Source organism: Echiichthys vipera (genome assembly GCF_963691815.1).
Source record: "Echiichthys vipera genome assembly, chromosome: 16".
NCBI lineage: Eukaryota > Metazoa > Chordata > Actinopteri > Perciformes > Trachinidae > Echiichthys > Echiichthys vipera.
Window position 1 is genome coordinate 18,238,519 of NC_139841.1, and position 103,822 is coordinate 18,342,340.

General features: G+C 40.7%; 1 protein-coding gene across 2 annotated transcripts; it reads right to left on the reverse strand.

Annotated features, from left to right (window-relative positions):
• Window positions 1-17,643: 17,643 nt before the first annotated feature.
• Window positions 17,644-95,916, reverse strand: LOC310958692 (mediator of RNA polymerase II transcription subunit 13-like). Of its 2 annotated transcripts, none has more exons than XM_083929746.1 (31): window positions 95,360-95,916; window positions 78,673-78,910; window positions 48,241-48,325; window positions 44,466-44,549; window positions 34,914-35,059; window positions 33,495-33,701; window positions 32,615-32,779; window positions 32,326-32,482; window positions 32,115-32,219; window positions 31,060-31,716; window positions 30,557-30,770; window positions 30,260-30,338; window positions 30,029-30,150; window positions 29,716-29,794; window positions 29,343-29,557; window positions 28,496-28,671; window positions 27,337-28,265; window positions 26,857-27,036; window positions 26,493-26,722; window positions 26,171-26,369; window positions 25,775-26,063; window positions 25,433-25,685; window positions 25,151-25,339; window positions 24,826-25,049; window positions 24,547-24,689; window positions 23,978-24,136; window positions 23,499-23,663; window positions 23,030-23,193; window positions 20,488-20,652; window positions 20,174-20,283; window positions 17,644-19,502 (listed from the first exon to the last, which is right to left on the reverse strand). In XM_083929746.1, the coding sequence occupies exons 1-31, from the start codon at window positions 95,429-95,431 to the stop codon at window positions 19,370-19,372; spliced, it is 6,333 nt and encodes a 2,110-aa protein (XP_083785872.1). In that variant the 5' UTR covers window positions 95,432-95,916; the 3' UTR covers window positions 17,644-19,369. The 2 variants fall into 2 exon arrangements, with proteins under 2 accessions (XP_083785872.1, XP_083785871.1); XM_083929745.1 differs by having other exon boundaries at window positions 29,343-29,560.
• Window positions 95,917-103,822: the final 7,906 nt, after the last annotated feature.

Here is a 103,822-nt window from a genome sequence, read left to right on the forward strand (position 1 = left end):
CACATAAGACCCATCTTGAAATTTGTACAGCATGTGGGCACAATCTGGGCAATGCAGAAATATATCCAATAACACATTGCTGTATTGGTTAGTGGTTCTCCGGGTTCTCCAGTTTCCTCCCACAATCCAAAAGACATGCACGTGTTAGGTTGATTGTAGTCTCTAAAGTTGCCCGTAGGTGTGAATGGTTGTCTGTCTCTGTTTGTCTCTAAGTGCCTTGTGATGGACTGGCGTCCTGTCCAGGGTGTACCCCGCCTCACACCCGATGTCAGCTGGGATCGGCTACAGCCCCCCACGACCCCGACAGGGACAAGCGGTTGAAGATGAATGAACTATTCAGTCAGGCAGGTCACAAGTGTCAAGTGCAAGACAATGTCATTGTCTGCAAAAATAGTTGTGAAAAATGGCATAAATATTAACAGTGTTAATAAATACTGAATACCGATATTAAGATACCATACATGTGTAATCCCATTTTACCGTAGCAAACAAAAGAACCTTCATGCCTGCTACCTGTCCTCAATTTCCCTCATCAGACTCTGCTGGGCGCATATATATATAGTTGAGTCATGAACTGGTTTAGGTTGGCTGCGCTGGCATCCTGAGAAGTGAGCAGCAGCAAACACACACTTTTTGGTTCATTCATGTGATTCCAGATGAAAGATAATGGCAATAATATATACTAATACTAATGTTAATTTACTGTCTAATTCACAACTCTGTTTTGCCTGTATAAACCTAGCTTCAGTGGTGTGTGCCATGGCTTGAGCTTTTGCAACAATAAGAAGACGCAATTTGGGCCACACAGAAAACACAATGCCTTTGTGTATGTGTGTACGGTGTGTGTTTTAATCAGCACAAACACTCATTGTTACTGTTTCATTCTGTGTCCTGTTATTGTTTTGCTTGATTGTGTATGTCTGCTCTATGTCTGTGTGTCATAGGTGCAGCTTACCGATGACTTAGGGCATATATCATATATTTATTAGCCTATATTGAGTTTTCTTGTAAATGCCTACTACAAGTTATAATTGTAAAAACTCTGAATTTAATGATTTCAGTGGACTATTATTGGTTAAAACACAACAAATACTGTATAGTCAAGTCAAAGTTGATTGATAAAGCATATTTAAAACAACCCCCTTCTTTGTTTTACACGTTTTATTTTAAAATTAAGTGAAAGAACAAATTTGAAAACAAAATTATGGATTAAAAGCCAATGCCAATGAGTTGGTCTTCAGTGGGATTTAAAACTTTAGGGATGAGTGATAATAATAATTAAAAAAGGTAGTTCAAATGAAAAAATAAACTATTCATCTTGGAAAGAATCCTTATACAAGCTTGCTCCAAATAATACAATATAACACGAAGAACACAGGGTCTATACATATATAAAATATCGTCACAGGTGATTGCATAACAAATAGTACGTCTAGCAAGTACTTATTAAATAAAATACCACAAGTAGGCCTATTTAGTATGATGGTTTCCCTACCCATATTGTAATACACTTAAATTGTACACTGGCATACAATAGCATACATAGCTATAAGAAAGAAAAAATATGCGTAGCGTATCAAGTTATAATGTTAATATTAGCCTACTAACAGTGTTAGGAAATTACGTACCATCATCTCCTATAATCAATACGTCCGTGCCTGAAACGACATATCAATTTCATGCAGGTCATGCATGCTAGTAAAATCTTTGACTGTGTCCATGAGATAAACTATAGAACAAACGTCGGGCACAATGTTTTAAAGTGTGAGCAGCAGAGTTGTGTCTCTGTGTTTTAAAGTGTGAGCAGCAGAGTTGTGTCTCTGTGTTTTAAAGTGTGAGCAGCAGAGTTGTGTCTCTGCCAGAGCCTTGCACTGGGCCTTTACAGAGACGGAACCTAAGCTGCTGAATGTGTTTCACTATGGCTCTTTTTAGCTATGCAACTTCCTTCTCCTGCCCATAACTCCATTTTTGTAGGGTCTAAAATTAGAAATACCTATATATTTTTTAGTAGAGGGTCTGAAGATAATTATGAGCCTTTCGATTTGTATCCCAAAAATGTTTTGGAGGTGATATCCTCTTCCCCACATGTATTGTAGTGAACGGGCGAATGTGCTTCCGGGCCAGCGGACACAATACGAACAAGTGATTGCTGCAGTACCAGTAAGCCCATGGTGGCATACGATTAGAGTGCCTGTCTGACTTCACTTGCCAAAACTAATATCCGCCATCTTACTTGGAAGCTAAGCTAATCTAGGATAACAGGCGTTGTGGAAAAAAGCTGGTGAAGTAACGACAATGGCGGAATGTTCTCAGTATGATATAGAAGAAAGGGCTTTCGAAGATCTGGTGCTCGTATCAGAGGTCCGTAACTATCTCTATGAGCCGCAATATAGCGACGAGCAGTTGAAGCTGATGGGGGGAACAGGAGGGGTGTACTGTGGCTGCTTCAGCCAAGGCAGAAGACCTGCCTGTTGCTGACTGGGACGATGTGCATTGGTGGAGTGGTTGTCTTCAATCCACATGCACCATAAAATCACTATCTGCCTTTTTTCAGTCAAGGCACCAAAGCGGAAATTTATGTAACATTTCAACTACAAATATGACCCACTTTCAATACAGATTGGCTAGTTGGCTACAAAGCTAACAACAAGCTAATAACAAGACTTGCAACATGTACAGTAATAAAAGCACAACACTCACTAGGCAACAATCAGTGTCCGGTCAATCTGCTCACACAAATGAGCTTTTCTGTCTTTTCTGTCATTTTTGTGATGTTTGTTGTGAAGCGCTCAGGGCGGGCGCACAAAAAAAAGACACCGTCACCACTAGAGGTCGTCGCCTTACAGTGGACATGAATACTGTCTGGAGACAGTCTGAAGATATTGTAGGAGAACAAATGAAAATACACTGACGGTGACCATAGTGCATAAACAGCACTTCAATGTTGCCAGGGAACAGTTGGAAGATACGTTCAACATATTAACTGAAAACTTTAATACATGTGGCAATGTGTCCCATGAAACATATGAGAATGCAAATTATTTGTATATGAATGTCATTTTTGAGGAGACAGGGCTGCAGCAAGGTGCCTTTTCCATTGTACACGAAGAAATAGACTTTACGATGCCAACCAGTCATGACGAAGTGGACAGGGATCACCAATGCACACAAAGAGTGGAATTTCATGGATGGAGGTGAAAGGATTTTTTTTTTACTTCGGTGTTTTCTTCCTTTTCTTCTGCTGTGGTCCATGTATTTAAGCGTGTCTAAGACTTTCCATTTGGCTGTCACTTTAGATCGGCTTCTTATCTTCTAAGAACTCATCTACTCCTCTTGGCTGCTAATGGAAGTCATGTGGAGGTGTGGATCTAAGATGGCATATGGGTGGCCGTAGAGTCAGCAGCATGATGGCTTTCAGTATCACGAGTAAAAGAGGGGATGTTGGGGTGGTGAAGGACACAATGCAACCAAATGATTGAAGTCTTTGCGCTTGCTTGCAATTAACTGATGTTGCTATGTGACAAAGTTTTCTTATGTATGTCAGTGTTTTGTAAGGAAGCAGAGGTATGAGAGATACAGCTGTAAGGCAAACAACTCGATTAACATGTTTCTGATAGAATGACAACGGTACTCAAGAGTGGTGAAATTTATTGGTGGCGCCTAAACAAATTGCCAAGGTGGAAAAACTCCAATATACTCTCCATAGGATTTAATGAAACGGATACTACTGATGGAATTGCTGCCAGCTGCAGAGCACCATTTGCAACTGAGAGAGAGAGAGAAAGAGAGAGAGAGAGGATAAATCAGAAGTCAAATGCCAATATGCCATCGGCCAAATCTCTCAACCTGATGAAACTCAAGAATAATCAGATTTGGAAACGCTTTTTGGGAGTGGAAGTTTTTCAGGAGTGGGTGTGTTGGGTGATGATATGAGCAGAACGGACAGAACAAGGGGCGCTTTTTCCTGACTGACTGACAGTCCCAAACAAGGCTGTTCTCTTGAGGGGTCTTGTCCCCAGTTGTGATCCCAGCAGCTTGGAGGAAAGAAAAAAAAATCACAGAGGAGATCAATTGTCCTTTGTTGGGGACTTAAGATGCTTTGGTTGGTTTGTGGGTCAAATAAGGGGAGAGAAATTAAGGGTTGACTGATTAATTAGTTTTGTTATATAACATTTTCATGAGCTCCTTTGTTAGTTTTTCTGTCCATGAAGTCAACTGAATATGTGTTTGCGCACATTTCTGTAGTACTTTTATTTACATGCGTGGTTATAGCAACTGCATCGTGTGTTTCTTAGTGTATTTGTGCAAATGCCTGCAAATGCATACATGCAGTAATTCTTTGTATATGGTAGTCAATGGTGACAAACGTGTGTATCTGTGTTGCTCGCCCCAGGTATTCCATCACCTTGTTCATCAGTTAACACAGACTGGACAGAAAAGCCTGAAGACAACAGCAACATACTGTAGCTGCTTCTCAAGTCAAGCCGAACACGAGACAACTCGGCTGTCGTTACATTTGCACGCTCTCCATTTGCACTCTTATCGCACACTTGCCATCAGCTGCTGACTGCTTGCATATATTTTAGAATGACATGCATTTATCAGTAAAGACTTAATGAAACGTGAGATTCATCCTAAACAGGGTATGTAATAGTTTAGGACATGATACATCATCACAGGCAGAGCATGTTTGGACAGGACAGTTTGTTACACCAGTCATACTATGACTCTTTTAGGACTGGATTAAAAACACAAAACTCATACAAATGATCATGCAACATCTTTTATAATTACCATATATTTTACATTTAAAATCAAAAACAGTGTGAACCAAGCAAACTCTCACAGAAACTTTTTTACATAGGAAAAGGTCTGTCACAGTACTTGTTATCTCACTGCATACGATCTTTTAAGTTTAATATTTGCTATAATGAACAGCTTTATATTTGCTTATTTTCATTGGCAATAATAGGACTACAGTGGAAAAAATAGGGAAAAATATAAACAAAAACAAAGATCTAATATATGTTTTTATTTATAAGATTCATAAACTACAAAACGTAGACTTACATGAAGTGTCTGCAAACAAGTGTCTTGATAAATAAAGCAGCTGTCAGTATGAACTGCCCTAGTTTATGATGCCAAAATATTTGTTCCACTTTTCTTTAAAATTATTATTCCCAACAAAAACATTTTAAACCTGTATGCAGGTGGGTGAAACCACAGGTATTACAATTAAAATTGTTCATAACGTTATTTTTTTGCTGGGTTAATTATGAATTATATTCTTGAGATGACGTGAGCACTGACTGTCACATCATCGCTCCAACTTTTTGCTATTTTGATTAAATATAAATACATTTATCAATTGACTATGAATTACTACTACTACTACTATTATTATTATTATTATTATTATTATTATGATTATTATTATTATGATTATTATTATTATTATGATTATTATTATTATGATTATTATTATTATTATTATTGTTATTTACCTCTATACGTTTCCCTTGAGTTATTCTTTTTTGCTGAAGTTGAAGTGAACCTCGTGTCGTCTCCTGACAGCTTCGTGGTGATTGTACTGGTGCTATTCTTGTGATTGCGCCTCTGTTATTGTCACTGGAAACGAGCCCTACATTTAAAACTGTGATAATGCAAACACACTGTCCATACGGTGACAGTGTCAAACTGTGGAGGGAGCTCCCAGATGATGTCAACGGGCCGGTTGTTTGTGTGACTCCTACTGATCCACAGACTACTATTCAGCTCTCTGAAGGAGCGAGCAGCAGTAGCCGTGGAGAGAGAGAGAGAGTGAGAGAGAGAGAGAGAGAGAGAGAGGGCGGGGGACAGCAGGCTACTGTAATGTGGAAAACACCGGTGTATTTGCAATAAGGAACGTCAATTTACTGGGATGATTTCTTGTCTTTCGCAGTGAAGTTGTAGATTTTGTTCTGGAGTTCGGAGCTGCAAAGCGTTGTGTGTGTGTGTGTGCGTGTATGTGTGTGTGTGTACGTGTGTATGTGTGCGTGCGTGCGTGTGTGTGTGTGTGTGTGTGTGTGTGTGTGTGTGTGTGTGCGTGTATGTGTGTGTGTGTGTGTGAGCGTGCGTGCGTGTGTGTTTGTGTGTGTGTGTGTGCGCGCGCGCACTGCAGTAGTATCATGCTGCAGCAGCGCCATAGGCAGCGCGCACCCATGTGGAGCAGAGACAGAGACAGCAGGCCTGAACCCGAGTAAGATCATTTCAACTATTACCACCTTCTCTTTTTTCGCAGGACAGTAGACATGTTTTTTTTTTTTTTTTTTTTTATTAAATTGTTATTCTTTGAAAGAGCCTTAACAAAACATAAACTAATATAATAACCATACAGGAGGCGCAGGATATTCACGTTTTCTGAAATACAGTCAATAATGTTGAACTACACGTGGCTTGTAACGTACGTCAGAAGTAATACAGAGTTTTTGGTGGTATTACAAACAAATGCAAGTAGGCTATATCATCTACTTTACTTTTTTTTTTTCTAGCTCAGAAAGGAAGTTCAGTGCTGAATATAAAGAATATCAGTACTTTCAAATTAAGATAAAACTCTGAGAGAACGATAGGCCTGAATGCTTTCTTCTTCAGCATTAATATTTTCTAAAGGATTTGGCCTTTTTGGTAAAATGTCTTGAATTATTATTATTATTATTATTATTATTATTATTATTATTATTATTATTATTATGCCTAGTATTGGTTTTGTTTCTATTATATAGGCCCAGTTTCCTGTCAAAATATGAGTGAAAGTACCTGTGTCAGGCAGTTCCCTAGCGCCATGCAGTGGTGGGAAAATATTTCCAATGCGTTTGACTCCGGTCTCACTGCCAGGAGTGATTTATGCTCACACTGAGAGACACTCTTAAACAAGCCGGGGTCTGATTCCCTTTTTTTTTCGGCTTAAGGTCCATTGATAGCCCTAAACATATAAACCCATCTAATGTTATTTCATAAAATAAATATATTTTTAGTTGTTTTGTTTTTTTTATTGTGGATTTTGAATTGTTAGACAATTATAGAACATCTCCTGCCCCGAAATAAGCCACTATCCCCCGTCCTGAAAGTAGTCTATATATTTATTTTGTCAAGAGCAAAATCAACTTTTGTTTGAGTCAACTTTGATGTCAAGAATCAAAAGGGTTTAAACACAAAATCCGTTTCGGGAGGAAAAAGACTAATAGCCTAATTGGGTCTATCAAGTAAAATTGATACAATAACATCCCCTTGCGCGGTTCAAAGACTGCCCAAAGAAAACTGTGACACTTTTTTTTTTTTGTCTAATGACCCCTGCAATTTTCTTCCAAGCGGACTCATTTGCCGGCGAGGGGAGGAAATATTACATGGGACCGTTTGAGGATGGTTTTTCTTTGAAACCGTTTCTCCAGGTCGCTCCTGAGGGGAGTTTGAAAACATGTCAGCCCCAATTAGCGCTTCAGACATCACACACGAGTCCAGCAGTTTGTCCTGCTTTGGATTAAGACAACAGAATATTATACAAATCAGATGAACCCGTGATAAAGAGTGACTCATTTTAATAGGATTTCTTAGTTGTTTTTTTTTACAAGATTATCTATTTTAGTATTGTTTGTTTTCTTTATTTCTCATTATCTGTATCTCTGCGTGGTTTATAAAAGTACACTTAGAATTGTTTTTGAATGTTTTTTATAAACTTTCTCTAGTGTATTAAAATATTACAATGCACTGCCTAAATGTCTTCTCTTAAACATTATCTGGATTTATTTTTAATCTTCTCAAAACATGCTTTCCGAGATATTTGACGCAGTTTGACGCGTAAAATGGAGTGAAAAGTGAGTCTCACCTTTAACTGTTTCCCCCGCTGATCATCTGCGAGAAAAGAGAGAGCAGAGAAGCGTCGCTCTTTATTTCTGCCTTATTTGAAGGTATTTACTTCTTTATTTCCATCGTTCTTGTAAACAATTGCAAACACCTTGCTTAGCCCGCGTCAAAATGATTCTAAATATTTTTATGGATCAAAATTATATTTAACTAAAAATCTTTCTAAAGCAGCTCTGATAGTTATATAAACTTAAATCTGTTCTGATTGATGTAGAGGCTGGTTTGAATTCATTTTAGAAAAACACAATATTTCAGTATGTCAATAATAGCTATTTGTCTGCTTAGAATAAAAAAAAATCATAATTTCTGCTTTATTTTACACTTCTTGTTCACCCTGCAAAATTAAGGAAGAAAAAAAGAAATATGATTATGCGTCATGGCCATTTCAATCACATTACATCAGTGATGATACCAGTATCATAGCAATCATTTACCCCAGCTGCCTATTAATCACCTTCCATTAGTGTCTTTTACCGGGCTTTCAGAGGGGTTCCAGTCCATGTTTCAGGATAAATGAGTCATCAAGCCAACCGCAAAAAATACAATAACTAACTGCCTTTTGTTCCCGTGTGTCACTCCAGCCTACTTTTTCACTTGGGTTCAGAACACAGGCATATCGATTAAAATATGTTTTCCCACCATCAGGATTGGACAGGGGACGGTGTCCCACGGGAACCCCCGTAGGTTGGTGTGGGCAGAGGGAAGGAAAGGAGAGAAGGGAGACTCATGTGCAACACTTTAAAAGAGGAGGGTTGTCCATCTTGCTTTGTCAGGGGGCCTGCTGACATGGGGAAACATCTGCTGTGTAGAAATAGAGACTGATGACTCAAATTATATGCAGTCAGAGGGTCTGCCAGTTTAGATGGGGAATGTAATGGTGGAGAATATGGATAGACTGCATCCGTTCGACCCCGTGCCCCCAAAGAGTATGGGCTCAAAACACACAAAATCTAACCTTTCCTCGTTCGGGCAAAAGAGATCTGGCACTTCAGGGTGTTTGTGTGTAAAGATGAACGTTCAAAAGATAAAGCCCAAGTCGATCCCCACATGTCAAAGTACCTCACCTTGTGCGCTCGCCTGCTACGGCCACAACAAACCGCATATCAGCAGGGTTGTTTGTTGTCTGCCTCTAATAATCAGTCTCTCTGCCATTTGATCTGGCAGCTGAGAAGTCTGTCTCTGTCTACTGCATGTTCCTGGTCGTGTTGGTCCACTTGAGTGAAAATGGAATTTTTAGGGGCACGTTTCACCTCTTGGTTTACTCTGCAACAGCAGCTCGCTGATGCTTTTATGATTAGGACGACTAAATTAGAACCAGAGAGAGTGAAGCAGCAGAGAGACAGACAGAAACTGCTCAAGCAGCCAAGTGAGGATCACTTCTGCCTGCTACCTTTTTCTAGTATTGATGCACAGAGCCAGTAAACCCTTGTTTCAGAAAGATGAATGTTGTCATTGTTATTGTAATGATAATCACCATACACAGGGCTCATGGCACGAGGGAGCACACCGTTCATTGATAGCATGTCAGTTGTTATGATCATCAAGGCAGACAGGCACAACATAGGGCCTAAGAATATTTCATCACATTTCTCAACCATAATAGTGTTGATTTACACGCAATTCCCGGATAACAAAACGTAGCTGAAAAGCAGGGAAAGGAAAGCATGCAGTGCTTATGTTCTCGGTTTCGGTCATGCCAGTAAGGTGATTTATCTAACCATAAGAGGCAGATCCTGAGAATATGCAAGGAGAGAAAGCTAATGGATCGTTATTATGTGTTCCTCACTCCCCTATCTTTCTAATGACTCCAGGGCTTTGCGATTCTGACTTTGATTTGGAGCCCATTCTCAAAAGTGACTTGAGTGGACTAGCTGAGCTAAGATACAATTTTCAGGAGATTGCAGAGTAAGTGCCTCTGGCAAGACCTTTTTTATTTATATGGCACTTGACTTTCTCTCTCTCTCTTTCTCTCTCTGTCTCTCTCTCTCTCTCTCCTGTATGGGAGCAAGAGAGTAAGAATGGGAGAGGAAGAAGTGATTGATTGGGTTTTAAGGGATGAAAACCACTATGGGATGCAGGTCAAGACAAATATTAATTGTAAAAGCAGTTTGCAATAATGTCTTTAATTTTCCTCTAACTGAAGAAACGTTATAGTTAGTGTGGTGTTTATAGTCTGGTGACTGAATATTTTCAGTTTCTTCCCCCAAAATGCCCTCACATCAGATCAACATATTGATCCAATGCTGATGAGTACAACCTTTTGAATTTCACTGTTTTGATTATTGATTCTAAGTTGGTTTAAATAAATTATTTGATTGATTATATGATTGTATTTGTATTTACTGCAGTTTTCCTAGAAATAAAATTAAAAATAATAATAATTTGACGAGAATATAACAACAAAAAACTGTGTTATAGTTGGTTTACAGCCTTAATAGCTCACATAGAGTCATTTCACTGTGACTGCTGTGTTCACATGAGGATGCTGAGATGGTAACAGTTAATATCACTTCTGTGTGTGTGTGTGTGTGTGTGTGTGTGTGTGTGTGTGTGTGTGTGTGTGTGTGTGTGTGTGTGTGTGTGTGTGTGTGCGTGTGTGTGTGTTTGTGTTTGTTCCGAAAGACTCAAAGTTCAGGAGTGTTATTCTGTGGATATTTCCGACACACACTTCAGTTTGTATAAAGATTGCTCACATCACAGATCAATGGCTCACATATTTGCCCCTGTCCCGGTTTTTATGTCCATACAGTGTGTGTCACCTGTGTTTGTCTTGAAGGCTTCCTTATAAAAGGGTGTTTCACAGATTATTAAATGTATTATTATAGTGGAGTGGCAAAATGCATATTATATTGAAGCTACAGTATAGCATAAGTGCAGCATATCAACTATTCTAATATGCAAATTTATAGTTCATCTGTTGACTAACAACTCTCCCTTGTGGGCACGGAGGACATTGCATCAGTAAGGAAAAGAGAAGTTTAAAAATCACCTTCATCCCCCGTGTGTATGGTGGACTTCAAGTTACTGAATTCCACCTCACAAAGTACAAGTAACAACAAAATATACTGATTTAATGTGTCATTCACAAGAACACAAATACATTTCTTAATTTGATTTTTATTTCCGTTGTAGACTTCATATTGTAACAGCCTCGGGAAAAGGTGTGTGGAGATCTCTAAAACAATACGAGAACCACAGTGAATATTTCATCATCATGCTTTTGTATTTTTTATGAAATCATTATTAAAAATAATAATACGTTATATACGTCAATACGGTTGACTGTTGCTGCACAAAACACTGCAGTAGCTAGGCGACACAAACAGGAGTGTATAATTATTACCTGCGTGAGTGGCATTTTTCCATCAACGTAAGTTACATTGAAATTCACTGGGTTACAGTCACAGGTGTGCTGTTTGTGCGTGTTTCACAGCTGCTTCACACAGGTCTCAGCCAATCACGGCCTCAGACTGGAACCTCCTCTTAATAATTAGGTTGAATAATTAATCGAATAATGTAACAATGAGCCTGGAGTGGCTGTGTTTTGCATCTCAGAGGCGTTGATAGGCCTCATCATGATGCCAAGCGGGGTTGAAGTGTGCAATGGCTTATTGGTTTTAAGAAACCATAGAAAGTATGTGCTATAGTATTAAAAAAAAAGATATGTCAAAAAGGTTTTTACTATGGATTAATAATTATGTATTTATTCTGACAACAAGCCTGTAAATATTTATATTTTGATTCAGCATATGAATAGCTATGTCTTATAAGTAACAGCAGTGCGTAAATATGTTGGCGACGATGCAATGATCAATGATAAACAGCTGTTACAAGCCCGCAGTGAAGCATATACAATGTCAGCCTTATGTGGAAAATATGACTGAGCCACATCACATGGCTAAAACTGCTAATACCACACCCACACACATCAGTTTGCTACTGGTTGCCCTGTCATCTAAGAACAGGCGCACTGCTCAATTATTTTGAATTAACTAATCAACAGGCTATCTGAAAGACAATTTTGCCTTTTTTCAAAGACTTAACAGTGCAGGTTTGCATGGTTTCTGTCCCTTAGAAACCAAGATCCTTAAAGGATATGTAGATTAAAAATAGATAAAAAAAAATAGATTTCCATGTCTTTTTTATTATAAATCAGGTTGAGGTGCTATATAAATACTGTCAAAGTATCAAAACGCTCAATCCACAGAGAAATGCACGCAGCCTGTATTCGGACACTGTTCTTTCAAAAGAGTCGTCAGGACTTCTATATGCTTACTATGTCACAACTATATAGTTAGAACGTGCCGGCTGCAATGACTGTACAGAACACTAAGAACACAGTTGTGGAAGACCAGGTAATGCTGACCAACCAGAGCAGACTGGGCTTTATTAGGAGAGGTGCTTAAAAGTGCTCTTCTCAAAGTACTGGGGAAAAAAGTGGGCTGGGATTGCCTCCACACAGCTTTCACACCAAAACCTGAAATAAGTATTTTTTCAGGACCACCTGCAATAACATGCATGTGCGGCCGAACCGTCTACAGCAAACAGAGACACACAGATTACAACACACACAGATGGAGAATGACTCCATTGTTACATAGAAAACAATTGTTTGCTGCTATATTAATGTTCAGAATATCATGTACAGTGCCTTTAAAGAGACAGACGCTTAAACAGTGCAAACAGAGAATACTTTATGTATTTTTATTTTGAACACGTAAGCATGTAAACATGTTCCAGTGGAAAGTATGAACCTGAAAATGAGCTTAATATGGGACCTTTATTTGTAAGTATGGCCTCTTCAGTAGACAGATGTACCAAACGCATCATCTTGTATATGCAATAGAAAGCACAACTGAATTTCTATAATACTTTCAACCTACCCAAAAAATATGTAGTTTCTTAAGTAGCTGTTTTTCCATTTCCAAACTTTCCTAACTATGACTTTTTAAGTCCCATTTGATCTTTCATCTCTAATAATTAAAGTTCTAATTGGAGATTTAAATAGTGGAGGTAAATGTTTATCAGTGCTATAATGAAACAGTGAAGAATCTGTGTAATATTTTTGTAGTAGTAGTTAATCTAAAAAAAACCCTAATAAACAAATTATAATAATGATAATATTATTATTATTATTATTAATAATAATAAAACATACAAATGTCAAAGTCTGACCAACTAATATATGACATATATTATTATTATTATTATTATTATTATTATGATGATGATGAGAGTTAATCCAGTGCACTTCAGGCCAGTGTGACTCCTAATTGCATAGCTGTGACACATTACAATTCAATAATAATTCCAATTCATAAATAATGAATTCATATAGCGCATGTTTAGCTACACTGAGAAACGTTGAAACCTGATTCGCAATATTTGAGTCTTCGTCCTTGGTGTTCTTCTCTGTCTACTTTTCCCACTCAGCCTTCTTGGATTGCTTGCGGCGTACAGTCATCAAGGGGATTAATGTCCTTCAAACTTTTATATCTGACATAAATGACAGATTGTTTTCTCTCCTGTGTTTTGATGTGTGCAAGAGAGGGCCGCACAGGGACTGCTTTGAAGTCTGCAGAGCTTTTATCTTCCTCTATTTACACTGGCTAAAGTGTTAAGTGGGCTTCTCGTTTGGTTTGAAGGATGTAATACTCGGCATTGAGAGATTTACAGGAAGGGGAATCACTAACTCTGTGTGCTCCTTTCGGTGGCCCCCTTCTAACAAAAACTATTTATGCAAATGCAGGCCGTGGATGGAAAGCACTCGCAGACAAAATCAGATGTTTTCCAAACAGGCTGCCGTGCTGAGTTGGCAGATGTTCTGTCGCCTCGGCAGGGGCCCTTTAGACAAAAGCTGTTGATGGCTCTCTGTGTTGAGTGTAAGCTGCGCCAAGAGCTGCATTTCCTTGGAGCCATCTGGAAGATGGCTAAGGTCTTGTTTGGCTGGAGCAGGCCTTGCACAGGAGCACCAGAAGAGCGAGGGCACTAACTGAAACGAGTACTAATGACCTAATGGTAGCAACTGACCTCCCCTATTGATGAGAGGGGAAGAGATGTTGATGTTTGCACATTTCCTCCCATTATTAAAATATAGACAGCGGTACACCTCGTGTAGATTTACAGGTGTAGAAAAGTATTATATAATTATAGAGTATGATCAAATAAGGATGTTGACCTAAGGATGGAGGCTGTTTCATGATGAGCACAGCTGGAATAACTGTCGTTCACACAGGAACAATAATACTATTAAATCAATAGGTATCGTTCAGCTACCGTAGGTATACAAATATTCAAATGTAATCACTATCAGAGTATATCAAATGAACATAAGTAATCAATCTTTTTAAAACATGCAAATATAATTAGATAAATATACATGGTCTCTGAAAATATATACTGCAAGTTGCCTTCAAAGGCAGTCTAGGGCACACTGTAGGGTTTGTTCAAATGAAAATGCTTTTATTTCCCATGACACTTATGCATTCAAAATGACAAACGTGTTGCGACCAATGTAGGTCTGTACCAGAGTCATTGTCAGCAGTAGCATGTAATGTGTGCATCTATTTCATATGAAAATATAACGTAAAGTTGAGCAGATAAACTTGTGACTCAAATCTGACCTCCAATGTCCCACATGGGTTTCAGTGTGTTTATGTCTCTGCCCCCCATTCAGTAAAGCAAACCTGGCGTCAAAGCACTTTATATAACTTCAACATCAAATTAAAGCGGGAGCTATCAGGCGTACAAACTCACGGCTCTCACGTTAGATGGTGATGACCCTGACCTGTACCACCCACAGCTCTTGCAGAGCCCTGAACCTTCGCTGACCTTGCTGGCTTATCAAGGGTCAGGCAGAGATAGGACCTACCGCGTTGTCCAACCACCCCCCCAAATATATGACCACTGGCTTAAGGCTTCCATGACAGACACCAGACGTGTGCGTGTGTGCTATATGTTCCTTTCCCTCTCTCTTTGAAGTTCAGAAAAATCAGCAGTGTTACCACCATCTACAAAGCGGTGTGGAGCTACAGCACCCAGCTGCCTCCACTTCACAGAGAGAGGACATGTCAAAACAGCGCATGGCTCTGCCCTGCCAAAGTCACGCCTGCAGTGGAGCACTCTCACACGGGTCATCTGGAGTGACAGAATGACACTCAAGCACCTCTGCTCTGCTAAGATCTGCATTCACAGCAACGTTTAATGTACGCCAAACATGTTTGTGTGTTCTGTGAAGTACCTGGAGTATAACTCATTATCAGCCATTTTGGTGAGATTTGAAGTGTTTCCAACTAGTGCAACTGTGAGTCAGGCAGCGGTTTGGCATTTATGTTGCTTTGAATTCTGGTCTTTTTTGTTTATCTGTTACATCCACTCTTATCGTTGATCTGCTAATATATTTGTGACTTTAGATCTACCTTTAGTCATAACATTTAACATCTATACATGTGTACATGCATATATCTGATTTAACTGGTACATTTTATTTATGTATTCTCAAAGTTCTCCCTTTATTTATATCTGCCTTTTAAAGCTCAGAATAATGATAATAAATATCATTCTGATTCTGACTTAGTTAATGCAAATTGAAGTTGTGGGCATAATGCTGTAGAATCTGTTTAGTGTATTCTAAGTATGAATCTAAAATACATTTACATTTTTCCATTACATGTCACATTCTGTTTCAAACTATAAGCCGGATATTTAGTGTTAAGTTAGCCTTTTTGTTCTCTTAAGAGGGCTTTTTTGAACAACCTTGTCATCTTATGTCGTGCACTGTCGGCTGAAAGCGACATAAAACATCATTGAATTATAATTGTGTTTGTGCTAATGCTATGTCAAGCCAGACCCTGGCTTCCTTTGTCCAGTCTGTAGGCCATTTGGCTGCAGCGATGCACTTGGCAAGCAAGATAACAGGTGAATGGCCATGGCCTAATAGGCCATCTGTGGAAAACACATTGCAGTCAGTTAAGAGTCCACTGCCTCCAGTTGTGATGGCCATTAGACAGCCCCACCATGACAAGTGACTCTTCAGTGGCTTTTACTCTTCAGCTACCTGCTCCTTTTCATTCATAGTGGCCTCCAGCTGCCCAGTCCCTCAAAGACGGTCTAGTTTTGTTGTCCACTAGGCATTTCTAGGCTCTATTAAAGTGCAGTTTTTCCACTCAAGGACACACATACACACACCTTTAGAGGCAGTTGACTCTCCTATATTTGAGGCTCTCCCTAATTGGACTAATTTCAAAATTGTGCACCAGCTGAGACATAACAGCATGCATGTTTATGAGTTTATGAAATCATGCATCAAATATGCTGCTGTGGCGTGAAGCTTTCAGCAGCCGTCCATCCTGGTGCGCCATCACCATGAGTACAGCACAACACTAATGTGCTCTTGGTTATTTTTGGATCATTTCCATTTACTTTACCAATTTTTCCCCCTGACCTATGGCACTTGAAAAAGGTAAGTGCAGGAAAAGCTTTTTTTTTTTTAATGTGATAAAAGTTCTTTCTTCTATTGCCTTGTATCCGAGCTTTCTAAAGGACGTTAATTAGCTTATGTTTGCACGGGTGAGCCGAACAGCCCTTATAAAACTAGACTGTCTTGTTGAACAGGAAGGACAACAGCTGGGTGAAAGTCACTCCACATAGTATCATTCATTATTGTCATATGCTTCACAGAATTAGTCAGTAAATATTGCTCATCTTCAAAGTTTGGGTATCGACTCATCTTATTCGTCTTACTCATAATGACAGAAGCTTATTGTTATGGCAATTCCTTAGATGTAATCGCTTTGGGTGTTGTTATAGGCAAGGCAGGTGTAGGCAAATAATGATTCACACCTCTCGACAGCACAGTGTAATAAAAGGATTATCTTTCTCTGCATTTGGCTTGTAAGATTAGGATTACTGCACATCATATTCACACCATTTGACCTGTGAACCGTTATGCTCCAGCATTTACTGTTTCTTAAAAATGTGTACATCATATATGTATTTAAGTTAAAAAAATCAAAAATAACATTAAACTGTCATCTAAACTTTTTTACATACTTACTTACATATTTTTATTGGCCTTTTACAGTAATATTCTGGATGTTATCCAGACCAAGGATTCAGAAAATGTACTGTAATAAAAATAGCAAAACCTCACTCTAAAAAGACTAATTTACAAGTAAAGTTACATATTTTGGGTTTCTACTAGAACATGTTTATATGCGTTAATGTTCAAAAACACATTATTTTTCTTATATTATCCGTCTGAATATACCTGTATTTGCCCTCTTTCTGAACTGCTCCATTTTAGCTCCCCTCTCTTTAAGCCCCAGTCCTGAAAAAGCTCAGTCTGCTCTGATTGGTCAGCATTTCTTCTTCTGCATCTGGGCTCTTTGTGTCTGACGCTGTTTTCTCTTTGTGACATCACAACCATACAGAAGTCCTGACGGCTCGTTTACAGACACAGTTTCTGAATACGGGCTGTGTGCATTTCTCTGTGGAAAGAGTGTTTTGCTACTTTCCCAGTATTTATTTAGCACCTCGGCCTGCTTCATAATCAACAGAGACATGGAAATCTTACTTTTTTTTTTTTTTTACAATATATGATCTTTAAGCGCATTACTTGAATTCTTTGTTTTTATTCCACCACTGATCATCAATATTGGATTACCCAAATAAACTGACCAAAATGAAATAGGAATATAACACAGTCTGTTTTACAGCTTTCAAAAGAGAACAGCAAACACAACATCATTTTGAAGACTTTTAATAATTTACTAAAAAAGAGTGTAAAAGTAACAGATCTCTCCCACTAAAGTGGATCTGTTTGATATTCAAAGTGATGACAGATGTAACAATTTTTTTTGCAAACTTGCCCTCGTCTGTACATTTGTGTACACTTACTCGGCAAGTCAACCTCTTGGCTGTATTTAAATGAGTTTTGTATTGTATACTGTATATCAAAAAAGCTCACAGCAAAAAATACTTTGATAGGAATCACTTGAAAGTAAACCGACCAGCATGAAATGTACAGCTTTAAGAAAATTCCCCAAAACACAGCTGAAAAGTGTATATACAAACATGCTAGGAATCTAACAAAGAGCGGACTGAGTGAAGCTGGAGAGACAGGCCTTTCTAATGTTTTGCTTGACATCATTTAGGAGAGCCAATGAGATAAACCACCATTATTAAATATTTCATAACCTTACAATCTTCAAATACCATGGTCTTCTATTGCCTATTTCAAGTTTGTTTTTTAAGCAGAAGAGGAACACTTTATAAATATAGAGTATACTGTATCTCCTGCATCAATTCGTTTAACTTAAAACTCATTAAATAAAAAGGCATAATGTTCAGTATCTGTATAAAATAAAAACAAAAACAACTAAAATGCATTTTCTTTGATACATGTTCATACTGTGTCCACGTCTAAAGAGATGGTTGTCTCCATCAACCTTATCTTTAAGTGCCTGCTTGGAAGAGGTAATATATATTTATGTATATACATATATATATATCAAATTCTATGACATGATATACTTTGTATAAATATGGCATCTTTACAATTGCATTAAAATGACACTTTTTTATTTCAGATCCCAAGACAATTAACAGTCAATTGGGAGAAAAAGGCCTTATTTAAGTTTCTCATTTTCTCGTTTTAAATATTAAAAATAAGTCTCAATTCTTTGCAAATGTATGTCTTCATTATAAACAACACTTCTGTCTTAACTGGTCTAATATTTTTTCCATTGTGTTCATATCTACAAGGAAGGTGAGGAAAAAGTGCCATTATCAAATGCTCCCCCTTTGGAGTAAATAAGGACCGTTTGTCCCATTCAGAGTAAAGGTACAAGTTTCATCGACCGACTGCTAGTCCCAAGATGCTCAACAGTGCAGTTCTATACAAAAATGTAAAAGCATTATGGATTTAACAAAGCCATGTGTTTGTGTTCTCATGCCACTTTGCTGGTTGTACAATATGGAGTAATGTGGCCCTGCACAGATGTCCAGTTTCACAGGTGAAGGTGTGAAGAGAATTGTAAAAATCTTCTCTGTAAGATGCTTCGAATGCCACTAAGAGGTGTAGCTTGAGTGGGACATGATGCTATTTTTGAGAAAGTTGTGATATGTCAATAAAATGAGCATAGTTGGATAGATCCATCTGTTTCCCTCCACAGCAAGCACCATACCTGGCACAGGACCAGTTATGAAGGATCATACTGTACTGGGTTTGCAGGGTGTTGCAGTTAACAAGTTAAAGTTATTGTTCAGAGCCTTTTACTCTTCTTAATCATTACATTCCAGGCATGGGAGAGTTTGATTTGCCCTGTCCTTTTTGGCCATTAGATCCACGTCCACCCGAAACAACAGCAGAGCTCTGGTGCTCTCTGGTGCCCAGAAGGAGGAAGTGTAGGCACAGAGGAAATGACGGTAACCATCAGTCCCCTAGAGTTGTCCTTGAAGTCTCACACAGCTAAAGCATGTTCAGAATGGCGTTGTACATTTGGATAAGTACAGCCAAGTGGACAGGCAGGCAGGACTGTCGGTCTTGGGTGGCAGGCGTACACGTCAGCCAGGAAAGGGCATTGTACTGCTCCAAAACAAACCTGTTTTTTTGAAAAAGACGCAATTTTAGCAGTTAATAATTTGTAAGAAATTCAGTGATTTAAAAAAAAATGTTTTACTGCTTATTCTAAAGCTTTATTCAGTCAATGTTAATCATAATATTATGAACTGAAATCAGTTATTCACTCTAAATATTGATATTTAGTATTAGTATAAGTTTTAGTCTAAGATTATATAATCATGAAGCAAATAATGACAATTACAAAATATTTGATTCTTTCATTTTGATATTTTAAACATTATTCTATTAATAATATCCATAATTATTATTAATAATAATAATAATGATAACAATCCATCAGACTTGTGTAGCATTTTCAGATATCTCATAAACACATTTACATATTGTAGGATAAAAAAACAAGCAGTAAAGTCTCTAATAAAGTCAGACATTAAAAAAGAGAGATATTTAAATTGAACCAATACAATTATGACAATAATATAGTATGTGTGAGATCATTTATGTTACCTGAAGTAAATGTAACCCATTACTGTTATACGTAGAATAGTGTTTTGAATACATAGATTTATATCAACTGCCTTAAGGAGACCACTGGCCACAGACGGACTGTTTTGTACTCAACCAGTATCTGCTTTCTATACAGCAGATGATAAAAAAACTCTAAAGAGAAAACATGTGTTATATATTTACCTGAGCACATCAGAAGTGGTCTTTGAGTCTAAGGGGTGAGGGGTCCTCTTAGTCTTGTCTGATACCAGCTCATCTGACTGGGCTATGGAGATGTGGTGATGGAGGGAGGCCTAGAGGAAAGGAAAAACAAAGAGCACAGGGTCGTTGAAGGAGGCCTGGCTCTATTGTGTTGAGCAGTTAAGTATTCATTATGCATTATATGTACATATGTTTGTATCACACACACACACACACACACACACACACACACACACACACACACACACACACACACACACACACACACACACACACACACACACTAGTTTGAGTACCTTGAGGAAGAGTGGACACTGGCTCTCAGCCTGTGGGCAAGAGGCCCAGAACCAGTGAGGAAGTCCATTTGCCTGTGCAGTGGAGACGTAGTAGCCCAGGGCCAGCGGCTGCTGCTTCAGCTCTTCTGGCGGACTGTCCCTGGAAAGCAAGCGCTCTCCCTGGCTCTATAGACACAGGAGAAGGCCAGTTATTAATCACAAACCTTTATTGTGATCCTTTCAAATCCTAGGTCATGGTCTGTCCGTTCACGTACAGCTTAAAATTCTGAGTGGGTTGTCCTTAAACAAGAATTAAAAACGGGACATTTTCAAGGTATTGCATGAAAGCATGAAAAGCTGCTTAGAAATGTTAATATTATATTATTTATATTGTATTAAAAGAGATGTGAAGATGTACTGTAGCTAGTTCAGCAATTGTCATAAGAGATCTGCTTCTAATTTGATTTCCCATGTTTTGAAATGTACTTGAACTTATCATTATTGTATTTCTTTTTAGGTCAGATATTTCTAAGTTAAAGCATGCATATATATATATATATATATATATATATATATATATATATATATATATATATATATATATATATATATATCTTATAGATTAAAAGATATATACTTAACCACAGTGAACTGCTGAAAAATACAGTATTTTACCCACAAATCTTTATTAGCTAATACGATTTTTTCTTCTTCTACTGAGTCAATATTTTTGCAAAAGAAAAACATATATATTTTGCTTTTTTGGCCTGATGGTCAATGTGGTAAAGACTAACACAACATAAGTGTGCATAGCAGTTGCTTAAACCTATAGCGTGTTAGTGTGCAGCTACACACTGTTCCCACAGTTTGACAGTACTGAATGAAATGTTCTGTAATACAAGTTGTCAACATGTCTCCTCTCTTGTGCCTCCCAGACAAATTCCTCTGTGTCTATTATACTTGGCAAAACTGTAATTCTTGTTTGATAATATGAAGTGTTCCTGTCAGCAAAGACTGCAGAAAAGAAGCTCCCATGCATCAAAGTACAAAATCAAATCTGAACCTGAAGAGGTATGCATTATAGTTCCAATAAACATTCTGTAATAAACAGTTGTACATAGCAATTAAAATGCTTATTATATGGTATATGATGTACTCTATGGGTCATATATGGCAACTGTTGTTTTTGCTGCAGCACCGCTTAGGTATTTCAAGGTTACACAGCTAGACTCAATAGGTCTGATCACACCCTGTACTTCTCTTCCTTCCAGTGCAGCGTCTGAGTGGCAGACAGACTTCTTTCCATGTACAAAACCAATGTCTAAGTAGTAATTTGAAAATACAGAACCAAGCTTTTTTGACATCATTGTCATTTTCTACTGCTCAAGTCACTCTACTTGTCATAGACAATAATTGATCAGATTAATGCCATTTTGAGATAATCGACTTCGGCTTATCTGCTGGCTGCTGTTAAATGAAGTCATCTCCCTTGCGTCAGTTTCGCTATTCTGCAGGCAGACATCAGCATCATGGTAGCCAGCCTCCAACTTACAGGGCTTACTCACACTTACCGTTTGCACTGTGCCCAAGCATGATTCATGGCTATAGACCTTTTCAGCAGAATTCCATTGCTAGGCAACAGCCTTGGCCCTTGTTAACTTCCTGTCAGTTTAATGTCATTCACATGAACTGCGACAGGAAATGAACTAGGACACATTTAGAATGTTTATGTTTACATCTTTGAAAATATCCATAGTCTAGTTAAGTTCCGTGCGCAAGCCCAGCACACTTCCCGGCTGCGGCCTGGATGAGAGAGATTGGCTTTAGCAAAGTATGATTGCACATGTACGAGCACGAGCATTGACCGCGGTCCTGAGACTATTTATATACAACTGTTCCCTGCGACAGAAATTTAAAAAGATCCCGCCGAAGGGTTCGCAGTGCTCTGATGGGGAGGCCGAGTGTTTACTACAGATTTGATCAGTTGAAAATATTCGAAAACAGTTGGACTTAACAAAAACTCAAGGGGTGATGACGTATAGGCAAGCAGCAATCGCACTGCGGCCTCGACCTTTTGAGCGAGTATACGCCGGGCCCGAGACGCAGGGGAGGGGGGACAATCACGCTAAAGCACAGCTCGGATCATCTAGGCCAAGTGTGAGTAGACCCTAAAAAACTACCTTATGGCCCCCACCCAAACTCCCGACAAGTAAACGATTTATCAAATTTGTCATGTGGGATGTTTTTGTGGAACTGTAAGCAAGTGCTGTGAAGCCTTTCAGGGGCCGTCACCATGACAACAGAAGAAGGCTCTGGAAATGATGCAAACAACTAGGCAAAGACTAAACAGAGACAATGCAGACTATGACATAGTTAAATAAATGTTCATTAAGTTCAGTATTTTTTTGTCTCCTTTCCTCTTATTGTTAAATTTTTGTATTTTAGATTTCGGCTATTGGCCGCCCTGCTCTCAACATATCTACATCGGCAAATTGAAACCCCAACTGGTCAACCACTAGTCAAGTCAATGTAGGATGATTCTTTCCACTGGCCCATGACTCACCTTGGTGTGCTGGAAATGTGATCCCATTCCCATCCCAGACGGAGAGCCCGGCGAGGGCACAGGAGAGGTGTTGGGGGACGGGTGGAGGTTCCCTGTGATCAGCATCATGTCGTGGCCAATGTCGTTCTCCAGTTCATCAGGAAAGGGCAGATCGAACATGTCATCTGTGGGGGAAAAACAGATATAAAAAACAATGTCAGCACAGCCTTACTGGATTTAAACTTTGGTTATTAACAATGAATGACACATCTATAGTTTGGGGTAATTTCCCACACAACACAATCAATTTTCCCTTCCCAACGTAGTCCAGATCTAAAACTTTACAATGTTTTTCAAAAGCCATTTGTGACTGTGTGGAAGAAATATTTTAGCACAAAGATGCCACCTGTTGGTGAAAAATAATATATCTAAGTTAGTTTTATGTCTCAAGACTTAATAAGTAAATGACTGTTATCCTGTTAGTCGTTACCATTGTTGTCCTCAGTAGGGTAGGAGCTGGGCGCCAGCTGGGTGGTGGCAGAAGTTGGGAAGACTAGGATGTGTGTACAGGAAGCATCCTGAGGTGTGTTCAGCTGCGAGGTCTGTAAGTTCAGAGCAGTGCTGCGGCCAAACACTGAGCCCATAGTAACTGCATCTGGAAACATAGAGAAACACAGCAAAAGTGACGAGTTTGTGTTAACTAGGTCTTAGCTGGTCTTAAATTAGCTGTGACATATGTTACAGCATAATGCCCCATTAATGTGCAAGTACATATATTTTGTTTTCATTTCATGCTGTAGCTAAATTACACAGTCATCTGCACAATTATGTAGCTCATTTTTGTCAATGTGAAAACTAAACCAAACAATATAATTCCAATGTACTGCAATATCCAATATTATTATCACCTTAAACCGTAAAGATCACTATAATTTTATTGCGGTTTCACAAGGTTGACAGGCTACTAACCAGGCATGATCACAAAGGAGCCCTGGGGCTCCATGGCTACCAGGCAGGCACTGAGGATACTGGGGGAGTCAGCAGCTGAGATCCCACACATGCGACAGGCCTCCTTGAGCTGGCGGCCTATTGAATGGAGGGAATGCTCTCCGAGGAGTGAGCTCCAGTCTGATTGAGAGAGAAGGGTGGGAGGTGCATGTGCGAGAGAGAAAACAAGATAAATGCAGATATATTTAGAGATAAGAAAAGTCTTTAGAGAGCAAAACAAATAAAATGATAATTATAAAAAGATAAAACACGTATTTAACAATAACTAGAACAATCGCGGAAAAGAGGAAATAATAAAAGTCACACTTTTATGCTTAAAGCTGAGACATGTTTCCAAATGAACACTCACTCATTTATATTTTTCAGTATATGCACTTCGGGAAACAAAGTGATCATAAAGTAATGTTTTAACCATGCTAGAATGAAAGATATCTGGCAATAAACGGGTACTCTACATGTCCTATGTACATACATCAGTACATTTTATTCATCAAGATAATCCCGGTTTCTTCTGAATGGACGTCACTCACCTTTTAGCTCCCCGTGCCCCAGTCTGCCTAATCGGCCAATCACAATCCTCCATGGCAGTGAGGTCATCTGAATGATGCCAATACACCATTCCCATAGCTTCTGTAGTCCCATCTTCCTGGCTGAAACTTTGGGACGTCGTGCTCTGAGGTGAAAAAAGAAATTCACAGAGAGACTATTAGTAGTATTAATTATTATGTTAGTATCAATTTCACACAAACAAAAGCAGAGCAATTAACATCTGTGCACAGAACGAGGACCATTAACCACTTTTCCCACACCTGTTGGGGACGTCAATGTTGATAATGCTGGTCTCCAGGAGCTCCCCCTGCTGGTCGGTGCAGGACACCAAGATCCAGCGCTGGTCATGTGATAGGCAGTATCCAACGAAGAGCACATTGTATTTGGGAGGAAGCTCTGCCCATATCTCCCCTGGTTCTGGCTGCTTGGGACCGGTCGGACCAAGGATGAAGGGGGGAGTGTACAGCTGCAGTGGACTGGGATGCTAGAGGTGGAAATTCAGATTAATATAGGCATGAGCAAGTATGAGACACTTTTGTTTTTTTGTGTGCTATATGGCAGAAGTTGTTTCATTTTCATGCTTACCTCTGGACTCTTAAGTACAGAATTGACAGTGGACACTGGTCCAAAGCCAGTCAGGGACTTGATGTGTGTTTGTTGGGGCAGCAGACGTCTGCATTGGGAGTAACAGGAGAAGGACAGGGAGCGCAGATGTTGCAGATAGAAATTGCTCTCACCACTGGTCGGCTGGAGAAGGTACTGGCAGGGCACCACCTTAGTAAGACAAATAAATATGGAAATAAAAGATGATGAGCACGAGAGCAAAAGTCAATTCTGTGTAATTCTGTCTGGTGTAAATCTTCCTACCTGTAGCACCAGTGCAGGTCTCATCGCCTCAGGCAAAGTCTGTAGCATCTCTGTGTAGCAACGAAGAAGCCCTAGTAGCCAAATACTACTGGCCTCAACCTCGTCACCCTCTTCTTCTTCTCCGCCTTCATTTCTCGCTCCGCTTGAGCTCAGAAAAGCATCCACTATGTAAATAACAATAGCCGGTGGGTTAGCGTAGCTGTCCATTGAGTCAGCCACAGTGGGGATGCCGATCCTAGACTGCTCAGCAGTGCTGAAAGAGAGCAAAGAGAAGAAAGAAGTTGTACTATAATTGTATTCGTTCAAATGTGTGGGGCAAAATTTGAGTGGTTTGGGCCTTACAGTTCAGGGGTTTCTGCTGGTGTGTTGGCTGGTGGTGTGGCACTGGAAGACCCTTTAGCATCACTGGATAGTCCTTGGGTCGTCTCCCCCATCTGGTTTGAGGATGCTGCAGTCGGAGTCGAAGCATTTCCTGAACTGACAGCCCCTGGAGCTTGTTCACCATCAGGGCCCCAAGCTTGAGGCTGCCCAGAAGAGGCAGGCTGGGCTGAGGATGTGGGGTTTAAAGGAGGCTGGACTTTAGGGGGCAAAAGAAGACTGCTGTCCAAAGGCAGTGCTGACAGCTGGGGACCTGCAGGAAGGGGGGAAAAAAATCTGAATTAAAAAGTAGAATAGACTGTAATAAAAGTTCCTGAATTATATTTTATCTATTCGATTAGTCTGTTTCAATATTCTCACCAAGCTGCTGCTTGCAGGCATAAGCGTAAAGTTTAAGTTTGCTAAGGTTGTCAGTGTGCCGCTGCCCAACCCAGGGTCCATTCACCCACTGGTCCACATTTAGCTCCTCCAGCTTTTCTGGCTCCACTTCTTCCCCCACACGCACAAGGCCATCCCTGGACACCTTGGCCAGAGGACGGTGCTTCCCTAGGCGGCACGTCTGAATATGGAGCCAAGGCTACTGATCAGTCTCTCATTAAAATCACTTCAACACAATTCACAGTATATAATAATACGTGCTGAAAATTCTACAATGTTTCTGATTCGGATACCAATCTCTTACCTCGTAAACAGCGCTGAGTTCCTGGAAGAAGGAACGGGCTGCGGCCAGCAGAGAGGGGCTATTGGGACACAGCACCACATACGCCACATCCCGCTGTCCTCCGTAAGGCTCCAGAAGCAACTTCTCCCAGAAAGGTAACGCTAAGGGGGACAATGCCAAGAAGTCCCTTTCCCGATCATAGCCCAGTAACACTGGAGGGATGGGCAAAGGCTCTGGTGACTCCTCCGAACCTTAGACAAACAGAAATAGTAGTCTAAAGACAACCTCTTGTGTGTTCCACACTGTCACAGGCAATTTACAGTTAAAAAAAACACTGGGACAGGGGATTCCCTTTCTGCATAAGACAGAGAATATACTAACTAACCATAGGAGCCTCTCCCAGCCATCTTATGGAACTGCTGCCAGGTTAGTGGACCCTGAACATGCTGTATATTTTCCCAGGTCCGTCCTGTTCTCTTCTTCTGAATGGCATCCTGCAGGTAAGGCTGCAGAGACAGCAGCATACGAACCATATCCTGGGACGACAACATGTTCATGTCCACCACTAGAGATTGGTAGACACAACCAAGTGCATACACACACACACGCACACACGCACACACACACACACACACATACACACACACACACAAAGGATACGGACAGATGCACACATGTTAACATGATTCTTTACACAAAAAACAAATAAAGACACATAAAACACATCAATACACAGTTTAGATAACACAAAGGCAGCTAGACATACATAAAGATAATATTGTCACCAAATATCTATAAAGTAAGCTCATCATACACTGTTATCCCGAGGATGCATTCCATTATTCTAATATGATAAAGTTCATACCATTTGTATGAGGCCAGGAGTGAAGAGCAGTACTTCTGACAACAGCTTGATCTACTTTCCCTCCTGTGTGATTATCGACATACTGCAATCCCTGTTCCAAGGCATTGTAACAGTCCACACAGGCATCGCTCCCGTCAGCCCACTGCTTTTCAGACATCCAGCTTTGGAGCAGTGCCCCTTTGCGGCCATGGCAGGAACAGCTGAGGGGAAGATGCAGTGATGCCAGGGAGGAATTGGGCTGGGAGCAGTGCTCCTGCAGGAGGATCATGACTAACGGAGAGGCGGTGGTTGCGTCCTGCGACCGCTTGGCCCTGGGGTCACCCATACTTGGATCCCTCCGGCAAAGAGCTAGTCTCCTCTCGGCTGCTCGGCCTACCTCAGAAGTCCGACCATAAATATCAAGCTCATCCTCCAAGAAGAGTCCTGTGCCATGGGCCAGCCGCCTGTTCACAATAGCACTGAAGCCGCACATACAGCGGTACTGATCTTCACAAGTTGAATCAGGGATATACACCCCTACATCTGCTCCTTTGACATTCATATTGCAGGCACAGATACAGCAGCTGTCAAAGTTGCGATCCTTGAAGACGTTGAGGACGGAGTCTGAGAGCAGGAGGATAGCGTACAGGCTGTGGGCCTCAGGCAGGGAGGGTCCTGGCCGAGCTAAGGGCTCTACAGAGCTTAGAGGAAGGCTGGTGGAGGGCGTGGAGGCCGGTGAGCTGAGCTCAGTACCATCCTGCTTCACTGAACCCTGCCCAGAGCTTGCAGCGTTGATACCCCGTGGCGTACGTGGGGTTCGTGGAGTGGGTACGGAGAAGCGGGGAGTGGCAGGAGACGGGAGGATGCCAGCAGTGGTGCTCACAGAAGCAGTGGTGGTGCTCATCTGGCCGTACTCCTGGTCCATCAGGGTGTTGACGCTGGGCATATTTCTGAAAAAACACACACATTAAAGGAAACACAAACTAATAGTCAGATAGACAATCAAGATTACTTTAGATGTCTGGGCAGCAGCTCTTAAAGGCGACGCTGCTCCTTACATTAAAACCGAGCATCCTTCGAACATGGCACCTTTCTAGTGGAACTTTAAAGTTAATTTCACATCTTAATCCTTATTTATCCATCTCTTAGTCACAAAAGCTACTCATAGCTGACGACTCACGTGTATCCGTCTTTGATGAAAGTGGTACTCTGAGGATGCATGACTGAGAAGTGCTCCATTTTGGGCATGAGGGCCCAGGATGGACGATAGTAGCACTGCTCGGGAATCTTGAGTGGTGGTAGACTCTGGCTGGGTAGGCAGGAGAGTGGAGCGAACATGGAGGAGCCTATTGGTGGCTGTATAGAGGGGATATCATGGAAAATGTACAGTTTATCAATTAGTAACGCAGACAAAAACAGGGGCGAGTCTATCATTTGGTAATAATTTTCTCTTAAAATACAAGACATGGTTGACATATCTATCTAGCAACTGTGCCTGACAAGAATAAGGGGACTTGAGCTATCAGGCTACATATTATGCTAGAGTAAGCCATGTGTAATTTAATACAAAATTATTAGGGAAATCCCCCAAATTCCTGTTTGAGCATGCTTGAGCAAGTACTCACATTTACAAGGGGCTATTCCCCACACCAACTAGAGCTCAATACAAGTTGATTATATTGCTACCACAACATACTCAAAAGATACACACATTTGTGATACACACACAAATGATAGAAGCTTTGTTTGTATTGACAAGCATATGCACCTAATAGTGGCATTCTACTAAAATTACCATTTGTTGTCCGTCTCGCAAAACAGATAGTGATAATTAACAAGATACAGGTATCAGTGAAACTACTCCAAAGAGCTTACTGCCGGACAATCAATGAGTCCTTGTATTGACTTCCCCTTGATGAGAGTTTTAAATGCATAAAAGTGATTTCAGGAAGTAATTAACGAGTCAAAGTAAGCTAAATATGCTACTATATGAGCTATTATTTCAGCGTCAATCCGCCTCTCCTCACCTTGATATCATCCTGCCTGGGGCTGACCATGCCCTCCTCAATCTCCATCCTGTATTCATTAAAGTGGGTGGAGGCTAAAGGCAGCAGGTGGTCGGCCACTCCACTGGGCATAGGGGGCTCTTGGCTCGGGGTGTCACGATACGTCATGATGGGAGAGAAGGCTGGGTGCTGCTCTAATGAAGGTGGGGTGGGAAACATCCTCTGGAGGTCTGCTACTGCTGAAAGGAGACAGAGATGGGGAAAGCGATGGAAAGAGGAGGAGGAGGAGGAGGAGGAGGAGGAGGAGGAGGAGGCGGAGGACATGAACAAATTTACATAGGCCTAAGTGGACTGTAGTTAGACTGACATGTAAATAGTCATCGAAGTGACTCACTTGATGGATAAGGTACTGCAACTCTCCCTTCTTTCCCCAGAGGGCGATCTTCTGTCGATACTGGTAGCTTGGTTGAGTGCTGGTTGGGGTAAACAGTCTACAAATTATTACACATAAAATAAGAGGATCTGTTTTAGTTAATATTCTGCTTCAGAATATTGAAACATTGAACCTAATGGATAAAAGGAGTAAGCTAATCTGTCATATTTGTGAAAAATAAAACTGTAGCTGAGTCAGTTAATCTCGCATGCTGTTTTTTAAAAAACAAAATAAATATATGTGGCAATATAGTACGTAAACCGTAAGGCCTCACCCCCAACTCCTCCTCATCTTCATCAAATATGTTATCCAGATCAGAGATGTTGACCACTAGATCTTTTTCTCTGGTCAGAGAAGGGTTGGCTTTGGCAGCTCCATCATCCTGACCCGATTCATCTAAAACAATACACAAACAATTTTAGGACAATGGCTCCAAATTTCCCATGAATAATGCACTCACAATATCAATATGAAGTTGATGCCGATGGCAGCTATTGTACCCCACCTGATTTTGGAGCAGAGTTAAAAATGGACATGGCATCTTTCCCATCAGGCAGTGCTCCGTTGCTGGTGATTTCTTCTCCCTGGTGGATATTTTAGAAGAAAATAAGAATATTCCTAGATCCACTGTAGTCTAATTTTGACAAAATATAAAGCCTGGAGCCCCCCTTTAAGCAATGCTTATATACATATGATGTGTAACATGCATGGCACATACAAGTTGTCATGTGGTTAATATAAAAACATTGATTGTAGTTTTTCTGAATCAAAACTGCATTTTGTTTTACAACTTGTGTCCTACCTTGCCCTTCTTGCTGGGTTCTCGTCCTTGACCCTTTAACCTCTTGGAAGAGGAGAAAGTGTACTCAATGTCTCCTTCCTTAAAGTCATAGGGATCATCCCCTGGCTCCCGCAGTGCCTCCACACATGGCTGCTGGAACAGGCCCAGAGTGTGGATATGGTCTCTCACCCTCTCCTCAGAGATTTTAAATCTCTTGTGAGTCTGCGTGTAAAGTCTGGAGGAGAGAGATGCAATCAAATAATGTGTGGTAGTAGTAGTTCATTCTTTCTCTCTTACTTACTTCCTTTTGTGGCCTCATATCTAATCTCACATCTCATAAATGCTTTCATTGGATGTGTCACACACAGTAGCTCCAGTGCTACCTGACACAGCTGCTAGATCCCCCAGTTTTTTATTGTTGATGATTTATGTCTTGTAGGATTCTGCCTCAGGTAGCACTTGAGCCACCCCTCCCAACTGCACCAAACATTTTACAAAACACTGCTGTTGTGTCTCTCTCCTACCTCTTTAGCGGAGCTCCCTCAGTGACTGTCTCCATCTTCATTTCCTCTAATTTATCAGAGGGGAGTTCACAGGGTCTGAAGTCAGTCTTATCAGTCCTGGGTGTCCTGAAGCCTCTCCACCAGCCGGCCCCACTCTCCCTCTGCCTCAGCAGAGCTGTATACATTGCCGTTTCGCTGGTAATCAACCCCAGCCCTGAAGTCCCATCATGACAGACAGGCATATCAACAGGCCCATCCAGGACCTCTGGGTCCTGCACTCGGGGGTGAGGGCTGAGTGTAGGCGGAAGTGGAGACATTGGCGAATGGAGAAGGGACTCAGGGGCTTTTCTGCCATTGGAGAGGGTTTTGGGATACTTGCAGCTTGGCAGAGAAGCCAGAGGCTCCGAGGATGGCTCCAGAGCCACAAGACCCCCGAGCTGGGGCCCGCCAGGTGAATCCTGCTCCAGAGGGGTCTCCTGTGTGACAGATAGACGGTGGTGGAAGGGGATCATGGCAGGCCTCTTGGACTGTTTGTCAGCTTTTTCTGTCTTATCACTTGTCTTGTGTTTGGGCAGGGAGGGAGGGTATAATGATGGGCCAGAGGACTGAGTGGGGTTGGCACTAGTCTGGGGGTTGGCAGTGGATGTGGTAGTCAGATTCAGCTTCTGCTGCTTCAACCTGCAATAAAATCAAGTAGGTTAAAAAAAGAAAACTAATAAAGAACAAAGAACCTGATTAAAGGGCATTGTTAGAGTGATGTGGCTTTAATATCACAATAATTAGAGTCTTTGAGTTTCCATATGTCCCCACATATTTTTCTATTACTCCCTTCTTTTTGAGAGATTCAAAGAGCATTTGGTTTTATTTAGGTTTAGACTTTAGACTTGCATTGACTACAATATTTTACCATGTTTTTTTCAGACTGTATAGTGTTAATGTAAGTTTAAAAAAATATCTGAACAAAGTCAAAATTGGAGCATCTGTTTTGCAAAAGGCTTGTATTATGGATATATATTTTTTCTGTACATATACATATTATACTGATACTGAACAGCTTGGGCACGGTTCTGTGGTACCTGGAGCAGCTGCAGGACGCTCTCGCTCCCAGATCGTTGAAGTCCCAGGTGGTTACTACATTTGGCACTTCCTTTTTAGACGTCAAGTCAGATGGCGGATTCGGTCTGTGAGGGAACAAACAGAAGCATGAGGGCACTGGCTCGACTACATCACTTCACTTGACTAAGCACACCTAACAGAGGAAACAAACTCAGCAACTGTTGAACTTACACATGCTGAGACTGATTGAGATAGCACTCCCTCCAGGCCTGATGGACTACCTGACAGGTAAGCTTCTTCCCAGAATGCTTTGGGCTGATGCTAGCGACCCCCATGCTGCTGTCAGGTGTTGGGACGCTGGAGACGGAGGTCACAAAGCCGCTGTCCGCTAAAAAAAAGATAAAGGGTGGAACAAATGTTATAATTCAGCTTTGAGCACAGGATTTTAAAGAGCAATTAGATGTAGAGTATGTATGAGTAATGTTCAGCAGGAAGGTTTGTCTGTGTGTGTATTTGCTACCTGAGCAGGGCTGCTGCGGTGACGTTGGGGGTGTGAGCGGGACGCTGCACTGGTTTGGATCCCTGCTGAGGCCTTGAGCTGCAGGAACAGGTGGAGGCTGCTCCACTGGTAGGTCCCCCTGTGCTATCACCACTAAAGCAGCTGGGTAGGTCATTCTTACTCCACCTAAGAAGAGGAAGAGAAGAACATTAACACTGTTATGAAACAATGGGATGGTTGCTGTTCATTTTCAACAGCAAGGTTTATTGAGCACATGTGTAGGAGTCGGTTAAACAGCTAGTTATTTCTATTATTATTATTATTATTATTATTATTATGCAATACCCACATGAGAATTATTGCATTACCAACCTATCATTCATTAATATTTTGCAGAAAAAAAGGATATAAGTGTAGCCAGACACTATAAACACTGTATACAACATGTAATTCTTATCGAGTCATGTAATCACACACTTTACTGCTCATGTAAAACACATCATCTTAAATCCCTTCACAATCATTTCTTCACTATCATTTCAGGCAGTAAAAACTAGTAAGACCTTCCTTAGATGTAAAAGCCACTAGCATCCATTGGAGTTTGATTATAATCAGGTCAGACCAACGCTGTGGGATCAGACTGATTAGACAAAGCTGTTAGAGTAACTCCCCGGGGCTTTTGCCTCGTCTTCCCTATCTTGCCTTTCTGTCTTTCCTGCTCTCTCCTCCCTTCCAGTCAATTCCCCTTTTCTACTCTGAGACGTGATAAAACCCTGTGAGGATCATCACAGCCAATGTACACTTTAAAAGCACTGCATACACTTATACTTGAGCTCAAATTTCCTGGGCACATGGAAACACACTCTTTCAAATCCAACAAACATGATGACTTTTTCCATACCGACGATGACCTCCACTGCCGCGTGACAGCTCTGGTCATAGGCCTGGCTTGCTTCTTCTTTTCCCTTTTCTCCACTTCCCTCTTTTTGCCGAAGTACAGTGGGGTAGAAGTAGCTCCACTCCTCCATGAGCTTCCGTGCCGCTGGGTCACTCATTTTGAAGGCCTGACCTGTTAGAGTGCCACTCAGGCCGTATGGACTCAGGATCACTGCACACAGGAAAAAGTGGAGTGGAAAAAGGGAAGTTATAAAACATGGTGTAATCAGTTAATAATATATATATGCTGTATTTCATTATATTGCACACCAGAGATACACACCAAGGAAGTGAATAGTAAATAAAATTAGTTTGCAGAAATTTAATTTAATTAACTTAATTTCATTAAATGATTGACAGTATTTCTGTAGTATGAGATGAGCTTATATCTTATAGCTTCCTAAAATTGGGAACTTTGCAGTGCTGGAATGTCACAGTATATTTACTCAGGTAATGAACTTGAGTATACATTTTAAGGTACTTGTACTTTATTTAAAGTCCCCCTCCAGACTTGTTTAAGTATGTATGTACATATACACTGCTATCATTAATATTTAACTTTACATGGTTTCCCCACATAAAAAGTAAAAAAGAAAACTGGGGACTGGAAGCATGTCTACTCTTCCACCCTCATTGATAAAAGGTGGATCTGGCCTCGCACCCACCATTGTTTGTGCTAGGTTCACCGAGTAGTATGCATACAGCTATACATGTTTGGATTCAAACAGGAGACGTCTACTGACAAACTTAACTTTTTAAAGTTAGTATCGTTGAGATCAGACATTTAAGGGGACATAAACATAATAAAAAAACATCTTTTAGTTTCCATTTCAGGCTACTTAATACGACTGTTCTACTCCATTACAATTCAGAGGGAAATATTGTTTTTTGACTCCACTACATTTATCTTTACTCACTAATTAAGTTTAAAAAAAAAATCACAATCACAAAGAAAACAACGACACCCAATAGTATATCAAATATTTAAGTAAACTCCTCCTTGACCAACTACAACAATAAACTTCTGCTTACACATTAATGCATCAGTGTATAATAGCATAACATTCGCAAGGGCCATTCCATACATTAATGACTTTTACTTTTGATACTGTAAGTATACATATTTTGGATAATACCAACATATTTTAACTTAACTTTTTCTCTTGTAATGGCATATTTATATAATGTGGTAATGCTAGAGAATCTTAATATAACTTCCACTGCTAATTTGATAAATGCACATCATGTTTTGTAAAATATAGCCCGTTGTCTTCTACTTCGGTTTCAAGTTGTACTGTCTACTTGAACATTGCAGTTTATGGTTACTGGACACCATTTTTGTTTTGTTCCATGTACATAATAAACAACGGCTCTGTGGTATAACCTTGTACTGGTGTGATGGAGGTCTGGGCGAGGCAGATGTGGTGTTCTGTGATGTGGTATGCAGGCTGGTGTTGGGCGATCTCCACACTTGTGCACACGTTGCTGTCCCCGTGGAGGAAGAAGGAGAAGGAGCATGATAGGTGTTCACTGGGGGACAGAAGACATTAATGGTTTAGATGATGAGACCACGGATAGGCAGAAACAGTGGAGGAGTGTGGTGGCGTATATCTTCTGTGTGTGTACAGAGAGCTGATCATAGAATGATGAGAACAATTTCATAATTAATATGAGTGTGCAACACTGTAAAACAGAATCTCGTTGTCCAATGCAATTACATGTTACCTTCACATCTGATATACTTGAATTGAGATTTAAATTGAATGAAAATGACACTTAATTATGTTAAACTTCAGATTAAACAAACCTATAATGACATCTGTTGATGTACAACATGAATATGCTGGTGTTTTGGGCAGCGGCATGACAGATAATGAGTGCTTTTCTCCAAACAGTAATTTAGAGAACAAAACTCAGAATGTGTCTTTGTAAAAGCCTCGCTGAGCTCTACCTACATTGCTCATCTTCATCATTTCCCACACAGGCTCCTTATTGCAGGTATAAATCCTCATTTGCTTATGACTGATCGTGGTGACTGCATGTTTACATATGCAGCGCTCTCTTTATTACGCAGCCCAGGCATAGTTCATCATGCATTGCTCCTTTTTTTAAATCACAGAGGAGTAATTGTTGGGGCCTTATTGCAATCTACATACCAGTGGGCGGACTGGACATCATTAACTACCAAGATGGCTTCACTGATGTATATTTTTAATCTATAAAGCTCCTTACCACCTTGGTTTATATATATCAGACTGACAATAAAGTCGGCAGGTACTGTAATCTCCCTGTGATTACCCTGCTGCCTATGCAATATCTCCTTTGCCCTGAGGGAGCTGGACCTCCATTTGAGCTGTAATGGATCATCAAATTCAATAAAATGGCCAGTTCCGGTCTACAGTCACTCATGGGCAGAACTAAACAGTCTTGAGGGAGCCAAATATCTTGTGGCATTGACATTGATGGCCTCCAGATGGCGCTGAGTGCATCCAAAGAGAGAAGAGGCCAATTTCTCTGGTTCAGAAACATTCCTGATGCTCCCAGAGAGAAAAAAAAAAACATACCCTCATAACAAGTGGTTTGAACACAATGATGCACAATCACAGGAGGAAGAGCATAAACACAAGACTGCGACACAAGCACACTTGGCACCTACAGACACTCACTTTCATCTCCTCAATTCACATCTGTACAACACATGAGACAAATTGCTTTCAATGTCACTGCCCTCCAACCATGTCCTCAGTGCATCATCACACCAAATGAACGGCTATATATAGCTGCTTGGAGAAGCTCAGGGGAAAAGCTGCAAGTCAAGAGTACCAGTCCAGCTAAATGACACTCACATATGCACAAACAGTCACAATTTACATTGAGGATCCGGTCTATTGAAAAACATAGACACATGCTCCAATTATCTTCTGTGTTTCCACTGATTCTTCCTAAAGTAATCTCCCCTACACGAACAGACACGGCTGAGGTCACTTAAGGCAAATAAGTTCACAGTCTTTTTATGTTTCTGATTGGTTGATGGATTTATAAATTGTATGCATTTCACTATTACTCTTTCTGTTCTGGTTGCACTGCACTGATTAAATAAGGCTGTGAAATGAAGCATCCATTAGAATTTATTTCCCTCTTGTGCTGGTAATCCTGGTTATATTGTTATTATATGTTTTTATGAGATGTGTGTGCACTGATTGGGACTGATGCGCGTACGAACACACAGCTCCCTTAAGACCCGTCGTAAAAAAACGGCAGGCCTGGCCAAATAGCGAGGAATCACTGTTGGAAATCATCTGTTCTCTCTTTGTGCCATTGTTTTAAAATCAGACAGCGATCTAACACAATTAGTGGCTGGATACTTTTGATTTTTCAGTTCGAATTACTGTGCGCTGACAAGAATTGATCACCTTGGGGCTCTCAATTAAAGCTACCTGATACATTACAAAGCAAGGCCAAGAAATGGTTACTGATGAGGCTACAAGTGTGTACAGAGGGAAAGTTCAGTTTCATTCAGGAATATAAAACTATACAAGCAATCAGCCTAACCACTGACTAATGTGCAACAATTATGACTTCAGATCTGTCATAGCTGCAATAAAGTGTAATTAAATGTGAGTCGGGGGAAAGCTGAACTACAAAAAGAGCATCAAACTCTAGGTTGACGCAGCTGTGAGATTGATGCTTCCTGTCCTTTTACAAAGGGCATTTTTCTGCACAGTAAGCGGGTGTGAGTGTGTGGACACAGTGGGCTTCTTGCATCCTCAGGGGACATTCGTGCACTCTGCAAAAGTGTGTGTAGTATGTGTGTATTTGTATGTATGTGAGATTTGAGGCAGCTGCGTGTGCTGGGCTGTATGAGTACAGGTATTAATAAATGAAGAGGAGTGATGGCTGAGACTCGCCTCAGGGCTGACAGTACTGGAGAGACATAGAGAGAGTAGACGGAGAAAGAGAGGGAGGGGGGGTGTGGGGGAGTAGAGAAAAAGAAGTGAGGGGAGGAAGAAACAAGGAAGAGCAGTGTAAAAAGAAAGACAGCCACAGGAGACGATGGAGACAAGAGTGTGCACTAGAGGTGGGAAAAATTAAGCAAATGCATAAATAAGACTGAGATGAAAAGGGGTAAAAGGAGGATACAGAGGAAATTAGGAGGACAGGGGAAAAAAAGATACTGTGTAAAATGAGGAGTGAGACCAAAACGAGTGTGAGAGAAAGAGGAGAAGGTGAATAATTCAGTGCCACGCACTGCACTTGCTGCACACATATCGATGAGATCAGAGTTTTAATGGGTGGCTACTGAGCACAATTTTATGGTGAAATCAATCAGGGAATGTAGAGCCAGTGTGTGTGTGTGTGTGTGTGTGTGTGTGTGTGTGTGTGTGTGTGTGTGTGTGTGTGTGTGTGTGTGTGTGTGAGAGTGTGTGTGAGTGCATCTATTTCATTTAGCTTCAGATGTACAGTACAGCATGTGTCTATGCCTATATGGCAGCGTTAACAGCAAAAACATAGTTAAATTGTATGTGTGTGTATATATGGTATGCATGAGGGAAGCACAAATGCAGGCACATAATTCCAGTTATTGTAGGGGCCAAGATGTGAAAAAGTAAACCACATAGAAAAAGTCTATTTTCATTCCAGTTCATTTTGGCTGTCATAACGGTAATCTGTTAAATTTTCCCTCTAAAACCGCTATCATTCTCAAAAATCCCATTTCAGACGGGCCCTAAAACACACATATGTGCATCACACTGAAAGAAAAGGGTTCATTTCACAACCTGTGTCTTTACACCCCATCACAATGCCACAAGCCAGCCAGACAGCCAGCAGGGGAGCCGGTTAATGTCCGACATGCATCATGGACTTGACACACATGCATCTGTGTGTACAATCACATGTACACAGAACAACAGTGGTAATCTCGGTTGTGGGGACCCTCTCATGTCTAACCCAGTGGGAGAAAAAATAAAACAAGATTAGATCAGAGTTAGAAAGCAATAAGCAGTAAAGAAAAATGTGCACATAAAGCTTTTTTCCCCACTGTTAGAAGCCTCTACATCCCGTGATGTGATAACTGTGCTTAGATATCATTAACAGTCACATGCACTAAGCGGGCATGATGGCATTTTCTTAGATTCTCTCAAATCTTGGGGATTAATCTCCTTAATCTGCACCTCAAATTCACTGTCTGCCACCACAGCAGCACTATTGTAAGTTATCTTTATCTTCTAGCTGCCTAACCCTTCCTACAAATTCAGAACACATCTCTTGGAAACACAAGAGTGTCAACACCGCTCTGGTGGACCGATGTAGAAGATGTTTACCTTCTTGTAAGCTCTTGTGAGCAGCATGTACACACACAAACACACACACACACACACAAACACACACACACACACACACACACACTCTTAAAGTCCTTCGACTGCACCGGCAAAATTATTTTATTCCATACAAACAAATCCAACCAAACCACCAATAGTCTCAGGCTAATGCAGGTGTGTGCATATGTTCTTGCATAAGGGGTACGTAGTCAGCTTGATGTATTATTCAGTGCCCCCCCCAGTGGGTGGTTTTAGCCAGTGTTGCCATCACAATGTTTGTTTTCAAACTATTTAAATGGATGCACAGTGAAAAACAGCAGAGAATGATTATGAATACTTTGAGCTACCACTGTCTTTCACCCTCATATCTGTGGTCCTAATTAAAAAGGAGGAAAAGGCTGTTGCTGTGTGGAATGTATTACCATCCTCTCTATTGATCTCTGGGTCTTTTTCTCTCCCTTCTCTCACTATTTCTCACTCCCACTGGTTTTACCTGGTGATATTAGAAATCTTGGGGCTAGAGCATCACGTGTTATCTGCTTTCTGTCCCTCAGGATAAGAACACGCTTCAAAAGAGAAAATGCAAATGTGTCAGTAATGCAAATAACTAACAAGGGTGAACGAAAGGGTGCCACTCTTGAACTTTTATCTTAAAAACAACACTGAAATAAAAATGACATCAGATACTGTCTCATCCCCCTGGAGTATATTTATATTTTTGGGGTCCACAGTGCAAGTAGTCAATCAACGAGACACTGCATGGACTGCACTGATGGACTAAAGCGCATATTTTAGTAACTATGTTAAATTCATAAATGTCGGCAAACATGTATTGTTATTTTTTCCCAACCGCACACATACATTTCAGTACATTTGTGGCTTTGAGCTGGTTCCTTTGAAAATACAAGAGCTGTTTCTTCTGAAGAGAACCTACACCTGAACACACCTTACCCTCCTTTTGCTCTGTAGAAACCATACATCTAATTCATGCAAAATGTTAGTGCAGGAGCCAAAACGTAAAGTAGTAGGATCGTTCTGAAAGAAATAGGTTTGAATGTTCCTCCGTTGACTTCCATTATAAATGTCCATGAATCAGCTTGAAGAGTATATGGTGGAATAATAAAGAGCGAGAGGAACAATGAACGCGATATCTGCTCCTTAAAGGTGCTACTAACAAGTATTTACTGACTGAAGTACTGAAGAACTAATTAAGAATTGCTCCGTCGCCACTCAAGCGTGATGCTCTAAATCCAAACTCTTTAACTTTTATTAGAACCTTTTTCACGAGTGGTCTTTATAAGCCAGTCGCTGAGTATTTCAGTCACTCCACCATTCATTCATTCAGTCAGTAAGTCATTTATCGATCTGTCAGTCTACCAGTCAGTCCGAAAGCTTCCATCTATCAATCAACCACTCGTGGGGCTGTTTTCCTTGTCAATTGCCTTTGTTACCAGTCAAATGATCACATGGCCCCCAAGTCAGCAAGTAAGAAAATCTTCAGACCGTACAACACACCTGGGATCTTTTACCATTCGCCCATAAAATATATTACGGATTTACGACAATGACCTTTCTTCCTAGATTTCACGTTATTTTGAATGAATGAAACCGTTTTTCAAGATTCATTCTGTAAATTCACACACAAAAAAAATTTCTAATTAGATTCTCAATACCTCTGACTCAAAACCATTTAATCCGAGCACAAAATCAAACAATGCTTTCAGATCATGCACAAAGCCACTCAGGATATAACACTTCTAGAGAGTCATTACACACTACATCAAAAAATGGAAAGCACAGTGTTCATGGCATGTAGATACAGAAGAAAAGATTCTGTTGTGGGTTTTTTTCTTTATATATAAAAATGCATATTTTTAACTCAGTACAGAACCAATTGTATACTGTACAGGAATCAGTGATACAGACGGGGGATTAATTCTGCCTCAGCATCACCTCTTTGTACAAGCCAGAGGACTTTCACAGCAGGCAACGAGAGTAAAATCCTCCGGTGTACCAGATCCAGCCTTGACAAGACTTCACATCTTTGATTCGATAAATGGGTTTAGGGCAGTGAGCAATTTGGTTCAGAGAATCAGGTTAAGTGTTTTAGCAATTGTAAGACAAAGACTAAATGAGGTAGAGGCATGTGACTTTCGTTTCCTCGCCCACTGCAACTGGAAGTTCACGTTTTATTTTATCCCCTGAACACACTAATTATATATCATTTTTATGTTTCTTGTCTGTTCATGATTAATCTTGAATTACATTTTTTTGGTCATATTAGGGAGAACTTCATTAAAACCTGCTTTTCACATGTAATAAAGAAATTACAGCCATTTATTCATTCACATAATCCTGTTTTAATTGTGCAAACAAATTAAAATAAACCGTCTTTGCATCAGTAAAAATATCGCACAGGTCTACTCAGTTATGTGGGCCCAGTAAGGTACTAGTAAAATGGTGAACTGGAATGGTTGAAAAAAGAAGGAATGCTTTTTGTATATTTCTTTTGTTGATGTTTTTATTTGTGGAGATTCTTTGACCTTGTGATATGGTCTAACACAAAATGTTTGTTGCCTAGGAGATGGCTAATAATATCTCAATGTCATTGGTCCCTGGGGAGGAGAGGAGAGGAGAGGAGAGGAGAGGAGAGGAGAGGAGAGGAGAGGAGTCAAGTAAGGACTTCTGCATTTATTTATTTTTTAAAAGTACTTTAAACAAGCAGAGCGACTTGTTTCTGTTTCATGGTCTAGCAGCAGAGGACAGCTCTATTACACTGTAAAATATGAGCATTATTTATGCATGAGTATATGGCCATTAATGGGAAAGAAAGCACCTAGATTAACAAATATACTGTGTAGTGCACTTGGCATGCACAGAATTGACTGAACTAATGAGAGAGAGACTCTAATACATCCATTCAGCCGTCTATAGTAATGATTAATTTACGACCCCCTACCTTCTCCGATCCCCACCTCACACACACACACTAAGCCTCCTCCCTGCTCTTCCTCTTTCTCTCGCCCCTCCGCTCTCACACTCTCTCTGCAGCCCTGTAAGTTTCTCTCTTGCTCCCCTCAGCGTCTGATGCAATCCATTACCAACCCAGAGTGCTTTCCTCCCATTCAGACACAAGGGGGGGGGGGGGGGGGGGGGGGCAAAGGAGAAGTACAGTGGTGTCCTGGATGTGCCAATCCTTGCCATGCCCCGGGGACACATATGAGATAAACACTAGATAAGCCTGACAAAGGCGGCGCCAAGGCACAGGAGTTGGCACGGGTAAACGGGCATGGCATGAATATTAGCACTGAAGCGCCCCCTGTTGGGGATAAAAGGCACAGTGTGGGAGTGAAATAGAGACAAAGGAGCTGGTTACAGCTTAGGCAGGAGGTCAGTGTATGCCTAACTGAGCAATGTTCCCTCATGGCATGTGAAAACACTGACGGCCAGGGATCTGCAGGGGTCCTTAGGGCTCACACTGTCAATTGTGGGGCACTGCTATTTTGGGAATGAGGGATGGTGTGTGTGTGTGTGTGTGGGCATTTAGGACAGTATGTTGCATGTGTGCTTGAAAGCAAGCAGCGGAGACATGTGGAAAGAAAAATGTCACGGTTCACTTACACAATGTGAAACGCAGCACCCGCAGAGTGAGAGCATGAAATGGCTAGTGAAGACATCTACATAAGATTTTATTTATGTGTGCTGTATGTGCTCAAGAATATCTCTCTCTCTCTCTCTCTCTCTCTCTCTCTCTCTCTCTGTTTCTGCTTCCAGGATGTTCAATAATTCACAGACAGAACAAGTCAGGATTGGCTCAGCAGGGGGTGCACCAGCTGACAACATATTCATACAGGGCTGTCAAAACGAAGAGGAATTACAAGATGTACAAAAGAGACACTCACACATGTAAATCTCTGCACTCAAACACTGAGCGTAATTTCAGAAAGAGAATCTCGGCATATATTTGTATGCATGCAGTATGTATGCACAAACACACCATCCTAAGTCCCACACAAATGTGATTTTCTGATCTTGCTGTGCTTAACTTGTAATGTTGGTTATAACTGGTTGAAATGTTTTTTTCTCTTTTCTCTCCCAAGCAAAGTCTTAGCCTCTTCAATGGGATAGTTAATGAGCAACTTCCACTTGTCAAACAGGATAATGTGCCCAATAAATGCGCAGAGAATCTGTAAAAGATGCCACAACCTCTAAAAAAAAGGAAAGGAGCAGAAAAAGACATCCATGGTAGATAGAACTGGGGTCACCTTGCGTGGCCCGTGAATGTGATAGATACAGCGTGACAAGTTTGGTATCCATGTAGAGTATCAAGTGTAAACTGTTCATTTGAAGCACATCCTTTCCACTCTCATCAAACCATTCAGTGATCCCTCATGCCCTGCACGGAAGCACCTGCCTTCATTTATTATTCAGCCTTTTTCCTTTAAAGGTTCAATATTGTTAAAAAAGTGAGACTTTGATGTCTTTTTTTATTACAAATCAGTTACAGGTGCTATATAAATACTGTGAATGTACTGAAATGCTCAGTACACAGGGATATTCTGACAGCCTATATTCAGAAACTGTGCCTTTAAACGAGCAGTCAAGACTTCCATACGGTTGTGATGTAACAACTATATAAAGGAAGAAAGTGTTGCTACAGTGCTGTTACAGTTATACTCTGGCTGCAACGACGATGCAAAGATGAAGAGACAGGTATATTCACACAAAAAGATACTTTGATAATAATTACATTAAAGCATGTAAACATGTTCTAGTAAAAACCCAAAATACAAGTATGAACCTGAAAATGAACGTGATATGGGACACTCCCTCTTTAAATGTCACTTGAGGGACTTTCACCTGCTCTGAGCAGCCAGACCTCAGTTTTGCTACAGCATATCACAGCAGAGTGCACTGGTGTCAGCAACTTTGTAGAGCGAGAGTTTCCCGTGCAGCTCTTAATTTGCACCACATTTGAATGATAATGCAATTTACGGCTTTCCAGTTCAAAAACTACACAGTCAATATAAATAAAGGGAAGATTTTTGAGAGATGATTTTTTTTTTTCCCTGCCACAACAGCTTTCTAAAATGAGCTTTTTGATACCTAAGTGGTGTTCCCACTTGAATACTTAGTATTTAAGCACCGCTATGTTAGAGATGTAAGGAATGTTGCATCCTCAGCAGCAGGGGAAGCTGAAGTGGGAGGACTATAATGGCTAAAGTAACAAGTTGAGCAACTGTCATCACACCTACCCTTTTTTTTTTTTACTCTGTTTCAGTTTCTCTGTCTGTCTCCCACATTGGCTGCACACTTACACAGCGTGACACTGATACACACAACCACCCTCCCCTCGCACGGAGAGAGGGAGAGCTGTGAGAGCTCGATGTGGCTCTCACCTCTCACCACTATTTACTGTCCTGATTCTCAATACTCTCACACCACGAGCCAGCAGCTGGAACATCAAGGAGAGGAGAGGAATACTGAATCACAGGAAAGCCATCCACACTGCCTCGCTGCTGTGTCACTCTTTGACACACACGCTCACACACATGGACTTTTAGTGTATATTCTTCAGACATTGATATACATGAAATGGAAGTTCTTCTTACCTGTTGCCCAAAGACTTTTCTTCCAGTTCATGTGGCTTGAAGAACCACTTCCCAATCCTCACAAACCCTTTATCCATCAAACATCTGCAGCAGTGAAGAAGAAGAGAAGTCAAAGTTATTCAATAGACAAGTTAAAAGAGAGCCAGCAAATAGTTTAACATCTTGAATTATATATGAATCATGCAACATGGTTGTTGTTTTTTTGTATGCCTCTGGTGGTGTTGTATAGGATTTCAATACATTACAGACTGTTGCTCAATGACAGCTTCCATAATATCAGGCCATCTGGCTTATATGAGCAGAAACTATGTATTTATATTTTGTTAAGCTTGCATAAGTTAAATCACTTTTGAAAATCTCTCAATCTAGCGCAAGAAAATAAGCCACCAGACCTGCAAAACAGAATCATTTTGACTTTAAATGTCCCATATGATACTCATTTTCAAGTTCGTACTTGTATTATGGGTTTCTACTGGGACATTTTTAAATTCAAAAAACACACTATATTTCTCTTACTGTCTGTCTGAATATACCTGCATTCACCCTGTGTTGGAAACGCTCCATATTAGCTCTTCTCTCTTTAAGCCACCTTCCCAAAAAAGTCTAGTCTGCTCTGATTGGTCAGTATTTCAGGCTCTTTCACATCTGCGCACTCTCTGCACCATCATTGCAATCGGGGAAATGACTGTAGCAGCACTGGTTTAAAGACGCAGTTTCTGAATACGGGCTGTGGGCATTTGTCTGCTGATTGAGCATTATAAAACTTTCACAGTATTTGTATAGCACCTGGACCTGCTTTATAAACAAAAACGACAGGGTATCTAATTTTATACAATATTGGACCTTTAACTTTGGCTCTTTGGCTGTTAGAATATTTTTAGGAATGCATTTGTAATACACAAACGCCTCCATCCCTCAGCTACATCTGAGCAGAGTTTGAGAAGTGGAGCTTAAATGCTCAGTAAAAGAAAAAAGGTAATCTTGCTGCTAATCTGCTTTCCCCCAAAAGTGGTTGGTGGTGCATTTTACACATAGCTTTCCAAAAACCTCTTCTTTTTCGTCAGATCAAAATATGATCAAACAGTTTAGTCATCATGCTCCCTATTTGGCTATTCCACCATCTGTGTACCTCTTCACCTTATTTCAGCCTCCTTTCAGAGACAAAACTCAGCACTCACAGAACTTTGACTCCTCTCTTTGTGCAGGTGCCAATGAATTCCCTGGTGGATCCTCCGACCCCGGTCAAGGAATTCTAAAATTATTTTATGGACTCCTGCACGCTACCCAAAGCTTTCACTCCTCATCTCTACCATCTTTGGTACAGTCTTATCCACAATTCATTTTAGAATAACATTAATATAAGAAACTGTATTTAACGAGGATTGGTTACATCATGACCGATACCCAAGCGGTTTAATAAGGTCAGTATTGGCACTGATTCCAATTGGATTTGGATCAGTGCATTCCCTGAGCATGGTGACTTCACTGGAGCCCTTAAAAAGAATATACTGTCTGTAAGGGAGTTAACAATGCATTATATCCATGGAGCAACTGCTGTGAGTAAATGGTGAAGCTAATGCTGAAAAGCCTCCTTCAAATGCTGGCATAAATAAATGCTCTTGATGATATTGAAGCCAATACGATACTAAGCAAGCTTTTAAGCTCTTAAGGATAGACTGAAAGCCATTTTTGCTTTAAGCGAATGTTAAGTCTTGCAAAACCTGCATTCGTTGATTTTTTTCGGCCACATGGGGGCGTGGAAAAAAGCAGAAATCATATTAGGTGCGTTTCCACTATGGTCTACTACCCAGAATGAGGTGGGTCTATCTTGCCAAAAACACCCCTAATTTGCATGTGAGTTCCTTAGGAGGCCGTTTGACAGAGTAGAAACTTTTGTCCCATGAGATATACCCAATTATTGATTGGATAACGCCAAGGGTGTGACGTGTAGTAGTACAGACGCCACAACAACACGGTGAAGTCGAGTGGACACTTTTATCCAGTGGTGTAGTATAACGCAGCACAGAAAATCATCTGCGCATGCACTGGCAAGGCACTTTGCTGCATGCTTCCTCTCGCGCACACACACACACACACACACACACACACACCTTAACGTTAGTACTGCAAGCGGGGTGACGGCCTGTCTGTCAACATACACTTTCGCAGCGCCGCGAATCTTTAAGGTGGAGTGTTTTTTTTTATACAAGTTACTTGTACATAAGTTGACATTGCGAATCATACGGGCCACCTTAAATCAGCTTTTCTGTATTTCTCACTTTGAGGAAGTGGGGCGCAACGCTGTATCACTGATCACATCTAAACCCATTCAGAGTGATACGTCACCTCCGGAGTCTCGGAAATCCCTGGCAGGCCTTTTTTTGGAAATGGAAACACGATGAGTGAACGGCCATTGAGAGGGCATGCCCTGAAAATTTTCGATGGGACACTTTATAGGGCTAGTGGAAACACGCCTATTATCACCATGTAAAGTTGATATAGTTGACATGTTAGCATGTTCACGATTGCTATCTTACTTTTCTGTGCATGTTTAATTAAGATATTCATTAATTCTTTATCTTAAATTGTTTGATTGAGACTGTTAATTCAAATGCATGTTTATTCTTAGTAATTACAATAACTGAAATAAGTTCAAATCAGTGACAGAAGTGAATTGTGTCTGTAGGATATAAAAGACACAGTGAAAAATGATCCACCCTGTGTTGAAATACTGAGCTATAAAGGAGTTAGCTTCAAGGTAATAGGAAGGTTAATTCAACCTGCCCCCTATGATGATCACTGATGCTTAACTTAATAGAGAGCAAATATGTGCTGCTTCATTTAACAGATGGCTCTGACTCAGAAAGGAGAGCTTTGGGTACTTGAGCAAGTGATTCAACGCTCAGCTTATAATTTCATTAAGGTGAAGCTGGTGGAAGAAGCCTGTCTATCAGTGTGACACGAAAGATATTTTGCTTGCTGAATGTTTTTCATGTACTCAGAAGTTACATTCAGAGTGTTAATTCAATTGCTGATATAATGTTGAATATTTCTGTTTATTATACATTAAGTGCAAAAATAAATAATCGATTTGGCTTCTAAACCCTCTTTAGGTAGATGAAAAAGTGCTAGATATATTGGATTTATTACTCTTATTGATGATATTCTGCATGTGGGTGCTTCAGTCATCCATCAGGAAAAATCGTTGTACACACTAAGAGCTCATGCTCTCTAAATCAAACTGTTCAAGCAGCAAAAAAAGTACACCCTAATTTCAGTTATTGTAATTGTATCAAAATGTAATTAATAAAAACATATTTCTGTGCATCCGTACTTAAACTCCCTTAATAAGCATTTATAAGATCAACCATATATAAACACTATGGCACTAAATAAACCTTTAATAACCACCACCTCCACCCTTTTATGCAGCTGTGTTATATTACAAGTTTGTTTTCTTATATTGTTACTCAACACCAGCCTGGATGATTATAGGTGCCCACAGATGGACTTGTATCTTAACTCTTATATCTCCTTACAACTACATTATAGTGTATTCATTATATGATCTTTATAAATGTTAAATGGAGGGCCACTTTGTAGCAACTATAATTGCCTATTGTGCAAAAACTCAAAAACTTAATAATACTGCATTTTATTTATTTCATAAAATATGTTAGATTCTATAACTATGTCAGTTATGCAGCATGTTTTCATATTCTATGTGCATCCTTCGGCAGCCTGCGCTGTTGCAGCTAATGAAGTGCTTCTTTACCTTTCCAGCAGGTTGTGTATGGCCTTGAACAGGAGGGTCCTGCACTCGTAGGACAGCCCGCACTCCCAGAGCCCCTCCTCAGCCACTGAAAGAAAAAGGAGAAAATAATGTCCAATTGTAAATCTCGATAATTTATTATCTCAATAATAAAAAAAAAAAGGAAATGATATTTTCTGTCACAGCGAAACATCTGCACACACCAGCTTGAGGATAATAAACAACACATGATTCAGCGTGTAACTGCATGTGTTTATGGCTCACTCTGTCAAAACATGCTGCATGCGCTGATTGGAAAACCTGCACATCATATCAGAAATTGCACTGAAGATGAAGTTGTGTGTACATGTGCATGTGTGTGCATGTGCGTGTGTGTGTACAGAGGGTGCTTGGCTGTACAGCTGTCAGGTTGGCTGCAGCTACAGCCCAGTCAAATCCCATGCAGTTGTCAACAGCAGTTAGCTGCAGAGTAAGAGTGTGGCTGTATCTGTGCGGGCTGACACACATGCGTGCATGCTCAGGTTTATACATGCATACAGAGTTTTAACTCAACCCTTTTTTCTCTCCTGTAAAATTGAAGCAGCTGTACACGAGACGTGGTCTAATCGGCTGCGTTTTGCCCGAGTCTGGCATGTCAGCAACCAGTTTACATGTGTCAAATGTGTTGAGGAAGCCCCCTGATTTCTTTAACCCCCGACCCTACCCCGACACCAACCCCCATTCCCCTTCTCCCAAAAAGAACACACTAATGTACAAGTACACACACACACTCCACTGGCCAGTTAACAGTATTTCTCTTTGTTCTTTGCCATATACCTGCAGGGCTCCTGAAAGAACTGGAGGATTGTGGGTGGGTGTTGTGTTTGCTTATAGGATGGTGGCAAACAAACCAAGCATCACAGAAATACACGAGAAAAAAAGCAGTGGGAGACAGAGGCAGATTGCCTGGGGGATGGGTGGCATAAACCCCAGTAGAGGTTTTCTCTTTCTTCCTCTTTCTCTTCCCTTATGTGTGTGTGTGTGTGTGTGTGTGTGTGTGTGTGTGTGTGTGTGTGTGTGTGTGTGTGTGTGTGTGTGTGTGTGTGTGTGTGTGTGTGTGTGTGTGTGTGTCTGTGTGTATTCCTTTCTCCTTCTTGCTTTGTTGATATTTTGCTCCTGTTTTTTCCCTCTTCTTCTTCTTCTTCTTCTTCATACCAGAGTGAATGAAATTTCCTTACTCGCCAGAATTACCCTGTAACCATGGAAACGCTGGCGGTGAGAACATGGCGCCCTGGCATTCAATTTCAACACTGGTCCCTCCCGCCCCTCACCCTCCTCTTCCTTCTCCTCCTTCCTCTGTTCCATTGCTTCCAACACCCCCCACCCCCACCGTTCTCCCCCCCACCCCTCATTTACTCCTGCTTCAGGGCTCAGACAGGAAGCTCGCTCTAGCCAGCTCTTCTACAGAGGAGAAAGATAGAGCAAGCACCATGAGCAGAATGCCAAGTCTCCAGCAAATCCAGCTCATTAGCTCTCACTGTGTCTATATTTCCCCCTCTCTCCCTCTCTTCAAAATCCCCCAACTTTTTTTTTCTTCTTCCCCCCACTCTGCCAGTCACCCACAACCCATCTTCATCTGCGCTCGTCCTGACCGGCTCCACAGGCTCTTCAGAATCAGAATCAGAAATACTTTAATAATCCCAGGGGGAAATTGTCCTGACCCCTATTACTCACTGACACCTCAAATCTTCCCAACACTCCCACCCAAAAGTTGACAAAACTTCACTCGCACACCCCAAGAGAAAAAGACTCAAAGGTAACTTTCCCACATTTGGTCCCATGTTGCCTAGATGTAATTTGATAGCTCCTACATAAGCAGGTACACTATGTTTTACAAATCCCAACAGTGGCAGCAGCACATGCTTAAGAAGCCTGAGACAATAATGCAATCCACATCAGACGCTCCTGTTTATATTATAGTTGTCAAAGAGCCAGCTCACTGCACCATATCAACACATGGTGTGACAAATCACTCTCGCGCGCAAACAGGGTCAGGCATCCGCACAAGCACGCACAAGTAGTGTGAAATAAAACAATGGTCTGATACATTAAAGAATGATATTCTGGAGGGATGTGTGAGGCAAAAACAGAATAAAACTGTCATTTCATCAACAGTCGACCACAGTGTTTTGTGTTTTTACTGCCTGTTAATCAGAGGAAGACACAGATGGCCCAAGGGAAAAGTGCGCCGTAGACACTAAATGCACAGCTAAGTGCAATAGGGCTTTACAGCATCACGATCCATCATTCATCAGAGCCTGAGCAACAGGGAACTGTATCATGCCTGAAAGATCTTAAAGGAACTGGATGTAATCAGCCATCAGCCATTAGATTAAACTGAAAGCTCATCTTTTTTTTCTTTTTTTTTTTTACTGATTTTCCAATGATAAAAAGCCAGATCTTTTTCATCCAGACTCATATATATCTATATCTATATATACATATATATAGATATAGATAGATAGATAAGAAAATAGTAATGATAGAAAATGAAGAATAAATGGGAGAAGACACAAGCGGGCTGACTGATTCTGCACTAGACTCATGTTAACAGTTTAGTTTTTAACAAAGTAGTATTGTCCTAAAAACAATGTATAAACAAATAAAAAAATAATTCCTATCAATCATCAATGTATGACCCTCTAGAAGTGTGTCTTCTCATTTTAAATATTAATAACAGTTAAGCAGCAGTTTGTGTTGCCATTATTTTTTAAATCCCATTATCACCCCCTTATTGTATAATATATGTATTTTATTTATATTAACCAAAATAAACAAATAAATGTACTGAATCTTTAAAATGATGATCCCTCATTAAACAGTAATATTTATAATTGGGACTGATGCACCTTTTTTTATTGTTTACACTGCTACAGATACAAATGCCTGGGGCTGATGTGGCAAAAAAAAAACCACTTTATTCCAAATGGTCCAAAAACAGTGTCTGTACAGATATGTATGGTCACAGTGTGTTTGTGTATGTGCAGTGTATATGGAAGTGTACCTCAGATCTATAAACACACGAGTGTGAGGGCAACATCAGGCATCAAAATTGTCACAACCATTATGAATGTGTTCATTTGTTCATCCTAATGCATGCAGCATGTGTGAGAACTGGTTCCCAGAGTGCCTTAGCGCACATGCAGGCACTGGCCTGATATTGTCTGTGTGTATGTATGTGTGTGTGTGTGTGTGTGTGTGTGTGTGTGTGTGTGTGTGTGTGTGTGTGTGTGTGTGTGTGTGTGTGCTGTAAGTGCGCACAGTGAGGTAACGTCCTCACAGATGCATGTTTATTTCACACAACCTTCCTTCCCCCATCCCCGTGCCTCAATGCTCTTAACCGCCGCACCACCCCAAACACAAACAAGCAGTGATGGAACTGGGTCGCCACTACCACTCTCTATATTTCCACCTCTCTTTCTCTCTATCTGACCCTATCTTTCCATTTCTGTTTTGTCCCTCTCTCTTTTCCCAGTTTGTTCGTCCCTCTCTCTCTTATCTTTGCACCCACCGTTCGACTCCTCTCCCCTCTCTTTCGTCTCCCCTGACCACTAGAGGGACCACCGTTACAATACAGTGCTAACAAACACAAAGATGCTATTGATCTGAGGGGGAAAGAAGGCGGGAGATAAGGTGTGACAACACTCTGTCTCGAACATGATGACCCCTCTCCACACATATCCCTCCTCATCTCTCTCTCTCTCTCTCTCTCTCTCTCTCTTTGTCTGTCTCTCTCTCCCTCATTCATTCATTTGTCTTGGATCAATAACACCAGCAGTATTGGTGTCCAGTGGTGCCTCTGCAGTATGCATGCTATGAGCTCTGACTAGGCAATGTGTGTACTTAACATTGTGTGTACGTGTGTGTGTGATTTCACACAAAACCCCAGTACCACTTTGCTAATTAGCTGCCCGGCTGCATGTCTGAGCAGAGGTTGGTCTCTGTTTGCTCTGTGTGTGTGTGTGTGTGTGTGTGTGTGTGTGTGTGTGTGTGTGTGTGTGTGTGTGTGGTGTGTGTGCATAGCAACATGCCTCAGTATGCTTATGTGTTTTTTGTAGTAATATAAAAGAGAGAGATAGAGTGAGCCAGTGAGAGAGAGAAAGAGAGAGAGAGAGAGATTACAGGGCTGCACAGAGAGGGAAAGACAGGGAGACACACAAGGCGAGAGGGCTAAGGACGATAAAGGCAAAATTAATACTGAGATAACTGAACATTATCTTGCTATCATATCTTCCAATATTGACTAATTTTCCACTAAGTTTCCACTAGTACATGTTTACATGCTTCAATGTTGAAAGAGACACCTTTTCTCATACTGTCTGTCTGAATATCCGTGTATCTACCCTCTGTCTTTAAGGCCCCCCTGCTGAAAAAGCCCAGATTGCTGTAAATGGTCAGTGTTCTTGGTTCGCATCTGTTGTCATTACTTGGCGATTCTGATATTTTTTATTTTCATCTCTTCACTCAGTTGCTTTCTCCACATAAGAAGGGAAATTCCCACCAAAGACAAGTATTTGTGTGGTATGAGCAAAACAGACTTCTAACAGGGCCAATTTCCCGAGAAACATTCACATGGACACCAGAATAACAAAAGGAATAGTGTGCAGGGAGACCCAAGGAGCCCAGAGGGTATTATTTATAGCAGTCCACTGTCTTTGTGTTGGCTGTTAATATGGCAGTAATATGCTGTATTACACTGAGCCAGAGTTAATGCAGCTAGGCCAGCCGAGCAACACAACCCTCAACACAAAAAAGAAAATGGATATACTGTATAACAAATCCATTCATGTAGAGACAGGGAACAAAAACACATTGACAGAACGGCCTGAATCCCAAGTGCAGTAAGTTTGGCAAGTACAGATGTTAGAAGAAGCTGTATTTTTCAGGGATTTTACCTCCATTTTCACTTGACAAATCTGTTTCCAATTTGTTTCCAATCTGGCCGTAGTTCTAGATTGAAATGTGGCATTCAAACCCTGCTGAATCTTTGCAGCTAGCAAATAGATAGCATACTAAGTTTATCACTTCATCAGTGTCTTTTTGGTGAAAAGGGGCCTAAGAAAATTCAGTTAAGGAGATCTAATAAGAGTTCCTTTCATTCACAATTCCTTTAATCATATCTGGCCAATCCTCTTTCCTTCTATGTTCTTTGAGCCAAATAATTATGGGATGCCATTCACACTTACTTGGCCATTAAAGCTTAAGAACAGCCAATTCTGGTTTGAGTAACCTGACCTGAGCTCCGTACAGCTGACCAGTTACACCGTGCCATGGTTAAAAAATAAAGGGATTTTTCTCATGTTCGGCACAACTTCCACTGTTGATTACTTCCAAACTGTAACAACTCTGTTTATTATCATTTGGAGTGAAGCAAGGCCCCATTACTCCATAATTGCTACCCTAACTGAATATGAACGCTTCAACATCTGGGCCGAAAAAAATAAGTTTCGTCATCGGACATACATTTTCCATGGGACTTAGTACAGTCTCCATCCATTAGCCACACTAATCAGTGAATGATGATAAGATCAAAGTGGTTTTTACTTATGGTAAGACGGAGGTATGACATTTGTTCAACACTGACGTTTTTTCTTTAGCAGCGATTTGAAAAAGTACGAGTGTTTTATGTAACTGCAGTGAGTTGGGAAATAGTAAAGCCATAGCTCTTAGTTTGAGCCCACTCTTTCTGGATGTAGCTGTGCAAATGAGCAGCTGCAGAGTTTCAGTAGGAAGTAAACGTGCAAACTATCGTGTGTCTTTGTTTAATGGTTGAGATTAACAGATCCATAGGCAAGTTACTGGATCATGCAAGGTCAACTTAACATCAAATAGAACCTGACAACTGTGGCATCAGGCCATGGCATTTGACTGTGCCTTTTATCGAGTGGTATGTAAATACTGTATATTCATTAGGGCTGTGTATCGGCACTAAATACCTTTAAAACTTCTCCAGTCAAACAATACCTGTATCCGACACTTATACCAGATCATGAAACAATGACTATTTGAATGGTTTTACTCGCACTCAATCACTGCAATCGTTCTTCGATTTAATGAGACATGCGATTTGCCAGTTACTGCAGCAGCTACAACCCATACAGTCTGTAGTGTGGTGAGTTGGCAGTTCAAGAAGCTTCCATTCACATGATGGATTTCAGAAAAAGTACTAGAAAAAGTTTCGTAATAACCTACACTGCTAGTATTGGTATCACTTTAGTGGGACTGCTACTGGTCATCACTGGCCATACTGTTTAGATTGTGCTTACCGATGTGTTAGCTAAACTCTGTCTGTGCAGAGTCTCCGATGAGGCACTGTATACTTTACACATACAGGGGAAAATAGGTTCTACAGAGACATGGTATTTAATATGCTTATTGGAATATAATTCATGAAATGTAATGTGAATTTTTCTATGTCCATCTCTTAGGCTCATTACACAGCCAGCGCCTCTGTCCATGTGAACTAAGAACCATGCATCAAGACAAACAACCACTTTGCAACATCCAGAGGGCAGTGAACGGGAAACTGCAGAAATTAAACTGATCACAAAACTTTACAACCTTTAAAAGCACAATGACTCACAATGCCTTTATTGCAGTCAAGTCGGATTTACAACTTCTGGTTAAAGTCGTGAATGGAAGTTGGCTTATCAATTCCAGTTAGCAACTGGCACTCAAGTCATCTCACCTAATGATGCATTTCAATAAAGATGGACTTTTTGTGTCACAAAACATTATGTAGAGGGAAAAGGAACCCATGAACAACCATCCATAAATGTAACTATACATATGTAATAACATACAAGTGGAATTCACACATGGCAGGCATTGAGACCCAGAAAGCCCATAAAGATGGACAGAACGAGAGGCTGCAGTGACAGCGAGGAGGAGGAGGAGGCTCAGAGAGAGTGAAGGGATGAGGGGAAAGTCTGGAATCAATTAGGTGACTGAGCTGGAGTTGCTTGCATATTTGTGGGAGTGAGTCAGTCAGGGAGGCAAGAGAAGGGACCAGGGTGAGAGTGCTGTGCCATGAGCGTATGTATTTATATAAACACAAGTACACAAAAATAACAGTATATGCCCGCTCATAGAGGATTTGTTGACATTGTCTGTGTGAATTTAGAATCAATCTAAATACTTTTAATTATCTGCCCCGCCCCTCGACAACACCACAAGTTGTCAAGTTGCAGCCAGAAGAGCCCCACCTCTCCTGAGCTGAGGTCAAAGTGGAGGGTAAGAACGGATGGCTGGCACCAACCCAGGCCATATCAACAACACAGCAGCTGCCAATATTCCAGCACACAGCTTCCCCTTGTTACTTCTTTGCACACCAAATTCACAGCACTTTGTTTTATATCGCTGGCGCTGACCACGGGGGAAATTTGACTTGAATGAAGAGAGGAACTCTGTGAGCACATGTTGAGCTGAGGTTTGCGAAACAAATCTGAATCCGCAGCCGTAACAATATGCACAGAATATGTCACAACTTTAAGCCACACAGATTGTCCTTTACTCACATGGGTTGTGCTATTATTGCTACACAGCATGTCATACTGCTGCCAGCAATGACCCCGGTGTGAATACTAGCAGCCTAAAGCATCTCTGCTGCTGGAATATATGAGGCATACTGATGAGCGTTGGACAGAGAGATGCAGCATAAAGTGCTACCTTTTATGCCGATTTTCAGGCTCAAATTTGTATTTTGGGTTGTTTTTTTAGATTTGTTCATGTTATAAAAAACCCTTTATTTTTCTCATACTGCACCTGTTATCTTCTTCTTCTGCTCTGTTGTAGCGACTGTTTCTTTAAGTCCCACTCCCGAAGAAGCCTAATCTACTCTGATTGGTCAGCATTTCCGAGTCTTCCATTTCTGTGCTCTTGTTGTCTCTGAACCATCTGTCATTGCAGCTGGGGACTGCCTTACACAAAGTAAATTGGCACTTTCGACTGTCAAAGATCACCAACAAAGGCTTCTAAATTAAAAACTACACAACGAAATGATGTTCCAGCAGGAATGTAAACCACAACTGGAGAGAAATTATCAACATCCGCAACCAAGATTATAGCTTCCCCTGATGCTAGCATGTAGCTACATGTAGCAGTGTATGTAATGTAACCACTGCAGTAATTAGCCAGGAGGAGCTGGCACAGGCCGATGTAAGCTTGAGCAGAGAGAATACAAAACTGTTGTAAATGAGTTCCGAACGGTCTGAGGTTTTTACCTTATTTTGTGAAGCTTTGGCCATGTTTAATATGAACATCCAACATTGTCACATTATATATGCAAAACAAAATAGGTCCCCTTTAATGTGTGCGTGTCTGCTTGTGTCAAATAGCAAGATCAACATGAGAATGAAAAGAAAGTATACACAAAGAGACAGATAGATAAAGGTATGAAGTGACTCAGTGTAATATTTTGAGGAGTCAGAACTATTTCAGACAAAAGCTGCACATTTTACACACAGTAGAAAATAAATAATTAAAGACAACAAAGAAGAATCACAAAAAAACACCAGCTGCTTTCAGCTCAAATTTTTGTCCTCAAGCCAACAAGAAAGGCTGCAGGGATCACCGTTCAAATTCCATATCTGGTGTTCTCACTTTTGAGGGATTAAAAACATTCTTTTGTATATTTCCACATTTGTCAGCTTATCATCTATTTTTAATATGGTAAACAGAAATGACACATAAGCTCTTTAATTTATTTAGCATCTCACCAGTTGAACCAGCAGTGCTGATTTAGACTGATACTGTGCAAGATTCATTAGTAAGAGCATGTTGGCAGTGTCATTTATAATTTACGGAATATTTGCTGTATTAATGCAGAGTCAATGGTGTAATTAGAGCGATTGGAGAGGATCTAGCTGGGGCTATAATACCATCATCAAGAGCAAAATGAGATTATTCTCCAATATAACCTGCTATAAAAATGTGTGAATGTGTGTTTAGAGTGTGTTTGGGTACATGAAGAGAGGGAAAACAGAAATAGACACAAAGTTGAACAAAAATAGAACAATGACAGAAGAAACGATGTCTCTGCATGAAACAGAAAGATGGCTGAAAGGTCATGCCGGAAAAGGTATGAAAATAAAAATGGGCTGTGTATGATGCTGACAGGGACAGAGTGTGTTAGTGTGTGTTGGCCTCTTGCCGACCCTGACAATCAAAAATGAGACAACTGCGCAGAGAAAAGCCAAAAGAATTATCCCACAACCTTACGTCATTTGAAAGTCATTTAGCTCATTCAACCTAGCGCGCGCGCACACACACACACACACACACACACACACACACACACACACCTTTTGATGTTTGGGATACTGTGGTTGGATAGATGAATGCTGAGTGCCAAGGGTTTTCCCATATGTCATTAGGAAATGAATAAATAAATGGGACGTGGCATCTGAACTATTTCGCACACATTGTCATGAAAGCACATTTTGTCTCTGTGGTCTCACATCATCACAACTGGCCTCTTGGATTTCAGCACAAAATTAAAAAATCTTTTTCTGCTGAGCATTAATATTGATTAAAAAAAAAAAGCTTAGTATTCCACTAAGTTGATGCCTGGACCTAACTTAATTGTGGTTTATGGTTGGTTATTATTTGTCAAATGAATTATTATAATAATGTGAATTCCCTTCACGTTTAATATTTTTCTGGCTCTCATACAGTATATCGCCATTCATTTATCATGTTGTCCTGAATTAGCACAACAGTCAGCTGTTTCCCCCCAGAATGAATCCTGTTTGTCATAATACACAGGAAGTAACAGCAACTGTTTATTTCTGTTTACATAGCTGAATGTGGTGAGGATGACTTGTATTTACAGTTTGCTATTAACGCATGCAGATGTTTCTGAGCAACTGCAGTGGTGCTCAGTATTTCAGGGTTCATTTACAACTGGATTTTATGCTTGTAATTGTGTACTTGCAATGCCCATCCTCATCTTTACATTTGCGTGGGAAACTCAATAAGCGCATAAAGTCAGAATATCACAACCAGGTTTTTAATCCCGGCTCGGGTGAAAAAGTGAGTGTATCGATAAAATATGTGCCATATTTTCATCACGTTTGATTGGCGCTAATGTCACATTATTGTGCCCATATTGAGCAACACCAACTGTTTATCTTGATGCAAGCAACTCCTAAAATGTACAAACAGTAGTAGGTGAAAACATGTATTGATTAGCATTTTCTTTTGCAGGTGTCTTGGAAATTTATTTGAATTTTTCTGTAAATTTGGATGGAAACTTACAGTAACAACCATGCAACCGATTAACCACAGGAATGAGTCATACAGTAGCACCTCGGAAATGCAGAACATCCTTCTTCCTTTAAATGCTGACTGAAGTCACCAAGTGTCAAAGATGCAGAATTAAATCTAGGGATGAAAACATTCAAATACTTGGGCCGTAAAGCAGACAGCCAGTGACACTTATTCGTAAAACTATGCTGTTGGAAAATATTAAATACCATCAAAAAGAAATGGACCTGAAACCTTGACACCGCTCGTCTTTTCCCCTCTCACTTTTACTTTTTATACGTTGTTTCATCTCCTTTTAAACAACCGTAACTTCAACCTGACACTCAACTCTGCCTGTGTGTGTACTAGGAAGCTATTCATGTCATTAAAGGAAGGTGGACTACGCATTTGGCTCATTGTTCTAAAGGCAGTGTTTGTGAAACAGAAGACTGGAGAGGGACTGGAACTAAATGTGACTTTTGTTTGTTGTCTGCAACACCATCTCAAGTGCATGAGGTCTGCTCAGGATCTCCATATTTTGAGTGTTGTTCAGGTAGAGTAACGCTTCTTATGAATTCCCATTCATTCAGATATCAAAATAATGTGTCAAGTGTCAAGCAACTAGTGCCGGGACATGCACAAGCTAAATTCAAACAGCCATATGGTAATATATATTAATCGTTTCTCCTTATTATTTTAAAGTGCAACCTGAAATATTCTGAATAATGCAAGTATAACATCGTCAGCAAGCTACGGAGAAACATGATTAATATTAATGAGATTGTCAGGTGCAAAAAAAACATGCATTTTACTGATGCACATTAAAGTTTAACGCTGGCAGATTAAAATATAAGAGCTTGATATCATTAATCACTTTCTGCCAGAGCGGTGGAGCTACAGTGGTTTAAAAGGTCCCATTTCTGTGGTGTTGACCCTCATGTTAAGCCACAGATACTTGAGCACCTCATTAGAAGTGAATGGGCCTCGAGGTGGGAGGGAGGGCAGCTATTGAGAGGCTTAGCGGGACTCCACAGGGCTTCCTAACTGCCACTAGAGGGGAGAGAAGAGAGAGACTGACAGTAAGGCTCTCTCTCTCTCTCTCTCTCTCTCTCTCTCTGTCTCTCTGTCTCTCTGTCTCTCTCTCAAGGATGAGCTAGCAATAGAGAGCTCTTCTCTCTTTCCAGGCTGCAGTTCATTCATGGCAGCGTCTGTGTAGGTCCCTAGTCTGGTCCTTCGAGCATGTATAGTATGAGGATACATTTTCAGCAGAGTCTTGAATAGCACTGCAAAGAGCAACTACTTTGCCACAGCCACTCATCAAATAGTTCCAAAATATCTCATAGTAGCCACATATAGGCTTAATTGATGAGAAAGCTTTAAAAATCAAGACAATAATTCATGCAAAGTTAAGTAGTGATGCTGCATTTTGCAGTTATATTTCAAACCAGACAAACTTTGTATGGAGTCTGGCATTACTGCTAAAGTGTGTACAAACTGCAAATGCTCAACACACAATTTAATGGAATGACCCAATCAGATACGTTCAAATTGATTGTTGATTTAAGATGGGCTCAGACTACAGGAGTTTTGAAATCCTAACCGATTTTGAAATCAGGTTGCATCACGCACATGAGGCGATGTAATCTCAAACATGCACACACTACAAGATTTGTAAATAATGCCGCATCACACACTACAGGATATTATTAAAGCTGTAATCTGTAAGATTTTAGATACTTTATTTCTAGCGGCCTCTTTGGCGGTACTTCTGACAGATCAACCGCTATCAGCTGCATCACTAACATGGGGATGTATTTACATATAGCCAGGAAATGTTGCCACAGAGACACAGCTTGGAAGTACAAGTGCTTTTGTTAGTGGGTCATATGATCAGTCACCATTGTTTTGTCTCACTATTTGATAGATAGTAACTTAGCAGACAATTAACGAGATACAAATCTTACGGATTGTAACTTTAAAGGTCCCATATTATGCAAATTTTCAAGTTGATGCTTTAATGGTAATAAATAAAAAATTTAAAAAGCACATTATTTTCTCATACTGTCTGAATATACATGTTGAAAATGCTCAGTTTAGTCTCATTAAGCCACCCCTACCGAAAAAAGTCCAGCCTGCTCCGATTGGTCAGCATTTCAGGGTCTTCCGCATCTGTGCTCTCTGCGTCTCTGCACCAACATTGCATTCGAGGAATGACTGTACTATACTATATTTATATATAAATGTACAGTTGTGACTTGTCTTATGAAAAAAAAAAAACTAAAAGTATTTTCGACAGGAATGTGTGGGAATCTTGGTTGGGGTGAAAGAACAGCCGTCGTAAAAAATTTAGTGGCATCACCAAAAAGTAACTGGTTACAATAGTGGACTGCTAGAAATGCAAAAGTATAAACAGTAACTAAAAAAAAACCTTCACTGATGTTCCAACACTGACAAATTCATTGAGTATTCTGGCCTGTGTTTAAGATCAGCCTATGAAGTACTCAGAGCGTTACTGAACACATTCTGAGTACTCGCATGTGCAGTCTTTCATTGTCGAAAAATTACATTTTCATGATGGCTAATTGTTTAAACAAACATCTGAAGTCCCTGCAGGAGCACAGCTGGATATTGTGGAGACACTGATTGTGTGGGTACTGCAACACAAAATCAGCTGCTGATAAAACCGCCAAGGGAGAAAATCAATTTGGCCGTTTTGAGTCACTTGACGCCGGCTGAGAGGCATCACAAACTGCAGATATCAAAGGCAGCTGCCTGGTCCTCTAAAAGGAGGATGGAAGGGAACAACAACAGAAGCAATATTCATGCCATTAAATCCTCAAACCCTTTATTCAAATATATACAAATATAGCTTCATTTTTGAGTCATCTTTGGTTCTAAACTAATTTGGCTTCAGTCTGCACATCATAATACTTATTTGAAGCAAAATCTCAAAGTGAAATACGATGAGCAGGAGTCTTTATTATTATTTCTTATTCAACTAAATAAATCCTTTTTTTTGTTTGTTTTATACCTCAAAGAATTTTTTTGGTCTAGTTTTCTTTCCCCGTCTACTTTAATTGCTATATTCAAAAAACGACTGCATATTTAACTAATGTGGCACCATATCACATGATACGGGTCAATTATATTTATGAAACTCAGTTAAATAAAAAAATGCAAATTTTCCTCAAAGGTCTTTACAATGTCTATGACGTATAGTAAAACACCTGCCGTCCTTAGACTCTTAATTCTGAAAAAAACAACATAACATTAAAAGTAAAATAAATAGTTAAAAATGTGCAGTATATTATCTTACTGATATCATATCATTGGTCTAACCCACACAGTCTGCTAGGCGTGAGTTGTCAGTCAAATAAATAAAACAAGACATGTACTTGGAATGTAAATGTGAAACAGAAGTGTATAACCTGAGGCTACATTAATGTCAGCCCGCGACATATACAGCATCTTAAACATTCATCTTTCCTGTATGCAGTCATATCAAAGTCAGAGTTGAGTGACTCTCATGAACGGCACATTTCCCAGAAGAGATTGAGAAACATGATTCTTTCTTTCTAACTTAAACATGAAAAACAGAAACAGTAACCTGACTCAGATGGTTTGTCACACGGAACCAACTTATGAACGGTGGGAGGAGGTGGGACCGCCCCGTCCGCCTTTATATACAGACTATGGTAGTGCCTCACAGGATGCTGATTGGCCGGCTCACTTTTGATATTCACAAACGCGCTACCTGGATCCCAAAAAGGAGGATTTTCACGTAATGTGTGGTTCTCGTGTGATACGTTATTGCGAGAATTTGGCTACCGTGCAAGGTAAGAGCAGCAGAGGAAAACCACAGAAGAAAAACAGGCTGTTTCTTTCCTATAAACCTGTACTCAGTATAAGTACTATATTGTTGATCTTCCTGAACGTTAAATAAAAATGTAATACACTCTCCCTCCGTCGTTCTTCTCTCCACCCTCCATCTCACAGTTTGCCCCACCCCTCAATTTTTTTCACCACACTTAAACCAATTCCCTTCTCTACCTAATTCCCTCACTGCCTCTCTTCTTTCTCTGCCTACTTTTTCTACACTTCTGCTCCTCTCTCTGTCACTCTTTTAGTCCATCCATCTCTTTCTCTTTCTCTCTCTCTCTCCCTCTTTCTCTCTCTCTCTCTCTCTCTCTCTCTCTCTCTCTCTCTCTCAGACGCACACAAACACACACAAAGCTCTCATTCTTTCAGTTTGTGGCTTTTCTTTCAAAACTGAAAGCTTGCAAAGGAAAAAACCTACACCCCCACCCCTTCTCGGTGCAGCTGGGAAACTTCAGCCCTACCAACCCATCTCTCTCTCTCTCACACACACACACACACAAACACACACACGCACATACACGGTGCAGGGTCAAGAGGTCACAGGCCACCACGCCCTGACAACCTACAAGGGGTGGAGAGAAGAAGAGGAGGCGGGAAGGAAATCAGAGATCCTCCGTCCTAACCCCACAAATTTACAGACAAGTAAACACGACTGAGGCAAATTTTTCCTCAGCTCTCAAGTCTGCTCCCTTTATTCCTTGTTTCTTAGCTCACTTCCCCCTCCTCTCTCCGTGTATATCTGCTGCAGCCTGTCCAGGAAAAGTTGGAAGAAAAGTTTTTTTTCCCCCCTCACAAGCTAATTATTCTTGAAGCAAATCTGTGACAGCAAACTGTACATGTGTTCATCCAGTCAGAAACCAGTCACAGCAAAGACAAACAGACTGATCCTTTCTCACAGATTTGAAATGAGAGAGATGTGAACAGGAGGTGAGATGAGACCAATTTTCAAAAATAAGTGTTTGGTGCATTTTGCTGGCAGGATGGCAAATAAAGAACCAAAAAGGAAACGTGCAGAACAACACACCAACTGCATATCTAACTGCCCAAAGAAAAATTGCAGATGTTCTCCTCTCCCTCCAAACAAGCCTTTTTTTCCTTCTTTTTGAAGCATGAATTCCCGTCATACGCACACTCCCCTCCCTTTCTCTCTCTTACTACATGTATCTCTCCCTTGTCCTACCCCCTCCCTCTCCTTCCCGCCCCTCCTCCCTCCCCCCTTTTTTCTTGCTCATGTTTTCTTTCCTTTTTTTTGCTATCATGAAATCGCCGCTTTCCACATGTGACTCACTTTTTCACCAGCCAAAGCCAGACAGAAAAAAGAAAGTCAAACGCTTGTGTCTTCTCTCTGCCTCTCTGTCCCTCTCAGTAGGTGAAGCAGCATTCCTTTTCTTAAAACCTCCATAGGTCTCCCTCTTTTAACGAGGTTGTTCCCTATTGAGACTTGTCAGCTGGGCGACCTAGTTCCCGATTCAAGGAAAAACCGGGAGGGTTATTATTCATTCCCTCTGTTTGAGATTTGCTTCTGAGAGCTGTTCCTAAGACAAACCCTGAAGGAAAAAAGAGAAGGAGTAGGCCTTGATTGGCAACCGCACACCCCCACCTTTTATTTGCCAAGAAACTGAGCATGTTCGGAGACATTCACCACCCTAACATCACAGAGAGCAACCCCAAAAACAAGGGAGGAGAGAAAAACTTAAGCACAACAAAGCCTAAAAGAGGAGGAGTAGCAGGAGGAGGGGGGGGGGGGGATGGAGAGAGGGCTGGAAGAGGCGAGCGTCAGAGGAAAGAATGATTGCCAAGTAAAACTTGTTGACACAAAAAAGGGGCTGGGGAGTCATTTAAGATCTGGATGTTTTTTTTATGAAAATATATTATCAGAAAAGACTCTTCCAATATTCCTCTATTTAATAAGTATCACCGAGGCTTAACAGCTTTGAAGGTGAAGAATTAAACCTGAGGTGTGCCTTTTATTCCACTTTAAAAGGATACATTTACACAGTAAAATCATATTATTCCATCTATGAAAAAGTCCAGTGGTGATGAATATGTGATTTACACTCTATAAAAATTATTACTTTCAGGTTGCTGTTCTCAACAATGAATATTTCTCTTTGAGGTGAATGTGAAAAGGTATTTTTCCCATTCACAGAGGTGTCTTTCACTTCATTGACTCTTTTATCCACTCCCTGCCTGCTTAATTTTACCCTAATCGCCCCGTGTGGGCCTTGTCTTGTTAATCTTTAAGTCCTTTCATCCAATTCCTATTCACCACTTTATGACTACAAGTCATAACCTTAAACAGGCTTCCTAACAAAAACCTGCATTGAAAGCAATTACCACTCACTCACAGTATCAGGTCAAAAACACACTTCCTTGTCTGCTCACTGGCATCTGTTCTGTCTGACAGTATTTAACATGCATACTGGGAGGATTGTTTCAACGTGTTTGCACACCCCTCATCATTTCTGCTGTGCATGCAGGGATCACATTGGCACAGTGCTAAGCAGGAAGAGCCCCACTGCAAAGCTCTTGGAACATCGCCTGTGAAAATCTCACTTGATTCTCTTCTTCATATGTTAATTTGCTATTGTATGGTATCATTATGATGATATCAGTAACAATGGCTTGGCAGGTTCGGTGGAGACAGAAGAAGAATGAGGGGGAAAATAACAAAGAGAAGTAAAGGGGAGTGAGGAGGGACCATAAAACACTCCATAACTGCAAACTACTTCCCAGATCTTAAAATTTGACATGTTATGATGGCCCTGAGAATGTGGAGGTCCCAGCATAACCAGGTTTCACAGTATATTCAGCTGCTCACAGGCATCGTCAAAATGATGAGTTGGTAACAGCTCATAGTAGAAGAGTCGGTACTTTAGGATCACCACTTTGAATCCTGGCTGGGATGAGGGAGGTGAAATGGACACACCGGTTTCAATTGACTTAAAGGGACAGTTCAGTATTTTTCATTTTGGACTCTATTTCTCCATGTGTTTCTGTGTAAGTGACTCATGCCAACAACTTTTTTTTTAAATTGGTCCAGTATTGACCATGGACCCTGCAGCCTGGCCGCCGTTAACCAGACTACAATGTAATCGAACTGTCGTACAAAATAATAACTGGAACTGTTTTTGCCACTGACAGGCTCAGATTGTTATTCTAAGTGTCTGACTACATCATGGAAAGATGGAGAAGTTGCCGTTATCCTGCCATGCTTTCATGTGTAGCTACTGATGCAGGTTAACGCAGTAACTTTAGCTAATAGCATTAGCCACTCTTGGAATTTTACTTGATGAAAATGTGCTTTGATAGGATGCCTTCTCATGTTTGGCTGGCAGTAGTGTCCCGGTCAAACTGCAGACCTGTTCGTCTTCCAGGTGCAGTGTATCTAGAGTTATTAGGATCCATTTATAGCACTAGCCACAACTTCTGGCTGTCTGCATCCAAAGTCAACGTTAGTCTCTGAAAGCTGTGTGAAGTGTAGCTTCACATTTTGTTGACACAATTTGGAAAGGTACAAAAATGAACCATTATTTTTATTAAAAAATTGTTTAGATAACACAGTGCTTCGCTTCTCCTGAAGTTACACTCTGGTGTCTTCTTCACCATCTTCAGACACTTACGATAGCAATCTGAGCCCTTAAGTGGTAAAAAAAACAAAAACAAACACGCTTTCGTAGTGGATGTATACTGTTGGTGCTAGGTCAACAAATACCGAAATTCCCCTTTAACCACTGCAGAGCTGAGATGCACTTCACCAAAACACTTAATCCGTCACTGATTCAAGGAGGGCATTGAGCAGAAGATTGTGGAAGTACTGCACTCACTGGATATGATAGAGCCATTAAATGGATAGGTGCAAATGGCACTGTATGAGGAGGTTGCTGTAAATTTAACACCTGTACTAGAAAAAAACAGCACATTAAAGGAATAGTTTGATCAGTTTGGAACATACGTTTCGCTCTCCTAATGAGAATCAAATGAGAAAATCAAAACGACCCTCATATCTGTCTGTTAAATATAAAGCTACAGCCAACAGACAGTTAGCATAGTTTATTACACAGTTTTGTTGAATACTTAATTCTGATTGGTCAATCACGCATTGTTGCTGTCTCAGACCGTTGCTATTGATGCAATTCTGATTTGGAGGACCACCTCCATCAATATGCAGAAAGTAGTCCAGTCAAATTAATATCAGCTGTGGTACAAATTTTTTTTTAATTTTGTTTCAAATTATTGATTTCTTAGTAGCTGTTTAAGTGAAATGATGTCATACATCATTATTGCCCATTATTCGGAATAATAACTCGCTTGACATTATCCCCTATTAGCGTAAAGACTAGAAACAGAGTAAACTCCTACCAGCACCATTAAAACTCAAAGATTAGCATGTTACATCTATAGGCCCACCCATGCTTGAAACTCTTCTGATCTGATCGATACTTGGGAGTTCTGATCTGAAAATCTGATAAAATATATGGAAGGATAGTTTTGGTGGTTGGTATTTGCACCCAGGTGGCCATATTTAACAACGCTATTTCGACACAATTTTGTGACTATTCTGCACAAATAACTTAGTGAAAAAAAGGTTGTAAGGGGTGTTTTGTGACGCACAATTTCTTGGCAGGATGCAGTCACTTCCTAGAGTTTTGTTACTATGAGATTGCCAGGCAACCAGCAGAGACAAGAAATAGTATAGCACTTAACCCCCGTAAATCGTGTTTACACTTCAAAACTATTCTTTAATGAGACAGTTTTTTAATGTTTTAATTGAAGCAGATGTAGATGTTTAAATACCTCCAACATCCAACTGAAAGTAATCTGGTAAAAAAGAACAGTCTTTTGAAGTTCACATCTGCTGTATCTTTATTCTTTTGTAATGCAGGAAAGTAACAAGCACAAACAGTTTGGCTGATGCTTTTTCTTAGTGACAGTCACAGTCCAACCTCTTTTAAACTGGTAAGCAGTGGTAGATGAACATAATTAGAACAAATCAAGAACAAACACTTCTCTGATGTAGACACTTTCTCAATAAAATCAAATACGTGAAATGCCCACTTACTCCTGAGCACAGAGGAAGGTAGCCTGAATTACACTTTAAAGGTCCTATATTATGCTCAATTTCAGGTACAAGTATATTTTGGGCTTAAACTAGAACATGTTTACATACTTTAATGTTCAAAAAACACATTCATTTTTAATTCAAATTCTGTCTGAAACGCTCCATTTTAGCACCTGTCTCTTTAAGACCCCTTCCCAAAAAGCCCAGTCTGCTCTGATTGGTCAGCATTTTGGGGGCCTTGTGCATCTGAGCGCTATGTGTCTCTGCACTGTCATTGCAGTCGGGAAACGACTGAAATGGCACTGTAGCAGCTCTTTCTACCTACTGTATATAAAGTAAAGTTGTGACATCACAGCTGTACAGAGGTCTGGATGTCTCGTTTAAAGACACCGTTTCTGAATGGGCATTTCTCTGTGGCTTGAGTGTTTGAATACTTTCACAGCACCTTGACCTGCTTTATATAAAAAAAGACATAAACTACATGTGTAAAATGTGAATGTAAAATAATATTGTTTTTTATCCGGTATTAAATAAAATGTCAATTGCGTGCCGGCACATTACTAATCGAGCATCCTTGCCAGCGGATCCATAACAGTAATCACCTCAATCTAACCTGTATTTCTGAAGCAGGTGGCAAGTGGTGAAGAGGGTTTGTCTCCACAGGCCAGATTATGAGTTCACAGCCAGAAGTGGACAGATGGAGGCAGAGGTTAGCCCTCCTTCCTGCGTTCTGCTACACACACACACACATTTGGCAACCATTTTTTCACAGGACAATTACCTTACGACCTCTGCCAGCCCACACTCACACACATGCACACTCTAGGCCAATTACTGTACGGACACACACAAGGAATGATAACAGTCACAGCCAACACACACACACACACACACACACACACACACACACACACACACACACACACACACACACACACACACACACACACACACACACACACACACACACACACACACACACACACACACACACACACACACACACACACACAGAGAAACCTGTCATGGTGCGTACACACTCCACAACCCCTCCAGCTCCACAAAATATGGCAACCAGCTCTGTTTATGAAGGGCACAGCACCCAGCTGCAGCTTTCTAACACAGAAGACGGATAGGCTGAGACACTCCTCTACATATTTGGGAGAGAGATTTTTTTTGTTTGCTTGTTTAAATCCAGTGCCTGAAGTAATGTCCAATTCTCTCTGTTGTGTTAATTCCATTATCTCTGATTATTTTCTCATGAGCATTGCTGCTCTAATCCACTTGTTGGTCACATATCAGTGTTGCACAAGCCAACAACTGAGCTGATAGCAGATATGTATGACCCAGGTTTTTAATTCAGTCTCTATCTCGCTTGTTCTCATTCTGATTGGTGACTGTGATGACAGCCGAAATACACTGACTGATGCTGAAATTTGTTTTAAAGTAAGATAATGACAAAGAAAGAGCTTTACAGGTTGGTGATTTGTTAGTTCTGCAAATGAAAAAATTATACATTGTGGTGTGATAGCATAATTCCCCTTAGTTAGTAGCTTTTTTTTAAAAGATCATTTTTTGAATTAAGTATGCACATAATTCCTCAGAGATAGTGTGGTGAAGGCTACCGTCTCTGGAACAACATTCACCCCCAGCTAGGATTGATTACAGTTAGAATCTTTTTTCTGCTGGATTTCCCCTACTTTGTATTCCTCTCAGCTTTACTACAGTTTCAAGAAAGAAAAGGGAAACTCAGGGTGGTGGAAGGATGACTCTTGGTATAAAAAAAAACTGTGCAGAGATATTTCCATTGGGAGGCTTTAAATGAGGGCAACACATCTGAAATACCATGAAAAAAAGCTCTAATTTAATGTGACATTGGTCCGATTGGGATGCATAAGATGGATGTTTAAGCAACCTCGGATGAAATGACTCTGATCACAGAGCATAGATAAATAAGCTTACACCTGCTCCGCGCTGTTAAGTGAATGGCCCTCTAACTCTTCCTCCTGCTCCTGCGTTCACCTTGACCACATGCTGTTTTGGTGGCACACAGGAGCACCACCTATGGTGTTATCAAAGTCATCAGCCCAGGCTTTTTCTGCTGTAGACACTCCTAACTAGATAACGCTACATCCACACACAGCTCTGTAAATCCATGATCAATCCATTTATAGCACTCTTGTCGCATTGGGAGTCGAGCATATTTGTGGGCTGACAAACAAAAGTGACATTTCCATTTTAGTGATCTAGCTAATGCTTTTCATTCAGGGTAATTTGTGATGAGTGCTACAGCCGAATCATTTGAAATTCATAAGTCACCAACCCACTGCAAGGATTGTAAGGTTCAGTGCCCACACAGAACATGTCAAACTTATCACTGAGTCCTTGTTTATGGTAAAGGGCATCCGTAAATCTAACGAAAGCTTTGTTTGAGGATTTTTTCGAACATGATTTGTACACGTTTTGTGGGAAACAATAAAAAGTTCACATTAAATTGAGCATCTATTCATGACAACGGCATATTTCACTCCCTATGAAACTGTATACACCTTCAATTTTGATAATATATGAATCTCCAGTAACTCCAGATGACTAGACGGATAAATGGTAAGAGCTTTATTAAAACTGGAGCGTTTGTAAGCAAGTAAATAAATAGAGACTGATATATGACTCAGATATAGGTTTTGAAGTTGTGATGGGGAAGAGGTAATGACTCATGCTCATCTAACTCAAATGGGAAAGTCATTCCTCCGTAGGGAAGAAAGGAGACAGCAAGGCCACTGCAGGGCGAGAGATAAATAATTGGACAACTGTACCAGAACAGAGAGCGTGGACAGAAGTCTAGGTCATGACCTGAAAGTACAGGTTTGTTTTTTAAAGTCAGTATGTATAGCAGGAGCAATATGACATGACAAATGTAGGAACACTGAGGACAAATATTGCTGCAGCTGCACGGACGAGATACAGGGACTGAAGATAATGCTGTAATGTGGTTGTGAATAGCCTCATTTGGGACATGTGGTGGGTTCAAATGGCTATGATGTGGCTCACAAAGCGCTTTGTTATCTAAGTCACTGCAGTGTTTTTCAGTATTGACAGGGAGGTCTTGCCCAGGTTTTTGCCAAAGAAAAACAGCAGTCTTGTCAAGGTTGAGATAAAGGAGGTGGACAAGGATCTGACTGGAGATGTCAGGGAGGCAAGAACAGATGAATACCGCTTGGCTGAGAGAACTTTACCAGTCCCGGTGTGTCATACTCCCAGCTGTCAGGGCAGAGGAAGTAAAAGGTAAAGTTCTCCTGGTCTCAGAGCAGCAGATAAAGCTTTGTGGTGTGAAAGAAGAGCCAAAAAGTAGAGTCTAGAAAGAGGAAAGTAGTGAACCCTGGGAAACTGCAGTCGGAGGGGATGAGCAGTGAAAACAGAGCTCCTCTCTGCAGTCTAAGTTCAATGATTCAGAAATAAACACATGAAGCATTTGAAATATAGGAGGTAGCCTAATGACAAAAAATCATTGTTTCCTAAAGCTTCTCTCCAACAGTGATTTTCAGCCACATTTAATTATTGATTCATATTTATTTTTTGAGTTATTGCTCTTACATATGGTATTTATTTGGGAAAAAAGGTGACAATGGAGTTACATTAAATGGTGATCATGGTAAACCTCCTATACAATAGTTTACACTTACATGTCCAAAGGAGATAAAAGATAAATGTTCATTGGATTCCACAAAGTAGAAAATCAAGCCAGTTGTAAAAACAAGAAAAAAAAAATGTAATCCTGGAATTTACTGTAGTATTATCTTACAACATGTGCAATTCATGGTTCTTGGTGTTGATTTCATCAATGGATACATTTATTAGGCAGGCTGAATTATTACTGCCTACAGCTGTTTCACACCACCATGCGGTAACCGGCTTGTCAACCGCCAACCTTCAAGAGTGTTTCCTTAAAAAAAAAAAGCAAGCTTTTTTCAAAAGCGGCTCCTGCTGCCGGGCAGTTACCACCTGAAGTTCAGTGCGGTGAATTCTGCCTTGGTCAAAACCACTTCCCCTCTTTCACCTGCCCTCATTGATATGACTGAAGGTGGCGAGTTACCGCACAGTGCTGTGAAAGCAGCTTTCAGCTATTCTTTTTACTGTCCCTCAAGTAAAAATCAGTAAAACTATAGTGTTTACATTAAAAAACTAACTTACTTAGATGCAATACTGATGTATTTATCCAATTCACATGTGTTTTTTATACTAGAAAGTTTAAATAAAAAATGAAATTCCTCATTTTAACCCTTAGAAATGATACCCTCATACATGCCAGATGATGCATCTTATACCAGCCCATCCTAAATCCTACTTTTATCAAATAACATTGAGGTTATATGATTTGTTAGCAACTACATTACTCATTTTTAAAATGCTACTGCTTTGTCATCAAATTTCCATTTGGTGCAACAGACTTAAAACAAACAAAAACAACCCTAAATGTTGGCAACATGTGTACACCACACTATTTTGTTTGAAATGTGATAAATTACACCTGCACTTTGAAGACTAGGTGAGCTATTATTTGTGCTCATCTCTGGTCGGTGTTATGTGACGGCTGACCGTGTGTCTGTATGCAGCCAGCTGTGACTGAAGCTGGTTTTACACCGGACACAACTCCGACACATTTTTAGCCGTTCCTTTCTCAGATCAGGAACACCTTAATTTTAACCAACTGCTGTCTGCAGTAGCTGTTCACAGGCTCATGCTCCGTTGCCTTCACAAACGCCACACTGACCTCAAGTATCTGCTTACTCTTTTGATTTCAAGTTTAAATATGTCATTCAAAACCTGCTGACTAGACCTTCCAACCATTTTTATTGGTCTTGTTTCATGACAGATATTTTGACATGTCATAGCAGTAAAAGTACAGGTGTAGCTAAAAAAAAAAAAAAAAGAGTGATAGCTGCAGTCCATTTATGTGCATCAGTGCTAGAGCCCTGGTATAAGATATGTTCTCGGTCACTGTCACCGAACAGAGCCATCATTAATGTTATTACACCTGTGGTTTTAGTCAAAATAACAAATAAAAGCCTACCTTCTTTGACAAGCCTTTTAATAATGTATCTCTTTCATACATTATTGTTGTCATAACAGCATGATAAATGACACTTAATACAGCTGATACTGTCAATAATTGCATAAATGCAGTTATCATGTTAGCAGATTCAAAGCCACAGAGCATGTGACGCTTCTGCTGGGTAATCACAAGGTCCAGATCGTATGTTCAGTCATACATTAACCATAATGTCTTTGTGTGTGTGCGTGTGCGTGCGTGTGTGTGTGTGTGTGTGTGTGTGCGTGCATTCAAATTTATGACTCATGTCCAAAATATTTCACTTTTTTCCGGCTGCACTGGCAACATGCTGACGACTCAGTTGATTCAACACATTAATCCTGTTTCCTCTCAAACTGTACTTAACCCCCACACACGCGGGCCAATGCCATCCGATTTTAAGAAAGCAAAGCACAGTTTGTTGAACGTGATGTTCAAACACTTATCACTGAAGCAAAGGCAATATCAGAGAGTGCTAGAGTATTGTGAGAGAGGAGCAAAGAGGTAACAGTAGATCATAGCTGCTCATATTGCTGGCACGATCTCAAAGGCATGATTTATTTAGTCTACAGTTCTACACTCCAGTCACACTGTGGGATTCATGGCTTCTTCATCACAACAGCTACCATAATCACACGATTTCCCTCCACTTGCAGCAGCGTTTGTGATCCTTATACGAAATTATATTAACTCAGGGGGAGTCAGCCAAAGACCAAAGTGGGAAGTTAGTGGGACATCCAGAGCAGGAGAGGTCTTTGCCTCTATCCAGCTGTTAAGTCTCACATAACACCCTTTTAAAATACGATTTCCGTGTCCAAACGCTCCGTTGAAACAAAACAGACAGCAACAACCGAACTTTCGAACAATTACGATCACCTCTTTGGTCAGTTAGACATCTTTTATATTGATAGGAAAGAGGTAAAATGACACTTATGTTGTTTTTAAAAAAAAACTCAGATCTGTTCAAACAACAAGGACCCCGGCACTGCAGCACCGTAGAAATACGAGGCTTGGGCTGGCTTGGACCGGCCTCGACCAGCTTGGACCCGGAAATCAGAATTTGAAAGGGTGTTAGGTCACGTCTTAACAGCCAGATAAGGATGAGCTTGCGGTAGCTGCCAGCAGTGACCGTGCAAATATAAATTGGTGAACCACTTATCTTATTCTCCTGTCTAACTGTGAGACGATGCCACTTGCATGAATAAAAACCAACAAAACATGCCATTACTTGTCATGTTTTTATTTTCTAACAGCACTGATAGCTAGTGTGGCTGCCTAGCTCCATGTGTGACTGTTCCTGATAAGAAAGTTTCTAAAGGTTGTTGCCCAACACTTTGGTTGGCTCAATTAGTTCCCTATAAGATTACACTACCTGTCATTGCCAATATAGTGCAAGATTAAATAATTTAAAGCTTTAAGTATGACTGAGTGAAATGTAGATTACTATGTTAATTAAGTATGATCATTTCAAATGCATCAAGTCTAAGTAATAGGTTTAAAAATAAACCTTTTCAGGGCATTGATGTCAACTTTTTTGTAAGACTCTTGCTGTGAAGGCATTACTCTGTGTTCCTGTTACCTGTCAGCGGTTCAATCTGTCCTCTCAACTTCTATTCAGATGATTTCTAAATCAACCTCAAATCTCTCTGCACCCTCTCTCTCTCTCTCTGCCAGCTGAACTAAATTTACCCTTAATCCCGCCTGCTGGAGTGCAGCCTGTGTGTGTGTGTGTGTGTGTGTGTGTGTGTGTGTGTGTGTGTGTGTGTGTGTGTGTGTGTGTGTGTGTGTGTGTGTGTGCTCCTCTCAGTTTCACAGGTCACAAAACAGTTTATTATTTATATCTGTTTAACAGCTGCCGCAGGGTATACTGAAAACTAATGAATGTAGTGTAAACCTAATGAGGTTGTAGTTTTCTATATTAAGTTACTTAAAACAACATAAACAACGGTTTAATGAGGTGATATTTTTACCACTTTTGATGTGTGTCGTGGTTATCAGAGATTAAATTGTATTGTCTGTCATTTTCTTATTGTTGTGTAAAGGGTGTTAGGCAACATCCTCTTATTTCTTATTAGCAAACACACCATCTGAATGTTCACTCACTCACTGCTCTGCAGGCAGACAACACTCTGGCAGCTAATCTAAAAACATGCCATTTTACACTACTTTTTAACTTTTTTTTCATGACTCAAAACGTAATTAACCTGCTGATTATACACACTAAATGCTTAAGCTGTTCAGATGTGTGTAGATCAGCTTTTTCTGAATGGATGAAGTAGAATAAAACATGCCTGCTTATACATGCCACATTCATAATCTGGCATGTATTAGCAATAACAGCTAATTTGTTGCTACTGGCTTCTGAGTTGATCAACAGACCAAATGATTCTGATTGTTAGATTGTATTTATTGCAAAATGAGACCAAGATAGGGGAAAATGTTGTGCTTTCTGTTTTAAAGAGAAGGAGGTGAAAGTGAAACTTAACACTTCACGAACGTACATTGTGGTAAATCTACTGCTGTAATAACTTCCCATTGTAAACTTTGAAACATTTTGAGCCAAATCCGAAGAGCAATCAGTGGTGGGAGAAGTACTCAGACTCTGTACTAGTAAAAGTACCACCACAGTGGAAAAAAACACTATTACAAGTAAAAGTCCGGCATTTAACAAACAATTATTTAAAAATAAACCATGTTAAAAGATTAGAGAGGAAATGTTTCTTTGCTGGTTAACATAGACATCTAAAACATGACAAAGGGCCATAAGACGCTGCTTTATGGTCGGAAACAATCACTATCTTAATCTTTAACAGTGTATTGTGATTTTTAAGATTATCAAGTGTGTTTATGTAAAAATGTCATATGAAAAGTTACCATTAACCATAGCTGTTAAATGAATGTAGTGGTAGCAAAAAAGTATCACATTTCCATCTGAAATGTAGGGAAGTAGAAGTATAATGTTGCATAAAATAGATATATTCAAGTCAAGTACATTTCTCTGTACTGCAGTCGTCACAGTTGAACAAATCGGGGCTGAGTAAGAGGCAAAAGGGAATCTGAGTACCATGACACCACTTGAAGTGAACAATGTCTCCCAATAGTGGAAAAATAACTGCAAAAACATTTTGAGAAACACTTATATAAACAATTGTTGTATAAAAAGACGTGAGTTCTAATACGCCAGGTCTGCTTTTTTATATAGCGCGTCTCACGTCAGCTGAAGTCAATAGATTTTTTTCATGTAACTACCAGGTCAGCCAGAGAACAAGCACAGCAATGAACAGACAGAGAGGGAGTACAGGCTGACACAGGTGAGAGAAGAGAGGAAGAAGTCAAGGTGACCCGAGGGAGAGAAATCTAATACCTAAAGCATTCCCACAGTGAATACAAATTCAGGTGTGTAGCTCTTTAAGACTCGTTAAAAACACTGATATTCCCTGTGTTACCACTGATTCTAATTTGGAGGAAATCCAGCTTCCCTTTAATTAACAATTATCAACTCCTTTTCACATCCCTAGTGCTATTTTCTGTGCTTAATAGGGATTGTTCAGGGAGGCCTGGAAGATTTTACAAGAGAAGTAAAGAAGCCTTATTATCATAATTGTATGCAGCATGTGTGTGACTGTTTAACTGTTAGTAATCCTCCTCAAGAGTCCCTTCACACTAACATAGGCTCTTAAATGAGCGGTAAATCTATAGCTGGACTATCCTTTTGTTATATTTTCAGAATTGATTTGTTGGTTAAGTCCTTTTTGAGACAAAAACAATTGACGCTCCTTGCTTCTCAATAGAGAATGGGCTTCTTTTCATTAGCCATGTTTCAATTGACATTCTTTTGTGCATTTTGAATTATGGCATTAGAATGACTGGATGGCAATGGCAATATTATATAAAACCTCCTCAACAGTGAAAAAAAAGTTTCCTTGATGTGGTATTTCCTTTGTTGAAACAGAGATGAAGCGCTAAACTGGAAACAGATACAAATACATAGCGAAAATTTAACTCTGATCTGATCAGCTGCTTCCGCTTTCGACATATTCCCGGATTTTAGATTATTATTTTCCCTTTGTCTCCAGACAGCATGAAACATGGCCAGTACTAGCTAACATGAAAGAACAATCAAAACTTGTTCAATTTAGCCAAATACCTTCAGAGCTCTCTCCATTTTTCTCTCATGCGTGGGTCAGATGGCCAACGTTTTGTTTCAATTTACAGACCTCTACTTTTTCTACTGTGTTTACTGGGGGATTACAGCCATGCGTTGCCTATAGAGCCAACATCTGACCAAACTACGCGGTAGCAAGGTTTATTCGCCCAAACAAGTTGAAGGAAAGGCACACAATTTCCTTTATTTGTCGCAACATTTCAAAAGTTTGCTTAGAACTCGCTTGACAAGTGAATGGACACGACTGTAATCTTCGCATTAGAGTACTTTGAATATTTTCAAGTTTTGCACTGTTGATCTGACAAAACATCACATCAGATGTCATCAACTTAAACAAAAAGACATTTTTTTTTACAGTTTTCTAATATTTCATTAACTGATTCATCAATAAAGTAATCGTCAAATGATGTAAGTAGTTAGTTGCAGCCAAAAACGGGACGCAGAAGAAAATTTCAAGAGCAGAAGTGACAGAGAGAATGTACTTGGGTCTATAGTCAGAGCATTCACGTGTTAAATTAAGAATTAACCATTAATCTCCATGGTCTGTATAGATATATAGACAAATAGCGGCAAAATCCTCAGACTCATCTTCAGTCCTTGGTAAATAGCTATGTAATGAAATTGAATAGGCCAAAATTATTATTAACTTTATTCACCTCAATGTGCCACTGAAAATGGAGTCATAATTGACAGTTTGGGCCGCCAGCTAACAGCTTTCAAAATGGTGAGGTACTGCTAAAATTTCACACTGCTCCATACTCGTCATGTGGCTTCTTGTGATACTTTTTTTTCTGGATGCCAGATCACTGCCACTCTGTACTCTCCACATCGACTGTGTGTGTTTTTGTGATCGCTATCATCCTCCATGGTTCTTTTAAGATCAGTGAGCACTCCAAAATAAACATATCAAAGAGGCTGTTTGGCACTTTTAGGGGAAGTGAGGAAATTAGTTTTCTTAGCACCTTTTAGTGCTCAATTGAAATGTACAGTGTATCTCTATTACACAACAGGCTCTCCCCAACAGTGGCAGGAACATCTGTCAAATATCTGCTGCAGTGCCTGTGAGGCCTTTTCATATCAAGTCAGCTTTAATAGGTGACTGAGGACTGAAACTCTCACTATCGCTTCAACCTCTCCATCCAATATTCTGGCTTTTTGTCCTCCTGACTGTTGTTCTGCTAAACCAAAACCAATATAACCCCTCTCCTGTTTCCTCCTCTCCCTGTCTTCCAGAGGCTTAGTCGATATGTTAGACTTCTACACACGTGTGCAGCGAGATAATGAAAATGTTTCTATAAATAGGGACAATAGCGCTGACAGTAGCACTCTCTCAAGTGAGAGATCTCAGTGTAAATTTTCGCTACACACATTCACACGCGCTGTAAATACGGACGGGGAAATTCTCCTCTATCGCCGCGTGCTTCATCATAGTAATAGTCTTGAAGCAGCATATACTTGAGTTACAGAGCAAACACATTTCACGTATGTGCTGTATGAGGCTCAAATCGGACTAAATCAATGCACCCTACATAACTTAAACAAACAGCACGCAGCTTCAATCTGCAGCAGACTAAACAGCTTGAATCTACATAATACTGAAGCCTGCTCTATGTTAAACAATGCAGCTCCGCTGTAATATACAGGCATTATGCTACACCGTAAAACTCTAATTCATGTTGTACATCTAGTTGCACCACACAGCATATATTTCAGTACTTCCCAGTAGGTTTTACATACAATCCACTGAAACTGCAGGACGCCTGTATCCCATGTAATCACTCTTGAGTCTATATAATCCATTGTAACATAATAAAAATAAACCATCAAATTAAACAGCCTGTACAACCCTCGCACCTAAACTTTCAAAGCATAAGCGGAAGCTGAAGAGAAGGGCGGTGGGATGGAAAAATAATCGAGATGGATAGAAGAGAGAAGTGCTTTCATTCTCTTTCTCACCTTCCAGCTCATGATGAATGACATCAGAGAGGTTGGGCTCTTCACCCCACCAGAAGATCCACAGCTCCTTGGCGTCGGGCTTGATTTTGCGTCGCCACACACACAGCAGGTTGGCCTGAACGCAGCGCATGAAGCTGCGCAGAACCGGGTCGTCCTGGGCCGGGGCCGAGATCACCGGGCCGTACTCCCCGCTGCCACGGAAGCTGTAGCAACGCCATTTAATGCCCGTCAACTCTGCCTGCGGGAGGAGAGAAAGTAACAATTAAAGCTGTAAACAGTCCATTAAACAAACTTTAAATGTAATCCAGCATTGTTATCATGAGCAGTGACTAAGAAAGTCATTTCACACTATCTTCTGTCCAAACACTGTTAAATGTTGCAACAATTAGCTGATTCATTGATGAGTCAATTGACAGAAAATGCATCCAAATTCATTTTGATAATCCATTAACCATTTAAGAGAACCATAACACCCAAAATTGTTTCAAGATTTTCAGATTTGTTGCTTTTCTCTGTTCGATGTTATTGTAAATTGGACGGTTGGTCTGATATTTAGAGTCGTCATCTTAAGCTCTCAGAAAATGGGACAGGCTTTTTTCTCTATTTCCATACAAAGCAAGCAATCAATTGATTACCCTAGAAAATAATCAGCAGATTAATTGATACCAGCAGCAACGTCCGAGGAGAAATGAAGCCAACATAGAAGTGCCAAAAACTAGGGGCTGGCTTCAAAAGCGAGTCAATCCCCATAGACCCCCATGCTAAAATGCAAACATGTTTACAGCCTCAGCTTTGGTCTCTGTATGCGGGGTGAAATCTTATATAACTCAGCTATTTAAAATATATTATGGCTTACAATTTTGCTTAATTAAGGGAATGCTGCTTTCAGTAACAGTTGGGTGTCATCACAGGTGGTGAGCATTGACTGTAGACTTCTTTCAGCCCGCCTCAGCTCCATCCACGCTCCACCTCTTTGCCCATTTTTGGATTCGCCAAGTTAGTTGATACCAGGCATGCACTGCCAAGATGGCGAAAGCCAGAGCCCCCACTTTGAGTTTTATTTTGGCACTTCAGAAATCTCTGGGTGACAACACTGAGACTTCGTCCGTGGTTTACACAGTCTATGATTGATACTGAAAATAATAGTTTGTTGCAACGAGAAAAGGCTTATGGAATTGTATTTTAATGAATTATTGTTATTCAAAAGGTTCTTATCCCATTTACATTTATCTCACATTCGGTGAATTAAATAAAAAGCCATTATGCATAAATCCATAATGTGATAACAGCCTTTTTAGTGTTGTGTTAACCTTGAAGAGCCGTACTTCAGTGTACATAGATTTCTTTCATATGAAAGCAAGCATCAGGCAATGCTTATTCGATCAATAACTGCACAGACGGTCAAATTATGTTATATTGTTTTCACTGGCTTATTACTTTCGCAACTATAACCCTTCTGTTAATGTTTAAGCACGTTGAACGTCTCCCTGTTGTGTTGTTACAGCCTTATTTTTTTCACTAATACCTTTACCTGCTGTTGATGCTGCAAAGATCAGATATTGTGGAGAGAGGAGGCGGAGAGTGACGGGCAAGACATAAAGGATGGCCTTGAGTGAAATTTAGGGAATAAACTTCTACAGGAGAGACAGCATTGAAATATATGGCGGTAGCTACAGAGAGTGAGAGGGACATGAGAACAGGAAATAACGCTGGGGTCAATGGTTGGAGTCTGGCCCAGTGACTGACATATTCTCCTTTAATGTAATGGGATGATAGCTGTTTATGTTGTCTATTGCAGACTTGGGCGCGGAGGTTGTCTGGCATGGTACATTTAGGGATGATGAGCCAGCGAAAGAGCCAAACTTCTACCTCCGTCATTTTACATGTTGTTAATGAACATGCAAATGCAAACAGGCAAAAACACACGTCACTGACCCCGTGATGCTCATGTGTGCTTTGGAAACTCTTTTTCGTGTTTGTTTGTGTCCTTGTGTTTGTATTTCTACATGAATGAGTCAAGCGCACAAAAGGCATTGTTGAACAGGACAGGGATTTGGCAGGCAGGGGGGGAAATCTCTCTCTGTGTCGCACTGCCCTCCTCTCCTGTGTTCACCCAGCTGTGAGGATCATGTTTGGCACATTGGCTCAGGTGCCAAGACATCCAAGACTAGCTGAGAGAAGAAAAAAAAAATACAGCCCCATTTCATCACGGGGACAGGTAAAAGGGAGCAGCTCAAAAAAAGCCTGCAGTGTCTTTGAGTGGATGAAGAAAAGGAGGCTTTTATGACCGTACAGAGAGGGACCAAGGAAGCTTGCATGTGTTTTTAGTGTGCATGCAAGGGTCGCAGGGCTGTGTGCAAAAATCTAGCCAAAATCATTCTTTTGAGGAAGCCTTTGCATGTGCTAAAAATACACACAGAAGCAATTTATACATGAGTGTACACACTGAGGTATGCACATGACCCCCAGGAACATCCTGACTGCGGAATGCACCCATAATTACAAGCATGTCCCTCCTGTAATGACAGTGTGTGTAATGGGAGATATAAACATTGGTGCTGTGATAAGCCAAGCCCTAAAATTAGCCATGACAAGGTCAAGGATGCCGTTTCTCCCAAAGCAAAGAGGAAGACATCTGCTTGCACTGCCTCGTCACTCCCAGTCAATGTCAAAAGTTCCTTGGCTGTTTGACACAGCTGTCTGGCTGCTACTGACTCAGGAGTGGAGACGAGGAGGCGAGGAGAAGTGATGTCAAAAAATATACTCACATAAAGGCGAACCAGTTGTTGGTTTTATAAGGCAACACATGCTCTCTGGTGAATAAAGTGTCAAAGATCCCCTCCATGTTTTTAACATAAAAATACTCTGCTTGGAATAATATTTTCAGTTTTATATGGTATTTCCAAGACAAAAGTTAACAAGTCTAACAGCCGTGATAGCAGCTCTGTTGAACTCACAATGGCGCTGTATAGCAGGTATAAATGTCAATCATCTTAGTTGTAGTTTTCGCGTTTGCAAATTAGTGCTAAATACAGTACAGCTTAGGCTGATATTACTTTTGCAGGCATTTAGCCATACACTGAGGTTTAAGACTACATGAAAGGTTAAGAGATTATCAGTTATTTACAATTAATCCCAAAGTTGACAAGAATGTGGATACCAAATTTCATGGCAATCCATTCAATAATTACCGAGATGTTTTAACTTAAAGCCACAAATGTGCCAGAGAAGGTCAGGGGATCAACAGAGTAAGTAAGATTCATCCTCACACAACATTGCCGCAAGCAAAATGTATTCAGTTACATCTAATCTTTTTCCCTCACTGAAATCGAGAATCTAATAATACTGTTTATAAATCTTTCTTTTTTCAACATGTTAAACTACTGGACGATAATGTGTCAAACATTAATGAAAAATCCTTTCTCAGTGTGTGTGCACTGCCACATCGCACTGACCCCCTCTCCCCACCCCATATGTTGGGGTGGGGAGGGCTGTTCACAGGGACCTGGCTTCGGAACCAGCGAGTAGCCTGTTCAAGTCCCGCAAGGAACAAGTACGGAGTGTGGACTGTTTGCCGGAGAGGTGCCAGTTCACATCACAAACACATTTTTGAGTGGAGGCAGGCTTTAAGGCCAAATCTGCTCACTTTCTAGTGCAGAAATATGGCTTAAGGTCTAATATTTCTCCGACGAGTTTGCACTCTCAGGTGAAATATTGCGCTAAATGGCCAGGGGCTGCACTGTGGCTTTCAAACACAGGCGCTGTGTTAACCTGCACTAACCTAACACCCTGCCGAACTCCTGTGGAGGAGAAGCTGTGGCACAGTTGCAGGAAGAGGAACAGGGCTACAGTCACAACACAGAAAACAGGCAGATCCAAACGCATGCCTGCACACACACACACCCACACACACACATAGACATACACACACACACACACACACACACAAACACCACATATCACACACAACAGCTGTGATGATGCATCGACCAGAAGTGCTCAAAGACACTGACATGCATCAAGAGGCAGATATATTTTCTGGCTGATGTCCAGTTATTTGTCAGTGATGAGCTGCAGCTCAGCTATGATCTGTGTGTATTTTAGTGGCTGTTTCTTCCCTGGTTGTGCACATTTGCATCCACATGCATGAAGTCTGGAGTTGCAGTATTACCAGTGCTAAGTGTTATATTCGTATGAATAAATTATCACTTGTAACATAAGAGAAAGCGACAAAAAGCTGTCAAGTGTGCCAAGCTATGATCTTTGCAGCTTTGATGAAAAAGCAATTGTTGTGAGTAAAATCCTGTCCTGTCACGCAAATAGAAACAACTTTTAATCAATTTTGCTTTAGTTCTTTCATTGTTAGTTATAAAAATATTGGAGGTAAAAGTTGCCTAATTGTAGACTTCAAATGTCCCATATTTCATTCCTTTTCAGGTTCAGACTTGCTTTTGGGGTTTTTACAAGAACATGTTTACATGCTTTAATGTTCAAAAAACAAACTATTTGTATCCTATTGTCTGTCTGAATATACCTGTATAATAATACCTGTATTGTATTATATATACTCTCCGTCTGAAATGCTCCGTTTTGGCACCTGTCTCTTTAAAGCCTGAAAAGTCCAGTAGGCTCCGATTGGTGAGCGTTTATGGGTCTTCCCCATCTGAACTCTTCACATCGTTGCAGTCGGGGAATGACTTTGACAGCACTGCTGCGTTCTACCTATATATATATATGTAATAAAGTTGTGACACCACAACTGCACAGAAGTCCTGACGACTCGTTTAAAGACAGTTTCTGAATACAGGCTTTGTGCATTTCTCTGTGGATTGAGCCTTTGGATACTTTCACAGTATTTATGTAGAATCTAAACCTGCTTTATAATAAAAATAAAAAAACATCGAAATCTCACTTTTCACAATACGGGACCTTTAAACTTAGATTAGATAGTCCATCAATCGGAGTGTTAGCCAACTCAGATTTTACTGTGTAATTGATGTGAAAAAAATGTACTTGACAGAAATGTCCTCTTGTGTCATGAGCGGTGGTGAGTATGTGTTTGGTGGGATTGTGAATACTTAATATAAAAGGCAAGGAGCCAAGCAAATATATAAACCCAGAGCAGCAAATTCCTTGCGATCCTTCAAAGCACATCAGAGCAAATCAACGATTATTCGAGGCAGAAGTCTCCATCTCTTTTAAAACTACCACAGAGGTAAAAAGGCGAAGAGGTCAAGGAAAACGACAGTGGATTTATTTCACTGTCAATAAAGCCAGCACTGCTCCAAGCCCCTTGTTCTGTTGGTTAGCCGGTTCAATTTCTGATTGAGTGCAGGCCCAAAAACAAGAGCTTTTCCTCCCATTGCTAAGACGGACCAAAGCTTTGACCTCACTCTCACCTCTATTATCTTTCTTGTCTCCGCTCTCCCTCTCATCTCTCAGCACTCTCTCACTGTCACGGATGCCTATTGAATACAACCAGGAGTATCTCACGCTCTCCCTCTCGCCTTTGTGTTACTCTTCTCTTTATGTCTTTTTGTCTGGTAAACAGAGAAAAGATAACAGCCAAACCGTATGTTTCCTAAATATGAACAGACGAGGGGGAAGATTGTGCTCTGTTTGCAGTATTCTGTTAAAATCTCCTTTTTTAGTTTCTAGCAGTGAGATGGATTCTCTATTACTTTACATGATTTTGTAGTCTTTGAACTTAGATTTCAAATAGGAACCTAAACGCACAACCAGAGGGTTAAAAATAATTTCCTGTATATATAAAGTGAACCGAGCCTCTGCTTGAAAACTCTAATCTGCAACTGGCCCAGAGGTCATCCTCAGTGCACCAGACATGTGCTTGTAATCAAAAGGAAAATATGGAAGTCACAAACTTTTAATCATTGCTCAAACACAAAGGACTGGAATAACCAGGGAAAGACAATCAAAAGTTTTGTCATACCGAAGGTCTAACAGACGGACGTATACATACACTGCATATTGTTTCAAGATCAGGAGCTTTTCAATGCAGAGGAAACTTCCACTACTTAGATAGCAGAAAAAGAGGAAAACACACTTGACATGCACTTGCACAAATATTTTGCTCCTCCTGTTCTTTCTCAAAAGAAACTTGTAGGACCTTTTGAACAGACCTCTTAAACTTCCCAACATGCAGCTGAATGTATGTTTTTGTTGGACTTTTTCCACACACAAAAGGATTTGCAGCTGGCTGGGACAGAGAGAGGCATGTCACGGCAGCGTATTTAAACACGGCTCTGTACTTGTAGATCGCTTCCTTTTTTACTTGCATGACAAGTTCATTTTGATACAATTTAGACATGAAGCTAAGAAATCTTTAAAACCTGTTTGCAGACGTTAAGAAAAAAAACTGTATTTAGACTGGTTATATGCAGATGTTTGAGCTTTATTAAGGTCGCTTTTCTATCAGTATTGCAGCTGATTTGAACATTTTCAAGTGGCCTCTAAGAGACATGCCACTTCTTTAGTAATCTCACAGCGGTGAAAGAGCCTCACAGTCTGATAGGCTGACAAAGGAGGCACTTTGGGCAATTGAGAGACAGCTTGTATCAGCAGTTTTACCTACTCTGGCACAAGTGAAACACTTATTCTGTCAGAGTGGCGTGGCTTGCTCATCAACGTCAAATCAGTTTAGACACTTGACAAGCTGCCAATATTTGGGCTGTGTTCAGATTGCTTCTTATGCCTGCATGTCTTTAGATAAGACTCGTAGTCTTTATCAGACACATGCAACACTATCCATCTCTCTTTCATTCAATGTCAAAGAACAGGGTATAATTGAATTATTTCCAACAAAGAGAATTGACCAAATGCTTATCTGAAGCAGCGGTTTAACCAGACACACTGTTGTTCAAATGTATAATCTATAATAAAGATTTTCATGATATCAAACACAATTTTTAAATGCTATTTTTTTTTTTTTTTTTTTTTTGTAATTATATTCATAACTGTGAAATGGCCCATAGTAGATTTCACTGATAGTGGCAGGGTCGGCCATTTCCAAGCTCAATTGAAATTGCCTACCTACGTAAATTACACAATACATATCTGTAATCCAGCATCTGTGTTTGTAATTTGATCTATGTGATATCGGCCTCATTGTTTGCTATTCACTTGTGACAATTAAACGTTTTCTTATGCTGCTTGTTCACATTAAAAGCGTTCAACTGGTGAAACACAGAGCTGCTTTTATTGTGAAGCAGTCAGAAGAAATTAAATGTATTTGTCATAGAGGTTAGACTGACCATGATCGTCCATCAAAAATGCGTCTATGACAACAGGAATTTGGGGCAATCAACAACTCTTCTATTGTGTGTAAAACTACTCACACTGTTCACAGCATGAAATCTGATGGCGGTTGCTCATAGTCTGATGGAAAAAGAAAAGTATTGACCGACTATTAAAAGAATGTGAGTTTGTTTGGCTGCGCTGTAAACAAACACACCGGCTGTGTTTTTTGTAGTGGTGTTTCTGATGAAGTAGCTGCTCAAGGAGTGATTGCTGTCGTATTAAACCACACTTGCTAAACAGCACACCGTCAAGCAGGACTGAAATTACAGTTTTAATAACACAATTTTCAGAGCTGGCACGATGAAGCAATTTTCATGAAAATAACACAAATGTGTACAAAGACAGTGGTTGCCGGCGCTGCTATGTCAGCAGTGAAAAGTCACCAGTCAGAAGAGCCAGTGGCAGAAATCGGAACAGGCAACGACTCCCCCTTCATCAATTAACCCGCTGAAATCAAATTAACCCACAAGGAGTCGCGCTCCCCTCTGGCATCTTACACCGCAAATGAAGAGTGATGCACATTGCTGCACTTGTGAGGGAGCGAGAGTGACACAAAAGCCCCAAACAGGTGTAGAAAGAAGGCCTCTGGGGCTGCAGACACTAAACAGATGCTTTTCCTTTGCCTTCTGCCGCCACCTTTACAAGTCCCTACAAAACAAGGGACCGTCATTTGATCTGTGTTCTGCCGTAGCATCCAGCCCTGGGAGGTGAGCAAGCCAAGCGACCTAATTAGAGCAGCGAGAGTCCCCAGGGCTGAGTGACGGATAGACCTGCCAATCACACTGCAGAGAGCCTCCATCAAACCATGACTTCTCACCTGACACAAAGAGGGGCGGGAGGCAGGAGGCGACAACAGTGGAAGACCAATAAGGACAGCGAGACATTGTGTACAGTGCACTGCAGCATCTGAAACGGCTGACAAGATCCCCTGCCATTTGGCAAATAAAAACAACACAAAGCTGCAGTGTCAGGCGGCTTTTAAAGCGTTATGGGACAGGCTAAAGCAGTGGCACTACTTAGTCTAAATTATTAACATGCAAATAAATAAACCAGGCTCTGCGCTACCAGTGTCTCTGGTGCAACTTAATTAACCGTGACAAGCATCAGGGAGCGAGAAATGATCGAAATACACAGACAAAGACAGTAAATCTAAGAATCACAAAGAAGGAGAGAGGGAAAAGTAAAAACAGTTGCTAGGCAACATACAACATCTATAGGAATTCAGCAAGGTATTCCATTTTTGAGGTTTCTGTCTCCAGGGTTACAGTGGAAATATAATGTTGTTCCTTACTTTATACAAACAATCTCAAAGAAGTGTGTACTGTACATCTCTGCATGTTATCTCTCGCGAGCACAGCTACACCTCCATTTGTTCCCTTACAGCTGGAATTCATAAACTCAAATTTGGCAGAAGATATCATCGAGCATGTCACGCATGCGTCAGGAAAGTCCTGGGATTACCAGAAGCAAGACATGAACATTGCAGTATAGGATTACTCACTGGATTTCTTAAGCGAGAGAGTGAGAGAATGAGAGAATTCAACGCAGTAATTGTACAATTAGCACTGCACGGAGGCTACTGAAAGGCCGACAAGTAGTTAATAGTCTGATTGTTCCTGAAATTGGGCAAATGGAGCATAAGCGGTATGAAAATATCTAATTTGGCTTGTAATTTACCGCATTGATTTTCTTCCACAGGGATGCCATTTCAGATAAAATGACAACCCTGCATAAATCAGCAGGACTTCTTCTTGTTCCATTACACGACACCAGATAAAATATAAAGGCTTTAAACGGGAAAGCAGTAATGCCTCTGTCTGTCTGTGTGTGTGTCTGTGTGTGTGCAGGACGTAGGCAGGACCAAGCCATTAAATTCCCTGTAGGTCACACCTAAACAAGTTTCAACGTGCAACTCACCTGGCTGCTGTCTGTAATCTGTTGTTTGCTTACTAAGTGGGAGTGGCAGACAATCAGAGCTTTAACGCTAGAAGTCCATCGCACTTCTGCTAAAATGTTCAACTCACACAACACCATCTTATGTAATTCCACTCAAGTCCTCGTCTCCTGTCCATTCACTCTTTGCAACGGACACAACGGTACCATGGCATGTTCATATCTCTGCAAACACCGCCCTGCCTAAACACTTAGCCCTGCGGCTCCATGCTCTCTCAGTCATGCCTGGTAAATACCCTATCAAACCCTTTGTGTCTCACTATTATACTGTAAAGTCCATTTATTCAGTGAGGCAAGCCAGGACTCAAATTGAGCTGTGCAAATTTTCATTAACATCTGAAAAATCATGGGTGTCTGCCTAATTCAAGATGAGAGAGACGCCACTTGGCAGCACAGGGAGAATCCATGCACCACAAATGGCTGTGAATCAACAGTCTGCACATAATGTGTTTGTTCTCATCAAGTATCCATCTGATTGGTCGCAGATAATCTCTCAGTGGAACATGAACACATGATAATTAGAATTTGCGACAGCACAGCAGCCAACATTAATGTTTTCTCTCTCCCCTTGCTTCGCAGCACTAAAAGACACCCTTTAACCTAAGTGTGCTTTAGCTGCACTTGAATCCCAGTTGACCATGATATTGGCAAAGCTGTCTGGCTTGCAGAAAATATTTGCCCAGTTACAATCAGAGCAGTGTTTCCCTTTTAAAGAACTTCTCTTTGTCAAGGTGTCTGCAGTCAGGTGAAGGGATTGCAAACAGGTCGTGGGCCGGCACAGAGAGCAGCAGCATCATTGAAAATAAACTGTTTCTGGAATTTATCTACCAATCAGAACCTCAGACTTTGAGTTCAGAACAGAGGAGCAACACACATCCAAAATGTAATAGTTTGGAGGACAGTGGTGAAAGGGGAGAAGAGTCTGGGGAAAAATTAGTCTCGCTACATGAGACAGAGCAACTAAGTTCAGCCGTGGTGAAAGAAAACTTTTTAACTCTGATGTACTTTTTTACTCTGACGTAATTTTACCTGATTATTTACATGTTATGCCTCTTTTTGCTTCTCCTCATGCTGCATTTCAGAGAAAATATGGGATAATTTCAACTGTTGTAATTTGGTTTCATGGGTTCATTCCTTTTTATTTGAATGAGCTCTCTTTTCTGGATTTGTTTATCCGGAACTGTTGAAAACGTTTTTTTATTGAAAACAGTTTGATATTACTAAATACTCGCAATACACTAATAAATATATCCCATTACGATATGTACTTTGCCGCACAAAACGTATAAAAGTTTAAAATTAGCTCCACCTCGACCATCTACAACATTAGAATGTTTACAAGTTAATGCACAGGTATCTTACTGTATACAAAAGGACCGGTCTGCATTATGAGTACTTTCACTTTTGATGTTGAAGGACACTTTGGTGATATTACTTAAGATTAACTGAAGATAGAGTTTGAATGCACATCTATCTCTCCGTCCATCTCTCGGTTTGTATGCCAGCCAACTAGCTAACTTTCCAGCAATCACAAGCACTTGGTGGCACCAGCTACTGCCCATTCCTACCAACCCTCCCTTCCCACTCAGCCTTCTGTTGCCCAGCACACATGCAGGAGCACCAGCAGACGCTAAGAATAGAACACAGCTGGCACTGCAGGGCTTACATATTTCACACTCAAGCCACCATGCTCCAAAATACTCCTGCCCATCCCGTCCCATTTCCACCGCCGGGACCAGCGGTGGTTCCCTCCCTCATCCCTCCCTCCTTGTCCTGTCTTTGAACCGTTCTTCACCTCTGTGGCAGGGCCCTGACAAACCTACTGCTCAGATAAGATCCATGACTGCACTCTGGGAGAATTTAATAGAAAAGAGATGTGCAGTAAAAACAGAGGCATGACTGAGCAATCCTTGTTCACAAATCATTTTGTTATGGCAGCAAACTACTTGAGGTAGCCTGTATGAGCGTGTGTCTGACATACAGAATGCCTTGTTCACACAGGTGAGCCGCTGCCCGGTTGAGTCCCATTGCGATGACAAGGGATTCCCACGGCAGTGACAGGGGCAGATTAGTGGGAGGCGCCACACACACAGTCTCAAGGTGAAGCCAGCACTAGCTGTCAAAACTGTAAGTGAGCGGAGCCAAAAGCACAGGTTGGGCGTAGGGGGGGTGGACTGTTGAGTGAGAAGCAACCAGATGGAGTTGCTCCATAGGGCACGCAGCAGAAGACTGGGGTTGATGCCTTGGAAACCCCGACTGATCCTCTCCTCCTGTAAGAGGATGCTGGCATGGCTTCAATGTCATCCTTAGATATCTCAATATGAACTCAATTTTTTATAGTTTTATTCACCACCAGCTGGCAGATTCACAGTGATGTTTACTTATCCGGTCTCTTGATTGGATAGATCATAACACGATAATTCTGGTCATAATATATAATCTTTATTGTCAACAAATCCTGTGAAATCCTGGAAGAATAAATTGATCCTGCAAACAATTACTGCCTGTGTAGCCAAAGTCTGATGTATCTTATACCTCTGTGCATTAGACATCAAGTAAGGGAGTGGGCGATGTATCGAATATCGTAAATGTATCACAGCTTGTTCTACGCAAAATAAGCGCCAAAGCATTTTATCTGCAGCTACTAGTGTGCTCAATTAAATGCACAGTACCCCGGCTCCAGAGTCATCAGCTGTTCTGACCACCTGTCTGCAGCTGTAGTTCATCCATTTTGTTCACCAGGGGCCGTAGATTGGCGAGAAAAAAATGCAATGAGCCAACGAGGTAATAACTTCAGCCTAGCTCTTGACCCTCCTCTGTTCCCCGTTTGTTTGCAATCCTAACCCAGCCTGTAAGTATTTCCGGTCGCCAGGGCTAGATTGGTGGCCTGGCCGCCGTTGTCTTGGCGAGGGCTAACTGTTAATATTCACAGGACTGCAAAGATCTGATATTCAAAAGTTCCTTTCAGTTGTATCATATATAAGACTGTTCTGAGTGGACAGAAAAAATAAAATAAAAAAGTATTTGGTCTTTTATGAGAATTGTTGAATATAACAAAAGTATAGAATATGACCAGCCTCTCAGTTAAAATGTTGTTAATTGTAGACGATGTTTATTTAGACAAAATGCTTTTGTTTAGGCTATAGTGGATACAAAATTCTAATGATATTTTGGCAAAATTTTTACTTATAGCCATAAGAAATTACAAGGTTATTATAGTGTGACATTTCACAGTTGAAAAAATAGTACTAGTATGTAAGTATCAATCTGTATCTTATCAACATATGCTCCAAATAGGGGCAATATGACAAAATAGATCGCCAGGACGATGTAAAAGTGTCTATTGTATATATTTTTCTATATTGTCAAAAAAACAGCTGCCAAACTACATTACGGCAATATTTACATCATTTGGACGACACATAAATTCTGATCCTTACACCTTATGTTCATTTTGCACTAAAGTTCTTACTAAAATGTAACATATTCAAAATATCCAGCCAGATTTACATATAATATCAATGTATTGGTCAAGGTCTAGTTTAATATGGGATAACTTTGGCTTCTTTTGTTAAATAAAAGAGGACAAGCTGTAGCAGCCATGTGTCATAAATAACCTTGTTTTGGCATCAGTACCAACACTCAGGTATGGTGTTAGCACAAACGATGCCCGGCCCTGTTTGACCGATTCTTTGGCCCTTTGGATCATGACACACACACTCCATCCAACCGCTGCCTCTTTCTCATCCGTAAGCATCCTTGCAACATCCACCACTATTAATAACGAGGAAATGCAAACAGCCCATATTAAAAAGGCACCGTACCTGATTACCTGCTTTCTCTTACAAGGCACGGCCGCTCACCTGCCATAAATCAAGACCCTGCTGTTAATGGTATTCCTCCTTATCATCTCTTAGCACTTTATTTCCATGCCAGACAGTAGCATCATTATTACACATGCAAGATCTCTATTGGAATACAGTGTGGCTAATGAGCACCTCTTGGTTGATCACATTAGACCTCCACTTGAGGACACTTAATTACCAGTGGTGCACTCTGTCAGCGAAGGGGGGACAGAGGAAGTCCTTTAATTAAGGGTGCTGCATTCTACCTGTGTTTGTACAAGCCTGCGTCCTTGGGATATAGGACGCATCCACAACCCAAATAAAAGGAGACAAAACATGCAAGTGTGGGTGGAAGATTTGCTATGTGCACGTGTGTTGCATTTGTGAAACATGTTTGCGTGTGCATGTGGGTGTTTATTTTTTCCCTGTCTGTGTTGGTGAGTGCATCCGTGTGTGTGTATTTGTCTGCGTGTGTATAATGTGATGGGTGTTTGAAGTTTGTCTCCCGAGTCTAGATGTTTTACAGTGTTTACAATACACACATACACACACACACACACACACACACACACACACACACACACACTGAGGATTCCTGCATCGTGAGACTCTCGACTGTCTCCTTGCATTTCATATTCAGGCTTGGGACTCTGGCTCAAGTTGGCGTCATAAAAACAGGCCCAGTCCACAGAAAGAACACTGTTCTCTCTCTCTCTCTCTCTCTCTCTCTCTCTCTCTCTCTCTCTCTCTCTCTCTCTCTCTCTCTCTCTCTCTCGCTCGCTCTCGCTTTCTCTCATTACCTTCCTCCCTCCTTTATTTTCTCTCTTGCGCTGTCTCACTCTCTCACCGTTTCTCTCTCAAATAGGCTTAGGCTAGCAGTCAGGAAATGCACATCAGTCATAATACTTTCCTAAAATGAAAACAGATTTCGCTGCAGTCTCACTCCTTCGGCTGAAAACATTCCTCTGTTTCTCCTCTCGTCCTCCACCCTTCCCCTCCTCCGTCGCCGCTTCAATTTAGCAGCACACCTCGGCTAGGATCTTCTCTCACACTTACAAGGGTCTTGTTTTTGCTCTCTGTCACAGACGGAGCATTGCCAGCACAACACAACACAGTTGTTTTGTGGGTTTATGTGACGGCACCGATCTCAAGTGTGTGACACCGGCCCCACAGAGCATGTGACAGTTATCCACTGCGTCCCCCATAAAGTCCCCACAGTATGGGCACTTATGCATTCTAAAGGTACTTTTTATTGATGCGGGTTGCTATAACAGGCGGTAAATCTGTGTGAGGGACGAGGTTAGAGCATGTTAGAATGCTGTTTAACAGGCTGTCAGACCAGAGTGCTCACCAGCTAGCCACAAAACCTTTATGTGAGAAGATAGCCAACATGACCTGGAGATAGGGTTAAGAAGGATCAATATTAGAGGTCATTTGGGGGACTCTAAATGTCCAAGTTATGCTTGCAACTAATACATATTATCATTTTTGCAGTTTTTTCTATTGATTGAACTATTTTTTTGGTCAATAAAATGTCAGAAAATTGTGAAAAATGCCCACTGCAGTTTCCTTGAACAAGGGTGGCATCCTTTAACACCCAAAAGGTGTTCCACTGGCTATGATAACAGAGAAAAGCACAGCCTTTTTCTCTGACAGAAAATTTCCAATATTCAAAGATTACCAAAATTGTTCACTCAAAATTTCCTGTTGATCGACTAATCAGTGAATCAACAATTGTTTCCACACTAAACCAAGTACACAAGTGGTCAAATACAAGCAGGAAATCATAACTGAACAAAAAAAATCAATAACGAGTGAAATACAGATGTAAGTTTTGCATTGCTGGAGCATCACACCTGATTTTAGTGATAATAACAGCACTTCAGCCTCCACTTCTTAAGCTTATTGTGCGTGACCTCTCATTTTCAACATCATGATGCAACGTGCATCCCTCTGTCTCGTCGTCTCAGTTGTATCCTCTAATCGGGACACTTGGTGTGTCATTAGTGTTCTGTACAGTCTTGGACTTCCCTGTAGGAGCCCTGCCAGTGAGCAACCGCTGTGGCACTAGCCAGTCATAAATATTCTCAACAAGCCAGCTGATGGATGGTCTCTTTCTCCCTCCGTTTGAAAAGGGATGTTCACAGGGCCAGCACGATGGCCAACAACGTCAAAGCGAGTGAATAAAAGCTTGTTCCATGAGGGAATAACCTCAACTGAGACGTTGACAGGGACGTAATAGCTGTTTTACAACTGTCATACGTCAGGCTTAGAGAATTTAAGACGTCTGATACTGGAGCATGGTCACATTTATTTCAACACCAGTGCACAGAAATTCAAAAAATATGCTTTTGAATAGCTTAAGATACTATTTTGAATCCAACTCTCCCTGCTTACAGTCACAAAAACTACTGAAAAGCGCGAGAAGGAAGAACTGCCAGTGCTATGATTGGAATTTTAGAGCTATCTGCAAGCTGTGTGACGAGTTTATTTCTCTTCTCTATCCACCCAAAAAAAATGAAATAAATCAAAATCCACCATTTAAAACCCCAGCAGTGTAACAGGCTGGTGGACAGCCTCCATGATCACCTAAAAGGCCCTCAGGACCCCTATGTTGTTGTGGTTCTCAGCGGTCTGTGTCTGAGCTCAGTCTACTGCATGCCTTTCCACTTGGCTGCCTGTTGTAGTAGGACAGTTAACTCGCTGATTGCAGAATGAAAACTGTGAAAACACACTGCTCAATCTCCTCCTCCCTCAAAACCAGCGACTACTGCGACAATGACACTGCCTGTGGAGTCCCAAAAAAAAAAAAAAAAACACCTTTTTTAGAGTGTGAAAGTGTTGTTTCCGCTGTGATACATGCTGCTGTCTGTCAAAATCTTATTGGCCTTCCTTTCTCCAGGCGACATTACTATGGCATCAACTTTCATCTGAATGTTTTTTGACTGTGAGCTGCTCCACATTCACACAAAATGATCCCTAATCTTCTCATTTATAACCTGGTGCACCATCAGCACATTAAATGATTCACTAAAAAAATAAAACCTCTGTTTTTATTCCCTGGCTTTAGAAATATTCGACAGAGGCAGCTGTACGCCTTCTTTCCAAGTTAGTTGCTTGGCAATGCAACAGAGTTCCAGTGAAATGATTATTTAAAGGGGGGGAGGATAATGGCCAGAGCACACTGTGCTCTTGATGGGGGAAACATTAGTGTTTATCTATTGTTTATCTACTGAACTCGTGCCGAACCTGCAAACGCATGCCAAAACAAGTGGTCAGTTTGTTTGGGTAGCATATGAAATCACACAATAAAATATGTATTCTTTTTTATACCATGTTGACTTTAGCCTCTGGGCTGAGATGTCTTATCCTAACATGCGGGATATGGTGCTTCTTTTTTTTTCTCGGATCATTAACCCGAGTTAATGATCGCCTAATAACAACATCACCAGCTATTGGTTCACCTTTGTACAGCAGGCACACATTTAAGCGTGCCTCCCACGGGTCTTATGACTTGTCAATCTCAACTGCGCTCGCGTGTCTGTGACGAGCATGATTTACGGATACCGTACCAGAGAGAAGATGTTGGAGTGGCAGTCCTCAAGGCTTGCCCCGTTAGCCACCCAATTCGCTGTTGTAGTCATAATCGTCCGCCGTTGGGGTCGTCAGCGCTGGGCATGTCGAGATCCTACATCGGTATCAAACACCGAGCAGGGCTGACAAATCGGTTCCCGTATAGGGCTACTGAGTCTGCCAAAAAAAACAACCACAACAAAAAAAAAAAAAAAAGAACAAGCAGGCTTATAAACCTCACCAGAGGTCCAGATAATAGACTCGGGATGGTCGGGCAGAGGAATGGGCGTATTCAGGTCCAGAAAGAAGAAGTGCAGAATGCATCCATGAAGCCCCGGCGGATATAATGTTGTAATGTAAATCCAAGCGTGTGTGCGGGGATCACAACATTGTTACAAACCAGGTCAGGCGATTCCAAAACGTGATCATTGTGAAAGGCGGGGAGCACAGAAATGTATCCATCTCAATCCCGAGGACGATCAGCCTGTTTCCAGATCAGTCTGTCCGCTGATAGTTTCATCATTAAATGAGCATAATCCATGGAGAGACGACTCCTTTTTTCTTCTTCTTCTTCTTCCGCGCCGAGGAACAGCCCCCCCACAACCCACAACCCACCCCCCCACACACCAAAATGCCAAATTAAGAGTCAAAACTTCTTAAAAACATATTGGCCTCTTGTGCATTCAAAAAAAAAACAATTAAGCCGAGACATTACGTGCAGGATATTTGATTCCGTCTGCTCCACAAGCTGGTGCACCACTTGTGATAGTTTTCGAGAATTGCATGAGCTATTTATAGCCTTTCTTTCTTACCACAACCGTTCCTCTCACAATGTAACCCAGTCTGCCTCTCTCTCTCTCACACACACACACACACACACACACACACACACACACAGACACACACACAGGCGCTGCGAGCAGGAATGTTTAATCCCTCTGTTGCTCTTCAATTAAACGGAGCGCAGCAGAAAGAGGGGTCGCCGTGGAAAGGGGGAAAAAGAGAAAAGCCCTCCCCGGTGCTTCTTCCGTGGCAGGGCGGACAAAGTCGAGCGGGTTCCCGTGTAACCCCCCGAATCATGAGTCAAAGCGTTCAGACAAGAGGGGGAAAAAAAACTATTCTTATACTCCACCACCAGGAAAACGACAAGCAGGCTTCTGTAGACCGAGGTTTGAAGAAAAGGAGAAAAAAAACACGTCCTTCCTTTCAGTTTTGTATCATTACGAAACGTCCTCTCGCGACCACAACAGCCTCGGTATTGCACACAAAAAAAAAAATTAGATTTTTTTTCTCAAATGCACAGTTCAAGCGAAAGTGACAGTCCTTGTCTGGCAGCGGCGCCGATCGTTGACGTGAAGACTATGTTGCATTCTGCAGATTTTTCTTTTTTAATCCTCCTCCTTCTCGGGGGGAAATGATGATTTGATTATGGAATTAAATCCTCAAACATGTGCACGGTTTCAGCGGGTGACTCCTTTCCCCTTCTGCCTCGTTGTTCATCTCCAGCGTGTGTTATTGTATTGGTAAATAAGTGTGCGTGTACGGCCCGAGTGTGTGTGTGTCATCCTTCCTCACCCTCCGTGTCTGTTTGCTTTGCGCCGAGCGCCGCTGTAGCGTCTTTTTGCTTTTCTTTTTTTTCTTTTTTTCCGCTCACGATCGTCCAGCCCACTTACTCTTTGTAATGTAATGGCGGTCGGATGCGTACTACCGAGTCTCGCCTTCCCATTTGGCCAAGTTTGTGCTCACGTGATCAAAGTCTGGGATTACAGGACTGTTAGATATCTTTGATATGCGACACTAGAGACGCCGCCTGTCGCGCGTGCTGACAGTCAGCAGTTCCCTTTATTGTTCCACTCTTTGTTGTTTCTGCTCATCAGTCTGTTTAAGTGCCTGTAGGAAGATTGTTATATATGATTATTTTTTTTTATTATCGCTGTATGGTGTGCATAATGCATTGGTTACATAATGTAACTGTGTCTCACAACAGAGGATGTGACAGAATAGAGGTCAGAATGACTTACTGAGCTCACACTGTGTTTCATAAGAGGCGTCTATGTAGGTTAGTCACCAAATTCACCACATAACTATAATGTAATCAGCGGTGGGGACTTGATGGGTGTGATATTCTAATCAGGAATTCATTTAACTGCAAGTTAGCCAAATAGGTTGTATCCAGGGCCGTAGTCAAGATTTTAGAGGTACTGAGGTCAAGATGAGGTGAACGGATTTGTTTTGTGAGCATCTGTTCTGCAGTGAGCGCTGCATGTTTTGTTGGTTTATTTTGGATGCAGCGAGTTGAAATATGTTCACCTAAAAAGGCTGAGCTGATCACTGTAATGGATATTCTATACTCCTATCATAGCACTACAATAGAGTACCGCAGGAATGAGTCCTAAGTGAGTTAGCATTGTTGCACTTGCGGTTCCCTCGTCTTGAAGTCGATGTTTTATTTTATTTTTGGTTAGATGCCTTAAATAAGTTCTGTGGTTAATACAGGCGTAAGATATTTTAAAGTTTTGTTTTACAAGATAAAATACATCCGTCAATATCCCACTCGTGAATTTTGAAGCTTTTACGTGTCTTTACAAAGGCAGTTGTTAACAAGTGGCTAAATGAGACTACAAGCGTCATCACACCATACAAGCGAAATCAGTTGGAAGCCAGTACGTGGTGTAGTTTTTTTATAGCCTAACGTTAGCTTTTTACTCCTGGCGATTACATTTACGCTTCAAAAATCATAAAAGTGGCATTCATCTGGAGATTATCTTGCCGAAAAGACCCGCAACCACAAAAAAACAGTGTGATGTTAACTTCTAGGTCGGCCTACAAAAATACGTCATCCTTGAAGCACTCTATTACCTCGTGAGATCACGCAAAAAAACACAGGATCAAGGCATCTCAGCTGCAAAACGCGCTGCGCCTGCAAAGTGCTCTGGTGGTCTCTGCTGGGCACAGCGTCATCAGCTCCGTCCACGCACCAACTCTTTGCCCATTTTTGGATTAAGGCAGCCGGACACACCTACACTGCTTCCTTTTGGCTCATGGAGACTATATCCTTGTTTTATACAGTCTATGTAAAAACCTGATGTACGCTACCTGCCGAGCACCAAACAGCAGAGAGACACAGTAAAGGACTAGCTGGTGAACAAACTGGAGCATTTAGAAGCTAGAGAGACAAACTGGACTTAGATTCATTAAGTGGCCAGAAATACAACTCAAATGAATGCTAATGTTGCTCCGTATCTGCTGGGTATGTGAATAGGCAACTATTTGCTAACATACTCGTCACATAAACATCATAAGGTGAAAATATCATGTATGTGGAGCAGGTCTTTCAAGGAAATTTCTCTAATTCTGTTGGATAAATACTGAATTCTTTCTTTACTAATTTTGTTTCGATGACATTTAAATGTACTGAGTCTAAAAAATACTCCAACGCATGGTTGATAAACCCCCAAGACATCTCAGAAATAATTCTGCAGCCTTTCTATTGTCCTCAATAGTAGCTATGGTGCTAATATATCCTACACTTACTTTTATCCGTCCTACTATCCGTCCTGTGTGATGCATTGTTATATTTATATTGCTGGAGGTTTTGTTTACACTGTCTATAAAAGCTTCAGTTGTTCTGTCTGATCTCCAGGATCGCAGGTGGCGCCCTTTGAGGCTGAAGAACAAAAGATTATTAATACAGCCGCAGTTTCCTGAGGTAGACAGAAGAAGCCATCCAGGAGTCAGTGCATCAAATATTTGTGTAACTATCAATAATTGATTTGATCATAAATATGCACTACATGTTCTTGGATTTCTTTTTATGTTTGGACTACAAATGTAACTGGATTTGCTTGGTTTCTGGTTTTAACTTCCAACTCACTGTGCACTTCCTTAGATGTGTTATCTCGATTCTCCTTTGACCAGTAAGGGCTTGTTTTCCTGAACTCTGCAGGCCGCTTCATCTTAAATATAATTTTAGTCATTAATAAATAGGAAAATGAATAGTCAGTAGTAAAGACCTCTGCACATGGATCCCCTTGATATCTTTAAAAATATTCAAAGTTAGTTTATTCAGTCAATAAGCTTTGTATCCCTTAATCACATTATGAATGCACAAAGACTCGGCTGAGATAATGTTTAAGACTAAATTACTGTGACAAGAGAAGTTTATTTTCCCTGGCAGGTTTGTTCATTTAGTGAACAACTATTAGGCCTATTTAATTAAGCACAAGAGCCGTTGTAGTCAGGTAAATACATGACACGGGATTTTCGTTTTATGCTGCAGCATTGAGAGCTCCGCGTTTTTCAGAGGGACGTTTTAACATCAACTCAGCATCACGTGACGTCTAAAGTGGATGCATAGTGGCAGTAGTTTGATTTCTGTTTCATAATTGATGGCATGTAAGAGGTGTTACCTCTAAGTATAAATCTTCCATAGCTATTTATAGACAACTGTATATTCTTTCTGCTGCCATAGAAAATATCATCATATACTGACACATCCTATCCATTATGATATAACATTAATCACTTCATACAGCTTTATGTATTTGAGAAACTGCTTGCAGCTGGTACATATCGCCACAGAGAGAGAGCCTCTAGTCCGGTGATTCCTCTTATATCTGAAAAGCAGGGGGGAAAGATATGAATCAGATGGATGAGAGAGGGCTTAGCTTGGCGGTTATTGATCCTTCTGCTCCAGGAATGATCCAGAAGTCATTTGGAGACTTTTCCCCCCCCTTTTTAGTTCAATAGATCCTTAAAGGCTTTTAAAAGACTCTCGCACACGGTTTGACACACTTGGTGTGGAGCTGATGGGATGAGATACTATCAGTTTGAATAAATCTACTTCAGTATGCGACATATCTCCCCTCATCAGTGTGTGTGTGTGTGTGAGGAGAAAAGATGCATTACTGTTCTGATTAAAGATAATGTGTTTGTCTAGACAATGTGTTTAGTCTTGTTTGGGATGGAGTGGATGAACATTTGTGTTTGTTTAATGCATGGCTTTGTTTAAGTTTGTGTAGAGCTTTCAATTTCTCTCCTGTCATATAAAATGACAAGGTGCAGTAAACTATAAACATATTCTCACACGGATAGAAGTGTATTCAGGCACAAGTCTTTTTGCAACACATAAAATATGTCATTTATGATGTTATATAGTTCTCCTGTAACTGTTTCATTTTGGGGTTTTTTTGTCTTTTCGTCTTTAAAACACTTTTGTCAAATATAGAATAAACTATTCAAATTGGTGCTTAATAGTGCCAAAAACTGACCTGTCTAGATAATTCATCATTTTTGCCGGTTTATTATAGCCCATGAAAGCTTTATTCGAAATCTTAAATAGTTATCTATAAAGTGAAATGCTCACGATTGAAGCAGCAATAAAGGGCTTAGGTTTATTGGGGCAAATATTTGCAGATGTACACCTCACTACAGTTAAACAGGCATCACACACACCAGTTCTTCTAGACATTAGTTACTAAATATGTACCCAGGTGTAACCGTTGCGTGGCTAACTGACAAAGGTAATGCTAGCTTTCTAATTTATTACCCATTTAGACTCAAAAAGGAAAGACACATCAGACCTGACATATATATGGAAATTCAGTTTAATACAAATGTAAACTAGGAAGATTTTAAATTACATTTCATTTACTCAATGATACCCCAATAATGGCAGGCCAAATTGCAATGGTTAGGTTAGCATAATTAGATATTTTACACATTATATTTCTCCAAGTGATGCTACAGGCACTTCCTGTTTACATAGTTGCTCTGCTTGCTTTTTGAAAAAGATGTCTTTAAGTTTTAATGGTGCAACCATAGACTGTATAAAAGAGGTGGACATAGCCACGTTGACATCACCCATTGGTTTGTGGACTGCCATTTTGAAGCCTCGAGTTTGGCAGTTTGGCAGTTTAGCAGTTTGGCTGTAATTTTCTTGAAATGTCCCCAGAGTCAGAACTAAACATGGAGAAGCAGCGTTCAGTTTTTATGCACCACAAATCTGGAACAAACTTCCAGAAAACTGCAGGTCTGCTGCAACTCTCAGTTCTTTTAAATCAAGACTGAAGACTTTTTTATTCACCGCTGCTTTTCAGTAAACTGCACTGTAACTTCTGTAACTGTAACCCTCTTTTATGTTTTAAAAATGACCTTTTATGCGTTTTAAATTCATATGTTTTATGTGTTATTACTCCCAATGCTTTTAATGTTTTATGTGAAGCACTTTGAATTGCCTTGTTGTTGAATTGGGCTATACAAATAAACTTGCCTTGCCTTGCCTTGCCTTGAAGCCAGACGTGACCATGTTTGGACTAGAGGGTGGAGCTGGGGAGGAGTGAAGGTTGGATCTGACTGAAAACCTGAGGACACAACTGTGGTAGCGACTTGTCAGTCAGAAGGTGCAAACACCCTAAAGCACACCCTGCTTTATTTTTTATTTTACTCTAAATTAAACCATAATTTGCAAACTGACCACCATGCTGTTGTGAAGAAGACTCAAATAGCAATAGAGACCATAAACTCATTAGGAACATGTTAACTGAGGTAATAAATCAAGTGAGAAGTAGGACCGTTTTCTCATTGACTTCTTTCCAATAGGATTTGGGTGCAACCTGATTTAATAAATTATGAGTTTAAAACTTGCTAGTAGCATCTAAGAACGTATCCACAAACCTCCACATTAATTTACAAATAACTGGTGCAACCCACCCAGGGCTCTTCGGGTGTGGTGTGACCGGAATTGATTGACAGCACACAACAACTGTCATCATTGGGATTCAAGTGTTGCTTGATCCCGATTGGTGTATAAAGTTGTGTGACATTGCCTATTTCTGACAGAGCCCCCACCACTTCAAACAGGAAAATAGAATTTCAAAAATATTGATATAACATATAAGATATAATATATACTGTGTCCTTGTTGGGCCTCGTCGCTCGTAGTAAGAAGCTGGTTGAGAAAATAGTTTTTTGTGGCCTTTAATACATTACAAATAGGTCATGATCGCAAACACTGTTTCTACATGTTTTGCATACAGCTAACTGTTGGTGTGCTCATTATTAATGTAGGACGAGCATATTGTTAGGGACTGTGCTTGCATGGACATGGGAGGGTATTTATTGTTCATACCCAGAGAGGAATGTGTTTCTTTTAAGAACAAGCAGTAGCCTTGCAGTAGCTTCATTAGTGATTGATGGATCACCGTGTGCTAAGTTAACACACCTAGCAGCAAATTCTCTCCATAAAATTTAGACGAGAGTTTCTCCTCTCTCTCTGTCTCTCTGTCTCTCTGTCTCTCTGTCTCTGTCTCTCTCTCTCTCTGTCTCTCTCTCTCTCTCCCCCTCTCTCCCCCCCCCCCCCCCCCCTCTCTCTCTCTCTCTCTCTCTCCCTCTCTCTCCCTCTCTCTCTCCAGTACCTCGCTGGCATTTCCTGGAGCGCGGAGAGTCTGGCTGAGAAGAATAGATGGTGTGCATTATAATGAACATGGGCTGACACCGCCTCATCCATCATTCACACCCAGGAAAATTATAGCAGTGCAGAGAGAGAGAGAGAGCGGGAGAGGGAGAGACTTTAAATCACAGAACGTCTCTAGGCCCAACTCTTCTAAGACTGTTATCTGCTCATTGTTGTGGTTTTCTAACTGTCCAGTCTACTCCTGATTTTGCTCTCAGAAGGCGACCATTTGTCTGCCTGTCAGTTTACTGTATACCCACTATAACTCTCCAAATGTATGTTGCCTTGAATATACTTCTGGCGGCTTTATCTGACCAACAGCGCAATCCCCTGAGGAGTTCAATTTATATCACTATAAAACAAAACAAAACAGCAAATCATTCCTGATGTGTATTTTTTCACCATGCTAGTGGTATATGGGTCTGTTGGTCTGTTGGTCAGTCAGATGCTCCTCTACTTAAATAATATCTAGAAATATCTAGACAGCTACTGGACGGACTGCCTTGACATTTTGTACAGACCTTTATTTTTCCCAGAGGATGAACCCTACTAACTCTAAGAGACCCCTCACTAGCCGTCTAGCGCTACCAGCATGCTGACGATTATGTTTTTATCCCCCATTTTCGAGTGTTATGATCAGTTTGTATCATTATCATAGATAAGCTACCTCAGTTGGCTCAGTAGGCCTTTATCATCCATTGGTAAGCATGGAAAAGGACAATGGTAGGGAGCTGTATGAGGACTGTAACTGGACTTTCCCTTGTGAGACCAGTGTTTGTGTTCTGTTTGAAAAGGAGTATGTAAGGGGAGGCCTCTAGTCGACTAAGTTAGAGTGTGTCCCCCAATACGGACAGTGCTTTGCAGCGACCTGGGTTCGAATCTGACCCTGCAGCCCTTTGCTGCATGTCAGCTCCTCTCTCTCTTCAGCTGCTCTAATGAATTCTAAATAAAAGCCCTAACCAGTATTTTCTTTTTTAAAAAAAATGAGTATGTAAGTTAATTTTCTTAT

Coding starts and splice junctions, on each gene's coding strand:
- LOC310958692 (XM_083929745.1), bottom strand. CDS start 95,431: ATGACTACAACAGCGAATTGGGTGGCTAACGGGGCAAGCCTTGAGGAC. Junction 48,326..78,672: donor CATTCATCATGAGCTGGAAG/GTGAGAAAGAGA, acceptor TTTTTCTTTCAG/TGGCTGAGGAGGGGCTCTGG. Junction 24,137..24,546: donor GGGGCACGGGGAGCTAAAAG/GTGAGTGACGTC, acceptor TCTCTCAATCAG/ACTGGAGCTCACTCCTCGGA.